Below are 144,179 nucleotides of genomic sequence, written 5' to 3' on the forward strand. Positions count from 1 at the left end.
ATTTCTTCCTCTGAAAACTGCATGTTCATATCCTTTGATCATTTATCACTTCTTTTTTTTCTTTTCTTTTATTTAATTTATTTAATATATTTAGTTTTCAGCATTGATTTTCACAAGAGTTTGAATTATGAATTTTATCCTCATTGCTACCCTCCCACCCACTCTGGTTGCCCCGTTCCCCAGTCAGCCCTCCCTTCGGTTACCCTACTCCCCTCCCATCCCCCTTTCCCTTCTTCTCTTGTAGGGCAAGATAAATATCTATGCCCCATTGCCTGTGTATCTTATTTCCTAGTTGCATACAAAAACATTTTTTTTTTGTTTTTGAACATCTGTTTTTAAAACTTTGAGTTCCAAATTCTCTCCCCTCTTCCCTCCCCACCCCCCCTCCCTAAGAAGGCAAGCAATTCAACATAGGCCACATGCGTATCATTATGTAAAACCCTTCCACAATACTCATGTTGTGAAAGATTAACTATGTTTTGCTCCTTTCTAACCTGTCCCCCTTTTTGAATTTTCTCCCTTCACCCTGTCCCTTTTCAAAAGTGTTTGTTTTTGATTACCTCCTCCCCCTGTCTGCCCTCCCTTCTATCATCCCCCCTTTTTATCTTCTTCCTCCTTCTTTCCTGTGGGGTAAGATACCCAGTTGAGTGTGTATGGTATTCCCTCCTCAGGTCAAATCTGATGAGAGCAAGATTTACTCATTCTTCCTCACCTGCCCCCTCTTCCCTTCCTACAGAACTGCTTTTTCTTGCCACTTTTATGCGAGATAATTTACCCCATTCTATCTCTCCCTTTCTCCCTCTCTCAGTATATTCCTCTCCTATCCCTTAATTTGATTTTTTTTTAGATATCATCCCTTCATATTCAACTCACCCTGTGCCCTCTGTCTATATATATATATATAAAACCTACATATATACATACGTAGAAACACACACACACACACACACACACACACATATATATATATATACACACACACATACACAAATATATGCATATTCCTTTCAGCTACTATGATACTGAGGTCTCATGAATCATACACATCATCTTTCCATGTAGGAATGTAAACAAAACAGTTCAACTTTAGTAAGTCCCTTATGATTTCTCTTTCTTGTTTACCTTTTCATGCTTCTCTTGATTCTTGTGTTTGAAAGTCAAATTTTCTATTCAGCTCTGGTCTTTTCACTGAGAAAGCTTGAAAGTCCTCTATTTTATTGAAATTCCATATTTTGCCTTGGAGCATGATACTCAGTTTTGCAGGGTAGGCGATTCTTGGTTTTAATCCTAGCTCCATTGACCTCCGGAATATCGTATTCCAAGCCCTTTGGTCCCTTAATGTGGAAGCTGCTAGATCCTGTGTTATCCTGATTGTTTTTCTAAAATACTCAAATTGTTTCTTTCTGGCTTCTTTCAGTATTTTCTCCTTGACCTGGGAGCTCTGGAATTTGGCAACAATATTCCTTGGAGTTTTCTATTTGGGATCTTTTTGAGGAGGCGATCTGTGGATTCTTTCAATTTCTATTTTACTCTCTGGCTCTGGAATATCAGGGCAGTTCTTCTTGATAATTTCTTGAAAGATGATATCTAGGCTCTTTTTTTTGATCATGGCTTTCAGGTAGTCCAGTAGTTTTTAAATTATCTCTCCTGGATCTATTTTCCAGGTCAGTGGTTTTTCCAATGAGATATTTCACATTGTCTTCTACTTTTTCATTCCTTTGGTTCTGTTTTATAATATCTTGATTTCTCATCAAGTCACTAGCTTCCACTTGCTCCAATCTAATTTTTAAGGTAGTATTTTCTTCAGTGGCCTTTTGCACCTCCTTTTCCATTTGGCTAATTCTGCCTTTCAAGGCATTCTTCTCCTCATTGGCTTTTTGGAGTTCTTTTGCCATTTGAGTTAGTCTATTTTTAAGGTGTTGTTTCCTTCAATATTTTTCTCAGTATTTTTTTGGGTCTCCTTTAGCAAGTCATTGACTTGTTTTTCATGGTTTTCTCACATCATTCTCAGTTCTCTTCCCAATTTTTCCTCTACTTCTCTAATTTGCTTTTCAAATTCCTTTTTGAGCTCTTCCATGGCCTGAGACCAGTTCATGTTTTTCTTGGAGGCTTTGGATATAGGCTCTTTGACTTTGTTGACTTCTTCTGGCTGTATGTTTTGGTCTTCTTTGTCACCAAAGAAAGATTCCAAAGTCTGAGATTGAATCTGAGTGTTTTTGCTGCCTGGCCATGTTCCCTGCCAACTTACTTGACCCTTGAGTTTTTCAGTGGTGTATGACTGCTTGTAGAGTAAAGAGTACTTTGTTCCAAGCATGAGGGGATGCGCCGTTGATTTCAGAGCTATTTCTACACAGCCAGCTCTGCCACACCAGCACTTTTCCTTCCCCAAGAACCACCAACCTGGACCTGACGCAAATCTTAAGCAGGCTCTGCACTCCTGCTCTGATCCGCCACTTAATTCCTCCCACTAGGTGGGCCTGGGGTCAGAAGCAACTGCAGCTGTAGTTCTGTAGCTGCACCCCCCCCCGGCTGCCCCTGGGGGGTGGCCGAACCTTGAACTCTTTTCACTCTGTCCCCCGCAGCTTTTCCCACTAACCTTCTGTGTTGTCTTTGGTGTTTGTGGGTTGAGAAGTCTGGTAACTGCCACAGCTCACTGATTCAGGGTGGTAGGGCCTGTTCTGCCTGGCTCCTGGTCTGGTTGGTCTTGCCGCCGCCCAGGCTGGGCTCCCCTATGCTCCATGCGTGATAGACCTCATCCAGCGACCATCCAGGCTGTCATGGGCTGGATCCCTGCTTCCCTCTACTATTTTGTGGGTTCTGCAGTTTTAGAATTTGTTCAGAGCCATTTTTTCTAGGTTTTTGGAGGGACCTGGCAGGGAGCTCACACAAGTCCATGCATTCCAGCTGCCATCTTGTCTCTGCCCCACCTTTGACCATTTATCAATTGAGGAATGACTTACATTGTTATGAATTCGACTCAGTTCTCTATATATTTTAGAAATGAGGCCTTTATCAGAGACACTGGTTGCAAAAATTGCTTCCCAGCTTTCTGCTTCCCTTCTGATCTTGGTGGCATTGGCTTTTTTTGTGCAAAAAACTTTCAATTTAGTGTCAGGATTGCTACCCTTGCTTTTTTTTTTTACCTCAGCTGAAACACAATATATTCTACTCAGCATTTTACATTTACTCTGTGTGTATCCCTGCTTCAAATATGTTTCTTACAAACAACATATTGCAGGATTATGGTTCTGTAATAGTAATTAAGGTGGGACTTTTTGCTGTTGACCTTCAGTGATTCTGGCCTTTGTTTGAATGGGGCAGATAAAGTGGGATGTTTTTGTATTTCTCAGCACTGAGACAATTGGGAGCCATTGATCTGTATCTGATGTGATATTGGGGGTGGGTGACTTTTCCACAATCAGCCTGGGTGAGGTCAGGGCCCTTGGGGCCCTGAACCGGATATATAAGCACAAAAGTTAGTATTCTCTCTCAGAGCTCTTAGCCACAGCAAGAGTGGCGTGTGACTCTGGACCAGCCGTTGTAATGAGCTCCCTGGCTGAAGGCTCAGATGTTGATAACTACGAATTGTATTTGGTCTGTAGTTCAGGATGCTGGCTCTTCCCCCTGAACTAGGTGGATGTTATTTGTATACTGGATAAAAGTAAGATTGTTAACCCCTTAACATTGCTTTCCTTAGTAAAGCAGATGAAAAGGACCTGGGCTTGCAGTGTTCTGTGAGCTGGTTGTTGTTGGCTTTACACCCTCACAGCAGCTACTAGCCGAATTGTTGAAACAGGTTGTCAATCCACTCTGCTATGCACTTCCATTTAATGGGAGAGTTCATCCCATTCACATTCACAGTTATAATTACTGTCTTTGTCTTTCTCTCCATCCTATTTTCCCCTGTTTATGCTTTTCTCTCTCCTTTCTCCCTTTCCCTCCTCACTAAAGTTTTACTTTTGACCACTGCCTTCCTCTGTCCTCACTTCTATCAGTCCCCTCACTTTTCTTCCCCTTTAATCTTACTACTTCTTCCCTCCCTTCCATCCATCCCCTCCTTTTTCTTTCCCCTTTCCCCTCCTACCTCATATATGGTAAGTTAGTTTTCTATCCCTAACTGATTATGTTATTCCCTCTTTGAGCCAAATCTGATGAGAATAAGGTTCAAATAATGTTCATCTCTCTTCCTTCTTTCCCTCTACTGGAATAGGTTTTTATGCCTTTTCATACAATGTAATTTGCCCTTGTGTATCTCCTCCTTTCCTCTTCTCCCAGTATAATCCTTTTTCACCACTTAATTAGATTTTTTATCATCACATCAAAGTCAACTTATACCCACATCCTCTGTCTATGGTATACCCCTTTTATATGGCTTAATAATAATACAGTTCTCAAGAGTTACAAGTGTCATCTTCCCTTGCAGGGCTGTAAACAGTTTGCCCTTAGTAATAACATATTGTTGTTGTTTTTCTTTCTTGTTTACCTTTTTATGTGCCTCTCTTGAGTCTTATATTTGAAGATCAAATCTTCTGTTGAGCTCTGGTCTTTTCATCAGGAAAGCTTGGATGTCCCCTATTTCATTGAATATCTATCTCTTTACCTGAAAGATTATGCTCAGTTTCCCTGAGTAGCTGATCTTTGGTTGTAATCCAAGCTCCTTTGTCTTAAAGAATATCATACTCCATGCCCTCCAGTCTTTTAATGTAGAAGCTGCAAGGTCTTGAGTAATCCTGACTGTGGTTCCATGATATTTAAATTGTTTCTTTCCAGCTGCTTGCAGTGTTTTCTCTTTGACCTGGTAATTTTCGAATTTGACTACAATATTAGTTGGTGTTTATCGTTTGGGATCTCTTTCAGGAGGTGATCAATGGATTCTTTTGATGACTATTTTACCTTCTGGTTCTAAGACCTTAGGGCAATTTTCCTCGATGATTTCCTGAAAGATGCTGTCCAGGCTCTTTTTTTCATCATGGTTTTCAAGTAGACCAATAATTTTTAAATTGTCTCTCCTGGTTCTATTTTCCAGGTCAGTTCCAGGTATTTTATGTTTTCTTCTACTTTTTTTATTCTTTTGTTTCTGTTTGACTGATTCTTGATTTCTCACAGAGTCATTAGCTTCCACTTGCTCAATAATAGTTTTTAACAAACTGTTTTCTGCTATTAGATTTTGTACCTCCTTTTCCATTTGGCCCATTTTAATTTTTAAGGAGCTCTCTTCAGTGAATTTTTGTGCCTCCTTTTCCATTTGTGCAATTCTATTTTTTAAGGACTTGTTTTCTACAGTCAATTTTTGTCCTTCCTTTTCCCAGCTATTGACTCTTTTCTTGCATACCTCTCATTTCTTTTCCCAATTTTTCTTCTACTTCTCTTATTTGACTTTTAAAATCCTTCTTGAGCTCTTCCAAGAAGGCTTTTTGGGCTTGAGACCAGCTCATATTCTGCTTTGAGGTTTTGGATGTGGGTATATAGACAATTTTGTTCTTTTCTGAATTTGTCTTTTGATCTTCCCTGTCCCCATAATAAGAATCTGTGGTCATTGTCCATTCCTGCTTTTTGCTCATGACGTTTGCCTAATTCCTGGCTATTTAGAGTTGAGCTCTCCTGCTGGAACACAGATGGCACTGACCTAAGCTTCTAGGACCTTGGGACCTGGTCACTGGCTTTGTGTGCTAGGGCTTCAGGTGCTGGCAGCTGGAGGCTGTAGGCTTCTGGTGCTGAGCTGGGATCAGCAATACTGGAGCTCTTGGGGAGGGGAGTCTGGCTCCTGGGGAACACCTGTTCACCTGGGCCTTGCACTCAAATGTTTGGCTGCTGGAGGATGTTTGTTAGCCTGGGACTGTGCCTCCTGGAGTTGTGCTGAAGCACCAGGAGATTTGGCTGCTGAAGAACGCCAGCACATGTGGTGGTTTTCTGAGTTGGTGTCTACCAGTTCCTCTGCCTGTGCTGAGGCACTCGGGAGTCCTAGTACTGGAGCTTGCCTGCTCCAACACTCTGGGACTCAGGATTACCCTCTGGTTTGCTGAGGTGGGGTTTTCTGCTGGTTTCCTGGAATGTCTCCCATCCTATACTGCTCCCTCAGAGCAAGAGGGGCCTTTCCTGTCAATCCCCCAAACTTCCTGTGCTACAAGACTGCTGTACCCTGTCTTTCTACTGGCTCAGCTATTCCAGAGTTTTTCCTTGGCATTATTTTCTAGGTTTTCAGAGGTCAAAAAGGGAGGGTGAGAGCAACTCACTTTTTACTCTGCCATCTTGGGCCCCATATGCTGAGCTCTGGTAGCCAAGATTATCACCTTATGACTTCTTACCTTAAAAATTTATCCATTCAATAAGTTGTTTAATTAAATGGCTGATACCTTTGTGTAAACTTTCTCTCTGGCTTGGAAAGCACTCTCTATTCTCCTTGCTTTCTAGAATCCTTTGCTTCCTTCAAATCCCAACTCTAATGCCACATGAGGCCTTTCCTGATCCCCTCAGACACTAGTGCCTACCCCCTGCTCCCAAAAAATTACCTGGTATTTTTTACCCCCCATATGTGTACATGTTATTAACCCCTATGGAATGTAGACTTTGGGAAACTTAATCACAAGCTGTCTGTTGTAGTTGTTAAGGTAGAAATAGTTAAGAAATGAGCATGAGCTGTCTGTAGTCTTCTCCTTCCTTCTTTCCTTCATTCTTTTCTTCCTTTGTGCTTAAAATTCCTATTTCTATATTTTGATTGGCTCCCAGATGTATGTTACAAATTTCTGTGTCTGTTTTCAAAATAATTATTGTTAGTTATGAATTTCATTAGCTTTTAGCAAGCATTTCAGTTCTCTTCTAGGCCTTCCAAATCACAAAGCCTGATTGCTATTCAATTTAGAATCGCTGGAACAATAGTGTCAAACTCAAATAGAAATGGAGGCCTCTAAACTGTGCAGAAGGATCCCTGCAGGCCACATTTTCACTTAGTAAACCACATGTTAACATTATCTATATTCTGTTGTATTTTTATTTATTTTGTTAAATATTTCCCAATGACATTTTCATCTGATTTAGGCTGCACTTGGAAGTGTTGAGGGCCATGCAGCCCAAGTTTATTTGATATCTTTGTCTCAGAGAAAAGGTTTGAAGCCAAGATTGTAGACCTTTCAACTCTTACCTTAAAAATTTCTCCATTTTCAATTGTAGTAGTCTGGCTGGGTTATTAAGGTTCTAATCACTAACATGAGTTTAAAAAGTTACTCTGAATTTAACAAATGGCCGATGAAACTCCGGACATATCTTGTTTGTACAATGCAAAAGTTGTTTGCATACTGCCTTTTTTGTTAGACTGTGAACTTCTTAAGAGCAGCCTGAACTCTTTGTTGTTACTGTTGTTTTCTTTGCTTGTCCCTTCTTTCAATTCCCCGCTCTTAGTACCAAGCCTAATAACTTGGAAAGTCTTCTACCTGAGAGCTAGTATGGTGTCAGAAAGGTTGGAAGAACAGGCCCTATGGTGTTTGCTGCCTGACATCTCTAGAAGAAATGCCAGGAGCATTACAGAGGTCCACACAAAACAGTTTGTTGATCTGACCAAGGCCTTTCATATTGTCAGTAGTGAGGGTTTATGGAAAATTATGTCAAAATTTGGATGCCCAGAGAAGTTCATCAATATTGTATGTCAGTTCCATGATGGCATGCTTGCCCGGGTTCTGGCTAATAGACAATGCTGTCATGCTTTCCCAGTCACCAGTGGAATGAAACAAGGCTGTGTGCTTGCTTCCATGGTTTTTAGCATGATGTTTTCAGCCACGCTGTCAAATGCTTTCAATGAGGATGAAAATGGCATCAAAGTCAGCTACCGCACTGATGGTAAATTCGTCAGCTTGAAAAGGCTACAAGCCAAGATCAAAGTGGAGGGAGTGCTGGTGTGTGATTTTCTGTTTGCAGATGATTGTGCACTCAGTGCAGCCTCTGAGGCTGAGATGCAACAAAGTATGGATCAGTTCTCTGCTGCTTGTGCTCATTTTGGCCTAACAACTCCAACACAGGTGCTCCATTAGCCACCACCACACCATCCACACGTGGAACCACTGGTTACAGCAAATGGAGAAGTTTTGAATGCTGTGGATAAGTTCACGTAGTGTACTTTCCAGGGATGTATACATTGATAATGAGGTTGACGCTCGCATTGCCAGAGCTAGCTCAGTGTTTGGGAGGCTCCGAAGGAAAGTATGGGAGGGCAGAGGTATGAGACTGATTACCAAACTGAAGGTCTTCGTAGAGAGCCATTGTGCTGACCTCATTGTTGTATGCCTGTAAAACCTGGACAGTCTACCAGTGCCATGCCAGGAAACTGAATTGCTTCCATTTGAATTGTCTTAGGAAGATTCTGAAGACTACCTGGCAAGATAAGGTACTCCAACTAAACTGCCAGGCATTCAAACTCTGCTTCAGAGAGCACAACTCAGAGGGGCTGGCCACATTGTTCCAATGCAAAACATATGCCTGCCAAAAAAGACTATTTTATGGAGAACTCACACAGGACAAGCACTCATGTGGTGGTCAGAAGAAGCGATACAAGAACACTCTCAAGGTCTTAAGAACTTTGGAATTGATTGTGTGACATAGGAGACACTGGCATAGGACCGCTCAGCATGGTGTGCCCACATCAGAGAAGGTGCTCTGCTCTATGAGCAAAGCAGAATTGAAACAGCTCAAAGGCAACACAGGATGGGCAAATTTAGAGAGTCCACCGCAAATGTTCACACGGACTTGTGCCCGACCTGTGGTACAGCATTCCGTGCTTATATTGGTCTGATCAGGCACAGTTGGCCACATTGAAACTTGACCCTAGCATACTGATATCATTTTGGTCCTCTTTGAGAATGCAGGACAACAACCAAGGAACCAAGCCTACTTAGCACATAGTAAGTGCTTAATAAATCTTGTGGATTAGAAGAAGAGGATTATACATATAACTGTGAATCTGTTATGTCATGTATACAGCTTGCTTGTCTTTTAAAATGTATAATAAACTCAACATGTAATTTTCAAAACTGTTCAGATCCTCTGTGATTCTTTCTAGCCTTCCTTCACATCTTTTCTATTCCAGCTAAAATGTTAATGGACGTCAGTCAGTCAGTTTACATTTATTAAGCCCTGCTGTGTGCTGTGCATTCTGCTCGGTGCCTCATAGACAAAGAAGGGCAAAAGACAGACTGCTCTCTGAAGCTCAGTCTAACAACGGATAATATGAAAATAATTACATTTAAACAAAGCCGACAGTAATCATTTGTTTAACACCTACTACTATTTGCCAGGCACTGTGCTAAGGACTGGGGTTACAAATGTGAAAATGTGATTGTGAAAAAGAAACCCTGGCCTCAGGGAGCTTATAATCTAATCACAGAACACAATACTCAAAAGATAACTGAAAAAGGTGGGGGAGTGGGTGGGAGGGGGAGGTAGTGGGTTAGGGGAAGGGCTGGGCATGGTTGAAAAGCCATAGAAAGCCAAAATGAGCATAGCCAAGTACATATCTGAAAAGGGTTTTTAAAAACCAAAGGATTTTATATTTGATCCTGGAGATGATAGAGAGCCACTGCAGTTAATGGGGGATGGGATGGAAGGAATATAGTTAGATGTGTGCTTTAAGATCAATTTGACAGCTTGAGGATAAACTGAGGTGGGGCTAGACTTGAAGCAGGGAGATGGACCAGCAGGATATTTCAACAATCCAGGCATGAGGTGATGAGAGCTTGCTCAGGGCAGTTGCAGTGGCAGAGGAGAAAAAGGAATGTATGAGAGAGGTATCGTGAAGTAAAATTGACAGGATGTGGCAACAGATTGAGGCGTCAAGGATGACACCTAGGTTTCCAGCCTGGGTGATTGGGAGGTGGGTGGTACCCTGGGATAGCAATAGGGAAATTAGGAAGAGGGGAAGGTTTGGGGGTAAAGATTAATGAGTTCAGTTTTGGCTGTGTTGAGTTTAAAATGTTTACAGGATGTCTTACAGGTTAGGAGAGATGTTAGGGCTGGACCAGTAGATCTGAAAGTCATCTGCATAGAAATAATAATTGAAAGCATGGAAGCTTATGAGATTTATGGGGCGAAATGGTGTAGAAGAAGAAAAGAAGAGGGCCCAACAAACTGTCATGAAAACCTAAAGAGTGTCAGGGAGAAGAGGGTGATTAACAGTGGCAAAAGCTTCAAAGTTCAAGAAGAACTAGAATTGAGAAAAGGCCATAAGAGTCTTTACATGCCAGCATTGCTATAACCAGAGGAATTTCAACAGTGGGAATCCCAAGTAGCTAGGTAGATTGGTGGAAAAGTTGTTTTGTTTTTTTGGGTGGGGGAGAAAATGGAGCTGAGTACTTTAAATAGAACCCTTCGTAAAGCCTAGACTACAAAGGGGAAACTGGGAGTTTCTAAGGGTGGACAAATAAAAGAGCCAAGAAGTGATACAACTAGAAATAAGCAAATATTTTCAGAAGGCAACTGTGGTTTTCTCCCAGATGCTCCAGGTATTCATAGTAACCCTTTGCTTTGTTTTGTTCTTGTGCATTTTATGTTAATTAGGTCCCAGCAGTTAGAATGGGTCCAAGTTAAAGGGCGGCTCACTTTTGGAAATACCTGCATTGTTTATTCATTATAATAATAAATGTATTTATACATATACATACATACATACACACATTGTAACAGTAGTATGTATACACAATGCCTTCTAGCTTTTTTTTTTTCTTTACATCCTGGACAGGAAAATATAACGTTTATTTATTTATTTATTTTTGGTTCGTTTAAGGCGTGGTTAGATGGGGTTAATTAAATAAGCTCAGGCTTTCCGATGAGATGTCAAGCAAACACCTTTCTCTGAGACCTTAGCCAGCTGGAGACCTGGGATTCAGGGGAGGGGTTCTAGAGGAGTTCACAGGTCTGGGAAGCCTTCCTCCGGGCGAATAAACTGATTAGATTTTCTTCTGGATTGGAGCGGCTGTATCGCGATGACCTCAGGATGAGATGTAAACTAGGTTGGGGCGGGTGCTGGGAGAGAAAGGCTCTTGACTCATCAGATAAGGCCAGCCTAGCTGGAAGGTTCAAAAAGACCCAGAAGAGAGGAGGAGGAGGAAGAGGAGGAGGAGGAGCAGCAGGAGGAGCAGGAGGAGCAGGAGCAGCGGCAGCAACAGCAGCAACACCAACAGCAGAAGCTGCAGCAGCAGCCACAGCAGCGGCAGAATAATAACGCCAATTAACACCAAGTGGTGGCTGAGAGAATAGGAGGAATCCAGACTGGGAGAGAGGCAGGCGGGCAACCAGGCGGGCAACCAGGCAGCGGTCAGGCGAGCAGGAAGGAAGGGACTGGCTGGAGCCATGGCCGGAGACAGTGATCAGACCCTTCAGAACCACCAGCAAACCAACGGAGGGGAGCCTTTTCTAATCGGCGTCAGCGGAGGCACAGCCAGCGGCAAAGTAAGGGGTTTCTCGTGTTCCCCCCACCCCCCTCCATGTTTCCAACCCCTTCTTAAGACCCCTTTGGTCCGGCTTCCCCTCCCCCAGGTGGCGCGTGTGACTGGGGGAGGGGAGCTGTGCTGTGTCAGTTGCAGCAGGGACCGCGTGGCTCTTCAGAACGCCGTGTATCTGTTTCCCGGCCACGTTCCAAAAGAGATACTTTGGCTTCCATTTGCATCAGAAGCTGTCTTTTGCGCCCCGGTGTCGGGGTGACTTGGGATGGCTCCGAAAAAGACCCTGGTGAAAGCCTGTAGGCGGTTCTGGGGCCACTGAGCACATGCCCGTTTTCCTAAAGGCGGTAACTGTTGGCCAGGGCCGTTCTTTTTGGAGATGTTGTTGAAATGGACCCCCTTTTTGCATTTATATGGTTTTGGAAAGACGATGGCGGTGAGCGAGCTCTAGGTCAGGTCCGTTTTGCTCCCCCACACATTCCTTTTCTCTGGGCCTTGCGTTACTCCGCGCGCCAGAGCTGTGCAGCCTCAGTGCCATGGGCGGAGTGAGGCAGGAAGCTCGCCTGGGAAAACTGCTGTGGTGGCGGGAATGGGGGGCAGGGGAGTAGGAAGGCTTGGCTTTTTATCTGGGTGTGATTGCAGATTTTGAAGTTAAATGCCAATGGAGCCAGATATATGCACGCCTGTGTGCAGTGGCAGATGAAAAATTGTATTTAGTGGTACCGGTTTTTCCCCTCTTATTAATATTACTAATTTCAGGAGGAAGTGGGGGCTCCATGGGTAAAGTTGGACATGCCACTGGTTGGTCTGTTTTGTCCAGCAGATGCTCTCGTTTATCTCACAGTGGTCCTATTAGGAGGTCATCCTTACATACGTCTCTTAAATCCCCGCGAAAAGCCAGCAGCTGGCTTTGTTTTATCCAAAAGGTCTGAGACTCATGGGAAACAGCAATTCCCCAGCTGTGGCCACCAGGTTGCCTGCCTGTCCTGCAGGTGGAGACGAGTGGTTCGTTTACGAATCCACTCAGTTTGTACGCCTTTTAAGATGTGGCTACTACTTTCCCCCACAGTTTTTCACTACCTCCCAACTTCATTTGCAACAATGCAACCCCGGTCTGCAGCCTCTTCCATGTGAGTGCGGTATTCTAGTTTGGGTGGGGACTGGACGGCGGACTCTGGTTGGCGCCATGTGCTGTAAGCAATGTGAGTGTCATTCCTTGGTATGCTTCACCAGTGACCCCTCCTCCCTCCATTTTGGTCTTTCATTTTTCCTTCCAAACGTGGAGGTAGATTTCTTTGGATTTTGGGCTCCTAGACATGAGAGCAGTTGCTGTAGAAGAGTTGGGGGGTTCTGCTAGTTTCTCCTCTTCCCTAAGGCGACATTTATTGCAGCCACTCCTTAAGCCAGCCTTGAGGCCCTGCCTCACTAGGTTGAAAGGAACACTTGTACTCTGTTTTCACTGGGGATTTTAGAATTATACACAGCCAGACCTAGAAAGGGTCCTTAGAGATCCTCCAGTCGAACCCCCACATTTTACAGATGAGGAAATTTAAGATGGAGGAATGACCATTTTTATTGTTCTGAATCTTCCCCATAAATTTAGTTTTGCTTTTGTGATGGATGATTAGGCCTGGTATAGTGGAAGTGCTGTGTAAAAAGCACTAGACTTGATGTCAAGCAACTGGTTTGGAGAATCCTGGCTCCAGTAGTTAGTTTACCTCTAAGCCTCAGTTTTCTTATCTGTAAAATGGGCATAATATGTGCCTTACCTCGTATTTTGTGGGCTATTGTGAGGGAAAACACTTAAAAGTAACTTTTATTATTATATAATATTATAGAAATGAGAATTTGTTGTTATCATTAGAATATAGTTTTCAATTTGTATTTTAATATTTAGAGTTGTAAATGAGAAAAGTATCCTAAATCCAAGAGAATGCATGCAAAACTAGAGGTGGGAACTGTCTGTTAAAAGTGCATAACACATTCTGGGTGGTTTTTAGCAATTAAAGCTAATTCGAGAGCAGAAGAGCATTTTTATAATATGTTTTTATAGGTTTGTCTAATATTTCTTCATTACATCGTATTTTTAATTCCCAGTTTATATTTTCACTTTAGTACCTTTCTACCAGGGAATTCAAACGTGTTTATAGACTATGAATCTCTTGAATCATCTAGTTGGAAGGATCTGATAGATCTTATTTGAACTGCGAGGAGTAAGGAAAAAAGTTTGGAAGATTGGCTTCTGGAAGAAAGAAGCCCAAACTGGCAAGTTGGTGGAGTTGTATAATTTGGAAGAATGAAAGCACCACTCTGAGGGTCTGGTGGAAATCCTGCCTGTTGGAGGTTGTTTGAGAAAGCCTTTGTTAGGCTCCTCTTGTGTATGGAGCACTGTGCTAGGTCCTGGGGGAGAGGGAAAGTTTGTGTGACCCTGTTCTGCCTTCTTGTGTCATATAATCAGGTGGTCAGTGGAATAAGATATAAACCTGGGTAATTATAATAATGTTTCATGTTTGTTTTGAGCCCTGGAAATGTGAGAGGTTACCTCATAAGAAGTCAGAGAGAGTTGAGTAAAACTAAGTGCTGCATGAGGTCTATGATGGGGTGGAAGTGTGGGGAGGAGGTATCTGCGTGGGGAGGGAGTGAAGGAGGGAGTGGGAGCTTTGGAGGAAGGAGGAACCTCATTCCTGCTTCCCTGGAGGAGGTGCAAGGGAAGGGAGCCTCTTTTAGGCACAGAACTGGGCTGTGGGGAAGCGCCTGCTGTAAAAAAGACAAGGTGAACTATGGGTTTTGGAGTTCCAAGGAAAGTTGCGTATGACTAGAAAGAGTCTGATTTGCAACACTGTGGCACTATTTTATTGGTACTTATCCTTATCTAGGCCCCACTGTGAATGGACTTGCCTTTTCATACTTGTATTGTGGCTGTGGTATCTCGATGTTGTGACTGGCTGGTTCAAGTATTTTATCCCAGACTAAACTGTTTTGGACTGTGAAGGCAAAAGCAGGGATTTGTGGTTGTCATGTCCTTTTCCCTCTGCCAGATTCCCCCCTTATTTTATAAATCAATGAGTCAGAATCCCAAAGTGCCTATCAACAGATAACAGATCTCTGTTTGAAAATCCATGAGAGAGTTGTGTTACTGAAGGTGACCAGGATTTAGTTCAGCAAGGTTTTATTAAAAGCCTACTATGTGCCACATTGGAGACAAGGCATTTTCAATAAGAATACTCAGTTTAAGGTTTATAAAGTATTTTCTCAACAACTTAGTGAAGTCATTGATACTAGCCAACTACTATTTTACTTCAGTAGGTGTCTCTTAAAAAGAGTTTATTTCTAGAATGTTTTATAGTTTACAAAGTATTTTATACATTTTATATATCTTTTGTGACCTATAAATAATCCAGTGAGGTAGGTAGTAGCAGGTATTGTGTCCCTTTTGCAGATGGGGAAATTGAGCCACAGAGAAATGGACCAACTTGCCCATGGTCAAGTTAGTTTTCAGTAGCAGACAGAATTAAAAAGCAAGTCTCTTAGGTTCTATTGCTGTTCTTGTCTTGTGAAACCCCAACTCAGGATTACTAGATTGCATCAGCCTTCTTTGCTTCTCCTTGTGTGATGTTGAAGAGAGCTAGAGGAAATCATAAAACCGTGCTGAGTCCACTACAGATTTGTATTATCTAATTTCAGCTGGGCTTTCACTATGGCTAAGTAGTTCTGCTTTTCCACTATTGATTCTCTGATTACCACAATAGTTGTTCTAAACCTCTTCTCAATCCCACTTCACACTTCTCTTAGAAGATAGAGCCCATTCAGTGGGAGTTCTCTCTTCTCCCCTTCTCATTTCACATCCCCCATGGTTTCCTTTTTCACTCTAACCTTAGAAGACTTGACCTTTCTCCTCACCAGGCCAACCCGTTTACATGTGGCCTTGACCCACCCCCTACTTCCCATCTTCTCCAGGCAGATTGACTCATGTCTAATATTCATTCTCTCTCTCTGTTTTCCTTCCTTGCTATCTACAATGTCCATCCCATCATTAAAAACTTTTCCAGATCATGCTATCCCTGCTAGACAGGGTCTTTCAGCTTTCTTCCCCTTCTCTGCTAAACTTGAAAAAGCTGTGTACATGTGGTTTATCCACTTCCTGTCCTCTTTTCCAAATTCTTTGAAGTCTGCCTGTCATTCAAATGAAACTTCACTCCAGAGTCACTCTTAATTGCCAAGTCTCAGGTCCTCTAATCAGTTCTCATCCTGCTTGACTTCTCAGGATTTGCCACTACTGAGCTGATACTCTCTCTTCCATGAGTTTTTGTGACACTGCTCTTTTGATTTTACAGTTTAACTATGCTTTCTCTTATCTCCATTTCTGGATCTTTATTCATGTTCTCTACCTAGTAGGGATCCCTCAAGGTGCTGTCTTAGGCACTTTTTTCTCTCTACTGTCTCACTTGGTGAGTTCAACAGTTCTTGTGAATTAAATTATTATCATTGTAGAGGATTCCCATATCTATATATCCAACCCTCCTTCCTGAGCTCCAGTCCTAACTGGATTTCAGTGGACATTGCAAACTACTAAGCTACTCAGTCTGTCAATGAACAAACATTTACAAAGGGCCTGTTATGTGCTAGATGAGGTGCCAAGTGCTAGGGATACAAAAAGGGATGAAAGACTGTCCTCTGGGAGCTCACAGTCTAATGGGAGAGACTAAAAGACTATATACAAAATAAATTGGAAATAAAAGTGGGAAGGTGCTACTAGAATTGAGAGGGGCTGGGGAAGGCTTGTTGTAGAAAATGGCATTTTAGTTGGGGCTTGAAGGAAGCCAGTACACCGAGATGGTGGGGGGAGAGCATTCCAGTTTTGGGGAGCAGCCAGTGAAAATGCCAGAGCTCCCAGCTCTGGGATGATGAAGTGTCTTGTTTGAGGAAGAGTAAGGAAGCCGGTGTCACTGGATTCCAGAGTATGTGGAGGGTGTATAAAGTGTAAGAAGACCAGAAAGGTGGGGGGTGGGGGTGGGTGGGAGGATAAGTTATAGACTGCTTTGAACGCCAAACAGAATTTTGTACTTGATTTTGGTGGTAATTGGCAGCTTCTGGAGTTTATTGAATTGGGGGAGTGATATGATCTGACTTTCACTTTAGGAAAATCCCTTTGGCAGCTGAATGAAGGATGGATTAGAGCGGGGAGAGATTTGAGGCAGGCAAATACCAGTGGCAGGCTATTTATTGCATGTCCAAAACACTTCATTTTCAGTTTCCAAGTCTTGTTATTTATTTCTCCGTAATATCTGTCTTATATGACCCTTGAATTACGCTCACAGCCACCATTTTCAAATTCTCATCATCTCTTGTAAGGGCAAGCAAAATAGGACTTTTCTTCCAATTTTTCTTTTGGAGTGCCTCTCAGCACTAAGGCAATCAAGCGCCATTGATTGAGTCTTTGATTGGATCAAGAGTCTTTGATGACCTGCTTAAGTCACAGGAGTTTGAGTCACATGGTTGTGACACCCTCTGACCATGAAGAAGTGTATATATATATATACACTCTGAGGTTAGCATTTTGCTTGGGAGCTCAGTCATTGGAATAGTGGTCCTGTGATTTTTGCCAGATGAGACTCTGGGTGCCCATTAAGGACCCCCCCTTTGAAAACTCAGATGTTGGTGCTTCTCTCTCTCTATGTGCTATGGACCGACAGAAGCCCTGTCTGCTGATTTGTGTTATTTGCTCTGTATAATTTCTGTGTGTGTTTTCTCTGAAATTCAGGGTGCTGACTTTTCCCCTGAACTAAGTGAATGATATCAGTATATTTAATTAAAGTGAGATTATTAACCCCTTAAAGTTGCTTTCCTTAGAAAAGCAGATCAAAGAATCTGTGCTAGCAGCTCTCTTCTGTGCTGGAGTTATTGGCCTAAAACCTCCACAGTGGCTGCAGCCAGCATTGTTGTTACACCTCTAAGCAGGCATTATTACTGCAGTCTCTTAATTGGACTCTCTGCCTTGAGTTTCTCTTCCTCACATTTAGCTGCCAAAGTATTCTTCCTCAACTGCAGGTCTGACCCTGACACCCTGTTTCGCAACCCCCTCCCTCCCCATCCTCAGGCTCCCAGTATCCCCTTCATACATGCAGTGGTTCCACTATACTAGTCTACTTGCTATTCTTCCAGTCTGTCTTCCATTTTCATGGCTTTCCATTGACTGTTTTCCCCGCTTAGAATACTCTCTCTCCTTATTTCTGGTTTCTTTCAGGCCTCAGCTCAATCAACAAAGGCCTCTTCTACATGTACAAGATACAGACAAAGTAAATGCATTTATATGTGTATGTTGTCATATATGTGTATGTATATATATATATATCTGTCCTGTATCTGTGTTTGTATGTTTATGTTATAAGCTCTTTGAGCATTATTTTTGCTTTTTTTTCTCTTTATACCCGTGATAATTAAGTGTTCAGCGCATTAAATATTAGTTGATTGGTTTTTTGAATTAAAATAGATAAGTGTTTGGGACAGGTCACTTCTAGTTGGGTGGGGGAGGAATCTGAAAGGCTGCCTGTAGGATGTCTCATTTATCCTCCTTTTAGAGGCCTGTGTAGGTAGTAATTGTGGGTAGAAGTAAATGGTTGGTGGAGGTAGGTATTCTGGAAGAATAGTTTTTTGAGAGACTGCCTAAGAAGACACTTCTGTAGTTAAAAGAAAAACATAATTTAGGATAACAATGTTACAATGCTACTGAATCAACAAGGGGTTATTAAGTGCCCTCCAGGCAAGAGAACTAGGCCATTCCCTCCTGGGAGTTAGAAAACAATATCTCTCTCTCTCTCTCTCTCTCTCTCTCTCTCTCTCTCTGTCTCTCTCTCTCTCTCTCTGTGTACGTGTGTGTATGTATACGGCGAACACATATGTAGAGTAGTGTAGAGTGTGTGCCTGGTCTGGAGTCAGGAAGACTCATCTGAGTTCAAATGTGGTCTTAGACACTTACTAGCTGTGTGACCCAGGGCAAGTAACCTTGCCTGTTTGCCTCAGTTTCCTTATCTGTCAAATGAGCTGGGGAAGAAAATGGCATACCACTCCAGTAACTTTGCCAAGAAAACCCGAAATGGGGTTCAGGACAGAACCAACAAAAAATGAGTACATGTTAATATAACACACAACAAAGAATAGATGCCAGGTCATGGGGGTGCGGGGGCGGGGGTAATGGATCTGTGTGTCTTCTGACTCCCCAAGGAAACTAGGGATGTTTGAGCTTGAGGTGTTCATTTCAGGAATGAAGATAGACAATGCCAAAGGTGCAGAGATGGAAAATGGAATATTATGTGTGAAGAACAGCAGGGTGGCCAATTTAGATCTTAGTGTTTAGAGAGGGGTTGTATGCAGTAGAGTTAGAAAGGTGGAATGTGTCCAGGTTGGAGTTTTCAGTTTCAGAGGAGTTGATACTAGTAGTACTAGGGAGCCACTGGAATTTAAGGAGTAGGGAGGGTGGAGGGAAAAAGTGACAGGCTCACGCTTGCCCTTTAGGAAAATAACTTTTGCAGCTGTATGGAATTGAATTGGCGACGGAGCCTTGAGTTAGGGAGCGGTATATTTATTACTGCAATCTAATTGATTGAAAGGGTTTTGAACTAGGATTTCTTAGTGGGTGAAGAAGGTCGTTGTCGCCATTTCCTTCTTACTCATTTTATAGAAACCAAGGCAAATAGGGTTAAGTGACTTTCCCAGGGTCAGGAAATAGCACTATACCTATGGCCAAGTGGGATTGTAGAGGGAGAAATGAACCCAGGGATGTAGAAATCCCAAACCAAAATTCCCAAGGCAAGGCCACCTGGAATGAATTCACGGACCCAAGCATTCTTTAAGTCAAGGAGGCAAAGATTTATTATGCTTTAATAAAGCCAGCAAGAGTTCTTAGGGAACCTGCAACCGTACAGGGCTAAGGGAAAGTTTAAGTACACGATTTAGGGGTGAAATCTGTCAATCAGATGTGTTGGGGTGGGATTAGGGAGTGGTCAGGGCGTGATTAGGGGTTGGTCAGTTCTTAAAGGAACATGCACTTTTTGTATCTACTGTGCAGGTATCTTACCCAGAGTTCATTGGGAAATAGCCCAAAGTGGGGCTACCCGGGGGTGTGTTTTTGCCTGTGGAACGTCACTAAGTCACCAGGAGTTCAGGGCTAGCTGGAGATACTGGCTAGGTTCTGTCAAGTGCCTTGTTAGTCAAGATTAATGTAAGGGAGTATATATTTGAACTATGTTTAGGATACATGTACAGTGTATGGTCAGTTATCAACACCTGGGAATCAAACTATAATTGGGCATAGCTGCTTACTAAGGAAGAAGCAGAGATAATTTGGGGCATGCTGCCCTTTAGCTATAGAAGGGCTGCCTGGGAAAGAATATGTTTGAGAACTAGATGTGTTCTGAAATTGGAATTCTGCCACAGGCACAGGCACCTAGGCAGAGGCTAAGGGGAAATGTGATGTTAGAATTAGGGTCCAACCACAAGCACCCCATCAGGATCAATCAATCAGTAAGCACTTCTTAAATGTCTACTATGTGCCAGGCATTGTGCTAAGTGTTGGCTATGCTAAGTATCCTATAGAGAATCATAACAGTAACATTTACAGTAGAAACAGTTTAATTCAGGTTAATTCAAGAAAGGACCTAAGTATCTTATCCTGCCCTGCGATCTTCAGAATCTTCCTAAAACAATTCAGCACTTAACACTAATAGGTTTGAAGAGTTTGACTTAGACTTTCACTTGAGCCTTTCAGGATTCTATAGGTGTTAATTAATCTACATTTTATGGGTGATAAAAGTAAGACTCAGTGACTTGCCTCCTGATTATACAACTAGGAGTGGCTGGGCCATGATAAGAACCTAATCCTTCCCAACTCCCAGACCAGCCCCCTTTCTGCTAGACCCTGCTGATCTCCCTAAAAGAACCTGAGTCTAAGTGATGTGGAAGATCAAAGAGTTTGCCCTGCTCCTGAGCAAAAATGCTCTCTCATTTAGCCTCTGAAGACCTCTATTAACCAGGACCTGAATACCCTCTTGCTTTTAAACAGCTTTAATGGTAAGGAATTTTTACTTTTCATTCAGTTTTGAGTCCTCCCTTCCCACCTGACATTTCTAGTTCTGTTTACTGATGGACTGACTGACAGCTCTTTAGGGCCAAGTAAAACAGTTCGTATCTTTCTTCCAGATGGCAAGCTTTGACTTACTTGGAGGCAACTTTTATTTTCTCTGAGTTTTTCTCTTCTTCAGGCTAAACATTCATTTCCGTCAGTCAACCTTGTAAAGTGTGGGGAGAGTTTCCAGTCCTGTTGCCACTCTAGTCCCTTTTCTGGATATGCTCTATTTTGTCAATATCCTTTAATTTCAAGTCCCTGAACTGAACAAAGCATTATATATTTGCTTTGACAAGAAGCAGATTAAAACTGAAGTGGGGCTCTCATTGCCCTCATGTGGAACACCATGTTTCTATAGAATTGTTGGGGCTTGCACGAAAACCCCATGGTCTTTCTCAAGTGAACTGCTGTTTGTTCCCAAATCTGAGTTTTGTGAATAGCACAGGAAAAGAGGAATCATATGTAGCCAGCCTACTGATACATACATTTTGACACTGTCTCCAGGTGACAGTGAGTTAGTAGCTACTTCCTAGAGCTCTTTAAGCCAAGAGCCCCTTGGCTTCCTCACTTCCCTATTCCTGGCACCTTGATTCAACTCTCCAGTCCTGACATGATTGTACACTCTGTTAGGAACTTGCTATATCATATGACTGGCCCTGGAAACTGTTCCTTGGCCTTCCTTCAGGGAGCTCTTGAGAGAGTGGGCTAGTACAGAGTATAAGATTAGTATAAGGCAGGGGTTCTTAACCTGGGCTCCACAGGTCCCTTAACAGGACCCCACCCCAATCTCCCCTCTGATAGATTCCATGCACTTGTGAACTTGGATGCGAACAATATTACACCTTGATTTTCATGAACTTCCAACTGAAATTTATCACTTCTGCCAATTTGACTCTAAGCAATAAATAATATAAATAATTCACCTGTCTACAAAGGGGTTTCATGACACAAAAAGAAACTTGCTGTAAGAAATGAAATGTTGACTGTTGGTTCTAGAAAAGGCAGAATAAGGCCAGGGAACTTGCTGAAAGAGTGGGCTCTCTGGCATTTAGGCAAGTTAAGTTAAAAGGTGAAGCTCCCCAGTTTACTGGTGTTTCCAGTGTTACCTGGTAGAGCCCTAACATAGGATCATCTCTCTAGAGTGGAAAGGGACATTATTCCAACTCCATCATTTTACAGTTGAAGAAATAGAAATTAAAGGGCTTGAAGCCCTTGGTAGGGACTTCAAATTCAATGTTCTTCTTGTGATACCGTGCTGCTTCCCTGTTTTGGTTCACTGTAAAATAGAATTGTCTGTATGCCATATCCTCCTGTTTTATGCTACAAAGCTGAAGCCCCTTTATAACTTAATTTTTTGAGATTAGTCTGAATCTTGTATGTGTTTGTGTATGCATTATGTGTGTGTGTGTGTATATATAGATATATTCAGGTTTTTTTATCTTATGTGTACTTAAGATATGACTGATTTTTTAGGGACCTACTAAATTTCATTTTAATTTCATACTCTTCTGTCTTAAGCAGAATTAGGAAGGTTGAATAGTCATTGCCAGGTAAACCCCCTCGCTCTACTGCCTGTGGTCAGACTGCAAAAAAATCAGGTGTGGAATCTTGCAGACCTGATGCCCTAGATCTGTCTGTTGCTTCAACTTGGCAGAGCACTTGCAGATCCGGAATTCTAAGTTTTCAACTTTAGACTCCATAAAATTTTCTAATGGGGCTATGGCACTGTGCCCAAGGATGTTTTTGCCTGGCTTATGGGTGCCTTTCTGTTGCTTATCCTCATTAGCTCACCCCAGAGAATCATATTGTTTTCATCCTTCCTTTGCATGTACTTGAGGGCTGGTACACAGGCCACTATTCTTAGAAAAACTCTTCCCCTCAGCCTCATGGACTTTGGAGGTTTTCTATAGCCTTGGCTGTAGAAAGAGAGTTAGGGGATCAAGAAGAGGTTGGCTCCTCCCTTTGTATTTGGTAGGTCTGACTTTTCATTGTCTCTACAACTGGGGGACCTTGGACAAGTTACTGGACCTCCATTCCCTCTACTGTGACAGGGTTAATCTTACATGAGCTCCAGGATCCTTCCAGCACTGGACACATGCTACGTTCTTCTTAACTTACTCATGAGTAATGTGGTAGTACTTTAACTGTGGTAGTACTTTTTCTGGTCCTGAAAGCTAGCAGGCTCATACTGCTTCAGGTGTCACCTCTGTGACATCTCTATTTCCCAGTGGGCTTCTCCACCAGGCCCCTGAGCCAGGTCCCTGCATCACACTTTTCAGCTTTCTTTGGTGTATTGTCTTTCTCCTTTGTGTGTAAGCTGCTGCTGCTTCTTCTTCTTTTTCTTCTTCTCCTTCTAATTAATTTTAGTTTTCAATAGTGACTTTTATAATATTTTTGAATTCTAAATTTTCCCTCCTTCCCTCCCCCCTCCCCAAGATGGCATGCAATCTGATATTAGCTATACATGTACATTCGTATTAGACTGATTTCCACATTAGTCATGTGAAAGAAGAATCAAAAGAGAAAAACCATGAGAAAGAAAAAACAAAAAAATGAGAAAATAGTATGTTTCTATCAGCATTCAGACTCCATAATTCTTTCTCTGGATGTGGATAATGTTTTCCATCATGAGTCTTTTGGAGTTGTCCCAGATCCTCGCATTGCTGAGAAGAGCTAAGTTTATCAAAGTCATCGAACAATGTGGCTATTGCTATATAATGGTTCTGCTCATTTCACTTAGCATCAGTTCATGTAAATCTTTCCAGATTTTCCCGAAATCTGCTGCTCATCATTTCTTATAGCACAACAGTATTCCATTACATTCCTATACTACAGTTTGTTCAGCCATTTCCCAATTGATGGGCATCCCCTGAATTTCCAATTCTTTGCCACCACAAAAAGAGCTGCTATATTTTTGTACATGTGGGTTCCCGCTAACTTTTGCATACAAAAATTTTTCAGTAATTTACTGTCCTACAGGTAGGTTAGGAGACTGGGAGAGGGAATGTGGTGTAGCAGTAGGGCACAGGATTTGGGGTCAGGAAGGACCTGGTTTTACATTCCATCTCTGACATGTTACCTGACTTGACTGTGGCTAAGTCATTTAAACTCATGCATAATTTTTCCAGAAGGGCGTTTAAAAGCCAAACTGGATTTTATATTTGATCTTGGAGATAATGCAGACTTCATAGTCTTTGTGGAGGCAGCCAACCCATTCCATTTTTGGGTAGTTTTTTTTTTATAATTATTAGGAAATTTTCTTTATCAAGGAGGATAGAGACCTGTGCCATTTCAGTTCAGTATTACTTTTTCATTTGTGTCTAACTATTCTGTGCCCCATTTTGAGGTTGTTTTGGCAAAGATACTGGAGCCATTTTCTTCTCCAGCTCATTTTACAGAGGCAAACAGGGTTAAGTGACTCACCCAGGATCCACACAACTAGTAAGTGTCTGAGGTTGGATTTGAACTCAGGTCCTCCTGACTGTGGGGCTGGCACTCTATCCACTGTGCCACTTAGCTGCCTTACGTGTACCATAGCAATAATCAATAAACATTTATTAAGTATCTGCTCTGTGCTGGGCACTATTCTAAGTGCTGGGGCTACAAATGTCAAAAAGACAGTCTCTTCTTTCAAGATGCTTAGGCACAAGGGGGAAAGACAACACACAAAAGAAAGCTGAAAAATGGGAGGTGGAGAGGCCAAAGAAGTTCAAAATGAATGAAGCTGGGTGGGAAATGTGAGGTGTCTGAGTAGAAATACAGGATACAAATTGCCTCCTGGCCCCCAACCTTCCCCTCCTTCACCCCCAAGTATTCTGCAGTATTATTAAGTGCCATCTTGTAGCTTATCAATGCTTCCAGGCCATGCTTTAAAGCATCTTGGTCAGGGCTGCCTGATCTGTCTTGGCTGCTGCTCTTCCATTTTGACTTCCAAGCTTCCACTTGCCACTTACTGATCTGAGCTGCTGCTATTCCTGGATGATGTCTCAGCTGAGCTGGTGCCATCTGTAGAAATCTGCTCTAAATCTAACCTGCTTGGGTGCTGCTAATCAACCCATGTTTAGCTAGTTTGTTAGTCTGACTTATTTATAGCCATTATTTTCCCCTCCTCATTCTTTCCCTAGGCACACAAGCTGTTAGCAAAGACTTCATATCTCCTCCTTGAGAGAATTCCCTAAGCCTCACTTCCTACTTGTCTTAGAATTGTAGAGTTTAAGGGATTTGTCAACTTGAAAATCCTTCTTAACTATTTCTGTAATTCTTCAGTTTTCTGGTAGTTGTAGATTTGCCTTTCCACATGTCATCTCAGGGAGGATTTGGAACTGTTTCTTTAATCAGAAGACAATGGCTTTGTGAAGATCTTCGTAATGAACAGAGATAACCTCAGGATTGATTGACTTGCTAGTTATAAGCTCTTGAACCTAAATCACAGAAGTCATACTGTTTTCCTCTCCTTCTTTTCGCTCTTCCATCTATATCTTACAGACAAAACCATATTTTAGAGGTTAAAGAACTGGTCTCTGGTTTTGCATCAGTGGTAGAGCAGAAACCATAATTTGAGTCTCTTGACTCAGCCCATTGATCTTTCCCGTGTTCTCTATGGTCTCTTTTGTTCATTTACTTGTCACAGATTTGTGCTTTCATAAAGGGCATCCTTGAAAATAGAAAGTTCTGTTCAAAAATACCCATGAGCACCTATAAGAGTAGCCCATCTGAAAAAGGCACAGACTGAGTATTTCATAAGAGCCTAGGCTTCAGAGATGGAAAAGACCCTTAGAAATCTAGTCTAACTTCATTTTACAGATGAGGAAAGTACTTGCCCAAGGTCATAGTAGGAAGTAAATATTTGAGCTGAAAATAACTCCATTGTTGATCTGTGGAAGTCTAGGGGGAAATTCTTTTGCTTGTGAGAGAAGGGAAAATGGACTAGGGAGAGGGAGTAGAAAACTTTAGCAGCTTTTTAAACAGCTTTCCTTCCATATATACTTTTATAGGTGATTCCTATGTGATTTGTAGTATTACTTCCGTAAGCCATGTCCCTCCTTACCTTTATTGGTTCCTCCCCTTCCCCATCTTTTGGAAGAACTAATGAAGCTGCATACATCATTCAAGGCCCAGTTCAGGTGTCATATATTTTCCCCTCAAAGCCATCTGTAATCCTGCCAGCTGAAAGTGATCTCTCCCTCATGGAATCTCATCCTACTTCAGATGTCTCCTTTCTGATTTGTCATCTCCTAATTTGTACTTTATTCCCCTACCCCACCTGTCTTACCTCAGCTACTAGAGCAAGCTCCTTGAGGGTGAAGATGGTGTTTAATTTCACCTTTATGGCCTAAAGCTTGGCCCAGCATCTAGTAGGCATTTAATAAATCCTTAAATGGAACCATGATAGATGTAGACCTTGTTGAGATGGTAAGGTACCCAGATATATCTTTTGTCAGGAGGTATTTTCATGTAAAGTATTTTCGGTTAGAAACTCCCCAGTAGATTGCAAAACCTGATGACCTTTTGTGGTTTTTTGAAGTTCCCTGGCTCTTTGCCTTATGACAGTCTAAAACCTATTCTTTTACATCATGATTCCCTTAAAATCCCCCTCCAGTGTTAGTTGTACCATAGCTTTAATGGAAACCTTTGTTGCTCTGCATCCACCAAAGGGGCATCTCTTTCCCTGAGAGGAAGCCACATTTGTGGGCAAGGGGTGGTTTTTCCCTGAGCCTACTCCATACGCAGAATGCTCTGTGACAAATGGTGATGCCAGCAAACAGGCTAGCCTGTTTTCCCCTAGTTTTGACTCTGAATTTACTCACTGACCAGGTAAGCCTAAAAAGTCCAAGTATTGTTAGATGATTTAAATTTGACAGATGTGGGCTGCTATTGGATTCTCTTAAAAAAATCAACTGTGAGCCATTAAAACCCCTCAGTAACTTCTATTAGCCTACTTAGAAAAAGAAAAAAGACTTGAGTTTTCTTTTCTCTCTAAATTTCTGACTTGAGATCTTAGTTAATCACTCCTTCTTTCTATTGATCCTAAGATGTGTTTGTTCTTGTAGAGATTTATACTATAGCTTTCTCATTCTTTTTGTCAATGGGATGCAGCAGACTTTGCTCATCATACAGAGGAAGTTAGGTGGTGCAGTGGATAGAGCTCAGGGCCTGGAGTCAGGAAGACCTGAGTTTGATTCTGGCCTCTGATATTTACCACCTATGTGACCTTGAGCAAAACGCTTAACCTCTCTTCACTTCATTTTCCATAACTGAACAATGAGGATAATAATAGCACTTATCTCTCAGGCTTGTTGTGAAGCATTCTGTGAGGCAATATTTGTAAAGGCCTTAGCCCATTGTCTGGCACACAGTAGGCACTTAATAAGTGTTCATTCTCTTCTCTTTCCTACAGTTTGTGTCTTTGCCATTGTAGAGTTGGTCTTGTTCCCCAGGGCTAGATAAATTCCCTAGGTGCCAGATCATTGTGTCACCTTGAATGTTTGACTTCTTGCCCCAAGTCACTGAAGTGTGCTATGTTCTAAATAGGTCTTGTATTACTATAACTTTATAATTTTAGCTTGAACAGAAGTCCTCAGCACTGGACAGCACCAGCAGCCATGGGGGACTCCTGTAGAGCGGAGGCTACACTAGGCCCACAACATTCTCAAATGGAAACCGAACCAGTTTCCATTGGTAAAGGCTTAATAAAACAACAAAACAAAATGGTCCTGGATAAGGGGCCCCATGGCATAGAGGGAAGCCTACCTCAGGTCCTATCACCTCAACAAAATTCAGAATTTTATTGGGAGGATATTAACACATGAAAATGCAGTTAGTGGTACAATGTGTAGTGGGTACAACATGAATGGTATAAGCTGTAAAGGGACTGAGAAATTTATTCTAGTTTAGACCCCCTTATTATCATCTGTCCTGAACTGTTTAACAGTTGAGTCTAGGCTTTTCCTCTTTCTAGTCCATTCAGAATAGAGCTGTGGAAAAAATCTTCCAAAAGTACAGATCCAACTGCATCACTCCCTCAAGAATCTGTAGTGGTTTCTTGTTTCCCTTGAGGATAAGATGCCAACTCCCCCATTTGACATTTAAAACCTGAGCAATCTGTTCTGCCAGACCCTACCATACTGGTTCACAACGCTCCTCTTCATGCATGCTAAACACACCTATTTGCTGTTCCCCAAATTTGTCATTTGATCTGTGTCCTGGTCCTACCTGTTTTTGTACAGGCTGTCACCTGTGCCTGGAGGGGCACTTTCCTTTATTTCTGCCTCTTAAAATCCTTAGCTTTCTTCAAGGTTAAACATGGGTGCCATCTTCTGGGAGAGGGGGCTTATTCCCCTGAGTTAGTTGTTGGTGCTCTCCTCAAATTATCTTGTACTTTATTTGAGTAAGTCTATCTCCTCTCCTCCAGGACAGTAATAGAAAAGTAGTCAGAAAGATGGAGTTTTTCATTTTTCCCTTTTGTGGTCAGCACCTTGCATATTGTAGACATTTAGTAAATACAGTTGAATGAATGATAATTGTAGGCCAAATGGATTTGAAAAAGATGGCATTGAAATTTGATGGGAAAAAAAGTCAAAGTAAGAAGCGTCCCTCAGATTACTAGAGACCCAATATTTCTGTTGACTTGTCAAGGTTAACTGATCTGCATGAGAATCAGAGCAAACAAGAATACAGTATTAAGTGTGTGTAGTTCACCTGGGTAACTGTTATTACAAGGGTAGAACCCTCTGTACATATTATTTTTTGTTATTGTTGAGTTGTTTCAGTCATGTCGGGGGGTCTCTATGACCCTGTTGGGGTTGGTTTTTTTTTGTTTTTTTTTTTGGCAAAGATACTGGAGTGGTTTGCCATTTCCTTCTCCAGCTCATTTTATAGATGAGGAACTGAGACAAATAGGGTTAATTGACTTGCCCAGGGTCACGCAGCTGGTAAATGCCTGAGGTCAAATTTGAACTCAGATCCTCCTGATTCTAGGGTAGGCTTATCATTGCATTTGGAGAAGCAGTTTTCACGTATTGTATTCTACCAGACATCACCTGGAGAGTTTGGACGTGGTGAAGGGATATGTTTATGTTAACTTGCATGGCTTTAACTCTTTGCTCTGCCTTTGGACCACGTGAGAGACTGGTTTTAGGAACTCTGAATAATAGTGCCAGAGGTTTCCACCTACCCCAACATTTTGGAAAGGGCTTGGGCTATAGACAAGGCCAAAATGGAATGTGGAAGTTGGAACTTTGGTTTATATGGAACACTTAGTATATTTAATCATGTGGGATCCTGTCTTACTGAGAGACTCATCAAACAAATGTGTTTAGATTTGAAGATTCAGTGCTGTCACAACTTCTGATTTAAGAAGGTCTCTTCTCTATCCAAACATGATATGAAACCGGAAGCTGGCTGTTCCCTTCTGCCCTTACAGTTTTTCCTTCCTTTGAAATTTTAGCAGTGTCTAGGACAGAGGAAGGCAAAACTGATCATAGAGCAGACCATGCCAGGATATATTCCTTCATCATTTACCAGGCTGAGGTAAAAAAAAAAGTGCTTTTATATTTGCGAATTTTCAGCTGTTAAAAAAGGCAGTTCTAAGTAGCCACAGCATTGATTATGCAGCTTTGAAATGGGACAGTCAGAAGAGCCAGGTTCTAGTCCCTGCTCTGATATGGACTAGCTAGACTTTAGTGCAGGTGTGTTGTGTCCCCTCCCCCCCTTTTTTTTAAACCAGATTTGGAGTTGTTACCTGATTTGGAATTTGGAAGTGCCTAGCTTCTGCCATGAACTAGCTATATGACCATGAGCAAGTTAGTTTCCTTCTCTGGGTCTCAGTTTCTTTATCTGTAAAATAAAGAATCAGACTTGTTTTCTAAAACTATACCCCTGTAGCAGGTGTTTGTGGGGACTGGCAATGGGGTCATGGATTATAAACATTTGGAAGCAGCCTAACCCTAATTCTGAGGTACTGCCTAAAATTGGTTGGAAAGGTTCTTTGTTAGGATTTTTTGATTTGAGTTACTTAATTTGTTTCTAGGAACCATGATCTTGACTGAGCCTGGGGCAAAGAAAATGGAGGGAAGCAAAACTAAGAAGTTTTGAAGGAATGATATATGATGAGTGGGGTTGGGGAGGTGGGGTTACATACAGTGCTCTGAGTCTGTTTTCCAAAATGCCCGGGGCTTCCCAAAGAAGTCTTCATTTCTCCTTTGTTCATCAGAAGACCTTTTAAGAGCTCACTGTGTGCTATGACTGTGGTATGGTTCTAAAACCATCCCTTCATATGCCAAGTGCCAAATGAGTGATAACCCAGAAGCAGTACTAAAGGGGTCAAGAGAGAGAGGAGATGGGGCTAATCAGGTGTTCACTGAGAATGTAGCAGAGATGAGTCTTGAAGGAAAGGGGAAGGTGAAGAGGTAGGCTTGGGAATGGTGTTTATGTCCCTTTAACATACATGAAGTTTCTGATGTGCTATAAAAGCCTGAGAAAAGTGGATTTAAAAACAAACAACTTTCCCATTACTGAAAAAATTGTAGCATCCACTTATCTATTGAAATGGAGTTTAAAAATTCCTAAGTCAGGTTCTGGGATTATTTGTGTTTTCACACTATTCTGTAGTATAGTTGTTATTTTACCCCTCTCTGCTCATGAACGATATTTCCACAAGAGCAAGCCTTGACTTGGCAAAATAGCCATTTCTTGCCTGGCAGCAGGGTGAAGGTTGGCTTTTCTTTACTAATAGAAGGACCAAAGAAAGATGGGGAGATGCTGGCTAATCACTCTCTGTTGTCAGCTCTCCTCCCTCACTTTCCCTTATGTGCTTGTCTTCCTCTTGTGGTAGAGAAAAGTTATTTAATTGCCTTCTAAAAACTTAGTGGTTTAGGCAGAAGATGGGAATATTCTTTAGTTACCCATGAATAAGAAGGCAGGCAGAACCAGCTTATTAATAGGTTGTGTCAACAGTAAAATTTGAGCATTACATTAAGTAAACAAAGAGAAGATGGAGTGATAGCAGAGAACCCAGACTTGAGGCAAGTAGACTCAACAGAAACTTCTCAGGAGGATCCTCAGAGTTGGAGTGTCAATATTTATTTACTGCCATTTGATACTATTTATCCAGAGAGAAAGGGCAAAAAGAAAAAAAAAACTCAAGAGGAGGAGTTGTGTTATAATATATCTCAAATGTTTGCCAAAAGAGGGACATGGAAGAGGCCTCTGGAATGTGGAAGCAAGCATCCTAGGTGCTTGTATATTCTCAGTTTCAAGAGGAAAACATCAGAAAGCAAGGTGAACAGGAAGGAGCTGTAGTAATTTAATAGCCCTGCAGTGCTCTTCGAGGTCTTGCCAGCCTTCATGATTCAGGGTATAAGCTGGTTGACAGCAGCGGTCAGGAAGCATCTTGAACACGGCCTCCCATCCAGCATTTGGGAGATGGACAGTGATATGGGCTGGCTTAATGCCAACACTGTTAGATATTGGGACAAATTACGGTACTTGCAAGTCATTGAACATTTAACAAAAGGAGATTTGCTCTGCTCCAACTGCACAGATATGCAACAATGATGCAGTGACATTTGGTTTCCCTGGATGTGGCCTTCCTTGTTTCCCTATGGACTACTATGGCATTTAGAAATCTACCAAGTCAGAGGAGCCTACCGTGGGTAGGGTTAACCCGTAGGTGACTAGGAAGCTGCCTCAAAAGAGGAGAGGGTACGCTCAAGCCCCCAGAGTTGCCTTTAGGAAAAACTAAAATAGGTTGGGGAAAACCTTGGTTAGATTACAAACTGAAGTAAAGATTCTTCTTCCTGAAATAACAAATGCTTGTGCACTAATTACAGCAAGTTGCCCAGTTTAGTGGTCTGGTTTGATCTAGAATGCCCATTTTGATGAGTCAGAAAACATTTATTAAGTGCCTACTATAAGCTAAGCCCTAAGCGAAGCATTGGGATACAAAGAAAAACAAAAACAATCCCTTATTTCAAGGAGCTCACACTAATGGAGAAGGCAACATAGAAATGACTATGTACATACAGGATATATACAGGGTAAATTGCAAGTAACCTCAGAGGAAATGAACTAGCATTAGGGGGTTGGGAAAACCTTGCAGAAGGTACAATTTTAGCTGAGACCTGAAGGAAGCCAGGAGGCACAGATGAGAAAGGAGAGAATTCCAAGCACGGAGGGACAGCCAGTGAAAAGGCATGGAGTCAGGAGACAGGAACAGCAGTGTGAGGAACAGCAAAAAAGCCAGTGTCACTCGATTGTAGAGCACATGTAGGGAGGTAAAGTGTAAGAAGACTGGAAAGTTAGGAAGGGCTTTAAAAACCAGAAAATTGTATATATTTGATCTTAGTGATAACAATTTATTGAGTCAGCAGTGTGACTTATACTTATGGGCTGGTTGACTACATTATTAGAAGTTTCATGTCAAGAACAAGCGAGGTGATAATATTGCACATGTGCTCTAAGGCAGATTAACAGTGGGACTGGGTTGAGTTTTGATGTTACATTTTAAGGATGTTAAAGCCGGTGTTTGTTATTGCTAGGTAGTGCAGTGGATAGAATGCTGGGCTTGGAGTCAGGAAGACCTGAGATCAAAGCTGGCCTTAGACACTTACTGGCTGTCCTATCCTGGGCAAGACATGACTGAATAATAACAAAAGAAAGAAAACCACTGATAGTAAATCTTAATAGACCTTTCCAGTTTTTAAGGGGTTTCCAGATTCCTCATATAAGAGCAGTTTAAATTCAGCTACAGAAGCCGAAAAGGAACTTAGATGGGTTTGAACAAAAGAAGCGAATGATTACAGGCTAAAGAATTTTATGAGTTTTGCCCTCATATACCAGACTCACCTTTCTCCTAATCTTTAGTCTTTTTATTTTCAGAATCAAAATATTATGTGTTCTTTTGCACATGGCGCTTAGGCACTCTACAGCAATGTGTAACATGCTGTGTACTAATCTTTAGTCTTGCTTCTCCATCTGCCTGTTGAATATCTTTCATTGGACGTCCAGTAGACTTTTTAAACTCACCATGTCCCAAACGAAATTCATTCTCCTCCTCCTTCCCTTCCAGCCAGACCTACTCCCTTCCAAATTTCCCTACTACTGACGAAGGCTTCCTTCCAGTCACCCACGCTCATAACTCAACACTCTCCCCCTCTCTCCCCATATTCATTCTGTCGGCAAATCCTGTTGATTTTTACATCTCTTGTATGTGATCCCTTCTCTTCTCTGACACTGCCACCACTTTGGTGTTGGCCTTCATCACCTTGCACCTAGATTTCTGTAATAACCTTCTGGTTGATCTCCTTGCCTCAAGGTCTCCCCATTCCTCCATCCTATCAAATTGATCTTCCTAAAGCACAAGTGTTATCGTGTAACTCCTGTTCCCCAATTCAATAAACTCCACAGCTTTAGCAATCTCCCTGTAATTAGCAAAAATCAAGAGTAATAGATCACAGCAACCCATAGGCTACTGTGGAATTGCAATCATAGTTGGTTAACACCAGCGAAACATCTCAGCCACCTTCTCTAAGGTAATTATGTGAATATATTAATACCTAGAGGTTGGTAGGATGTAATCAGGCAAAGTATTTTGAACATTCCAGAGGAGAGAGTGGATATGAGACACTTTTAGCTATAATTTACCTCTGGTGAATTTCACTGATTATCTTGGAAATCATTCATGCATGTGTACTGAGCTCTACCCCCTTCTCTTGTCCCACGCTCCTCCTGCATTTACCTTAGTTCAGAAAACCTGTGTTATTGAGTTGATGGAAATGATGTCAGCATAGGTATTGTGATTTGGGGGATAGAAACTTTAAAATGTATTTATGAATTGTTATGTCTTAGGAGAAAGTACAGAGGAATGTAAGGGACCCTTGGGAAACCAGGTGGGAAATTCTTTAATGGCTCCATGTAAGGAGAATTCTGAAAATGAACCCAATAGCCAGCTACCCAAACCCCTTGAGTCAGAAATCTTATATCAAACATTTTACCTGAAGTTAGTCCTAATGCTTAATGAACCTCTTTCTGCTATAGCTTCTGACTTTTTTCTCCTTACCAGTGGGTATTGCTATTGTTTCTATCCCTTGAAGTGAGTTGTCTTCTCTTGGTCCCAGCTCTAGTAAAACCTCCCTAGATCCACATGTCCCATACACAACACAGACTACTGAGCCAGGGACCTACTATGTCAGGCCTTCCTTCTTCTGCCAAGAGGCACCAGGAGGGACCATCTGCTCTTTTTGCTCTGGCCTTGTTTTTTTTTTCCTAGGCCTGATGAGAATGTATGGGGAACTGGAAAAATTGGGGTGCCTCTGAGCTTGTGCCAGCTCATTGCAGCTTAGATTTTGTTGGCCATTATTTTTAATGTCTTTTATTTAAAAAACATTAAAAAGTTCAACTGTTCATTTCCTCATTAACATGCTGGTCATACTAAAGGTTCTCCCTCTCTCTCTCCTTAGATAATTTTGTCCTTTTTAAAAACGCACATAGACCTGTACCAAAATCCAAATATATTTTTAAATAGGTCAGATGTTGGAATTGCCTCCTTAGCAGGCTTTGCACAAAATTTTTAAAAGAGTACTTAGTAACATCTATAGACAATATCTTATTGACATTTTCCAGACATGAGTTGGGGTAAAAATAAAATAAAAATAATTTTGCCATTTGTACTGCCTTGTTTGTTTTTTGAAAGGCATCCCTCAATGTCTAAATGTATTATGAGTTCCTTTGACTTCTACTTCTTTCTAGTATTGAGATGAGAAATTCTCATTTGAGATAAGGTTTGGGAGTCTGGTAGCATCTGGAATTTTATTCCACTTGCATTTCAACCCATTATTTTTTCTCTTTCTTTTGGTGTGCTAGTGATGGTATAATTGGAGACAGATACATCTTAGAGGTCAGGAAAAGGCCTGGAGGACTGCTGATGTAAGGCTCTGGAAGAATAAATCTCTGGACTAGTGTTCAATTTGTCACTAATTCATGTGTCTCTTTTCTTTTTATAATCAGACATTTTGGCTTTTAGGATAAAAATTGCTTTTTTTCATCTCCTTTAGCAAGTTGAATTTTTCATAGGATTTAAAACTGGAAGGGATGCAATCTAAATTGGAAGAGCCCACCTAATGCAAGCTATTCCTGTTCAAAAATACTCTCTCCACTATCCAGGACAGCTTTTGCTTTCACCTACCTTCCAAGGAAGCCCATTACACTTCTTTCTAACTCTAATTGTTAGTAAGTTTTTCCTAACTAAAATGAAGCTGAAATTTTCTTCTCAGTAGCTTCCCATTTCTTCTGCCCCGTGGGGCCAAGTACAAGTCCAATTACTGCCTCACTCCCCGCCCCCCCAGGCCCTTGCAAGTGTCATGTTTTAAGATCATAAATTTAGGGTGAAAGGAGATCTTAGAGGCCATCTAGTGCAACTCTCATTTTATCAGTGAGGGAAACTGAGGCTTGGAGAGGTTGTGACTTGCCTAAGGTCCTGTAAGAAATGACAAAGTTGATATTTTAACCCAGTTCCTCTGACTCCAAATGCTGTATTCTTTCCTTTCTGGTCCTCACTGTCCCCTTCTGCATCACTACCCTTTTTCTGGGTCAGACACAGCTACTTTAAGTAGTCCTCATAACATAATTTTAATGCCAGTCTCCATCCTGGTTCTCTTCCTCTGGATGCAGTAAGGTCCTCATAAAATTTGACACTATAGATATGGCCTTGAGCTGGGCAACTTACATTGTTCTATAACCCCCCCCACCCATGTGTACTCTGACTCTCTCAATGAGAGCTGAGATAAAACTCTTAATAAAACCAGAGAATCATTGCCTTTTTTGACTGCTATGTTATAGACTGCTGACTCATCAAGCTCAAAGTTCGCTAAGATCCCCAGTTCTTCAGATGAACTGATGCCTAATCACTTTGCCCCTATCTTGTACTTGTAAACTTCATGTTGATAATCCTGAGTTCTTCCAGATCCTCGATGAAAAATAGCACCGAGACCTGGGACGTCATTTAGGCTCCAGGACCAGTAATCTCTCTGGTCCACCCCGTTGTGGCCTGTTTCTTTCCCAACTCTTGGATACCCTGTTCTTCAGTCCTCTGCCTTTCTGCAGTCATTAAATAGTACTTTGATGCATAGTGAGAAATTAGGAGTTCAAATGGGAAAGGATTTGCAATGAGCTTAGCTTTAAGGTGAGAAGGGGATTTATGCAAGAGAGACTCATTTCTCTCTGGGTCCCCTTGACTCTAGAATCCACCACCTTCTGCTTTTCTTTTCTCTTTTTTTGGAGGGGGGAAGGCAAGGCAATTGGGGTTAAGTGACTTGCCCAAGGTCAAGTGTCTGAGGTTGGTCCACCTGAATCCAGGGCCGATGCTCTACTCACTGCGCCACCTAGCTGCCCCTCCTGCTTTTCTTTTCGTTTGTATCCCCAGCACTTAGGTAACTAGGAAATTGCTTCAAAGGAGGAGGGGAGAGTCAAGTCCCAGAGTTGCCTTTGGGAAAAACTAATTTCTGTTTGGAGAATCCAATCATAGACCTAAAGGAGATTCTACTTCCTGAAATAGCAAATGCTTGTTCACTATTTACAGCAAGTTGCAGTGTCTGGCAAATAGTAAGTGCTTAATAAATGCTTGTGGAGTATTCTGGAAAGATGGTGGAATAGGTCAGAAAATTCCAAGCTTTCAAGATTTTCCCCCCGGAAAAGAGATAAAATAGCACCTTAGGGTGAACAAAGTGCAGGTAAAAATAAATAAGAACCCGGGCACAACAGGGGTCTTCCTGGGACAACTTGAGAAGACGAGAAGAAAAATCCCTGGATGAGGTTTGGTCCCTTTGAAGAGTGAACACCTCCAGGCTAGGGTCCACTTTAACAACCATCGGCAAGCCCTGAGGTTATTTGGTTTGGGAGGCTACCTCAGCCACAGGAACTTTGACGCCCTGGGATAGCAAGAGGAGTTGGCCCTCTGAGCCTGGGGATATCAACGGAACCACTGCTGACAAGGAACCAGACCCAGCTAGGCTGAGATGAGCAGCGGGGTCGAGGAGGAACCAGCACGCACCCGGTTAGTGCAGAGGCAGTGGGACAGAAAGACCCTGGCTGTGGGCACTTAAAGAAGGTTGGAGGTTTGGCTTTGGTTCCAGCCTAGAGGGGCGAACTGAAGATCTGGGGCAAGAGGCACCATCCCCCATGCCCCAAGGCTAGAGGTGAGTACAAATTTTAAGGTATTGCCACCAAAAATGGCTAAGGAGAGGCTAAAACCCAGAGAGAAATGAGCCTCTCTTGCACAAATCCCCCTCTCACCTTAAAGCTAAGCTCATTGCAAATGGAATCCTTCCTAGTTGAGTGGAGAGATTACTGGTCCTGGGGTCTAAATGACTAAATGCTATTGTACTTTTTTATCAATGATCTGGAAGAACTCTGAATTATCAACATCAGGTTTACAAGTTTACATATGGCGCAGGCAAAGGACAAAGAATCCAACCATAGAAAGCTGTTATGGTAATAAGACTTTAAAAATCAAATGACAGAGATGAAGGAAAAATGAAAAGAAGTGGGGCTCTGGTAGAAAATATCAAACCCAGCCAAGTTAAGCATAATCCTTTAAAAAATGGACATTTGATCAACTGTTAGACTTTCAAGACTTCGTTAAAAAAAACAAACCCAACAACCTGGACTTAATGGAAGCTTTGACATACAAGAGCCAAGAGAAACACAAGGTATATACCAAAGACTGATTACAAGGGATTCAATAAGGACAGACTGTTTACTTTTTATATATGTAAAATGCAAAATGTATGTCTAAGATTCTTATTAATAATTGGGTAGCTCATAAAGATTGGGTTAAACCTGACTATGATATGAATTTGACAAGTAAAACCATTTGGGAACCTCTGAAAAGTATAATTATTTTATACAACTAAAGTACAAGAGGAAGAATTGATGGAGAGGAATTAGGGGAGGAGGCCTGGTAGCTCTGGTAACCTACTTTCATCAGGAATGGGTTAAGAGGGAACAATACATATATATTTAGAAGAGTATAAAAGTCTTCTAAATTCAGAAGAAATAAAACGGTAAAGGGATAGGAAAGGGGAGAGGACAAGGGAGGGATCTTTAGAGGGGAGGGAATAGGTAAAATGGGGATACATAATGGTGTTTAGATCAATGGGAATGGGAGGATAAGGGAGGGATCCTTGGAGAGGGGTAGGCAAGTAATAGGAGGGGAAGGTATTGGGTAGAAGTAAAGTAGAGGAGGCAGGAGGGATAGGATATGCACAACCATAAAAACAAAGATCAGGAGTAGAATGTTTGGAAAAGTATATGTCTTTATATGTATGTATGTATATATCTATTGTGGAAAATATTATACTATTTTATATCATCTATAAAATGAAAATTTATTGTTACATATTTTGAATCCTCTCTTAGGTTCTGCTGTGCACATGACATGCTCTTTTTCCTTTCTTACTTCGTATTTAAGTTCCAATATTTAAGTTTGTGGTATGTTTTTGCTTCTTTTCTCTGTTTTGTATTTGTGTTCTCATGTTTTGAGTCTAAAGTAAAAATTAAAAAATGAATGCTTCTGGACTTGACCTAAAATGTTCTCTAAGAGTTGGGACTACAAAGTTCTTTCTTATCCAAATTAGTCTGTGTTAGGGAGAGACTCTTGTGAAGTGAAAAGAAGATTCTTGTCAAATGAAGGAAGCCTTTCTCATCTGCCTCAAGAGGTCTATCTATTCCTTTCATTGTTTTCCCAGCCATTGTTGCTTATGTGAAGCCCCTCTTGTCCCTGGAAGGCTGTTTTATGTTAAGTGATGATAGTAATGATGGACCAATTGCTCATGGTCCTTGGATAAGCCCTCTGTGTTACATTCCCAAGCATCACTTGATAAAAGATGGTCACGTTTCATTCTATCTGTTCCCTTAGTTTCTCTGTTATAATAATGTTGAGAGAGAGAGAGATTGAGAGAGGATGTCAGAGGTAAACCAGTTAATATATACCAAAATTTTCTGGATGGTAATATCCTGGGACATAGAAATTTTTTCTCTTGGCCTTTATGACATGTATGTAGCATTGGCTAATACTGTCCTTTTGCGGGGGATATCTTTGTATCTCTAACTTCTTTATACCAGGGCTTTACACCCTGGTATAAGTTTGTACCCTGTAATCTCCTTTCATCCATATAATCTCCTTTGTGAGAGGCCACGCACGTAGTAGGTGCTATATAAATGTTTATTGCCTCCCCCTTCCCATCTTACAGATGAAAAAACTGAGGCCTAGGGAGGTTGTGGTGACTAATTTCTGTGGTACTTGGAGCTTTACAAAATATTTTCTTCCTATAACCCTGTGAGGTAATTATTCTTATAGATGAGAAAAATGAGACATAAAGATTAAGTAAGTTGTACAGGTCACACAGCTAGTAAATACCATGGCCAGATTTCTGTTTGAGGTCTTCTCTGGCTAGGGCTTTTCCCCACCAGACCTGGCCAGCTAGCCAGGGTTCTAAGGAAAGAATATTTGTAACCTATCCAACATAGTAGGTGCTTAATGAATGCTTGTTTCCTTTATCTTCCTTTTCCCTTCCTATTTTTTCAGTTTCTTTTTTCCTAGTGATCATTGCACTTTACAGTGACTTAAAATTTTAGTTCTTGAGCTTTCTTCCTTGAATGTCTGTTACCTTCTCATACCCTACTATGAGAAAGACGTTGGTTTAATTGTGTGTGTGTGTGTATATGTGTGTGTGTGTGTGTGTGTGTGTGAGAGAGAGAGAGAGAGAGAGAGAGAGACAGTATGTATCTAAGCAGGCCTACTTTTGATTCCCTTATTGATTTGGGAACATTAAATTCTCCGTGCTCAGGTTATGAAAGGATGATCATTTCCATGACTTAAGCTGTTGGGCCTGAAGTCCAGAGGTTTGAATTGAGTCAAACAGCTTTAACACTTACTAGCTTTGGGACCGTGGGCATGTCATTTGACCCTGAGCCTTAGTTTCTTCATTTGCAAAATGAAGATAACGATGAAACTATTTATGGGGTTTTTGTGGGAAGGCATTTTATGATTGCATAAAATGCTCTAGAAAAATGTTTTTGTTATTATTAGAAAAAAATGCTATTCTTTCTCTCGTTTCCTTCCTCTTATACATGTATATATGTAGGTACGTGTGTATAAATACTATAGTTTATCTTTTGCAGGAGAAACATGCAACATGTAAAGGAAAGGGGCATTGCTTTCTGCCCTCTCTACGTGAAGTGTTATCTAGGTCCAGTCCATAAGCAGTTATTAATCGAGCATCATAGGTTCAGCCACTAGTCTGTCCAAATTTTCCAAAGCTATTCCTAATAGATATGGTCCATGTTGTAATTCTCTGTTGTCTTCTCTAGCAAACACATGTGGTTTACATGTGTGAGAGGCTTATAGGAGCAAAGAATTATTATTTCAGTGCTTGGTGGAAATACCATTGCCTATTCAGTTAGTTTGAGCCCCAGCTTTGTCACTAGCTGTGTGACCTTGACCTTTTCTGATCCTATTTCCTAGTTTATAAAATGAGGTTGTTAGTGTTTATACTAGCCAAGTGACATGGCTCTTCCTAGAAGAGTGCTTCCTAAACTGTTAAAATGCCATATAAATGTGAGCTATCATTACCCTGAAATCAAGGCACCTTGTTAAACCACCTTTTGTCTTTACAGATTTTCTGGAAACAGATGGATTCCGGCCCCCCCCCCCCAAACATATATAGCAATTCCCACTTGTATAGCACTTTGCATGTTCATGCATTTGATTCCATCTAATAAAGATCCTCTTTCCCCTTTTCTCTTACTTTGGTCACATCCATCAATGTCTAGAGGGCCTGAGTGGAAGAGAATCCCTAAAGTTAAGCTGATTGTAGATACAGAAAGGAAATCATTGAGTTTAAAATTGTGTGAAGCGGTAGATGAAGTTATAGAAAAGCTGAGATGTATTTTGATCCTATAGAGAGAATCGTACTTTGTCTAACACTTAGCACAGCACTATTGATTGGTTGGTTGTCAGTGACAGACCTAGAGCCATTGACGTTCTTATGACTCTCATACTCATGGTTGACCAGAGTAAGCACCCTCAGGTACTTCAGGTGTAGACATTTGGTGCATTATTTCCAGCAGCAGTGTGTGCTGAGAGATGGCCTCCAATTCTACTCTGCTTTATAGCTTCTCTATATTTAACCACTCTACCCTTTGTTCTCATTTTAGGCTTCTTAGGCAATAACTCTTGGCCCTTGGTTTGGGAAAAGGGAGCCTGAGTTTCTTAGGAGCAGGTACTAAAAGTCATATCAGACTGTGCCAGGATGGGTTCAGTTGTCTGAGGAGGTCATTTAAATGATTGTATTTTTTTCAAGTTCTTGATTCATCTGGTGAAAGTTGAAGAGGCTTAGTAGATGAATTAATTTTGATATTTTACCAGAGGAAAAATAAATTTCAGCTGGGGTGATACTCATATTATTTATTAACTACCCACCCAACCTTTCATTTTATCAGGCACTGGACATGGATATAGAAAAAAGAGAATTATAGTCACATGCCCATATCTCATTATTTTTGGTTTTAGAGTAATAATTAATACTAAGTTACTTTTTTTTTTAAATTGTTCTTTAAGGTTTATAAAGACCATGGCTTCACAACAACCCTCTAGGATATGGAGTGAAAGTGTTAGCATACCCATTTTACAGATGGAAAACTGATGCCCAGAGTGATTGAGTTGCCTATGGCCACACAGTAAATATCAGATCTAAGTAGACTGTGAAATTAGGCCTCTTGACTAATCTATTTCCAGTATACATTGTTGTTGCAGAGTTTGGGTCTGGTTTAGTTGCCCTCTCCATTTAGATTTTAGAAAAGAGCATCCATTCATGCTTCTAATCCCCACAACATAATTGAATCTCAGTGACTTGCCATGGATAAAAAAAATGTTTAGTGAGATAAATGAGATTTTGTAAGGAAGAATTTAGCTTCTTTTGATGACTTCAAGTCATCAGATCCAGATAAACTCCAACCCAGGCTTCTGAAAGAACCGGTAAATAGGATTTATTGATTCATTGTTAGCAATTTTGCTTATTTGCTCCACCATTAGTTTTGAACTTCACATGGTACATATTTAATAAATGCTTGTTGACTTGACTTAAGGTGCCATAGGACTGGGGAAGTGTAAAAAAGTCTTCCAAAATAAAAAAAAGGAAGGAATTGTAGCATGCAGATTATAAACTTGTGAGCTTGACTTTGATTCCTGGAAAAGCTGTAGAACATTTTGAAAGGGATGGTTAATACATTTCTAGAAAAGGAAGCAGGGGTCAGTTATAAAGAGCCAGCGTGGCTTCAAGAACTGGTGCCACAACTAATTGTATTTGTTAGGTTTATTAAAGCGGTGGATGAGAAGAATGATGGTAGCTCTAGTTTACCTAGTTTGTTGTTTTTTTGTAACATTTGATAGTCCCTCATGCTGTACTTGTAGAAAAATTGGAGGGAAATGGTCTTATAATCAGCTAGATTTGGAACAGATTTCATAGCTGGCTCCATAGACTAGTGATTAATGGTTCAACGACACCATGGAAGAAAGTTTCTAGTAGAATGCCCAGGCATTTCTGCTTGATCCTGTGGTAGTTGATATTTTTGTCACTGTCTTGGATAAAGACACAGAGGGAATGTTTCAGATATGCTGATGACATCAGTCTGGAAGGGATGACTAAAATATGTAGAAGATGAGAGTCAACATGCATACTCCTATGATTTGTTAAGTGTAAGGATGGAAGTTCTTGATCCAGACCTTTCCCACCCAGTGTCTGGGAGAGCTCACCAGAGAAATCTCAGGTCAGAATGTGTCAAGACCTAAGATGTGTTTGGATAGATGCCTTGGCAGGCTTCATAACTTGGCTCTGCTTTCTAATCCAACCTGTTGATCTCTCTTCCTGAATGTATGTGATCTTTTAGTGAAAGAAAATGCATTCTGACTCGCCGAGGGAGTTGCCTGCCTACAGGGCCTGCCTAGAGGCAAGGAAAAACAATGTTGCAATAGCAACTAATAGCTAAGTGGCCCAGTGGAAAGAGCACTGGGCTAGGAATTAGGAAGATTGATCTCCATGAGTTCAAATCCATCCTCTGATATCTACTAGTGTCTAGAAGGAAATGGCAGACCATTCTAGTATCTTTGCCATTTTGACATCTACTGTGGCTTATCTCGTTCCTTGCTGCTGGGTCCTCATCTCATCGTGAGACTAACAATTTACAGTTCTGCTACATACTTTAGATTTTCAAAGAATATTTTCTCATCAGCCCTCCGAGTTTGGTGTTACTAGTATTGTTATCTAGGCATCTTCTTTGAGCTTTTTAATATCTGAGCTGAACACAAGTCCTCATTCCAAGGGTTTCTTTGTCACTACAACTGCCTCAAGATTACAGCTTTTCTCCTGGATGGAATAGGAACAATGACATTTAACTCATAATGATTTTATCTGTATTCACAACTGCGCAGTGAGGGAGAATAGACCAAGTATTTTTATCCCCATTTTGCAGAAGAAGAAATAGAGACTCAGAGGAATCTAAGTGATAATGAGCTATGGGATCTGAATACAGGTCATCTCATATATAATCCTTGCACTTTCCCTGTCTTAGCAGCTGTGTCTGTATGAATCGGTTGGGGCTCCTAAAAGAAAAGGAAAGGCTAAGCAGATCTATCTCTGAGCAGTCAGAGGCCAGTGATGGCAGTTGCTGTTTGGTGTATTTATCTTTCGTAGGGCTCAAGTGATTGTTTTGCCAGCCACAAGAGTGACAAAGGTCTGGGTAAGCCTCGAGTCATATTTCCGTCGATTGGCGTCCATCTATGAACTAGATAATCTTCCCACTGAGACTGTTCCCTGTGGCTGCACGTGCCTAGTAACTGTTTTGAAGGGACAAATGATAAATTGTAAAACTATTATACAGGATACAAAATGTGGTCATTAAATCTATATATATAAAAAGAACAGTTTGTGAACTTTGAACTTCTCAAGAAAAGTTTTCTGAACTAGCGTCATTACCTATTACTGAGAATGCTGAAGGAAGCAGAAGAGAGGACTTATTTTCAAATCTCTGATCTCGATTTCCTGGGAGGTAGAGGAGAGTCAAAGAAAATTTCTTCCCCACCCTCCCCACCACCCCGCTTCTCAGGCTGTCAGCTTCTCACATGTTTTGAAGAGATTGACTCAACCACATTGTTACCTGGCACTGAATGCTGCATTCAGTGATCCCCTGTGGTCTCTATGCTAGCACCCTGGGCAGTATCTGGGTCACCTGCCCTATCTAGGTAGGTGACAGCCGTATCTCTGAACCTTATCCCTCGGGAAGGTCAAGGTGCAAGGTCTCTATGTGACCATGCCTCATGTTTGAGTGGCTTCTCTGACCTACTGAATAAAAAGGCTTAAAGAAGCCATTAATCCAATAGAGAGTTAATTGATCTGCCACCATTTCCTTTGTGGTGTCTTTTGTATGGTAGTTCTTATCATTGGTACTGAATTTGCAATCGGAAGATTGCAATCCTAACTCCACTAGTTATGGTACTTTGAACAAGTGAATGAATTCTTTGGATCTTAATTTCCTCATCTGTAAAACCTGAGAGGGTTGGCCTGAAACCCTTCTATCTCTAACTCCTGTCTGTGGTGCCATGAATTCTGTGGTATTGGAGCTTTGGTCCGGATTTTGATCATTTCTTGCTCAACTGTTAGTTGTATGACCTTGGTTAAGTCTCTAGGCCTTAGATTTTTTTTTTCCTGACTGAGGGGGTGGGCTTAGATGAACACTTACAGTCTCAGATTATTATGAATTTTCCTACTCATCCAACTCCAGTAACCTACTCCTTTGCTGCCAAATTGTCTTCTCTGTTCATTGCTTTAGGGAATTTTTTGAATTGACTTTTCCCTCTAAAAAAAGTAAATGTTTTATTAGAGACTTGACACTGAACATCAATACAGACGACTAAACTTTTAGTCACTATTTACATTCAAATGAATTCATTCCCTCTGAGTCCCAGTTAATTTTTTGTCTATTATCTTATGACTGTACTTATTGCATATGCCATTTTCCTAGATCATCTTTTGGTTTTGTATTATGTCACAAAGGAACTTTCAGATTTTGTGTGTGTGTTCCTACTTTTTGGTCTTAATCACATTGTAATATTCTGTTACATCATTTTTTTCTTCATTGTCTCAAAAGAGATCAATTGTAGAAATGTCAATTAGAAATACTGCCTAAACTCAAACTTGAGTTTGACCACTCTCCTAGTGTTGAACATTTAGGTTGCTTCAGTGTTTTGTTTTTAAATTACAAATAATGCTGCTCAAACTCTTGGAACAGTTTGTGCTAGCACTTTTTAGGTCATGTTGCCTATAGTCATTAGGTCTCATTAACTCTTCAACTCTCCCTCCACCTGTTACCTCTATCCTGTGTCCCTATTTCTGGTTTTCTTACTGCTACTTCAGAGGGGAGAAAGAAACCAGGAAAAAGAGGTATGACTTATTTTATTCTGCACTGGTGGTGAGGGTGGGTGAGGGTAGGAACAGAGCATAGGTCAAGCCCAAACTTCCTTGGGGAGATTGGCCTTCAGCTTTGTGCAGGAATGGAAGAGGACAGGTCAGGTCAATATGTATCAGTAGCTACTTGGGGCCCCAGAGCCAAGAGCTACCAGTGACAACCCCCTCATTTTCCGTTAAGGTAATGGAGGCTCAGGTAGCAAGTGTCAGAGGTGGGGTATGATTCCAAGCCCTTTCACCATGCCACACACGCATGTTTCCTAATCAATATAAATTTAAATGGTTTTTTATTCAATCTTATTTATTTTATTTAAAATTGGAGCGTGTAGTGGAAAGAATCCTGGAATCTGGAGACTTGGGTTTGAACCTTGGATCTGACACTCCTAACTTTGGTGACAGGCAAGTTCCTTAAATCTTATAGGCCTCAGTTTCCTCATCTGAAAAGAAGGGATAATAATCTTTAGACTACTTAGCTGACTGGGTGAATGCATGTTTATTAGACCTGTGTATAGCACAAAGCTGAGGAAGACATACTTTGGATGTTAAAATCTAAATCTCAGTAAGTCCTCAGATCAATAATCCTTACCTTCCTTCAGTATTTAACTGCAGTTCTTCTCATCAAATGATATTGTATTTAGCTGTTAAATGATGTACCTCCCCTGGTGATTTTAAGCTCCCGAGCACAGGGACTTCCATTTTTTCTCCATAGACTCAATACTAGCATACTACCTTGAACAGAGTAGATACTTAATAATTGCTTGTTGAATTGAATAAAATGAAGTAGGCGAACATTTTGATTTTACCCTTAGGTTGAGACAAAAAAAACTAGATATTGGAATGGGGAGAAGGGAGGGTTTAAGGTTTATTTTATGTGGGAAAGACTTAAAGATTCTATTTTTTAATTGTTTCAAACAACAAGTATTTAGTTTCTGTCCTCATCAATCACGCCAAAGGGAAACAAAACAAAACTCTCATAACAAATGTGTTGTCAAATGAAACAATCCCATGTTTTTTTCCCCGTCCAAAAATGTGTATCTCAGTGTGCATGTGGAGCCGCATCCTGAATTCAGCAGTTCTTTGGGGATCATTGTGTTGGTTTTTTCATTGATCAGAGTTTGACTTCAGGGTTTTTAAAAAGTTGACTGTTAAGTTTAATATGAGCCAGCAGGGTGACTTGGCTGCTGGGGCAGCCAAAGCTTATGTGATTGCCGCATTAGTAGATGCATAGTACCCAGAACAAAGGAGATAACAGTACCACTGTACTCTGCACTAGACAGATCACGTCTTCAGTGTTGTGCTCAGCTTTGGGCTCTACATGTTTAGAAAGATAAACTGATCTGTGTCCAGAGGAAAGTTCTCATGATATTGAAAGACTCTTGAAATAATGTCATGAAGAATAGTTAAAACAAAATGAGGATGTTTAATCTGAAGAAAGGAGTTGGAGTGGTGAGGGACATTAAATATGTGAAAGGCTGTCGGGTGGAAGGAGGGGGTTAGATTAGTTTTGTCTAATTAAAGCACAAAATTAGGACCAATGAATGGGAGTCAACCAAAGGATTTTTCTAGTTCCATATACCAACTCCTTAGCAATTGAGTCATTAGAGGCGAGAGTTTGCCTTGCAATAATATGGTCCTAGGACCATAGATTTAGTCAAATCAACAAACGTTTATTAAGTGTCTACAATGTTCCAGACACTTGTGTTAAGCCCTGGGGATATAGAAAAGGGCAGAAGACAGTCTCTGCTCTCAAGGAACTCAGTCTAATGAGGGAGGGGGGTGAAGACAGATAACATATAAACAATTACGTACAAATAAGATGTTTGTAGATAACCTTAGAGGAAAGGCATCAAGGTTCAGGAGGATCAGAAAAAGATTCTTATATAATGTGGGACTTTAGCTGAGACTTGAATGAAGCCAGGGAATGCAGGAGGTGGGAGACAGCCAGTGGAATAGGGAGATGTGTGAGGAACAGCAAGGATGCCAATGACACTGTATTGCAGAGTACTTGGAGAGGAGTGAGGTGTGAGAAGCTCAGAAAAGAAGGAAGGATACAGGCCAGGAAGGGCATTAAAAACCAAATAAAAGCTATTATAGTTTAACCTGTAGGTAATAAGGAACCATTGGAGTTTATTTAATAGGGGAGTGACTTAGGGCTGGAAGGGACCAAAGAGATCATCTGGTCCACCTTCCTCATTTTATAATGAAATCAAATGACTCAGGAAAGAGAGTATGTGCCCAAGGGCACTAAGGACCTCTGCCAAATCTGTCTTTTTCCACACTGCCTTTCTTTATTAGAAGGGTTCAAATAGTGCTTGAACAATTAATTACCTGTTAGGGATAATATAAAGGGGATTCGTTCCTGGGGTTGGAAGTTGGATTAGATCACTCAATCAGCAAGTATTTATTAAGCACCTACTATGTAGTAGGCAATGGCTACAGAGACAAAAAGGAAATGGTCCCTATTTCTAAGTGGTACTACTTGCTAAAAGCCCTCTGAGGGATGCAAAGATGTATGGTGATGTGTCTTCAAGGATGGGGGTGGGGTAGATGAGTTACATCCTACTTTTATTTAAATTAAACAGGTATAATTCCAACGCCATCAATGAGAATTCAGTTCAACACAGTTTTGTGCATACTGTGTGCAAAGGATTGTGCTATCTTCTGGGGATTAGATAAGAAATACAACATTCTCAAGCAGCCTACCAGCCTAATGTGGTCTGGAGTGGGAAAATACCTAAGTCCAGCAAAACTATGAGATGCTTAAGGAGGGAAATAGTGATTCATGGGGTGGTAGTCTTCAGTTGGAAATCAGAATTGGTGTTGAAGACAGTTTCTATTTTTCCATGTTTGTCTAGTTTACTGAGTCTGCCATGAGTTAGTGTGGCAGTATATGTTAACATGTTTTTCCTCGCTCTTAACTCCATCCTCCCCATCTCCCCTCTTCTCAGTAATCTGTTATTACTCTCTTTCCCACCTGGCACAGACTTTGTTTCATGTGGTGTAGAATTCTTGACTTCTGTCCTAGAGGGAATCATTGGAGATCCTCTCAGGCCAGCTGCTGCACAGGTGCAGTTTGTGTTCAGTTGGGGTGGGGTGGGGGGAAGGGAGGCTTGGCTGTGCTGTGCCAGAAAGGGGAATGGCTCCCTTGGGAGATGTGGTGTGTGTTGGCACAAAGTATAGCAGTTAGAGAACTAACGGTTATTCCAAACTTAATCTTACACCCCTCCTTTCCCCCCACCCCCTGCTTCAGGACAATTGGTATCTCATTCATTCAACCCTCTATTTAGATTTTCCCTTTAGTAGCTTTCTTCCCAAAGAACAATTTTTTTGTTTAGCTAAGAAGTGTTTTGTGAAAGTCAGAATTTTATAGACTATCCCCTATTTTTTTAAACCCTACCATTTTTGGCTTTTCTGAAATTTGAGGGCAGAGGCAAGTTTGAATCAAGGCTACTTCTTGCTGCTGCCTAGTAGTTAATCTAATATCAGCTTTGGGCAAATAAATCTACCTCAAAGCTTTGAAAATTCTAAGACTCAAGTTTGAGTTTAGGCAGTATTTCTAATTGACATTTCTACAATTGATCTCTTTTGAGACAATGAAGAAAAAAATGAAAAGGGAAAGGCAAGAGGATTCTGTCTTTTGACCTTAGGCAAGGTATTTACTTCATGGAAAGTAACTTAGAGGTCATCTTGTCTAACCCACAGGGCAAAAGAAATCCTTTCTGCAGAGTCCTAGATGATGCAGCATTCTTGCTGATGGGCAGCAGTTCAAGAGACTTCATAATGTATTTTGAATTAGCCATCAGTACAATCTGTGACAGAACTGAGGGCCCAGAGATTGGGTATGTTCTTGTTTAGACCATCAAATTCACAGCTGTAACCAGAGGAAGTGTTCATGGTTGCCAAGGCTATTCTTACTGTGTTCTTAAACTGGTGTAGCCACTGACTAGCCGTGCTATCTTAATTGTATCTTAAGCTGTGTATCTTAATTGTTGGGCTAATCACTCACAGGGCATTACTCTCTAAATCTGTAAAGACTTCAAAAGTCTTAGCCAAGTGCCTAGGAGTTAAGAGTCAGAAGGGACCTTTAACGATTCTCTGGTCTAGCAGTTCTTAGCCTGGGGTTTCCTTTGAAATCCTTTGTATTTTAGTCTATGCATTATAAAAACATGATTCTGAGAAGAGGTCCATAGGCTTCACCAGATTGACCGCCAAGGGGTCTAGGACACTAAAATGTGAACAACTGATCCGGTCTAAATCCCTCAATTGTTAAATGAGAAAACCCATCAGCTTAGCCTTAGCCTGTTTCCCCTTTCCCGTTCATTGTGTTCATCAGAGAGCAAGATGACTAATAAATGTGGGCGAAAGGGAAGATGCTCTCACCTCAACCTTTGATTCCCTAAAAGTGAGAATGCTGCACCAGTTATGGAGGGGAGATCACACTCTACTAGCCTGTGTTTTGCATGTCATTTTTTCCTCCTATCTGAGGTTTGGGGGATAGAGGTAGGTGCTGTTGTTACTCATTCAGAGGATGAGGGAAGGGGGAGGAAGGACAGAGACCAGATGGAACAAGCTTTTTTAGATCTGTCTAACTGGATTTTGAGTACGCTCTGTGCAGTAAGCCTTGTATTAATCTCTATATATATAGTCCAAAGAGTTCTTCTGGCTCTAGATTGTCCCAGATTGTCAACAGTGGGTACACCATAAGCAATCATAGGACATGACTTTATTTCTTTGGAGAGTCAAGGTGGTAAGTGTGTAATGACTATTGACAATCTGAATGAAGCTGAAGGTGACATCCCCCCACCTCATCCCCCATGCCGCTTCTGGAAGCATCTCTTAATGTATCCCCTTGGAGGTATTGCTTAGGACTCATTTTTGGGGGGTATTTGCTGAAATGGGAATTATTGTGGTGTTTTTCTTCGTCTTCCTCCAGTTTCCTTGGCAGGAGTTTTTCTGCTTTCCGCATCCTGGGGTGAGAATAGAAGTAGAGTTTTTCATTAGGGTTAGACTAGAGGAAGTTGCCCTTAAGCAAGTGTATGTTTGTGTTACCTATATGCTCGTATGTCATTTTGAATTCAGTGATCACCAGGGTGGTTCTAGATTAGAAACACGTGATATTTAATATAGAGTATTTTCAAATTCCTATTTTGTCCCGTCCCCGTCCCCCCTGCCCCCATCCCAATTTCCCAACCTGTTTTTTTGTTTGATCCAACATTACATCAATTGAGGAGCATGAATGGGCTGTGTTCTGTTCTTTCCTTCCTAAATACTTATTTGGGTAGAGAGTTGGATATGTTGACTAGGAGGAATGGAAGTTTTAGGCTGCTGTGATTTGGATGAGAAAAAAATGAGATTCTGCTTTGATATTCTTTTGAAAAACCACTGGTTAATCAATATAGTGTGCTCTTATTTGAGAAGTCTGTTCTCTGCTATTGGTTTGGGAGAAAGTAGTACAATAAATAATAATGCCTTCTTGGAACACAATGTTAATTATTTTTGTTATCGTGTAGTGTAGGTTTCTTAGGTGTGTTTAGGGGTAACCTATTTGATAGATATAAAAGAATTTGATAGACATCTTTTAAAAATTTTACAATTTTTTAAAAATTACCTTGTATTATGTAGTTGATTTAGAAAGTTGTATGCAAATGGAATTTTGCTAAAAAGAATCTTATTTTCATTGTACCAAAAAATTTCAAGCAGAATCTAATTCTTACATAACTATTGTTTTAAAAATTAGAGAATACAAATACTGTTTGAAATTTTCTGATGCATTTAAATTTGTTTTCTTCAGTTTTTTAGTGTTTTTCTTTTAATTTAAGGGGAAAGGGAAGGGAATAAGCATTTATACAGCAGCTACTAGGTTTCAGTTACTGTGTTAAGTACTTTACAAATATTGTTTCATTTAATTCTCACAAAAACCCTGTAAGGTAATTGCTGTTCTTATCCCCATTTTACAGTTGAGGAAACTGAGGCAAAAAAAGGTTAAGAGATTTGCCCTGTGACTGCATTTGAACTCAGGTCTTCCTGACTCCAGGCCCAGTGCTCTATTCACTGTGCCAACTAGCTGCCCAAATTGAAAAAAATAACAGCTAGCCATTATATAGTACTTGCTATGTGCCAGGAACTGTGCTATAAGCACTTTTGAATATTATCTTATTTTTTCCTTACAAGAACCCTGGGATGTAGGTGCTACTATTATCCTCATTTTACAGTTGAGGAAACTGAGGCTGACAGGTAAAGTAACTTGCCCAAGGTCACAGTGAGGTTGAGACATGTATGCAGATAATTGTAATGCAAATCCGAATGTGCACAGTGCCAAGAGCTTTGACCTACAGAGGAAAAGTGAGCTCCCTTGCAACTGAAGGATTGGGGAAGGTGGGATGGCTAGGTGGGCCATTGTGCCAGATTAGCTGCTGCTCATTTCTTCCCTTCTGGAATAATACCTTCTGAACCTGACCCCTGGGAACAGGATTAACCCTCCCAACTTTGGGACTCCAGGCTGCCTTGATTGATGAGCTGAATGAGTGCAAATATCTTAGCCCACTCTGTCTTATCTACCTCTGCCCCACCTCTTTACTCTGGGCACAGTAATCAGTGTGCCTTTACTTCTAGAAAGGGAATATTAATCGCTGAACACTGAATTAACTCCCCCATTCTTGTGACTCCCCAGACACCTTTCCCCAGGCACCACTTCCCTACATGTTTTGCCTCTCTGTATTACAGAGCTTCTTAATCCATTTTGTGTCATGGATCCTTTGCTAATCTTAAGCCTCTGGACCACTTCTCAGAAGAATATTTTGTTATAATTAGTGAAGGAAATGCTAAATTTCAGGTAGAGGTTAGTGCAGATTAAAAAAAATTTCCTATCCCTTAATCTTTCCATGGTTATGAAACCTTGCTCTATTAGAATATAAACTCTTTGAAAGCAAAGGCTATATCTCCCTTTTATATTTGTATTCCCAGTATTCCCTGGAATATAGTAAACAATAACAGCCTTTTTGATAATTCAGGAAGTGATTTCAACAAGTAGAGGTGTAGAGAGGGAGTCCATTGCATATGAAGGATGGAATGATGGCAGTGGAGGAGGATGAAGAAGACGGTGAGTCATCTAGGTTGGCTGGAATAGAGAGTGATGAATGTGAGTCTTCTGAGAGGAGGTTGGAAAAAGGGTTTTAGGGGACTGCGTTTTATTAGAGTAGGGCAGTATCTGTATATTTAAGAAAATGTAGATCATAATTAGGGTCTCTATTGGATAATGTAAGCTTGTTTTGACTACTTATCAACCAAAATTTTTATTAACAGGCATCCAAGTCAAATCATCCACAAATATTTTTAAGTCTTTTAAACATTTTTTAAAATGTGCCAGTCACTGTGCTAAGCAATCCTACATATCTCAAATGATGATTGGTATTCATAATGAAGGCTGAAATGCTGCTATATCCTGAAAACCTTTTTGAATCATTAAAGAAAGGTATTATGTTCAATTTAGTTTCTAATTAAGATGTGTTTGTCCTTCGTTTTCTAAGAGGACCATGGCATCAGGGAAATGATGACATGACTTGCAGTTGACTTTGATTTGAGTGAGAGAGGGCTGTGCAAGGTCACCAGCCTCTTTTTCTCCTCCTGAGTCATCTGAGTCCAGGGACCAGATATTCATCAGGATGACTGGTGCAGCTAGGTGGTGCGGTGGATAGAGCGCTGGACTTGGAATCAGGAAGACCTGAGCTCAAATCTGGCCTCTAACCACACACTAACTAGCTGCGTGACCCTGGGCAAGTTTTTTAGCGCTGTTTGCCTCAGTTTCCTCATCCGTCAAACCACTCCCACTCCAGTATCTTTGCCAAGAAAACCCCAAATGGGGCCATGTAGTGTCTGATACAACTGAAAAAACAACGTAATATTAAAATATAGATGACTTCTTGGAGGAGGTAATCCACATTTGCCTTATTAAGCAGAATATTTAATGCAAATTAAAGCCTGTTCCTTAGCTAGTCACACAACAAAGCATTTGCCATAAAGAAGAAAGAAAAATTCAGTAAGTGTTTATCAAAGGGTCTGCTGTGTACCAGGGTCTGTGCTAGGGTTTGGGGATTCAAATGCTTCCAACCCAGTAAGTGCAGGTTGCAGGAGGTAGAGTATCTGAAGGAGGCGTCTTTATGAGATTTGCTTTTATTAATAGTAAGAATATCTTATTTCTATAGCACTTGTAAAGCTTACAAAATGCTTTTCCCACAGTTCTCTGGTACAACCCTATTGTATGGATAAGGAAATGGACACTCAGAGAGGCTAAGAAATTTGTCTATGATCACATAGTAAGCTTCAGCGTCAGGATTTGAACCCAAGTTTCCTGGGTCCAAATCCATGGGACTTCCTACTCATTCGCTACATAGACACCTGGGGTTTTTTTTGTAAGCCAAAAGTACACAAGAGTAATCAGAAAGAAAAGAAACAGATTGACTCTTCCATGAAGAGGATGGGAGTCTTACATCCTTAATACCTTTTGACTAGCAGAGTGAAATGAGAAAGGTCATACAGATGAAGCCTTTGAAAAACACTGAAGAGAAAATAACAAAAGATAACTTGACATCTCCCTCTTTAAGAGGAAAGCCAGGCCACTGTGTCTGTTTTACCATCTAGCAAGAGGGAGAAATTTAGGGCAGAATGGAGGCTTGGTTTATGGCTTTCCTCCTGGTAAGAGTGAATCAGCCCTAATCATTTATGAAACCTCCACATGTAGAGGACTCACCAGCTTTTATGGATAAACTTTCTGTTTCTGGAGCAGATCTGTGTGAGAGAGGGCCTTAGAGCTGAAGTAAAGACCACAAGTTTTCACAATTCCAAGGGAATATCTTTCAGCGCAGGATGTAATGATTAGTGAAGAAGCTTGAGGTAGAGTTGAAGAGGGGAAAAAAGCTCAAGAGGATTGAGGCAGTTGCAGAGGGATGAAATCAATAAAGAAGGGAGGAATGAGAGGAATCCTTTGCTTTTTTCAAAGACTGTGAAAGAGGTTCACAAAGAGAACCCTGGGCTCTCCTAGGTCACTTCCCCAACTGCTGCTTTGTTGTTGAGCGTCATTAGGCAGGCTGAGGACAGAAGGGGAGGAATAATATATAAAGCTCAGGGAAGGACAGTTTTATGCTTAGTACAATTTTTTCTTTTTTTTAAGCGGCTCTCTCCCCTAGTCTCTCTCTGCCCCCCCTCCCCAAAGGAGTTCTTAACCTGGTGAAGCTTATGTACCCCTTCGCTGGATGTTTTTTTTAAAATACATTGTATTATACAGCAACATTGTATGATGACCAACTTTGATAGATTTAGCTCTTCTTGGCAATGCAATGATCTAAGACAATCCCAAAAGACTAATGATGGGAAAATGTTGCCTACGTCCAGAGGAAGAACTATGGAATCTGAATGCAGATCGAAGCGTACTATTTTCTTTTTTTTTTTCTTTCTTGTGATTTTTCCCTTTTGTTCTGATTCTTCTTTCACAACATAATATGGAAATATGTTTAATATGATTATACATGTATAACATATCAAATTGCATGCCCTCTTGGGGAAGGGGGGAAGGGAGGAGGAAAAATTTAGAATTCAAAATCTTAGGAAAGGGAATGTTAAACTAAAAATAAATAAATTTAATTAAATAAATAGGGTTATAAAGGAAACCAATTATATTGAAATATAGTTATCAAAACATATGTATTTTTAATTATTCCCAGACTGCAAGTTAAGAACCCCTGTGTTAGTGGGATATGACATGCTGACAAATCAGTAAATAGAATGTATGTATGAAGTAAATTTCAAGAGGGAGAAATTTAGGAAGGCTTTCATTGGACCTTGGCTGACCTCCCTGGAAAAATTCATTGGATATCTAGCTGGTGTTTTGTGCGTTCTTCACCATCACAGTTTTAGCCACTCAAAAGAAAAAAAATAACACACACACACACATTTTCTTTTTGCTTTAATTTCCAAGAAAGCCTCGAAGTTTTAGGGCTAGGCCATTGTATGTGTAGCAGTTTTTGAATATTAGGTTGAGGATTTTGGATTTTATCCCGAAGCTTTATAAGGAATGAGTGAAAAAATTTTGACTGGGGAGATAGGTGGTGGTCATGTGGTCAGATCTCCTTCCTTGACAGCCAAGTATAGATGGGGTTGGAAAAGGAAAAGACTGGAAGGAGATCAGCCAAGAGGCTTCTGTGATAATCCAGGCCAGAAGTGATAATCCTGAACCAGGGAGTAGTGGCTGAGAGAGTGGAGAGAAGGGGACAGTTTGGGAGGCAGGATCAACTAACTACACTGGACAATTGACTAGACCGTACAGCCACTCCCAAATATCAATTATTACTAGGAAGTCTTACTTCCTGTTAATACTGTATAGTGTCTTGATCAACAAGTATTTAAGTGCCTACTGGGCGCTAGGTATCTTGTTAAGTGCTAGGAATAATGTATGTAAAAGGAAAGACTGAAACAAGTACCCATTATGTGCCAGGTACTTCTCAGTGCTTCTCATTGGGTCCTCACAACAACCCTATAAGCTAGATATGGTTATTCCTGTTTTACAATAGAGGGAGACAGAGGTAGAGTGACTTGCCCAGGGTCACATGATTTAGGAAGGGTCTGGATTTGCATCTTCCTGATGCTCTGTCCATGGCACCACTTAGCTACCTGTTAGAGGACTCTGTTGGATGGGTTTCCCAGAAGTGTGGAGAAGACTTTGGATAGAAAAGACCTGTACAAATGTCAGCTGTTGTAATGACAGTCTAGAGTTTGAGACTTCAAATCAGTAGGTTTAATTGTTTTGGGGAACTTGTATGTGTATATTTGGCAGAATTCTGTAGGCTTCCCTACCCACCCTGGTCACGGATATTGCATTATAAGATCAGGGTATGGCATAAGCCAGTGTGCCGAAAGTGAATATTGAATTCAACATGACACTATGAAAATACTGACCTACTTGGGGCCCTCCTACTGTTTCTTTGGATAGGAAGGAAAGGGCAGCCTGTGAAAGCTAGTTGGCTACACCTGAATGCAGAAGAAAGTTTCTTTGGGCCTAGTAAGTGGCATTGGACATGGTGAGCAAGGCAGGCAGTGAACATTAGGTCTGGCCTCAGGAATAGAACTATATCTTATGACTTGCTTTGAGTTAATTAGGAGTCTTTCTGGTGTGATAACATTGCACCAATTGGCTGGTCATGCTGTCAGGGCAATCCATCCATGCCACCAATTGCAACAGCAGCTATTATTCTTCAGTAACACAGAGCCATGGAGTGAGGGGAAGAATGGGGTCTAGGTAATTATGGAACATAATCTGAAGGGGAAGGAGGGTATTCCATTTGGACCCACCCATCTCCTATAACTAACTCAAAGTATGAAGATAAGGAGCACCTCCCTAGTTCATGAGGTTGATCCAAGGACAGAAATCAGGTCCCAGCACCTGTGACTTATGCCTCCTTTTGATATTTTACCCATTCCACACCTGTATCCTAATTATTTTTAAGTTTGGACTGCCACATAAAACAAAGATAATGTAAGGGAGGCTCTTACATAGCTTTAACTCATAAATGTAATCTATTGTTATTTTCCATTATCATTGCCAGTGAATAACTCCTTTTGCCTGCTTAAATTATGACCAACTAAAGAATTCTGGCATGTTTGAGATGGAAGAACCTTAGAAATAATTTGATTCCACCCCCCATTCTAGAATGAAATTAAGGTCTTGAGAGGTTAAGTTATTTGTTCCCCTTCCTTCTGGTAGAATTTATACACCACCTGATAGACCCCGGAAAACTCTAGCGCTGTTGTTCCATGATGATTTGATTGCTTATCTCTTACTAAATCTGCTATGGGCAACTCTGTACATAGTCCATGCTAATGTGAGAACACTTTTAAGCAAGATTGTGTCACCTTGTCCTTGGCATGTGAAACAACCTTGTATGAATAAATTCTTAGTGCCTTTTAAGGTCCTTTCCATTTAGCTACCCTAATATATAAGGTAGTTGAAGCCCAGAGAGATTTAGTCACTGCCCTGGGATAGCTTAGCAGGTGATGGATGGGTGGATGGAAGGATGGATGGATGGGCAGTTGGAAGGAAGATTTATTTCCATGTGTCAAACATAAGGCTAATCATTTAAAAATATGTCATTTGATCCTCAGAACAACCCTGGGAGTTAGCAAAACTGTGTAGATGTGAAGTGACTTGCTGATGGTCCTGCAGATAGGTCTTTGAATCCATATTTGAACTCAGCCTTTCAAACTCCATGCCCAGTGTTCTCTTCCAAATGCCAACTAATTATCTCAAGGTGTTCTCTAGCGCAGTGGTGTCAATTCAAATAGAATGGGGGTGGGGGAGTGGCGCCAAACCATACACAAGGAAAACAAATTATTACCATTATCTGCATTTTATTGTACTTTTAAATTTTGTTAAATATTTCCCAATTACATTTTAATCTGGTTCTGGGCCCCGTGGGAGGGGGCTGCATGTTTGACACCTTTGCTCTAATGGATGGGATTTTTCTTTCAATATTGATGTTTCTTTTTAATATTTTCTATGTTTAGTTCTAAATTCTCTCCCTCCACCTCATTCCCACACATTAAGAAGGGAAGAAATATACCCATTATACATATGAAGTCATGCAAAACATTTCTCCATTAGCTATGCTGTGAGAAAAAGAAACAAGAAAAATGGATAATGCTTCAGTCTGTACTAAGAGTCCATCAATTCTGTTTTTGGAGGTGGATAGCTTTTTAATCGTGGGTCTTTTGCGGTTTCCATTGATCACTTTAATGATCAGAATAGCTAAGTCTTTCACAGTTGATCATTAAAATATTGCTATTACTGTATATTCTATTGTCCTGGTTCTGTTCACTTCACTTTGCATCAATTCATACATGTCTTCCTTGGGTTTTTCTGAAACTATCCTGTTAATATTGATGTTTCCGTGGCAGTTCCTGTGAATTTTCATTGGGCCCACAGCTGGTAATTTACCAATTGCCCAGTGAGTAATTTGCAGCTCATTGCACACTGATGTCTTTAGCCAAAGCAATATTTCCCAAAGGAAACATTCTTAAGAAGCACCATTCTATTTCCAGATACCCAGGATTTATTCCAAATTTAATTAGTAGTTTGAGATTCTGGGCTTTGTTGTCAACCCCAGGTGAGTTGCTCACATTTTGGGTGCCTTGGTTTCCCTGTGTCTATAAAACAGTTTCACCTTCATAGTCCCTCTTTGCCAGAATGAAGTAATGTCTGGGAAGCATGACTTGAGTTTCCTTTGAGATAGTAACTGTAGAAATCATTACTTAATAAGGAAAGAGGGTGCTAATTTGCACCAACTTATGATGCTTACACATAATCCCCTCATTTGCAGAACCTATAAAGCTAAGGGGGTATCTGTCTACACAGGGCAGGGGGAGGGGAGTGGAAGAGGAGGCTACCTTCTGGTTACTCAGCTGTAAGGTAAAGGTAGCATCTAGAATGAACCTACGTTTCCAGTAGCGGGACAGATAATGGTGTTAAAGTAGGAGGCAGCCTGGCCATTGTAGGTACATGATCCAGCATTTCAAACTGAAATCTGTGGCATAAGGAACAACACTGGCTGGCTATTTTAAGCCCTGAGCCATGCTGTTGTGAGGTTTTTCTTCATCAGACAGAACTCCTGCCTCTGATCCGGTTCCCTCTGGGTGTGTCAGCCAGACAGAATCCTCGAAAATGCCTACTCAAAGGAGAAACTGGCCCTTGCCCTACTTAGCTCTCACCCTGCCCCTATTCTTGCTGCCTATGGGAAATGCCAGCTCAGTTCTCCCACAGCCAGACTCAGTCTACAGTCCCCTGAAGGCCTGAACCTTGAGCTGGTTTAGCTTTTCCCTTGTCAGCACTCTTGAGCAGTGACTGTGAAGAGCCTAGAGCCTATAGAAAGGCCACCAGGCAACAAGAGCTGAATCAGCCGTTTCCATTTTGGGTCTGTTTAGCAACCCTGAATCTGAGCAGGTAGGTTACGGTGACTTAGGTTTAAGGCAGAGATTCTTAACCTGAAGTCTGTGGAACATGTTTTTAAAAAATATTTTGACTATTTCAATAAAATTGGCTTCCTTTGTATTTCCTGTATGTTTTATTTTACGCGTTTAAAAATATCATTCTAAGAAGGGATCTGTTAAGAACCTCTGTTCTAGGGGATGTCCTCGTGAATAACATTTTGCTCTACTTAAATCACTTTAGCTTAGCACATAAATGAGGTGTCAAGGGAAAATAAACCTCTTGCTGAAGAGGAGTATTAGTGTAGTAGAAAATAACAGGAGAAACCTGGGTTTGAATCTTTCCGATTCCAATTCGTTATTTTTAATCTGTAAAATAAGGGCAGTAATATCTATGGTTGCGAGAATTGAGTGAGATTTAAAACACTTTCCAAACACTCAAGCGATTATGTAAATATCAGGTATTATCATCAGACCCTGGGTGATTTTGAATGAATGAATGGAATACATTAATAAACATTTATTCACTGTATATTTGAATCCCCAAGTGGTGCTATGGTATTGTTTTTCAGTCATGTCTGACACTTCATGACCCCATTTTGGGGTTTTTCTTGGCAGAGATACTGGAGTGGTTTGCCATTTCCTTTTCCAGCTCATTTTACAGATGAGGAAACTGGGTCAAACAGGGTTAAGTGACTTGCCCAAGGTCACCCAACTAGTATGTGTCTGAGGCCTTTCCACTGCACCACCTAGCTGCCCTACCTTTGGGCAAATTATTTAACCTCTCTGCTGCCTCCATGGTTTACAACATAACTAAAATGAGGGAGTTGGAGTGGATAGTTTCTGAAAGTCTCTTCTGACCTAGACCTTGTGTTCCTAAGTATTGTCAGCCTGGGCCATAGGAATGGAGAGAGTATCAGCATGTCAGAGTTTGGTACCCCATGGTTCAGTACATTCAGTGGAATGACCTCACTTTTATTTCATAAAACACAAACATCTGTTTTTTTAGAATATCATAATTCATTTTCTTGCTTCTAGTGAAACAGTGTGACTGTGTCACTCAGCATAGTTGACTGTTGAGTCTCCTTCCCGTAAGATTTTTGCAACCAAATGATACCTTTTCCTTTGCATATTCCTAACAGCTGGATTATTCTGAACATAGTAAAAACCCAGATTGCATAAAATAGCAAATGGATACTTCTTCACAATGTTTACACACTAATGGCTGGAATCTGATCCTTTTATATGTCATTTCTACTTACTCATTTTTAGAGAGGCACATCAGATGATGACAGTTTCTTGGATTTTAGAGAATGCTTTAGCTTTTTAATATGCCAGGCAAAAACATAACTGGTCCAATTTATTCCCCCTTCAGAGGGTCAGCTAGGCATTTATTATGGAAACACAGAATTTCAGAGTTAGAAGGGACCTCAGCAGTAATCCAGTCCAAATGAAATGTGCAAGAATCCCTCCTAAGATGTCCCCTAACAAGTGGTTGTCCAACCTTCACATTTGGACAACTCTAATTTTTTTTTTCGTATAGCAAGATCCTAGGACAAAGAACATCTCTTTAACATACTGTAAAACCACTGGTACCCCTGAGTTATCTTCTCAGGGAGGGATGAAATATCTCTGCCTCTTCTAATATGGCATGTTTTCAAGGTCCTACATCTTCCTAGTTGCCCTCTCTTGGACTCTTTTCAGCTTTTAGTCATGTCCTTTATCTTAATCCTTTTCTTCTCCCTTTCATTTCTCCTTTTTTAAGATAAAGAATAACAGAATCACTCTCAGGCTCTCTAATTAGACTTCCTCATGATTGTAGATAGGGATGGGTTTCAGAGGGAATACATGTATCATCATCTCAATAGAATGCAAACAAATTTATCATAATTGTTTGTTCATGTTTTATCTTTTTGTTTCTCTTCATTCCTGTGTTTGAACTTCACAGTATCTCTATGGCCCTGGTCTTTTCATCAGGAATGCTTGGAAGTACTGTATTAAAGGTTTATTTTTCTCTATAGGATTATACTGTTTTGCTTGGCTGTAAGCCTATCCTTTGCCTTCTGGAATATTCCAGGCTCTCCATACCCTTACGGTGGTGGCTGCTAAATTATGTGTGATCCATCTAGAGAAAGAACTGATGGAGTCTGAATGCAGATGCAAAGTATACTGTTTTCATTTTATTTATTTTTTGTGTTTTTTTCCCCCTTTTGCAAACCATAATTGTTTTGTAAACTGTTTCTTCTTTCACAGCATGACTAATGTGGAAATGTTTTACATGATTGCACCTATATCACATTGCTTACTGTCTTAGTGAGGGGGAGAGTAGGGAGGGAGGGAAAAAATTTGGAACTCAATTTTATAAAAAATGCTAATAATTTTCAATACATGTAATTGGAAAAAATAAAACATTATTTTAAAAAATCATGTATGATCCTGACTGTGGCTCCTTACTACTTGTATTCTTTATTTCCAACTGCTTGCATTATTTCTTTTTTGACCTGGAAACTGGATTCTAGCTATAATGTTTCAGGGAGTTTTTATTTGGAGGTTTCTTTTAGGGGATAACCAGTAGATTCTTTCTCTTTCCACTTTGCCCCCTTTTTGTAAGAGATCTGGGTAGTTTTATGATTTCTTGTGTTGTATTGTTGAGGCTTTTTTTTTTTTTGGTCATAGCTTTTCAGATAACTTAATGATTCTTTTTTAATAATTTTATTCCCAATTGCACATAAACAATTTTTAACATTCATTTTTTAAAATTTTGTGTTCTGAATTCTCTCCCTCTCCCTCTTCCTTTTCCCCTCCCTGAGATGGTAAACAGTTTGATACATGTTTCACATGTAGCATGATGATTCTTAAATTATCTCTCCTAGATCTGTTTTCCAGATTTTTTTTTTGCTATGAGATACTTTTCTTTTTTAATTTTCTATTTTTTTTCAGTCTTTTGACTTTGTTTTTAATATTTCTTATTGTCTCATGGAGTCATTGGCTTTCTTGGTCCATTTTAATTTTCAGGGGGTTTATTGTTTGGGCAAGGTTTTGTACTTCTTTTCCAAGCTTTTAATTCTCTTTCTAATTCCTTCTTCCATAGTTTTAATTTTCCCCCCATTTTTTTCCTTTAGTGCTCTCATTTCATTGATTAAAAACATTTTAAACTGTTTCCTTTCTCCCAAAAATCCTAGTTGAATTTGTGCACCCAAACCATAAATTTTCCTTAGAGGCTTAGCTTGTAGATGTTTTGGAGTAATTCTCTTCTGGTTTTGTCTCTTGAGCAACGCTGTCACCACAATAACTTTATAGTAGGAGTTTTTGTTTGTTTGCTCATTCTTCTAGCCTGCTTCCTGACTTTGGACTTTATTAGTGCTGGACTCTGTGCACTTCTTTTGGTCTTCCTATTGTTTTCTTTAGGGGCATTGTGTTATTTCAGGATTTCAGGGACAGCTCAGGCAGGAGTACTTCCAAAGTGGTCTGATCCACTTTCTTGAATTTCCTGATCAGAGTTTGGTCTGATACAATTTTTTTAGATCTTTTTGGGAGGTAAGGAGGACAGGAGCTTCCTGTTACTCTGACATGTTGGCTCTACTTCTTGTGGCTTTCTTTCCTCAATGCCTATTCTAATGCCTTCCATTTCTTTTTCTGCTTTGATTGCTATAGCTAGTTTTTCTAGTACAATATTGAATAATAGTGGTGATAATGGGCATCCTTACTTCATCCCTGATTTTAGTAAGAAGGCTTCTAGTTTATCCCTATTACAGATAATGGTCACTGATGGTCTTAGAAACTACTTATCATTTTAAATAAAGCTCCATTTATTCCTGTGTTTTCAATAGGAATGAGTGTATTTTGTCAGATGCTTTTTCTGTATCATTTTAGATAATTGTATGATTTTTGTTTTTTGTTTTGTTATTGATTTGATCATTTATGCAGATAGTTTTCCTATTGAATTAGCCCACCTGGTCACAGCAGTCTTTGTGATATTTTGCTGTAATCTTCCTTGCTAGCATTTTATTTAATTTTTTGTTGCATCAGTATTCATTAAGGAAATTGGTTTTCTTCCTCTTGTGCTTTTCTTGCTTTTCTTTCTTTCTTGGTAAATAGTAAATGTAAAGATAGTTCTCAACATTCATTTTTTATAATATTGAGTTCCAAATTTTCCTCTCCCTCCCTTCCCTCTTCTGGCAAGCAATCTGATATAGGTTATACATGTGCAATCGTATTAAACATATTTCCACATTAGTCATGTTGTTAAAGAAGAAACAGCACAAAAGGGAAAAACCACCAAAAAAAACCCAACAACAAAGTGAAGCTAGTATGCTTCAGTTTGCATTCAGACTCCATAGTTCTTTCTTTGCTTCAAATCTCCTTTGATGTACACGATAGACACCAATTATGCCGTAAGATATAATATACGCAGGTGTCTGTAGTGTGGAAAAGACAGTGGATGAGATCTCACTTCCAGACCTGAGTCAAAAGGCCTGGGTTTTAAAATCCCACCTCAGAATTTACTAATGGCATAGTCATAGCAGGTCACTTAACCAACCCCTTGAATTCTAGAATTCTTCATTTCTTCACCTAGAAAAACAGGCTCATTATTTTATTAACTAAGTACTGGTGGGAAAAGATGTTTAGACCTTGCTTTAAGAGTTGCAATTATTCCTTTCCTCCTGTCTTGTACAATTTCATTGTCTTTATGCCTGTAGCCAGAGGCTGATGGGGCAGAAAGTAAGAGACAAGGAAGTCAGTCAAACCAAAATAATTTTTTTAAATTTTTTGTATTTGTTATCTGTACCATCCTTGTTAGGGGTTATTGAGATCCACATATGTTAATGAAGTAGGGAATTATAAACACCTACAAGTCCTAACTTTCCATGTTACTAAGTTTGAGATCCCCTCAACCTGTGAACTTTTCTCCCCTGTAACCTAACCACCACCTTTTGTTTTCCCTTTGCAGTCTTCAGTGTGCTCCAAAATTGTGCAGCTGCTGGGCCAGAATGAGGTGGATTATCACCAGAAGCAGGTGGTGATCCTGAGTCAGGACAGCTTCTACCGGGTGTTGACCATGGAGCAGAAGGCCAAGGCCCTCAAGGGCCAGTTTAACTTTGACCACCCAGGTAAGGAATTGTCACTGGCTAGTTTGGGGCTGCGGTGGTGAAGAGGGAGACAGACAGACAGACTCATGACACCCACCCCCACCCTCTCCCCTTTAACTAACTAACACACACAAACACAAACACACACACACACACACACACAGAGAAAGCAGTGGTCTGGCAGCACTTTAGGCTGCCTACATGTTCACAGCTGCATTCTCCAACCTCTAGCAGCCTTTATCAGCATACAAGTCCCACCCCTATGGAGCCCGATTAGCTAAGCAGCCCTCCTGATCTCTGCCAAAACATTGCTCCTCTAGCCTCACTGGCCCTAATCTTGGCAGGGATTCCAATTTCTGTCTGCATCAGTGCCCTTTGGGTTGGGTTGGGTAACTGGTGGAGAAAGGAGAAAGAAAGCTGGAATTTTAAGAAGAAGAAGAAAAAGTTTAGCAGGACTAACTGATATATCCCGAAAGTCTGATGTGATATGCAGTGTTCCACACTCATGGCCACCAGCTTCTACAAAGAAGGGGGAAGGAGAGGGATGCAGGCAGAATGCTTTATTCCTTTTTTAAAGGAAGTAATGTGCCTTAATTGAGAATCCACTTGTCATTGTGTGCTGGCTACTGAGTGCCTCATTACAGAGAGAAAAGTCAGTAAACTCCCAATGCTTGTGGGTGTCTTTTGTCATTTGAAATATTACTAAGGCTTTATGGAGTTAATGGCTGAGCCAAGAGCACCTCTCTTTCCTTAGATGCCTTTGACAATGAGCTTATCTTCAAAACCCTTAAAGAAATTACAGAAGGAAAGACGGTTCAGATTCCTGTGTACGACTTCGTCTCTCATTCCCGGTAAGAAACTTCTTCCCTTGCTCAGAGGTGGGGATTTCTGCCCCGGAGCACACAGTAGGCATGCAGCTCTTGGATCTGAACTGCCTCATGGAGGTTGAGTTTTAGGATTGGGAGATAAAAGGTTTGGTTGGGTTTGTAATAGGACATATTCATTGCAGCACCAGTGTTGTGGACATACCCGCGAGCACTGTGCCTGGAGTCAGCAAGACACGAGTAAAATCTAGCTGTGTAACCCTGAGAATGTCCCATCGCCTTTGTCTGCCTCAATTTCCTGTGAATAGTAATAGCATCTACCTCTGAGGGTTGGTATGAGGATCAAATAATATGTGTAATATGTGAGATGAGGGAGAATGGATAACTTAGAGACTATGAACCTAGGATATTGAAAGAATGGTGGTGCCTTCAGCATAGTTAACAAGCATTTATTAATTCTCTACCATGTGCCAAATACTGTATTAAGCATTGGGGAGACAAAGGTAAAAAGACCCAGTAAAGGATCCTGAGGAGTGGTCAGACAGGTAGGAGGATCAAGGAAAGGAAGATGATTGGCAATGTCAGAGGCTACAGAGAGGTCAAGAAAGATAAAGGTTGAGAAAAGGCCATTGGATTTTGACATCTTTGAACTCATTGGCGACTTTGGAAAGAATAGATTTAGTCAAATGATGAGGTTAGAGGCGAGATTGTAGATGGTCTTCTCAAGGAGCTTAGCCTTAAAATGGAGAAGGACCATAGTTATTGGTGATGGACCAATTCAGTGAGGGTTTTTTTGAAATTAGAGGAAGACATGGGTGTGTTTGTAGGTAGCGGGAAGGGAGAGATTGAAGATTAATGAGAATGGGTTGACAGAGGGAGGTGGTCTCTTGAAGTTGGATGAATTGGGACCACTTACACACTTTTTACAGTTTGCCTCAGCAAGGAAAAGGGTCACACACTCATGAAGGAGGAGACATTGTAGGAAGATAAGTTTTAGAAAAGCTTCTGTGTTGAATGGGGTGGTGAATCACTTAGGAAGATGTAAAAGGATAGTCTTGCCATGGTGAAAGTTCAGTTGAGGTTATGTATCATAAATTTGTAGTGGACCCAGTCAGTCTAGTTTCATGATTTTCTCCCACTTTGTTTATCAACATGTGTGTAGGAGTGAATGCAGAGCTCTCACTAAAATGGCAAATCAAAAGCCTTTATTAAGGATATGTTGTTTGTTTTGTGTTTTTGTCTAGTGTTATTGTTTTTCAGTCATGTCAGACTCTCTGTGACCCCGTTTTGGGGTTTTCTTGGCAGAGATACTGGACTGATTTGCCATGTCCTTCTCCGGCTCATTTTACAGATGAGGAAACTGAGGCAAACGGTGAAGTGACTTGCGCAGGGTCACTCAGCTACTAGGTGTCTGAGGCCAGATTTGAACTCAGGAAGATGAGTGTTCCTGACTCCAAGCCCATTGCTCTGTCCAATCACTTTAGAAGAGACTCTCAACCTAGTTGTGACTGCCATGCCCACAGTGGTTCTCGGAAGTCTTCCTAAAACTGTTTTGGAGTACAACAATGCTCTCATTTTACTGAGGGAGAAACTGAGTCCCAGAGAGGTTAAGTGACTGATCATATATGGGCAGAATTGGAAACTTTGTCCTCTAGTGCTCTTTCCAAAAGCTCTCCCTGTGACTCAGAGTTTGGCAGAGAAGCTCACCTCTTAGTCACCTCCTTTCTACTCTACTCTTTTTACTTTTTTGTCTAACCTTGCTTCACTTTCTGCCTTGTGCCTGGCAGGAAAGAGGAGACAGTGACTGTGTATCCTGCTGATGTGGTGCTCTTTGAAGGGATCCTTGCTTTCTATTCCCAGGAGGTGCGAGACCTTTTCCAGATGAAGCTCTTTGTGGACACGGATGCAGATACTCGACTCTCCCGTAGAGGTGGGTCTCGAAACCTCCCCTTCATATTGTAGTATAAGCCTCATAGACTTTGGATCCCACTTTATTTCCTCTGGGAATGCAGAGGTGGGTGTGCTCACCTTCAGCCAGCAGAGCCCTCTTAATCCCAGAATGCCCTTGTGGGGAAATGGTTCTGGTGACGTTAGAAGTGGCATTAGTCAGTCATTCTGTACAGGATAATAAATCCCCTGTGAGGTCACTGTTGGGTAACCTAAGAGGTTGGCATTTGGGCCTGCGGGAAAAGGGTGGGCTAAATACTCAGTTCCAAATAGTGTCCTCATGGGAAATTCAGAGTAAGATCAGGACATTTGCCTTTAGGGTATTTTGAGTCAAGAACAGCCTGTCCCTTAAACATTGACGAGACAGTAGTTCTTCCAGTTTTCACCTATATCCAATATTTTTTTAAAAAAATCATCTTTTAAAAAGTGTTTTCTATTGACATCTTTTTTTTTTTTTTGCATCCCTTTCATCTTCCAATATGTCTCTCCTCTCTTCCCTAGTCAGGGATCTATCTCTTCTAACAAAAAATAAATAAGAAATGTGTGGGGGAAACGAGGGGAGGGAAGGAGGAACATATTTTCTTGTCTCTCTTCTTTGGTACAAAGCTTCGTCTTTGCAATTATACCATATTAAGTTTTTTTTTTGTTATTCTTTTAATTTACGTTGTTGAATTAAGTGTATCTTTTCCTGACTCTGCTCATATCAGTTCCCATAAATCTTCCTTTACTTCTCTTTTGGCCTTCCTTTTTATCATTTTATATTACTCAATAATATCCCATTACATTTATTTACTATAATTACTTAGCCCTTCACTAATCAGTGAGCATCAAATTTATTTCTATTGTTTTGTTTTTCCATGGCAGAAGTGCTTTTAAATACAAAGTGCCGTCTCCTATATGAGGTCTTTTCTGATTCTATATCTTCCCGCCTCCAGCTGCTAGTACCCAACTCTTGAAAAATGATCTTGTATTTAATTCCACATGCACTTTTATTTTGATATAATTCAACGACAATTTTGTTTTACATTTGTGTCATCACACCTAGCACAGTAGGCACCTAGTAGGCACATATCCTGCCTCACAGTAGGCACATAGTAGATGTGGGTTGGCTTGTTGATTTTAAAGTGCTGAGTTTTAATTCTGCCTAATAACCCAGGCACTGGATCAGTAACAGTGCCAGTTTTATAGGAGAGAGACTGGTAAACACAGAACCCTAGGCCACTACAAGCTAGCAGCAGCCCCTGAATCTGTCATTTTGGTTTTCAGGGCCCATGTAGATAGCTTTTTAGGCAGATGAAATGTTGGTAGGATTATAGCTCCACAGCTAGAAGGGAGCCAAACCCATTCGTTTTTCACATGAGGAATCAAGGGCCAGTGAATTTCAATGAGTTCAACTTCACACAGGTAGTGAACACACCAGGAGGATGGGAACCCAGTTACTTAAGAGAGCCTACGCTCTCTCCCTTGGGCCCTGCTGCCTGCCAAAGTCTTACAATTTGTCTTTTGCAATGACTATTAGATTCAGTATCCAGATTGAAAAAAAGAGAGAGAGACCTTAGAAGATTATAGGGAAGTGAATACATGATTTTTCCCTTCCTAGGGGCGTTGTAATCTGTGATAGGTGAATCTCCAGAGAAAGCAATTTTGTGGACTACAGTTAGGGGTTCTAGTCTTCTCTCTGCCACTGTTTAGCTCTTGTTGGGCCGCAATTCCCTCATCTGCAAAATGGGGGCCAGATGACCTCTAAAGTGTCTTCTGGCTCTAACATTCTCTCATTCTGTAAGGCTTTGTTTTTAAAGCTATGTTGCTTCGGGGCAAGATATGGTGAACTTTCTTTTTAATGATGCTGCTACCCAGATTGAGTAAGGAAATCTTTTCATATTTCTTCCCTTCTCCCTCCTACCCCGTGCTGCTGCACTCTGCCCAATCCCCCTACCTGCATCCACTGAATGCATAAACTTTACCAACAAGCCCTTGTACCCTTTCCATAACCTTCTTAGCAATTGATTGTGCCATGGTTTTGCGTGTCCTCTGCCAAGATAAAATATCATTATCTACAGAGAACACTGTGTGTGTGTGTATGTGTGTGCTTGCCCTTACCCTGATGTGCCAAGAGGTCATTAGGTTTCCCACCAATGGTTACTCACAGATTCCCAAATATGTTAGAACATGATATTGGGCTGGGTGACTTCAGGCCCAGGCTTACATCATTGCCAGTCCAGCCCATGTAGTTGGAGCTGAAATCAAAGCCTCAGAGAATGAGATGAATCAAGACTAGTCATAGGGTCACACAGTGTTAAAGGTGAAAGCGACCTTAGTGCTTCCATTCAAAGAGCAGATAGCCTCATGTACATGTTGTCCAACAGGCACAAATATGTTTATACCTTGCTTGAAACGAATTATCAGGTCACTGAATAGGACAACTTCCGTTGTCCTGTTGATAAGATCATAGAAGATTCCTTGATATTTAACAGGCATTAGAGATCCATGATTGGAGGAGAACTATAAAGCTACATTTTGTCCTCCTGAATCAAATCCTTTTTTGTTATTTTATTCACAAGAATTTACTCATAAAAGGTAATATTGCTGGCAACAGTTATTGATGTCTTGCTTGCCTTTTGGGGTTGGTGGTGGGAAGATAATATCGTCCCCAATTATATTTTTTAACTTATTTTGAAAATAGTTCAATTTCATTGTGTTTCTTACTTCTTTTTATGCTTTCTGGTCACTCTTTCTTTGGTTAGAACTTCCTTTCTCTCTGCTGCCTTTTCTGCATGTCTTCGTCCAGCTTTAAGCAAAGAGTCTGGAATGTGGAAGTAGGGGACCTGAGCTGGAATGGCCAATTCAGTGGCTTTTTAGCCCTGTGACTCAGGTCAAGTCTCATAGTTTCTTTAAGTCTCACTTTTCTTATCTGTAAGATGAGGGAGAGGGCTGGAGCGATGTTTCAGGTTCCTTCTGGCTCTTGGATACAGTCATCTGAGTGAGACAATCAAGGCATCCTCCTTCCTCATTTTGCTTGTTTTTAGAGTAGGCTTTGTGTCCTTTTTTTTAAATCGTTCCCTTTATACAACAAGATATATTGTACATGCATCAAAGCTTTCTGCTTGCTGATCATTTACTGTTTCTGTGATTTCATCCACTGGTATACTGTTTCTGTCATTCATCCACTGGTATACTATCTCTTTCCAGTGTGCACATGAGATTTTTCAGCTTTCTGAACCACCCTTTTGCAACAGAGGTGTACTTACGGGGTGGGGAAGAAGCAGTGGTCACATGTAAAAGAATTATTTGAGACTTAAAATTCTTCTCCTTCCTCCATCTTCATTTTTTTTTTTTTGCTTTGTTTTTAAACCCAACTGTGAGCTTTCCCTTTTCACTGACATTCCAAAGGGACACCTAGTCAGTCTCCATGGGCAAATTCCTTTGCAGTGGGATTTCTCCCTTCCTGGCATTGATATCTCTCATCTAGGGATATGTGAATAAAGCCAATTAAACTTAAAGAAACTAATAACTGGCTCTTTCTGAACCTTTCCTTTACAAATGGCACCCTTCCCCAGAATGCAAGTCATGGAATGGGATGCAGATTGATATCTTGCAGTATTTGTTTACTTACCCATCCCTGAGCAACTGCCCTTTTCGTTGTAAATCTGAAATGTGTTACAAATGCTGGAATTTCTTTTTAATTTTCTCTTCCTTTGCCATCTTGAATCAGAGAGAATTAGGAAGAGAATCATAGGTAGGATTGTAGATGTGGACCTGGAAGGGACAACAGAGGTCATCTAGTCTAACCTTCTCATTTTACGGATGAGAAAACTGAGATCCAGAGAAATAAAGTGACTTGTCCTGGTCATTAGTAAATTAGCATTAGTAAATGACAGAGCCATTATTTGAACTCATGTCCTTGGACTCCCAATCTGGCCCTCTTCACGCTGCCTCTGCTACCTGTACTTTAAAGCCCATTTCAAATGCTACTTCCTACATAGAGCCTCTCCTGATCCCTATGTCGCTAACAGTCCTCCTCTTTGGACCTGACAGCCCTTTATTTTTCATCTTTCAGCATAATCCTCATGTAACATTTCATTTTGTAGTTAACTGTTTTTGTGTCTTACTCTTCTGCTGGATTATGAGCAAAGTTCATGTCATATCCAAACTTTGGATCTCCCTCAGTGCCTAGCACAGTGCTCTGCATATAACAGTTGTCTCTTATAAGATGTCTGAGTGAATAGCTGTTTGGAGGGAGTCATTGTAAGCCTAAATGGAACTGAGCCCAAAGGGCACACACTATTTTTACATAGAGCAGGGTAGTCACCATGACTGGACCTACTCTCCCTGGCATCCTCTTGTCCTAGGCAAAGGATTTATTCCATATGAATCTATTAGGGCTAGAAAACGGAGGAAGCAAAGTACTTATTAAGATTTACCACGTGCCAGTTGTTGTGTCTAGTGCTTAGGGATACAAATACAAGCAGAAAAAAAGGAGTTTATGTTCTAATGGGAACAGGGTGAAAGTACTTGGTGGGAGCATAGTATGGTTTTAATCCAGGAAATCAGGAAAAGAGCCGGGAGGAGGAAGAAAACAGGCTTGCCATCATGACTCTCCATCAGAAGGGGGATGAGGCCTCACCTTGCAGAGGAATATTCCAGGGTGAGCCCGCAGCAGGGCTAGTAGGATATTCCAGAGTGAGGAGGCCCCAGGTGCTGAGGGAAGTTCCAGGATGGTTATCATGTGGTTATCCTGTCCTTTGGATATTTTGGAGGGCAGAGGTTAGGATGAATCTAGACAAACCTACCAAATGACAGCCCTTCCTGTTATCTTGATGAGGATGCATACCTTTTCCCTTGGGAGACATAGGTATCTTAACTTCCTTGATGGCCAGACCAGACCAGACCAGAAAGGACCCAGCCTAAACTGCTCCAAGCAGCAAATGCATTCATTCCTCCTCTTCTCGGTTGTCATTCTTCCAGGAGAGTTACTAGATTTTGTGGTTATTTCAAGTTTCAGTGCCTGAGACTGTTGCCTTCCTTCCTTGAGCTGAAAAAATAAGGGCTTTTGCAGGAATTCAAAAGTGATGCTAAGTAGGGGGCACTTTGCTCTCTTTCTTTTCTATTTCATAATTAACGAGCATTTATTTTCTCTCCTCACCTCATCTCCCCCACCCTGCAACATTTTTCTCCTTTGGCAAGTTTATTTGTGCATGGTGGAGTGTCAGAAAGGGCTTCCTTTGAGCAAAGCTCTTGGTTTGTGACAAGTAGTCCTCAACTGTCCACAGCTGAAATTGCCTGTGATGGAGTTAATATGAGGACAGAATGGCAAAGTTGGGAATAATGAGTTTGTAACCGACATTTGGTACTTGGAATTCTGGGAGGAGCATAGAGCAGATTTATTGAGGATGGATGTGGGGGTAGGCTGGAGGTGAGCTAGAGAGGATAGGGGAGGCGGGAGAGGGAGAGAGAAGGAGAGTTGGTTTCTCTTCACTCCTTGCCTGGCTTTGACATGCAGGCAGGAGCAGCTCATGGCCTTTCTAAACCTCAAATCAGATCCTAGTAGACAGACTCCAGGTAACTGACCCAAGTCTTTTTTTGTTATTGTAACATATGAAAAAATGTTGCAGAAATAAAATAGGCTGCTTGGTCAACCTTGGTGGTCCCTTGTATTATACAGGGATTTTCTTGATTGTAAGACATCAGATGCAACTTGATGTTCCCCAAATTGCAGCTGGCCTGTTCTTTGAACAGTCTGATGGTCCCTGTGTGCTAGAGTCCAGAGGGCCTCAAAGAGCGGAGGGAGGGAGGGGTTGGCCAGTGCAGCATTTTCTTGACTGTGTTGTTTTTTCTTCTCTTGTAGTGTTAAGGGACATCAGCGAAAGAGGGAGGGACCTGGAACAGATCTTATCTCAGTACATTACGTTCGTCAAACCTGCCTTTGAGGAATTCTGCTTGCCAGTAAGTCTTGCACCCCGCCACCCCCTTCTCTAATTCACAAATTACAATTTAATAATGCAAACAAAGCTTACTCAAATGGATGCAGCTCTGGCCTCCCTGCAGCTAACTTCCCTCACCTTCCTGTTTTTATAGATGCCTGAGTTGCTTCCCTTCTTGCAGCCCAGAGAAAGGCTACCTCAACCAATTTCTTGCCTGGCAAAGCTAAATGTACTGGCCCCAAGGGGCATTCTGGGAGTTGTTCTGTCTTGCATCCCTTTGGCGTGGGATCTGGTATGCTTTTTGTTGCCAGATCTCAGGCCAACTTCTAGCTACCCAGCAGCCTCTACTCACTCAGCTGATTCACCCAGCATGATAATTACATTAAGCTCCGTTGTTTCATATTGGTCTGAAATGTTGTATACTATGAGATCTGTCCCCATAATGACTTTCTCACAGGTTTTTACCTCTTAAGGTTTTTCCTTGGTTCTGACTTAGTTCTGAAACAGCTGGTTTAAATTTGGGAGGGAGACATAAAATCAGCTTTGTACTGTGAGACTCGCCTCGAAAATGTCCTCACTTCCTCATTGGCACAGAGCCATTGTAGCCATCAGCTCAGCAGTGAAGTGACTGTAGTCCATTTTCAGGGAAGGAAGGCATCCCTTAAGGAGAAGTCTTTGTTTCTGTAGAATTGGATCCCAGCCCCTGAGGTGCACTCATCTTCCCTGGTACATGACAGAAGGGGACAGGATGAGGTAGTGGGAGAATGATCTGGAAAGAGAAGTATGTAGTGTATGAGTTTCCTATCTCCATCTCAGTCATATCGGCCTTGTGGGGGAAAATGTAACAATTTCTTCCCAACCATTCTGGCTCCGTTTTATTTAAACTCTTATGAGATGGCTCCTGAGAGACATCTGTTGGGAGCTGATTGATAGGCACGCATCCTCCTGAAGGATGAGGAAGCTGTTTGGTCTGTGAAGCCAAGAATTGTGATTATTGTATTTATCCCTTTAGAAAATGTATTGCAAGGTTTTCATCTTCACTCCCACTTCCGTTCCATAAACTTGGTTAGAAAAAAGTCTCCCTGTCTTTAACTCTGATTAAAGAGATACTAGTTAACTGGTAGAAAATTATCACAAACCAGTCCTCATTTCAGGTAGCCAGTGTCAGATCAGAAATGGGAGAAATCTCAAGGATTCAATTAGGGCAACAGGTGCCCTGGTCCTTCTGGAGATTTTCTTTGTAGGATCAGGTCAGGTGGTGATAGAGAGCACCAGGTAGGTCTTGGTAGCAGAGAAGCAGTGGAACTTCACAGTGGCAACCCTTTGTCCTTCTTATCTCTTAATAGAGCACTAGGCCTGGAGTCAGGAAGGCTTGAGTTCAAATCTAGTTTCAAATACTTATTACTTACATAACTATGGGCAAGTCACATCTCTATCTGCCTCAGTTTCCTTAACAGTCAAATAGGGCTGATAATAGCACCTACCTCCCAGGGTTGTTGTAAGGATCAAATGAGATAATATTTAAAACCAGTTCAGTGCCTGGCACATAGTCAGTGCTTAACAAAAACTTGTTCCCTTCTCCTCCTCTGTAAGTGTACCATGTTTCTTAATGTAAGCAGAGGTAACTCTGGGTAATTTGGTTTTCTTTCTAGTTTTTTTTTGTTTGTTTTTGGTATTTTTTTGGAGGGGGGAAGGCAGGGCAATTGGGGTTAAGTGACTTCCCCAAGGTCACACAGCTAGTAAATGTGTCAAGTGTCTGAGGCTGGATTTGAACTCAGGGCCAGTGCTCTACTCACTGCACCACCTAGCTGCCCCTGCTTTCTGGTTTTTTGCCCAACACATTGGTGAAAATTAGAATTTGGGGCTTTCTGTTTCTCCAGCCATCCAACTCATTCCTCCCTCCCATCTAGCTATTAAATACTTAAGGAAGGCCAACACATTCCATTGTAAGCCAGGGACTGAGATGGAATGTCTCTTTAGTTTGGTTCAGGATTGCCTGAGCAATATTTTTATTCTACGTCAGCAGTCTTGGAAGTTTATCTTAGACCTTTTAGGATTTTTACTTCAAATTGTTTCTCATTGTCCTCATACATCCCATCCCCCTATTCTTGCTCAAACTTCCAGTGCACAATCAATCAACCAGTAGATATCTATCCCTTCTTGTGTGCAAAGAAAATACATACATACCGAGAGCTGTTTAGGTCCATCCCTCAAGACCTTAGAGCCCAGTCTGTCTGGGGAGAAAAGATGTCACTGTATTTGCTTCAGTGGATCTGTGTCATGTTGAGTTAAACCACACACAGAAAGCACATTAGTTTTGGAACTCAGGTAAAACAGAATTAATATTTAGTTTTACAGTTTTAAGAAATTAGTACAGTTTGTTTTTTACTTTTTGTTCCCTATTGAATTAAGTTCCTGATGTGAGTCTGAGCAGAAAGTAATTAGGAAAATAAATCACCTCCTGGAATAATTGTTTTGTAGTCATTGGCTCAGCTGGAAGAGCTTGGGGGGAGGTAAAATGCCCAAATTACTTCTGTTTAGCTTGAGAAGATACTGTGGGGTTTCCAGGTGAAGACAGTGTTTGCTATTCAGGCCCTCATTTATTCTGCACCTCCCTTCCCACAGTTCTCTATTTCTTGCCTCAGGAGAAAATAAACTGCTATCTGGGTTTTCTTCTTGAGTCATCTGTGTGAAAACCTAAGCAGAACGGCTCCTTCCCTGCTTGTTTGTCCAGTTTTTCTACTGGACACGTCTTATGCTTTTCCTTTTTTGGCAAAGTAGATCACATATTGGTGAGGAGGGAATGAAATGTTTGCCTTGCCATGCTAAATTCTGATGTGCAAAGCAAGTGAGTGTGTAGAAAGTGTTTAAATGTCAGTAATGAATTTGAGGAGAGGAAGTGATTGGGCAAAAGGAACTTGAGAGTGAGACTTAGTGCCAATTAGATAATTTGAGTACAGGTCACTGAAAGTCAATATTTACATTTAATTTTTATTTTTCCCAATTACATGTAAACAAAAATTCATTCATTCATTTTTTTTTTAAATTTTGAGTTCCGTAGTCTCTCCTTCTCTCTTCTCCTTAAGATTGACTTAAAGAAAAAGCAATCACTTCGGTTGTATTATCTATACAGCTATCCCATTGGTTGGGGCAGGCACATAAAGTCAGATAAAATTCTTGTTTTGTTTTTTTTTTGTTCAGCCAATGTGTTTCTAAATTATCTCCAATACCCCCTTCAATCATGTTTCTACCAACCAGGGCTTGTCTTTAATTTTTTGAGAGATCTTTGCCATAAGCTTTTAAGATTAATCACACACACAACTTGTATACTGTTATAACAATCAGTGACATTTCACAGTACCATCAATGAAACGAGAGGGAAGCCACTCAGCCTGTTGCTCAGGATACAGATTGCATAGACGGTGAATTGAAACTAGTACATAAAACTGAGGTGTCTTTACTCTCCTAAGCATCAGTCTGTTTACAGTCCCATTCATAATGTGTTTCCCATGGAGTCAATCAATGTGGCTGGCCAGAGTTCGCCTATATAGAGCTCATGGTTCTAAATTGTAGAATTCTTAGTAAGTACAGCAAAGGACGTATTACATAAGAACTCTTTATAGGATCATAGGTGGTAAAGCTGAAAGGGATCATCTAAGCCCTCATTTTACAGATGCAGAAACTGAGGCCCCCAGGAGCTAAGGAATGCAGTCAGTCAAAGTTACACAGCTATCAAGTGACAGAGCCAAATTATAATGAAGGTTCTCAGCCTACAAAGTCACAGTGCGCAGTACCTTCTCCCATTCCATGCTCTGGTAGTAAGGTGTGTTCCAGAAGCTCCAACTTCTCCTGTAATGCTAATTTTTAAAAAATCTTTTTCACAGACCAAGAAATATGCTGATGTGATTATTCCCAGAGGTGTGGATAATATAGGTGAGTCCTGGAGGGATGTGGTGGGGGTGGGAGGAAAAACAAGAAAAGAGAAGGAGAAAGGGAAGAAGGAGAGGAGAATGACTGGGGTGCTTTGTTCTGTTCTGACCCACCTTTTTCTTTTCCTGGATCTCCTAATATTTGTGCCTCTCTGCTCCTACAGTGGCCATCAACCTCATTGTGCAGCACATCCAAGACATCCTCAATGGAGGACTTAGCAAGCGCCAGACCAACAACTGCCTCAACGGTTACACCCCCTCCCGTAAGAGGCAGGCGTCGGAGTCCAGCAGCCGGCCACACTGACCTCCTCTGCCCAGCTCCGCGTCTCTGCCCCTGAACCCTACCCCTTATTCACCCAGGAGACAAAGGAGGAAGGGCGAGGAGGCACCGCCGATCTGTGTATATAGTGTTGCCAGTGACATGACTGTATGTAAGAAAACACCCATGAAGACGAAATGCCTTTGATTTTTGTACTTTGGAATGGGCAGGGCGAAATGGAAGATGACCTGAGTTTAAGAGACAAACTGTGCCAGGAACTACCAGTGATGCTGAATTACAAGTCCATCGTGTAACCAGTTATAAATATATACATATATATATAAAAATCTATTTTTGTGTAAATGTAGAATAATGTAAAGCTGTTTGCCGTGAGTATTTTCCAAGGGGATACCGTGAGAGCTCGTGCTTGTATTTTCTGGGTAGGTGCTTTAGCCCCCGCAGAGGGCCTTTGTTTCTTACATTTCCAGGTAGGATAAGCCAGCAGTTCGAGCATCTGTCAAGGAGGAGTGATGCTGAGAGAAGGACAACTGAGTCCTGAGTGCTGGTGGATTTCTAGAAAGGATTAGCTTCTGACATTCCTCCCTGTCCCTCCTAGTGCTGCTCTCTTCTGACAGATGCCATCTTCTGGGGCTGCTCCTTAAGGATGCGTGGGAGGTGAGGGGAACTCTGTCTTTTAGTCAGGAATGAGGGAAGACCCCAAAATCATACTCAGGGAAGGAAGTGCCCTGCAGAAGAGAGTAAGTCTTCAATGTTTTCTTTGCCCCCTCCTTTCCCCATATCTAGTTAGTCTGTATATCCCTCTCTTTTTTCCTTCTCAATCGTCTCAAGAGAGGCCAAGGGTGCCTCTGGTTCCCACCAGAGTGAGTAGGAATTTGGTGAGATTGCTGTCACCACAGAAACAGCAAGAACGGAACAGGGGAGAGTTTGCCAGATACTGGCGCTGGCTTCAGATGGCACCTGGAAAGACTTGAGTGATCTGCATTAGGGATTTCCCCTGCCCTGTTGTTATGCAGCAATTGAAGAGTCTGGGCTTCTTTATTTCCTTTCTGATCAGTGGCTCTGGCTCTCAGGCCCTGCCACATGGCCAATTTTCTCAGTGATAGGAGAGCCAGTGCAAGATGCTTAAGCTATCTCCCGCTCTGACAGAGGGGTAGCTTTGTTTCCTTCCCCGCCCCCCCCCCCCCCAAAAAAAAGACGCATGCACTTTTAGTAGGATGAGCTCGATCCCCTTCCCAGTGATGATTTTCATTTGCAATGTGACAACCAGGATAAAATTGCTGTTACCACAGAGAAGGGAACAGCTCCATCCTGTGCCTTAGAGGTGCTAGAAAGAAGGGACTGTGCATTTTCATCTTTAATAACTGGAACTTCCTCTAATTAGAGGGAGGTAAACCCCAGCCAGGCCCCTAGTGATGCCTTCCTTCCTGGAATAGATTCCTAGCTGACTTCTGGAGGGTTGGAAAAATCAGAACTACCGGATTCATGAGTTGTGATTTTAAAGTAACATGACTGATTTAATTTTATTTTGTTTTTTATATACTTGCCAGATCGTCTTTATCCAAAATTTGTGTAATCCTTCTAAGTAAATCACCTAGGGGAGTGGGGGTTGGACAAGGATAGGGGACAGACAGACTATTCAAGCATTTTGGGAACTCTGCAGGTGGCCTTCAAGGTCTAGTTTGAGTCACAAAACAGAATCACTCTCATCACTTGGCCCCAACTTGTCTTTTAACCCCAGATGGCATCATGTGGCTCAGTCTGCCCCTTCATATTCACAGACTTGGCTGCTTCTTAACTGAACCCACCCCCACGGACAGAGCTTTGCCAGCTCTCAAAAGGTGCCACCCTTTAAAAACAAACAAACACTTGTTTCTTCAGAGAGAAGGGCTCTCTGAAGGCAGTTCAAGAGAGGAGTTCCCAGAATGTTTTAAGCCATGGAAGTGTCATTGATTTAATGCGTCATGCTTTTGAGGTGTCCCCTTTGAAGGAGAACGACATGCTTTTGTGTGTAGAAGTTTTGGAATCTTTTTCTTAGGATTCAGTCACATTCCTTTATAGTCACACCTCAGATTGCTCTGAGGCATGGGGAGGGGGAGGATAAGACAGAGCCAGGAGCCTCAGGATAGGTGGGGCCTAAACCCCAGATGGGGGCAGTCTGCCCACGGGAAGTGTCTGTCTCAGAGAGTCTTTGCCTTGCAGCGGGTACCATGCTCAAATTTACTTGAAGCTCCCAGGTGCCAAACCATTTAGTGCCTTGGCTGCCTATCCCACTGCCTTGTAAGACAGATTCTTCTGTTGTCACTGACGTTTCTACTTAGTTGCTTCTTCATCTACTTGTGGTATTGGGACCAAGGCCATCCCCTGAGCAGGTTCTCTTCTCCACATAACCCCACCCATCCCCTGGTCCCTCTCTCCACTGCTGCTCTATCTTCCGCTAGCAGCCTCTGGCCTTTCCCAGTCACAGTCATTGACAGGCTCAGCTGACAGGCAAAGGAGGCTGGGTGGTATTTATTTCCCAGGGTTGATCAGGATCCAAAGATGACCTCCCCAAAACTGTATAGCACAGAGCAGAGATTGACATAGTGGAAGAAAGGAAGAAATTCAGTGGTGTAATCCGGGTCCCTGAGTGCCCCAGGAAGGGTGCCATCATCTATAGGTGTGACATATTTTTATTGAGCTTCTCTTATCCTTATGCCCCTGTGCAGATATTAGGATGCAGACAAAGATGAGCACAATGGAAGGTTCCTTTAGATTCACCATCAGAAGGTGCTAAGTTTCTGTCTTGAAACTCGGGATCTGCAGCCTTGTAGCTGGGATGATCTAATGTGATAACAGTCTAGCCTCACCCTAACTCCTGAACCAGTGAACTCCTGACTCCTCTGTTCTTCATATCCCATGTAATCCAAGGAAAAATGAGTTGTGGGGTAAGGGTACTAGGAGAATTAGTGGATGCTATTGGGAATGTAGTTGGTCCAGCCCAGACTGTGGGCCAGGAGAGGTAAAAGTGGCAGGTACACAACTGCAGAGCATTCCCAAGAGTTCACTATAACCACATGTTCTTTAGCAGGGGTAGTTAATCATGGGGAACATGTTTTTCTGCCCCTCATTGGGTTCTGGGTCACATCGTTGCTTGCAGAATTTGGAACTTCTTTGCTGGATCAAATGTGGTACAAAAGCCTCTTAAGGAGGTGAGTGGGTTAATCTCATAGGATTTATGGCCCTGGGTTTGGATGGGAAATCAAGACTCCCAAAATCCATTCAGTGTTGCATGTAAATAAGTGACCTCTTGGTGTGGTCTCTTGGAACTCTCTTGGCCTGGCAGCAAAGAAATGGGAGGTTAGGAGCATGTGTTCTTCTGTGTCCTACAGCCCCCACCTTACCTTCTGTACATCAAATCTTCCAATCCCCAAAATGAATTGGATATATTTTAGCCCATGAAGACTAAGCTGAGTCCATGAAGATTGGACCTCTTTACAGAAAGGACTGTTTGGATGCCTGCCACTCTTACTTGACTCTTCTAAAATTTTTCATTGGGTCCGGTAGGCAAAGCATGTTTTATTAGCTGGAGTGGTGGTAGCAAGCAGGTTCTAGGCAGGAGAGAAACCTGTGGAAGTGAATTGAGAGTGTGTGGCTCCTTTTACCCATCAGTGAGGGTCACTCTGTATCAGGCAAATGTTTAAAAATCTGCCCGTGCTACTTTAATATCTCTCTGCCTTCAGGTATATGATAGGAAGAGGCAGTAGCTGCCAGTATTGCCTCTGGATTCGGATTGGGTTGTTGGTGAGGGGTTAGATTTTTTTGTTGTTGTTTTGTTTTAAGTTTACACATTTGCCTTTTCTGTTTTGTTATTAGTGATGAAATACTCTTGCCTATGCGTTTTCTGTCCTTCCCTGTAAATAAAGATGGAACCAAAAGGATACGACCCTTTCCTTTGCCTTTATATTTGTTGTGATCAGAAAAATAGTGGTTAAACTTGGTGTGAGTGTGAGGGTAACCTTAGCAGGCCTCTGTATAGGAAGGTCTAAAAGAACTCTGGAGTCTAAGCTCTTCTAGAGAAGGAAGACGCATCCTCTGATGTGTCCTCTCCCTTAAGAACACCACAGGTTTGTAAAGAGCTTTCACAGACATCTCCTTTGAGCCTCATAACCCTTTGAGGTGGGCAGGGCAAGGTGTGTCCCCTTGACCCAAAAGCAATCTGAGGCCCAAAGAGATTAAGGGGACTTTTCAAATCCACGTGGCTGCTGACTGGGAAAAAGCCAGATCTTCCTGCCCTTGGCCTGGTGTGTTCCTTTCTGAATATGATCCAACCTAGCCTCTGTGAATTGGTCTGTGAAAAGGTCACTTTGCCTATGATTCTCAACCCTTACCTCAAGCCTGAACTTTTGCCGGAACCCCATGAATCATTTTTCCTACCTGAGGTAATTTCTACTGTTGCTACTCTCTGGTCTTATGGGCAAGAGGTGAGGAGAAGACATTGGTTTCTCCAGGTGCTAGTTTAATCAAACATCAGGAGTCAGGGCAACTTTTAAAGAGAAACCATGAAACCATGAGAAACTATGAAGCTTTGGAAAATATTTTGATTGTTTCAATAGAGTTTATTTGTAATCCAGCATTGAAAAACATGCTTCTAAGTAGAGGTCCATAGGCTTCCCCAGTCCACTGAGGAGGTCCGTGACCCAAAAAAGTCAAGAAGTCCTGCGTCAAAGGTGATAGTGAAAAGGAAGACGCTCAGATTGTGTTGCTGGGTCTCTTCTGTGCTCACTCAGTATGAACCCAGCCATAAACTTCAAACCATTAAGAACCATGCTGATTTTCCCAACTTTGGATTCCACTCCAATAGTCATATATTTGTATATATGTATGTATGTACATATGTGTGTATGTTTATATATACATATACACACGTACGAGTTTAAAACTTGAAACCCTAAGTGAAAGGAATTAGTTTGAACAGGATTCAGATATTGGAGGCATTGTGGGGTAGTAAAGAAAAGAAAATGCAAGCTTTGAGTCCCAATCCTGTCAGCTTTCTATGTGATCTTAGGTAAATCACTCGACTTCTCTGGGCCCCAGTTTTCCCATTATAATCCACTAAGGGCTGTTACACTTCTAAAATTGTATTAATTCAAAAACTAAGTGCCTACTACATGTAATCCACTATGCTAAGTGTGAGGATTCAAAGTTAAAATATGCTTTTGGTAGGTGCTTATGCTGGGTTAACCACTGGACATTTAAGTAAAGGCAAAAGCAGTCCTTACTTTCCAGAAGTTTAAGGTCTAAGGGGTGAGACGATATAACTAGATACAGAGGAGACACATATAAAACACACACACGATGAACAATAAAAATTTGAGGGGAAGGTTCTAGCAACTGAGATGGATCCAAAAAGGACTCTTGCATAAGGTGGGCTTTGAAATTTATTACTGAAGGAAGCCAGGATTCTAAGAAGAGAATAATCTGGGTATGGTGAGGGAAGGGCTAGAGGGCAGAGCAGCTAGTGCAAATGGAGATGGCAGATGCCATGAAAAGCAAATAGACCGATATGGTAGAATGAATCATAGAATGCCTCCACCAAGGAGGGTAAAAGCTGTACAAAGACTAGAAAGGTAGAGATGGGCCAGGATATCAAAAACTTAAAATGCCAAGCAGAGGGTTTTATATTTATTTGATCCTGGAGGCAATATGGGGTCACTGGAGCTTATTGAGTAGAGGGGTGACTTGGTGAGACCGATGCTTTGAGACTCAACTGGCAGCTTTGTGGAAGATGGATTGGAGTAGGGAGAGATGGGGCAAGGAGACAGAGGATCTGGCTTTGAATCCCAAACGATTAAAATTTGTGTGATCGTGGACAAATCACTTTGTTTCTGGGCGTCAGTGTTACTCTGTAAAATGAAAGGATTTGATGAGACTGCCTTCAAGGGTCCTTCTGACTCTAAATCAAAGTCTGACTCTTTATTAAGGTAAGAAGCTATGATTTTGTCTACTAAGTAGCAGAAATGGCAAAAACCAAAACACTAAAATATCTGAACCAAAGTGATTTTTAAAAAATCGAACAAAATAACGACAAAAGACCTTATTTATTTTAAGTTTGTATGCATCTACACATCATACTTAGGATATGTGGGGGCTCCATATTCTGCAATGGTTCTGCTTAGTGGCAGGGTTGTTCTGAGGATGGAATTATATTTGTTTTTTTGTTTTTTTTTAAAGTCCTTAGCACAGCCTCAGGTATATAGTAGACACTATCTAAATGCTTATTCCCCTCCCCCTTCCACCTTCTACCGCAGTGCTTACTACACCTTTAAATTCTCATACAGTACTGTGCCAGTGCCAATATTTGCATTCAGGATTCCACATCACCGCTCTGTATACTTTGGTTGGGCTTCTTTGTGTAACGCCTTTAGACTCCTACATGTAGCCAAATCCTATTTAATGGGGACAAGCATCATGGACCATCAACGGTTGCAATGCGTGATGGAGTTTAGCCTATCCCAGTGATGAAGGGGATTGGTTATGTGTGGTTGCTTCAGAATCCTCTCCTTGGCTAACTTTTTAATGAGGATGCCCCACCTGCTGGCCACATTCAGGTATCACTTCTCACCCTCTGAGATGGCCACCTGGCCCTTGCTCTTTCCTTTGACATACTTGTTTACCATAGAGCTTGCGGACATCTCCAGAGACTTCTGTATATTCTCCCTTTTGTTTCCAGAATAGTGTGCCCTTCCTTTCTAGCACTGAAGAGGAAAACTTAATTCTGTTTTACACCCTGGTGTTTTACAGAACTCTAGAATTAGAAAGAATGACCTCACAAGAGATTGTCCAACCTCCGGCATTTTACAGAGGAATAAAATAAGCTATGTTAGTTAAACAGCAAGTAAGAAGGGTCAGGTCTCAAACCCAGATCTGGTTCCTGGTACTTTCTGTGTGCATTGTACCATGCTGCCAAAATGTCCACTGTGAACATAATACTTTGAGCCTGATGTTTTTCTTCTTTTGTGTTATTTAAAACCTATCCAAACTACGTTTCCTTTTAACCTGTCTGACCTACAGAGTACACTGAGTCATGAAAGCTGGCAGGAGGCCACTCATTTTCAGAATCCCAGGACTTTTTTTGAACCACAAACCTTCTCATTTAGTCCAATCCCTTCCTTTTTCAAATAAGGAAATCCCAGGTCAGATGGCAAACTAGGGCCAGGACTGGGACCAGAATCTGGGTCTTGTGACATTCAATCTAGTGTCTGATTGACCACACCAGGATGCCTTACAGTTAACCTAGCCCTCTTCGTGCGATTCATGTTCATTGGTTAAATTGGCAGCGCCCCGCCCCCCCCCCCCCCCCCTTGTGTTTCTCCAAACATGACCCATTGGCAGCAGGTGCAGTCCTAATTAGGAGGTATCTTAGGCTTAGGGGTTCTTGGAATCTCTTAGGCTTGAGAGTTCTCTTGATGACCGGCAGCTTCAGGAAGGACACATGAAAAGGGACCTTTGGGTGGGTGCCCAGAGAAGTGCATTTTAATAAAATCTCATGTTTATATAGCCATTTAAGGTTTACAAAGCTCATTCACTGTCTTTTGCTTTTAACCATATGGACTTCACAATAACTTCGTAAAGTGGCAGGTAGTACAAACATTAAGTCCATTTTACAGAGGACAGAGCTGGAGCTCAGAGAGGCTAGGTGACTTTCTCAAAGCCAAACCCAGCCAACTGAGTGGGACCCGAGCTGAGATGTCCTTGGGATGACATTGTCTTTTTATTTTTCAGTGAGCTTTGGATTATTGGTATTGCCTGAGGACTGTGAAGTGATCCCACCTTCCCATGCTTGTGGATTTAAATAGCCTTGATCCTTAGGTGCATAGAATAGTATGGCTTTATGTTCTAATTGGGCTGTATGGAGAGAACATAGCCCATAGGTGTGGCTCCCTTGCAATAGGCCTCCTAGGGAATCTGGAGCAGATGGAGGAAATTTACCCTCTGCTCAGCTGCCTTGCTTGCCCATGCTGCATCCCCTTGCTCAATTCTAAAGGACCTGAGCGTGTAAAGAGCTCCTCATTTGCTTGAGATTTCTCAACCCAGAGATCTTTAATCTTGGGTCAGTATCTTGTTGGGCAGTCATACCAAAGGGAGTTGGGAATCTGGCCAAGAGTTCATCTCCTGTCAGCCTCGAAAACTCACTTTGCTTAGCAATGGTTTTCAGAGATGCCTCTCACTAGGTAGGAAGCTGAGGTCTTAGCTGAAGAATACTTTGGGCCCCTTTTCTTTCCCCATTTTCATGGAGCTGAATCTTTCAGACCACTTGATGAGGGAAGGGGAATAGGGACTGTGGGGAGAATTGTGGAACAGTAGATAAGAGTGCTGGACGGATAAGGAAGACTGGAGTTCAAATCCATCCTCAGATTCTTAACTAGCTGTGTGACCCTAAGCAAGTCAATTTTACTTCTCTCGCTCTCAGTTTCCTCATCTGTAAAATGGGGTAATAATTGCACCTACCTCACAGGGTTGTTGTGTGGATCGAATAAAATAACACGTGAAGCCCTTCACAAACTTTAAATGCTAATCATGTGACTCCGAGTGGCCTGGTCTCCAAAGACTCCAGTGCCCAGGAGTCACTGCCCTCTTTCCTCTAGTGCCATTTACAATTCATCAAAATCGGGAACCGATCAGTGTGGCTTTGTGGAGGAAACACACACCTGTTCTCTGTTTTGACCCCTTTGGGGCCAACCAGGGTAAGAGGTATATGTTGGTTATTTGTATGTTGACATCTCTCCCTACTAGGTTGTAAGCCCTGGACGGGGCAGGGCTTGTGTCTTCTCTAAACTGCGTATCTCCTTCAGCACCTAATACAGTGTTTTGCACACAGTAGGTGCCTAATAAACCTTTGTTGAATGGAATCAAACTGTGTTGGAATCTTTCTGGATCCAGCTGCCCAGCCTGAGCCCTTTGCAATCTTCCATACTGTCACCGCTGGGTTGGGAGAAGATGGGAAGGACAGTGTTAGGCACATGCATCCCCTTTTGCTAGCCCCGTGCACAAGAATCTGAGGAGAGTCGTGGCTTTGGTCTTTTGGCTCTCTTCTCTGGGGGAGTATGAGGAGGTTCTTAGCAGGACTACTAGAGAAAGTGAGAGGGGTGGGGAGTTGGTGAATATGGCTGGGATGGGAGGAGAAGAGTCAAAGGGATTTGTGACAAAGAAATGAGCCAAGGAAGGAGAAAAATCGAAGGACAGCGCAGAGCCAGGGGAAGCAGTGTCCCACTGCTATGGAAAGAGGCTGGGCTATGGAGTTTGTGGACGTGGGTTCAAACATGGCTTCTGATGCTCATTCCTTGGGTGACCTCGGGCAAATCACTTAATCACCCCGAGCCTTAGTTTTCTCACCTGTAAAATGAGAGGGTTGGAATAGATGGCCTTCTTGGGATCCCTTCCAGCTCCGCATCCATGACCCGGTGAAATCTGGAGAGGCAAGAAAGTTGAAATGAGTGGTTGGAAATAAATAAAAAATTTGTTTGGGGGAGTAATGCTGAGGAAGAGGAAAATGATGGACAATCAATCAAGAAGAAAAAAACAACCACCACCACCAAGAATCCTTTAGTTCTTTGAAAACAAGTAAGAGAGGATCTATCCAGGAAATGAAGTCTCAGCAACCTGTAGAGAAAAAAGGTGGGTAAGAATAAGGGGGAATTGTTCCATGTGGAGTCATGGGGAAGGTCTGGGAGTTGGAAAGGACAGGATAGAGTCCCAGTTTTGCCTCCAGCTGTCTGTAGGGCCCTGTCTAAATTACTCTTCCTTTGTGTCTCTAATGTTCTTCAGTAAAATGGAAACAGTGATCTCTGCCTTACATTCCTCAAGGCATGGTTGTGGTGGTTATATGAGATCACAGATGTGAAGATGACTTGTAAAAATGAGCAGTGCTATTACATGAAGATGAGAGTGGGTAACAAGAATAACTTAATTAGTGTGCCGTAGTGGAAGGGTGAGATTGCCAGCTCTGACACCAAGCCACTTTTCTCCTTGCGTACAGGTGGAGCACACATAGCCAGCAGTGGTGGTGACTTCTATAGGAAGGCAACGTGATTCAGTGGATGAGAGACAAGAGCCCTGGGTTCAGATTCTGATGCCATCACTTAAAAGCTGTGAGGCCTTGGACAAGTCTCCCTGAGCCTTTGTAAAGCCTCGTCTATAAAATGGAGGTAAAAAAAATACTTGTATCCATTATCCGAAAGTGTGGTTGTGAGGAAAATACTTCATATATCTTAAAGGACTATATGAATGAATAAAAAAACATTAAGTGATTGGTTACTCAGTACTAAGCTCTGGAAATAGAAATATAAGTGAAGAGAACCTTTGCCCTTAGTTTACAGCCTAATGGAGAGAGATGTATAGAGGAGTGGTGGCTAGAGAGGGGTATTTTGGTTTGGAAAGTTACAAGAAGGGTGAGTGAACCATAGGAGAGTAGATTGCCTCACCTTTTCTAGTAATGGCAATATTGATTTGGTTCTAGTTCCATAATTGGAAGGTAGTTGGGGAGTTGGAGAGGAGCATATACTCTGGTGAGAAGATGGGACCTGCCTTGATATAGGGGAGGGCACCATGATGCACTCCCAAGTCAGGATAATGGCACCCTAGGTGAGAGTTCCAGAGTGTATGTCCTTCGGGGCATGGTCTCTGATCCTGGTGGTGAACTGTTTATTTTCTGCAACCAGCTCAAGTAACCCAAAGCCACCCCCTAGGAATTCAGCAGGCGAATAGGGAGGAGGGATGATATTACTTATAATCCACTTTAATTTGGCATATACTTATTTACAGCTACACACAAGTCACTGTGCAGGGTGTTGGGAATACAAAAACAAAAATAAAAGTCTTAACTCTCAAGGAATTTACATCCTACTAGTAAGGCATCCTAAGCATAAGGAACAGCATTGACAGAGACATGATTAAAAGATACTAAGGAGACATGGAGGCGGAGAAATGCAGGGCATGTTTTAGGTAGTAAAGAGTAGTCAAGCTTGGTCAGAGTATAGAGTAAATGGGAGTGGGCCCCGGGGGTGGTGGGGCAGAAGGTAGTGTGAGCACTTAGCCCTAAAAACTATCCTCAGGGGTTAGTGCCAAGGTTGGCAGCCTGAGGGCATCAGGTAAGCCTAGTTAAAAGACATGGGACATTATGATCAATAAAGCCTATCACCAAGAGATGGAAAGAAAAAGTTCATTTAAAATAACTGTAAACAATATAAAATACTTAATAGCCTACCTGCCAAGACAAACCCAGGAACTATATGAACACAATTACAAAATGCTTTTCACACAAATGAAGTCAGATCTGAACAATTTGGAAAATATCACTTGCTCATGGGTAGATCTCGCCAATATAATGAAAATGACAATTCTGCCCAAACTAATTTACCCACTCAGTGCCATACCAATCAAACTACCAAGAAATTATTTTATAGAGCTAGAAAAAATAACAACAAAATTCATCTGGAAGAACAAATGGTCAAGAATATCAAGGGAATTAATGAAAAAAAAAATATAAAGGAAGATGGCCTAGGCATGCCAGATTTCAAACTATTTTATAAAGCAATAGTTATCAAAACCATCTGGTACTAGCTAAGAAATAGAGTGGTGGATCAGTGGAATAGATTAGGTACACACAGGACACAGTAGTCAATGACCATAGTAACCTAGTGTTTGGTAAACCCGAAGACCCCAGTTTTAGGGATAAGAACTCATTATTTGACAAAAACTGCTGGGAAAATTGGAAAACGATAGGACAAAAACTAGGTATAGACCAATATCTCACACTGTATACCAAAATAAGGTCAAAATGTGTGCATGATTTAGATAGCAAATTAGAAGAGCAAGGAATAGTCTACCTGTCAGATCTATGGGAAGGGGAAGAATTCATGACCAAGCAAGAGATAGAGAGTATTACAAAATGTGAAATAAGATAATTCTGATTATATTAAATTAAAAGGCTTATGTACAAACAAAACCAATACAACCAAGATTAGAAGAAAAGCAGAAAGCAGGAAAACAATCTTTACAGTAATTATCTCTGATCAAGGCCTCATTTTTCAAATATATAGAGAACTGAGTCAAATTTATAAGAATACAAGTCATTCCCCAATTGATAAATGGTCAAAGGATATGAAAAGGCAGTTTTCAGATAAAGAAATCAAAGCTATCTGTAGGCATATGAAGAAGTGCTCTGAATCCCTTTTAATTAGAGAAATTAAAACAACTCTGAGGTACCACTTCACATCTAACAGATTGGCTAATATGACAAAAAAGGAAAATGATAAATGTTGGAGAGGATGTGGGAAAATTGGGACACTGATGCACCATTGGTGGAGTTGTGAACTGATCCAACCATTCTGGAGAGCATTTTGGAACTATGCCCAAAGGGCAACCGAACTGTGCATACCCTTTGACCCAGCAATACCACTACTTGGTCTGTATCCCAAAGAGATCATGAAAAAGGGAAAAGGACCTAAACATGTAAAAATATTTATAGCAGCCCTTTTCGTGGTGGCAAAATATTGGAAATTGAGGGGATACCCATCATTTGGGGAATGGCTGAACAATCTGTGGTATATGAAAGTAATGGAATATTGTTCAATAAAAAATGATGAACAGGCAGATTTCAGAAAATTCTGGAAAGACTTGTACAAACTGATGCAAAGTGAAATGAGCAGGGCCAAGAAAACACTGTACACGGTGTCAGCAACATTGTGTGATAATCAGCTATGAATGACTTAATTCTTCTCAGCAACAAAATGATCCAAGGCAAGTACAAAGGTCTCCCAAAGGAAAATGCTATCCACATCCAGATAAAGAAGTGATGGACCCTGAATGAAGATGGAGGCATTTTTTTTTTTGCTAACTTTATTTCTTCTCATTTTTCTATTTGTTTCTTCTTTCACAACTGTGACTAATATGGAAATAATTTTTATATGATAGCTCATGTATAAACTCTATCAAACTGCCTAGCATTTTCAGAAGAGAGGAGGAGAGAGGGAGAAAAATTTGGAAGTCAAAATCGTAAAAAGGAATGCTAAGAATTTTCTTGACACATGTAACTGGGGGAAAAATAAATACTATAAAAAAAGAACAAAAAATATCCGGGACAATAAAATACCAAGGCAGAGCCAGAAATGGCTTGTATCAGGAAAGTTAACACATAAACTTTTAACAGGTATTCTAGAAAGGGTAGTAAGGCATTGGCCAAACCATTCTGGAGGTTGGTGCCTTCTGTAACCAATAGGTGGAGACATCTTCTTTCACTTTGAATGACTGGACCAGGAGTGAAGAACCTGTGGCTTTGTAGTAGCAATTTAGATTTTGAAGAGCTTTCCCACCTATTAATAGGCCATGTGACCTGCTTATGTCACAGGAAGCCTATGTGGTGGGAAGAGCTTCCTGACAGGAAAAAGATGTTATGTCACAGGAAATGGAGAGAGAGAGAGAGAGAGAGAGAGAGAGTGAGAGAGAGCGAGCAGTTATGGCTGCTAATGGCTGCCCTTGTGTTGGTTAGAGCTAAACAGGCTGACTTAGCTGTACTGTGAGTTTTTTTGGGGGAAGACCCCAGCAGGGTGTCAGAGAGGTTTTGGATGATGAGGCTCCAGGTTGTTATATTGTGTATTGACTGTTTTACTGCTCTGATAGGTTTTATAAATGGCTTATGAGATATGGTTCTCTGGTGTCTGAATAAATGGTTTATGTCTTCTATCCTCTGTGTGGAGAGTCTCATGTACTTTGCAATACAGAAGTACATGGGCATTTTGACAATTATCATCATTTTGACATATGTCTGGACTGGACTTGTGTCTTCTCAGGTCCAAGTTCCATAAGGGTGTGAAAGGTGATTCCTTACAGTTATTGAATCCTTCCTGTTTACATGGAATTGTTCCAGCCTCCAGGTTATTAGCTTTTGTCAATTAGTGTATACATTGAGCAGAATGCCAGGAGACTTGAGAGGAAGGGTAATTCTCCAGAGAAGGTACATAGCCTGCCTGCTCCCTCCCTTTTTTCCCCCTAAGAAATCAAGATAGTGTTTAGATAAACAGGGAGGAAAGGAGGTGAGGAGGATGGAATGGTATCAACAGAGATGGGAGGGCAAGAATGAGTGTGCCTGGATTTGTGTGGGGGAGCAATGGGAGATAAGGTTGGAGACACAGAGACGGGATTGTAGAAGGCCTCAAAAACCAACCTAGAGAGTTTGGACTTTGTCCAAACCACTGGAGAGCCCCTGAAGGTTTTTGAGCGGGGCTGTAATATTTTAGGAAGATGAATCCGGAGACAGTATGTAATTTGAATCAGAGGGATGAGAGAGTTATAGGGAGGAAGATTTTTGTCTCAACACAAGAAAACTTCCTAACCTTTAGAACCACCCAAAAGAGGAATGAGGTACTTTGGGAGATATTGGTTTTCTTATTACTGGAAGTCTTTTAAAAAGTTGGAGGATGAAGGACCACTGGTGGAAAATAATGGAGAAGGGATTGTACCGGATAACTTCTAAGGTCACTGGAAACTCTAAAACTGTAGTTTTATGAAGGGAGGGAGACCAGTTAGAAATTGATACAGTAGGTGACAAAGAGCCTGAATCAGGTGGTCCAGTGGGAAAGGAAGGAATAGAAGCAAATGATATCTGTAGTATTTCCTTTGTTGACTCATTTACCAGCGGAGAGAGCGCCCGGCCTGGAGTCAGGAAGACCTGAGTTCAAATCTGGCTTCAGACACCTAGTAGCTGTGTGGACCCAGGCAATTCATTTAACCCCGTTTGCCTCAGTTTCCTCATCTGTAAAGTGAGTTGGAGAAAGAAATGGCAAATTACTCCAGTATCTTTTCCATTGGGATTTAAATCCCTAATGGGGTCATGAAGAGTCAGACATGACTGAATAACAAAATCTTCAAGGATCTTAAAATCTCACTAGCGCATGAAACAATAAAAGTCAATTCAGTTCAATGTTATTAAGCACTTACGGTGTACAAAGTGCTTGGAATAGGAAAATGAATAAGACACAGACAGACCTTTAAATAACTCTCATGGTACAAGTTAGAACAAAGCAACGAAGAATGAAGTAAAGCCTGGGCAGGGCGTGTGGGTACACCCTGAGCCTGCGTTATCATCGGCCCTTCTCTTGGCTCTACTACTCTGCACTGTTTAGCCTGAAGGGCCAATAGTAATATGGAGCCAAGGCGCGCTGGCGCAGCACCCAGCCCACATTCTGTGGACACCTGTGCTCCAGACCCACGTGGACTTCCGCACCTGGACATACTGATGACATCTCAAACTCAGCAGACTTATCTTCCCCCTGGCCCTCATCCCAGTTTGCCTTTTTAAAACATGTTACCACCATCTTCCCAGTCACCCAACCTTGAGTCATTTTTCAATTCTTCTCCCAGCACATCTAATCAGTTACCAATTCCTATCCATTTTATGTCCACGATACCTCTCGCCAGCATTCTCTCCTGTCCACTTACACAGACATCATATCGTCATAGTGCAGGACCTCATCATCTCTTGTTAAGACTATTGTAACAGACTCCCTACAGGACTCCTATTGCCTGTTTCTCCCGCTCTTCAACCTATCCTTTACAGAGATACCAAAGTAGTCTTCTCAATACGAATATTTGCTCAGAAACTCTTGTTTGTTACCAATAGGGCAAAATTCAATTGCTTTAGCCTGGCATTTAAGGCCTTAGATCTTCATCCAGCTTTACAGTAGAAATCTTTCACAGATTTCTCCTTCCTTTATTCTCTCTTCCAGCCAAACCAAACTATTTAGGTATTCCCTGATCTTGTCTCACCTTGTAATGCCTTTGTGTATTAATTAATGTAGGGAATCCCCTATGGCTGGTGTGTACTCCCTCTTCCTCTATGCCTGTTGAAATCCTCCTCTTTCAAGTTCTATCCACAACCTCTATCAAAGGCATCAAATACACCTTTGGGCCATGTAAACAAACCAGATTAAAATGTAACTGGGAAATATTTAACAAAGTAAATAAAAATATAATAGAATGTAGATAATGTTAATGTGGGGTCTTCTAAGTCAATATACTGCCCACAGGAGTCCTTCCATATAGTTTAGTGGGTTCTTCTCTATTTGAATTTAACACCACTGCTCTAGGACACCTTGCCTGATTCTCCTCTGCACCATTTTCCCCAATGAAAGCAATCTCTTCTTATTTCTTAGGTCCCTTTGTCTAGATTCCTGTTTTTCTCTTATCACGTTCTGTCTTGCAGCATGCTTATTTGTGTGTTCCAGGGGAAAGCGAATTCCATAGTATGCTCTGTGCATTTCCTGTCCGGTCTCTAGGCTCCGCTGAAGAAGAGAACAGCCATTCTATCCCATTAATCTTCTGTTGCAGTGGTGATAGGAGAGGGTGCCAACCCATAGCACAGTCTGTCTCCTGCCTCATCTTGAGCCTCCTTCTGGAGAGTCGTGCCAGTCTCCTACTGCTATGGTGAGGCTAGAGATGAACTTTCCAACCATTCCCCTGAACCTACTTGCATCTCCTGCCTGGCCTCCAGCTTCCCGTGGCAGGCTCCTGCTGCTTCGTTGAGGGGAAAGGGTGCCATTCCATCCAGTTCTAGCATGGTATCCTGCCTTGGGTGAAAGAGAATAACACCATTCCTTCTCCTTCAAATACTTGCTCCCTTGGCTAAACTACCCAAGGCTCTGAAAAGGCTCCATCCTGAGGCCAAATCACTTTGCGGAGAGCAGCTTCGGGAGGGTGAGAGGAGAAGTGGAGAGACCTTGTTCGTAGATGTCCTGGAGGAGTTTAGCCAGAAAAAGCAGGAGAGATATAAGGTGATAGTTATTGGGGATGAAAACAATTGCAATGTTTTCTTTTCCACTTTGTTATTTCATCAGCTCCTGTGGATTCAGCTATTGTCTCTATTCTGACAATTCTCAAATCCACTTATCCTGTTCTAACTTCTCTGCTGACCACCAGTCTCATATATACAACTGCCTTTCAGACATCTCAAACTGGATGTCCAGCAGACACCTTAAAGGTATCATTTCCAAAACTGAACTCATCCTTTCCCCCCAATTTGCCCTTCTCCCAAACCTCTGTTACTGTCAAAGACACCACTATCCTCCCAGTCCCTCATACTCAAAACCCTAGATGTCATCCTTGACTCTTCACTGTCTCTCACCTTCTCCGCCTCCCCTGCCATAACCAATCTATTGCCAAGGCCTGTTGATTTTACCTCCATAACATCTCTGACATTTTCCCCTTCTCTCCTCTGATACTGTCACCACCCTGGTGCAAACCTTCATTACCTGACATATGGACTATTGTAATAGCTTGCTGGTTGGTCTACCTGCGACGTCTCAGGTCTGGCCGTAACATCTTGTAATGTTAATGGAATAGTAAGATCTTCCTCATCCATTAATAGGCCTATGTGACCACATGTGTTCAATCACGGATGTCTTGCTGCTTTGAGTTCTGGCCCAGCTCACAACTGTGATACATCCTGAGTCACATAGAGCCCATTGAGGGAGGGACTTGCCTAAGGAGGAGCTTGCTTAGGGGGAGGCTTGCTTGTAGAAAGGCTTTCACACCTTTTGGTTCTAAGCTAATTAGGCACTGAGTCACCGAGGGGTGTGATGCTTTCTGGCTGTCAGCCTATTAGCCAAAAGTGTATATATATCCTGAGGTTGGTATTTTGCTTTTGGGGGCTTGCTCATGAGAAGGACCTGTTGATTCCCTGCCTGGGACTCTGAGCAGCCATTTATTAAGAGTCTCCCTGTTTGTTAAGAGCCAGTGTTTTAAAATGATAAAGAGCAATTATGCCTCAAAGGAAGAGATATGAGAAGACACTCCCACCCCTTCCCTTTGTGGGAGGCCCATAAATTCTGTACATGGCACGTATTTTTAAACTTTTAGTGAATTGACCAATTAGGATATTTCCCCCCCTCTTTTTTGTTGGCTCTTTTTGTCTTTTAAAAAGAGCCATTTGTTATATGAAATGGCTCTATGGGAAGAGGAGGGATAATGGAAAATTAGGATGATGTGAATATATATTCATAATATGTATATATGTACATATATTTATGTATATATGTATGCATATATGTATGTGTATATACATACATAAACACACACACATATGTGTGTGTATATATGTATGTATATACATCTAAAGACTTAAAAAATCAAAAAGAGGGATGGTTTTTGTTTCAAGGAAAAGTTTTGTTGTTCAGTAATGTCTGTCCTATGATGTCTTCAAGACCCCATTTGGAATTTTCTTGGCAAAGATACTGGAATGGCTTGCCATTTCTTTTTTCATCTCATTTTACAGCTGAGGAAACGGAGGCAAACAGGATTAAGTGACTTGCCCCGGGTCACACCACTAATTAAGTATTTGAGGCCAGATTTAAACTTAGGAAGATGAGCCTTCCCGAGTGTAGGCCAGGCACTCTATATACTGCGCCACCTAGCGCCCGCGGAGAAGTTGACAGTCATTGAAAATGATGTGAAATTTCTCCAATGCAAAACAGCATGATGCCGTCTTTATTCTCTTCAGTCCCAGGCTCAATTTCCCGTTCATCCTTGTTTGCACAATAGTTATTCTTCATCCATTTGGTTTTTCCTCCCTGGGTGCTGAAGCTGAACCCTGGGGGTCGTTATGGATCTCATTTTGGAGGTTCTGTAATATTCAAGGGCTTGATACAACCAACAATGTCATCTATCAACAGGATCCTTTGGAGAAACTTATCATCTTAGGGAATTCTTTGTTTTAGACTCTGTGCTCAATGATGGTCACAAATACAATCTCCTATATGGCTCAACTTCTTATACCACTGTGATTCTGCCTCTCATTGAACAGTTGCCAACACTACTGTTAATCTTTTCCCGTAGCTAATGTTCAAAGTTCCACCCTGTCTCAAATCAGTGATGTTTATCCAAATTCCTAGAAAGTCATCTCTTTAGTCCCTGACCCATATGAAATGAACACTCTGGAGCCTCTGCCTTCCTTGCCTGAAATTCAGTTTAAGTAGAAGAAGGAAGAAGAAGAAGGGAGAAATGAAGAAGACGAAGCTCCTCCTCCTGGAATATCCAGAAATTGATCATTTCTTTAAGAAGCTTTAATTTGCCCAGGCTCCATATCTCCTTCCCTCATGTACCAAAGGACTCTTAGGGTGCTGTGGGTACAGAAAGCTGAGTCATAGAATGGGTATTATAGTGGATACTTCCTTCTTATAGCTTCAAATGATTGTCTTAAATTCCATATAACGTTATGGTAGGTTGGTATCACTTTCTCTCTTACCTCCCATAGTGGATAGGCAGCAAATCACCTGCTTGTAACAGGTCTCAGAACCTGTGGGACCACTCTTGCATTTTCTCCAGTTCTGATTCCTTCCCCCATCCTTTTCCATGGAGCAATTGGACCAGATTATTTAACTTATCCTGGGACTGCTTGAAGAAAGATTTCCAAAAGGGGGTTAGTGGCAAGGGGATGGAAAGACAGAATTAGTTGTTCCCGGTTGTATCAAGGGAGAAGGTAATTTGTAATCCTTATTACATGTCAGAAAGAAGACACGTTTGCTTAGCTTTTAGACTGACATATTAGTTTGAAGTCCCAGCGGTATATCCAAGTAGAAGAGGTTTAGAATTATGGGGTCTTTTGGTGAAGCCTGGGGAATGTAGCTTTGGGAGGCATCCTATGGAAGCAATAGTTAAAGTTGTGGTAGTGGATCAGATCTAAGTAGAGGCTCTAGAAAAAGTAGAATGAACAGAAAGTTAAAGATGAAGCCTTGGATGTCACTCACATTTAGGGCGAAAGTAATGCCCGCAAAGGAGACAGGATACGATGGCTGGAAGGGTAAGAAAACCAGTATGATGTAAGTTTGAATCAATGGCAATAGGAAAGGAAGAAACAGAGGAAGCAATGGATATTACTGAGTCAGAACTGATGTGATGGAAGTCAAGTGAAGAAGAGAGGGAAGGCTGGGGATCAGGACTGACCAAATCAGACTGCACAAGGCAGGCTAGCTGTGTTCTCAGGATGCTCGACCACTGGGCTAGCTGCATTTCCAAGGGTTCAAGGTATTGACGTTCCCTTCATTCACAAGTAATGTTTTGACAGGAAAATGGTAAAAAGCATAGGCTTTATTGCCTTGCCCTGAAGATTAGAATAGAAAATTTTAGAAAGAATGTAAGCTCATCGAGGGCAAAGGCTGTTTTATTATTTTTCTTTGTATTTCCAGCGCCTTTGCACGTAATAAAAGCCCTGCTCCTACTACATGGCTTAATGCATACTTGTCGATCGATCAATGGATTGATTGATTGGAGAATCTGTTACACAGCCATTTATTCGTTTTCACAGAGAAATTCTACTGTGGAATGGATCAAACATAATTTATTTTAGGAATTCTCCACCCATTCAGTTGTGTGTTGTGGCCAGGGAGTGGGAGGATAGACTATTATAAGATCTAGACTGTTTCCAGTTGTGCTGTAAGCTTTTTTAAGGGAAAGATTGTCTTTTTTGTCGCTCCAAAATTGTGTACCATGGGAGCTAAGGAGGTGCCCCAAAATGCCTATTGGTGAGTTGAACCCCAACTTCCTATCCAAGAATTTTTCTGATATTGGAACCTAAGGGGCTTCCTTCAGTTGACCTTGGAGAGTGGCTGAGGTGCTGCACCAAGCAGTAGGTATGACTCCAGCCAGCTCTGCTAAGCCAAACTCACCTGTGTGTTTCTGTATAGGCCACTAGATGGTGGTAATGAGCTACAACACAATCCTGCCTTGCTTTAACCTAGCTAGCAACTAGAGGGCTCTGAAAGCTTTCCTGCTCCACAGTGGGATTTTGGCTTCTTCTTAGCAATAGTCATGATAACAGTTGACATTTACATAGCATTTAAGAGTTTGCAAAGTGCTTTGCTTCCCTCATCTCTTTTGATCCACCCAACCACACTGGTTGGTAAGCAGCTACAACTCAATAAATTAATCAAACAGTAAGCATTTATTAAGCACCAGCTGTGTGCTGGCAGTACAAAAACAAAGAATAAAACCCCTACATAGTAAGAGCTTACATGCTAATAGGAGAGACTATATAGACATAGATATACACATGTATATATGTCTATTTATGTACAGTTATCCCTTCCACATCAAGGGGGGTTAGGGACATGGCACCCCCTTGATCTGGAATATCCACATAAATTCTTTTGGCCCTCCCCTCGAACCAGAGCAGTCTGAATTATTATGATATTAAAAGATAAAATATGTGGATATTATACAATACTATACATATATTTTCTGCATTTCTGAATTTCTAAACTTTTTCTTTGTTGACTGTTGGCCTTTGTGTATTGTATGCAGTTTCCATAAAACTCCCTCCCCAAATTCCCATTTAATTTCTTAAGCCAACCTGCAGTATATCAAATCCATGATGGGGAAAGTTACAATGTGGAAGGGATAACTGTATTTGCATATATGTATGTATGTATATACATGTATATGTATACAAAATTAGATATAAAGAGAACCCAGTGGAGCAGTTATTAAGTTCTTCCTGTGTGCAGGCTCTGTGCTAGGTTCTGTTAAAAAAAAAAGATAAAAAAACAAAAGGGCTTTTTACTATCTGCTTGAGATGACTAATATGCGAAAAAAAATATGATACAGTGAAGAACGTGATAGAGACAAAGGACAAATCCATGAGAAAAAAGTACTCTAGGGAAATTGGGGGAAAGAGAAATCTCTTTTAATTTGGAGGAAGAATGCAGGATGAAGTCAGGGAACAATGAACAGTCCAGCTTGGCTGAAATATATAGTACATGAAGGGGAGTTATGTGAAATAAATTTGCAAAGGCGGTTGGGAACCAGATTGGAGAGGGCATTAAATGTCAGATAAGGAATTTGTATTTTATCATCTAGAAGCAGGTTCCCCACCCCTGTTTCTAGAGCCAGACTGGAAGTATCTGCTGAAGGTTTTTGATGAGGACATTTTCTTAAGTAATCATACCTCAGCACCCTCAGTTGCTTCTGCCTTTCTCATTAGAGGACTGGAGCAGGGAGCTTCTCTTTATAAAGGACTCACAATCCCAGCCCATCTCATTTTCCACTAGTGGCTCCCGGGTTTTCACTCTCACATTGTCGTGACCCTCTGCCCACATCCCTCTCCTACCCGTTTCGACTACCTTTGTGTATTTTCTTCCCCATTCATAAGCTCCTGGAGGGCAGGCACTGTCTTTCTTCTTCTTTTTTTTTTATTCATATCCCCAGCAGAGTGTCTGGCACACAGTGGGTGCTTTACTAAATGTTTCCCAGGGTATATTGTATTTTTCTGGCTGTTCCCCATTCTGGAATGTTCACTCTCCTCATCTCTACCTCAGCTTCCTTCAACTCCCAGCTAAAATTCCACCTTTCCTTAACCCCTTCAGTTCTAGTGCCATCTCTCTGTTGATTATTTCTGATTTATTCTTCACGAAGCTTGTGTGTACATAGTTCTTTGCATATTATCTCCCTCATTAGACAGTAAACTCCTTGAGGGCAGGCACTATATTTTGCCTTTGTATCCTTAACACAGTACCTTGAACAGTCTAGGCACTTGATAAATGCTTATCCACTGAAGGAATTGATGTGGCAAACCTTGAGCATTTGGAAGGGGATGTTGGCAGCTCTGTTTTGGATGGACTGGAACGGGGGAACACTGGAGAGCTAGAAAATGAGGGAAGAGGTTATGACAGCAGCCCAAATGAGAAATTATAGTATGTGGGGGATTGACAGAGGATTGGTGTAAGAGAGATGGTGGAGATGGAATTGACAGGCCTTGGGGATTGATAGATACGGAGTATGAAGGAGAGGAAGAGTCAACAATGATTTCACAGTTTTACACTTGGGTGAATGGGTTGGTGTCATCAATAGAAATAAGTGAGTCTGCGGGGAAAAGGAAAGGTGTTGGGAGAAAGGGAGGGGGGATGCATTCATTGGAAGTATTCCCCATTTCACAGGTGAGGAAACAGATCTAGAGAGATGATATGCTTTGAGCATGGCCTTAGAGCTAGCTAGTCAATGGTAGATCCAAGATCCAAACTCAAGTCTCCTGGCTCAGAGTTCAGTCTTCTTCCTAGAGCTAGGAGGCAAGTCAACTTCCAGCGTCCAACAGCGTAGTCAAAGTCCCTTATATTCTATGATTCGGTGATCTGGACCTCAGTCTCCCACTTGATCATGTACTGTCTTATATAGCTGTGTGTACATTCCTCACCCATTTTCTTGCCTTACTCCATGGGCCAGAGATCACATATTGGAGCTTTTGGTTCCAAAAATCCCTCACTGGGGTCCTCGAGTTGCTGATTGGTGACCTCCTCGAAAACAACTTTCATCTGCTCCAGCTGTGCTTCACCCTACCTCCCCACCTCCATCTTCTCACCTTGCCACCATGCATGTGCCCTCTTGCTCTTCCCCTCATTTCCTCCCAGTTCTAGAACCATTATACTGTCATGGATGCTGGAAAGAGGGTATCAATTTACTACCCTGTGGCTTCACTGACTATCCTCATTCCTTTCCCAACTAAAGTACCTGTCCCTGGCTACCACATGGCACATATACGTTGGTTCCTCCATTACCTTCTCGAGGGCAGGGAACATCTTCCTTTTGGTTTTGCACATTAGTACTTAGTATAGGACATAGAAAGTGCTTAATTAATTTCATTCATTCACCGCTTCACTTATTCTCCTCCATCCCCAGTTCAATCACAGGAACTGTATTGCCTTCTCCATCCCCATGACATACAACACTGTGAATCTATTGAACTGAACTGAAGCTAAAAGGTGGTGCAAAAGATAGAATGCTGGACATGGAGTGAGGAAAGCCTGAGGTAAAATCTTGTCTCAGACACTAGCTTTGTGACCCTGGGTGAGTCACTTAACCTATGCCTGCCTCAGTTTCCTCATCTGAAAAAGGGGGATCATAATAGCACCTACTTCATAAGGTTGTTGTGAGTATCAAATGAGATAATATGTGTGAAGTGTTTGGCACGTAGCTATTGATTGTCTTATTTTTGAAGAAGACCAATGACATCATGGGGTGATGTCTTGACTTGCTTGTGAATTGCATTTAAGTGAGGCAGAATTGCACAAAGTCTTCAGCCTCACTCTCTCTTCCAGAGTCATCAAAGTTCAGTGGCGGGACAAAAGTCAGGATGGCTGACAATGGCCTGGGATCCTATGAATGACCTTGAAGTCTTCAAAGTCTGACCAAGCCCTAAGCGCTCCACCATGCCTGTGTCAGCTACCTTCATGGCCATTGGAACAAATTGTTCTCATCTGCCCATTCCACTAGGGGAAGTCTTTACGTGCTTGGGGTAGACATCCCCTTAACTTACCAACAGGTTTGAGGCCTGTCGGGCACCCTCAACTTGGTTTAGCCCATCTGCCAAGATGGTTTTCCCAGGATATGACCTCTGTGAAAGCTACTGCTTCTTGGAGCTATGGGCGAGAGAGTTGAGTGCTAGGCGGACACCAAAGGTGAATGAGCAGCCCTGAAAAGGGCTAGGCAAGCCCTCACAACAGAGGTTCTAGTTCCCCCTAAATATGCCCCATACCCCGGCACATAGTAGGTGCCTAATAAATGCTTGTTTCCTTCTCTGTAGAGAATATATACTCTCCCAGGAGAACTGAGGGGGTCTGCAACTGGTTGAGGTGTGTAGGCATATCTCTCATGATTAGGGAAACACTTGGTATAGAATGGCATTGTTCTGTACAACAGTGTGGGGTAAGTTGGACTAGAATATGAGAAGGGGGTAGGCAGGAGAACAGGAGGAAATGCCCAGAGGAGTTTGGGGAAGCTTCTCAGCTTGGGCTCAGGCTGCCTCTCCTTCCTACACAGCATGCCTAAAGGGGAGGGCTTGAGCCATTAGGGAAGATCGGGTTTAATAGGATCTGAAGCTGGACCAACATCCGTGATACAAACCCTGAAGGAGAAAGCCAAAGATAGGATGTAAGTCTCTCCATGGCACCACTCATCCTCGGTGGTTTGATGACCTTCCTCCCATCAGGCACAGCCGCTGGAAGAAAACTCTCTGTCAAGTTCCAGTTCTGATTTTCAATAGTCTGCAAGGGTGGGTAGGGTCAGAGGGCCTGGGTTTGTATCTTGCTCTTCTATCCACTACTTGCATAACCTTGGGCAAGTCTCTAGACTTCTCTGGGCCTCAACTCCCTTAACTGTCCAATAAGAGCTTGAACTAAATGACCTCTAAGGTCCTTTCCAGTTCTAAACTTATGATCCTGAGTAGGAGTATGGTGGCTGCTAAGGAGTACTGGGCACCCTCCCCTCTCCTTTTTCTATCCTTGGTGGGACTGGACAATCAATGAGATTTCTGCTCTTGTGTCTCTGCAACATCACTTCCACACCGCCTTTACACCCACCACACATTTAACCTATCATTTTACCAATCCAAGCACTGCCTGGAAGTTTATTTTGTAAAAACAATGAATAAGTGAGTTTTTTTATGAAGGCATTTTCAAGGGGTAGAGGGAGAGGTTATTTCAGAGGAGCATTTTCCCTGAGATGGTTTTAATCAGCCTTGAAAGTACCATTTTATGTTGGTGATTTATTATTGGCAAGGCTAAGATCACTTATTCAGCACTGTGCCATCCTGATTATCATTCTCCAGAGGCAATGTGAAATAGTAGCACGATTTGCAGTCAGTGTAGACCAGCCCTGGCTCCAGCACTTACTGGCTAAGTGACTGTGGGCAACTCACTTGACTTCTTTATTTCCTCATCTTTAAAGTGAATAAAGTAGGAGATGTCAAAAATTAACGCTGCCTACCTTGGGATTGTTATGATGACAGTGCCCTGAAAACCTTAAGATACTGTATCAGTGTGTTCAGTTAGTTGTTACTGAGTTGGGAATGTTGGGCAGGCCCTCCTCTGGCTCAGTTTGGGGATATTTCTCCCCCCTTCTCTTTTTTTTTTTAAATTTAAGAGCTGCTCCCTTTTGGTCTCCTATACCTAAAGAGAAATGGTCACCTCTGTGTACTGCAATGTATATTTGGTAAAGAAAAGAGGCCTAACCAAAGGGGAGAGGGAACCTAAAAAGGAGTCTCCAAGTCTATGAAGGCTTAATAGTCAGAGAATGAGAATCAGCTTTTCCTCACCTCTACTGAAAACTAAACAAAAGGGAGTTGGTTCATCTTTAACTGAAATCCCAGGAAACCTTTCTTTCCAGGGAAAGTTGTTCACAGCTTCCTTTCCTCCCTTACCTCCTCTCCTCTCCCCACAAAAGTTGCAGGGTCTCCTACTTGATCAGTCTTAAAGAGAAATGGTTTAAGTGCAGATTTGCATGGAGGAAGAGAGGTGGCCTAGAGAACCTTTTCAGAGCAAGGTTCCTTTCAGATGAAGGACCCATTATTCCCCAAAGTAGGCCCCATCTTCTTCCATAACCCGTCTGTTACTGCACATCATAAAACAAAACTCAGCCTTGTAGCCTAATTCCTTTAGAGCAGTTTTTGTTCATCTGAGGAAACTAAGGCCACAGAGGTTAACTAAAGCTAGCCTCCAACTTGTTAGAACCAGTCCAGCCAGAGGCATACCTTCTTTGGAAGTTCCTTTCCTGCCCGGGTGGCCCCCCAGGCTGAATTATGAACCATCATGCCATGCCATCTCTAGGAAGAAGGTGTTAGCCTCGGGGTGAACTGGCTTACTAGCCACCTGTGACATATAGCAGTATGGTTCCAACTGAAGCGGGGCTGCAGGCCAGGCTCACAGACCTCAGATGTCCAGAGTGAGTATTACTGCATCAGTATTCACTGAGGTATCCAGAGAAGGCCCTGGTTTTCTACTCTTAAAAAGCAAAACTAGTTAGTCAGTCAATGAATATTTATTAGGCACCTACTATGTACTAAGCACTGGGGGTACAGATGAAAAAAAGAAAGACAGTCCCTGACCTCAAGGAGCTTACAGTCTAATGGGGGAAGACAACACAGGAAAGGAAGCTAAAGGGGGGAAGGGGAGGGAGATAGCTGTCGGGGACATGATGGAGAATTCCAAAGGAACAAGCTGGGTGGGAAAAGAGGTGACCATCAGGTTCCAGCACCTCTCTTAGGATGTTTCATGAGCATGGCTTCACAACTCTAGGTGTCTGGAATTCCTGCCCTATCTGCAGAATCTAAGAATGAGTCTGAAAGATTCTCCAGTGAGTCCAATGGGGAGTTGACTTCAGTGGGACATCTTTTAAACGGGGCACTTGAGCCTGTCCACTGGGGAGAGTCTGCTGACTCTAAAACTGGGCAGAGTCGGGCAGCGGGGTGGGCGTTAGGAGAGATGTGCTGGCTCTTCTGATTGTATCTCTGAATGTTCCCGTACAGCCAGGGCAGCCCAGGGGGACACACTTGAGTGAGACTCAGTCCATGCTTCAGGACAGGGTCTCTGTCACCTAAGCCTTAAATATGTAGCACAGACTCCAGGACTGCTATACTATATCCAACTTAGGACAAGAAGTTCAGGCCCCCAGTGAAGTTACTTACTGCTCCTCTCAGGGTTCTAGGGGTAACCTTGAGAGGTTGAAGGTGTCTAACATTATTGCAGATGAACCCGCATTTGATGCATTCCTCCAATATGATGATTGTTAGAGGCAGCTTAGTGCATAGAGTGCTGCGCCCAGAGTCAGGAAGACCTGAGTTCAAATCCAGCCTGAGATACTTACTAGCTCTGTGACCCTGGGCAAGTCACTTAACCTCTGGTTGCCTTAAAATCCACTGTAGAAAGAAATGGCACATCACTCTAGTATCTTTACCAAGAAAACCCCATGAACAGTGTTGGCATGCTATGGTCCTTGGCATTACAAATTGCCAGACTTGACTGAACAGCAACTCCGATATCAACCAGTTGACAGCTGAATATCAATTAACCAACTAACATTAATTAGCATGTACCAAGGAATATTTACTGAGAAGGTATGGTAAGGTCCAAAGGGAGAGGAAGGAAATAAGCATTTATATAGAGTTTACCAAGTGTTGTGCCAGGGCACTGTGCTGAGCACTTTACAAATATCTCACTTGGTACACAAAAACATCTCCCTAAGCAACCCTGGGGCCATGGGGAAGATGAGAAATTAACTTATAATGGTTGCTACAAAAAATCCTGTTCTCTCTGTGGGGGAAGGAGAGGAGCCTGTTTTCTGGCCTCGGGAATCTTTTTCTCTTTTCAAGGCCTCCCAGAGTTCACTTCTGGATGTGGCATAGTTGATGGACAAGATTCCCTTTTGCTATTTCAGATGTCAGCCTGGGTCAAGCAGGTGGCTCCTCAGGGCTGTTTCCTCACTGGACTTGGCCACAGCTCCATTTGCTCCGGGGACTGTTGAAGACTTTCCTCACCTTTCAAAGCTCATAAGGTTGTACACTGGTTCATTCTGTGGGCCCAATACTGATTCAACTGAGATCAAGAAAGAATAAACACTAAGAAACAGGCATTCCCAGGTGACAGCCATTCCACACACATGGTGTTGAGGCCAGGTGGGAGGAAGGACCTGAGGTCCCTCCACCATCTCAGTTCTTGCCTTAATCACCACCAGGGAAGAGAGGGGTGAAAGTTCATCTGTTTTAACCTTTGGTATGTACAGTTAGTTCTGGCTCAAAAACCAATTAAAAAAGCTTTTTGTTACCACACAATAAGCTGGTATGAAATAGATCCGTGCCTACTCTGAAGAGGGAAAGCAAAGGGTCCTTCCATCATACATTTCCAGAAATAAAACTCATCAAGCCTCCATGTGTGCTGGTAGCAGGCAGAAAATACTGCTCTTGGCCTAAGGCCTGGGCATTCATTGACTAGTTCCCTTATTACATTTATGAGTGTGGATGTTCACCAACATTGTGTGACTTGAGAAGAACCCCCCCCCCCCATCCCAAAATAATATTCACTCAGTATGGTACCAGAAATCAATTCTTTGTCTTAAAGCATTGTGTCTCCAGAAGGTCTCTGTTAAATCAAAGTGCTTTTCAGAGAGTGTGGACAAAAGGTTTGCCTTTGAGTGGACCGAGTGGACAAAAGGTCTCTCTTTATTTCCAGCAAACTCGGGTAAAAATGGGGAGATTTCTCCCATCAAAGACAATGTCCCTTTGTTCTGTGACTAGGATAGACAGCTGACTCATGAGGCATGTAGGGAAATGCAACTAGGTATACATTTAAATGATTTAAGTTTTTTAGAGATGAGGTTTTAAATTATATATACATACATGCGTATATATATGTATATATATCACAAAGGTCATGTGTTTTATTCATAGGAGTATCCCTTCAGTACCTTCTCCGAGTCTATATATTAATTTTATTTTAAAAATGTTTATTGATATTTTTATTGATAACATCAAACATGTTTTCTACCGCATCCCGCCATGTTGTTTTTTTTTTAATGGTGGAAAATTCCACCACTGTGACAGAGTAATGCAGCAGGAATAATACAGGGTATCGAGTCAGAAAACTTTGGTTCAAACCCAGGCTCTGTCACATGCTACCTGTGTGACCTTAGGTAAGTCATTTCATTTTTCTGAGTCTCAGTTTCTTCATCTGTAAAATGGGGGGCTTGGCTTAGACATGGCCTCTCAGGTCCCTTCTAGTCTGAACTCTCTGGTCATGTCAATAAGCACCTCACATTTATTTCATGATAAATCAAATTGCACATGTTAATGCGGAGACTCGAAGTCCTTGGTGCACTACAATGCCCAGGGTTGGAGGGAAGGGGAACACAAATGTCAAATTCAGGAGGGAGACAATTTTCAAATCTCCCTATGGTTGTTAGGTCTGAAAACGAGTTCATCCCATTTCTGGTTCCTCTGGTTTCTCTGGCCAGGTCCCTTTCTTTAGCCTTGTGCACTGCATTAGGTACATATAGGTTATTTAGGTGTGTAGCTAAACTTGGCTCAGCGTGAACAAATTTGGGGTAGCACCTGTGCACAGTGGAAATGTTTCACGAACAGAGGGTGTCCCTAAATCTTTAATGGCTTAAAGCTGCGCCAAGACTTTTGGGATACCATATATATTTCATAGAAATTTTGCATAGATTTAGAGCATTTGTTCTTAAAGGCATCAGCAGTCCCAAAGTCTTCCCTCTTCTTCCTATATCTTCATTCTCTTTCTTGGCATCAATCCTTAGTACCCCAGCATCTCCTGCTAATGCACCCCATTTGCTTTTCCCCACTGTAGTGTCCCATGTTCCAGACCTTATCATGACGCCCTCTCTCCCAAGAGAAATTAATCCAGTTCATATTCCATGCCTTCAAGATCCTGTTCTCTTGTTTGCCATGGTGTCAGAGTTCATCACCTGATAAACTATAATCTTTCTAGTTTTCTACCATAACACCATCATTTATCAGGTTTTTGGTCCTTTAAAGACTCATCTAGGCCAGGAGTTCTCAAACTTTCTGATCTTAGTCCCTCTTTACATTCTTAAAAATTATTATGACTCCCACTGAAGAGTATTTATATGAATTTTATCTATAAATATTTACTGTATTAGAAATTAAAGCATCTTAGTAGTATCATGAAAATAATTTTGACCTTATATACCCCCTGAAATGGACCTGCAAGGGACTCCAGACAACACCTGGAGAACCACTCAGCCAGTCCTACCCTGTTTTTTACAGATGAGGAAAATGAGACTCAGAAACGAAATAGTTGCATTGCCTAAGGTCACAAGCCAGTTAGTGACAGAGCCAGGCTTTGGACGCAGGTCCTCCACCGTGCTCTCCGCCCAGGCTGGGGTCATGCAACCTCTTTAGCCTCTATTTTGATCTCTGGATGTATAGGCTCTTTCAGAAACTGTCCCTTTTCCTGGCTTGGGATGAAAACATTATATTTTAGGTCCTCTTTTCTATACTGTTCCTCTCTCTATCTCTGAGCTGTGTCTCTATACAGTGTCTTTTTGTTTTCATGTACTGTATTCATTTCCCCATCCATCTCCATTTCCCCCCAAATTTCCTCGCTTCACCCTTATTTAAGTCATGGTTATCCCTTAACTCTACCATTTCAGCCTGTGAGTTGAAACATCTTTCTTTCCCCTCAACCCTAGCCAGGGACACCATATTCTCTGTTAATACTACCAGTTAGGATTTCACAATTCACAGTGGCTTTGTTTAAAATAAATTTGTATTAATAGTTTTTTAATCAAGTAAGTCCCTCCTACATCTTTCCCCCTCCCTTCAGAGAACCATCTCATATAACAAAGAATTGTTTAAAGGAAAAAGAGGAAAAGATCATCAAAAACAATCCATACACAGAAAAAAATCTGACAATATATGCAATGTCCCATACCTGTGGATACCCTTCCCTTATTCTTCCAGGAAGTAGGGGGAGATAGATGTTCTCTGACATCTCTTCTTTGGGACCAAGCTTGTCCTTTGTAAATTTGCAACATTCACTTTTTTTTTTTTGGAGGCAATTGGGGTTAAGTGACTTGCCCAGGGTCGCATAGCTAGTAAGTGTCTGAGGTTGAATTTGAACTCAGGTCCTCCTGACTCCAAGGAAGGTGCTCTATCCACTGTATCACATAGCTGTCCCTGCAACATTGACTTTTGGGGTGAGTGTGTGTGTGTGTGTGTGTGTGCTCTCTGTTTATATTACTGTAACTACTGTGCATGTTGGTTTTTTTGGCTTGTCTTCTTACTTACTCTGCATCAGTTCTTGCAGATCCTTAAATGATTCTCTATATTCATCACATACATCATTTCTTATAGCAGAGTGTTATTACATTGCATTCATGTAGCATAATTTGTTTAGCCCTTCTTGAATTGATGGGCATTCACTTTGTTTCTGGTCCTTTGCTATCACCAAAAGTGCTGATATATTTTTTTGTATATAGAGACTTTATTTTCATTAATGGCTGCCTTGTGGTATATATAGATTAATGTTAAATTAAACAAAAACTGTTTCTTCCAGACTTGAGTCTATCAGAATACATTATTGGTATTATTTTTTTCTTTGATATAATTTACATTGGTGGAAGGAGTATTGCAGTGAAGAAATGATAGATCCTAGAAATATTGGAGTATGCAATTCCCCATTTTGCAATGGAAAAATGAAGATTTCCACAAATGAATGTCTTTTCCAAGGTTGTATGGTTTTTTGAGTTGAGATTAGGAACTAATCAATTTATCTGCCAACCCAACAATTCTTAACTCTGTGTAGTCAGAGGACTATATCTATCCTTTCCAGTACTTTACCTCCCAAATTTCCCTTCTGTCCCTTCACAAACATTTTTTAATAAATTTATTTTTTATTTTTATTTTACAACACTCAGTTCTACAAGTTTTTGGGTTCCAAATTTTTTCTCCCTCCCTCTCCTCCCCCCCTCCTCCCCAAGATGGCATGTAATCCAGTGCAGTTTCTACATTTGCCTTCACATTGAACTTATTTACATAATAGTCCAGTTGTAAAGAAGAATTATAACCAATGGAATGAGTCATGAGAAAGGAGAAGTGAAACCAAAAAAGAAGGAAAAAGAAGAGCAAACAGTTTGCCTCAATCTGCATTCAGACTTCATAATTCTTTCTCTGGACAGGCATAGCTTTTTCCATCATGAGTCTTTTGGAGCTGTCTTTGAACCTTGTATTGATGAGAGGAGTCAAGTCTATCAAAGTTAATCCTTACAGGTACTGTGTGTCTGTAATCCTGTATAATGATCTCCTGGTTCTGCTCCCCTCACTCAGTATTGAAGTCCATCTGTTCCTCATTTCTTATTGCACAATAGTATCCCATTACATTCATATACCACAACTTGTTTAGCCATTCCCCAATTGATGGGCATCCCCTTGATTTCCAATTCTTTGCTACCACAAAAAGTGGTGCTATAAATATTTTTGTACATTTTGGTCCATTTCCCACTTGTAGGATCTCTTTGGGATATAGCCCTAGAAGTGGTATTGCTGGGGCAAAGGGTATGCACGTTTTTATAGCCCTTTGGCCATAGTTCCAAATTGCTCTCCAGAATGGCTGGATCAGTTCACAACTCCAGCAACAATGTATTAATGTTCCAATTCTCCCACATCCTCTCCAGCATTTATCATTTTCCTGTTTTGTCATGTTAGCCAATCTGACAGGAGAGATGTGGTACCTAAGAATTGTTTTGATTTGCATTTCTCTAATCAATAGTGATTTAGAGCATTTTTTCATGTGACTGTAGATATCTTTAATTTCTTCCTCTGAAAACTGCCTGGTCATATCCTTTGACCATTTCTCAATTGGGGAATGACTTGTATTCCTATAAATTTGGTTCACTTCCCTGTATATTTTAGATATGAAGCCTTTATCAGAGACACTGGTTGTAAAGATTTTTTTCCCCAATTTTCTGATTCCCTCTTAATCTTTGTTGCACTGGCTTTGTTTATACAAAAACTTTTCAATTTAACATAGTCAAAATTATCCCATTTTGCCTTTTGTAATGCTCTGTATCTCTTGTTGGGCCATGAATTCTTCCCTTTCCCATAAATCTGACAGGTAAACTATTCCTTGCTCTCCCAAATTGCTTATAGTATCAGCCTTTATTCCTAACTCATGAACCCATTTTGACTTTATTTTGGTATGTGGTGTAAGATATTGGTCTATGCCCAGTTTCTGCCCTACCATTTTCCAATTTCCCCAGCAGTTTTTGCCTTCACAAACATTTTGAGAGCCTCCCAGCACAATGCAGGGGAAAGGGCGCTAAACTGACGAGAATTTCTGGGTGCAGGTGCCAGCTCACCCACTTACCTTCAGTGACCTTCAGTGAACCTACCTCTCTGAGCCTCCTTCTCCTCAAGTATAATGATACTTATGTAACCTCTACTTCCCTCACAAGGTAACTGTTATGAGGAAAACATTTAAAATTTTAAAGTGCTCTACAAATGAGCGTGGCTAATTATAATAGCCAATATCATCCAGGCTCTTTCCCTGTTCTTCATCTCCTAACCAAATATTCTCTCTAATCCCTACATCCTGCCCTTTCTGCATTGGGCCATTCTATCATTTCCACTAAAATCACTGGTTTGAGTTAGCTGCAGACCTACAGGTAAGCTTTTTGGAGGCTTGTAGCCATGTGCTTGGTAGCACACACCACGGCAAGGCTGGTAAATCGTCGATCACGTAAACTTGATTAGGGAAATCCATTCTGCTGTCCAAAGGCTGGTGTTTGGGTCACAAAGCTGGTCATCCAGATGGCCTTTGGGTAGCTAAGTGGTACAGTGGATAGAGCCTCTGGCCTGGAATCAGGAAAACCTGTAGTTCAAATCCGGCCTCAGGCACTTACCAGTTCACCTCTATAACCCTGGGCAAGTCACTTAAACTCAGCTCTGTTTGCCTCAATTTTCTCTTCTATTAAACGAAGAGAACAGTCATAACCTACCTCCTAGAGTTGTTGTGATCATCAATGAGATGATATTTGCTACATGCTTAGCATAGTTCCTGGTACATAATAGGTGCTTTTCAAATGCTTGCTCCCATCCCCCCCACCCCTTCCATTTGGGTTGGCTGATCTTTCCTAGTACAAATGACTACAATATCATAATGTCTTCACCTCTGTCTGTCATGAATTAACAATGTCCTGATGATTTTCTATAGGCATCAGATATCACCTCATTGGTGTCTCATCCAAACCAGTGCTTGTCTTCCCACTTATTATTGTGAAGCCTTACTTTGATTTGTTTTGTTTTCTAGGGGCAATCAGCAACTTGAGAGGGAGGCATCTCTAGGACTCAATACTTGCTAGACATTTCACAATTGTTTAGTGGATGAAATAGGAAGGAATGAAGGTCAGAAGCATCTTGCCCAACCAACTTTGAGGATTACAAATCTAAACCACAATTGCTTTCTTTAAAGCAGCATGGTACAGTGCAAAGAATGCTGATCTTGACCCTAGGATTTTGGATCAACCCACATGTGGCTCTGACTATATATGACTCTGGGATGACCCTTCCTTCCTCTCCAGGCTACACTCCTGACTCTCCTGGACTTTCTCTATAATCCCTCCCCACTCCTGTACTTACTTTCTGCATCTCCCTCATTCAGCAATCTTTTATATATATTATGTTCCCTCATTAAAATATAAGGTCCTTGAGGGTAGGAACTGTTTTCCTACTTGTTTTTGTATCCCCACCATTTAACATTGTGCCTGGCACGTGGTGAGTGCTTAATAAATACTTGTGGAGTTGACTTGGCAACTTGGAAAAGCTCTCTACTTTTCTAAGCCTCAGCTTCCCTATCTGTAAAGTAGCTATCATCACCATCCCTGTGATTTCCTAGATCCAAATCAATTAACCAATAAACATTTATTAAGTACCTATTATGTGTCAAACACTGTGCTAAGTGCTAGAGATAGAAAGGAGGCAAAAGACAGTCTTTGCCCTCAAAGAATTTATCATCTAATGGATTGTAGTAAAATAATAAAAAATAACATTTGTCTAGCCATTACTTTCTTGTATGTGGTGATGTCCTCTAATAGAAAGTAAGCTTGCTGAGGACAAGGGCTCTCTTGTATGTACAGCGTTAGGCACAGTGATTGGCACAAAGTGCTTGGTAAGTGTTTTTATCTCATTTGCTCATCATGATCATAAAAGTTACTTTATGTATCTCTTAGGTTTGGGATGAGTACAGTGATTTGTAAACTGATTATAAATATAAGTTGTTGTTTATGATGCAAAAGCAGCCTAGCATAACAGATCGAGGACAGCCTGAAAACCAGGAAGATCTGGATTCAAGTACACTGTACGTGTAACCGTGGATGGGTAACATCCTCCCAGGCAATTCTGTAGGACTTTAAATTATAGAAGCTTTTCAATTAATATCAGTAGAATTTTACGGCTTAGAGTTACCCCCACCTACCTAACACACACACACACACACACACACACACACACACACACACACACACACGCCACATACTCAGGGGTCCAGACCCAGGGAATGTCTGATTTTTGGAGTGTCAGAGTGAGAATGCCTTTTACCTTGAGTTTTCTCAATGGGAATTCCCTACATCAATGAAATCACAGGTCTGGTCTCCTCCTTCCCTCTAGAAAAAAAATCACACAGATGGCAATGGAGAGGCATATGGTGGGTATGAGCAGGCTGCTACACATAGCAAAGAAGGAACTGATATAAATGAGAACTAGAATAAAGAATGTCATCAAAGAAATGTATACTGATAAAGAAGATGGTCTGGTCAAGTGGCGAGAGTGAGAAATAACCAACGGATAGCCTGTGAATTCTACTGGTACTCTTCTGATGTCAGGAGAAATAGATTACAACTCCCAGTGGGTAGCTTGTCAAACTTTTAGTAGAATATTGAACTCCATATGAACTGATCCAACCATTCTGGAGAGCAATTTGGAACTATACCCAAAGGGCAATCAAACTGTGCATACCCTTTGATCCAGCAATACCACTACTAGGTCTGTATCCCAAAGGGATCAGAAAAAAAAGGGAAAAAGGACCTACATGTGGAAAAATATTCACAGCAGCTCTTTTTGTGGTGGCAAAGAATTGGAAATTGAGAGGATGCCCATCAGTTGGGGAGTGGCTAAACAAGTTGTGGTATATGAATGTAATGGAACACAATTGTGCTATAAGAAATTATTGCAGATTTCAGAAAAAAACCTGGAGAGACTTACATGAACTGATCCTGAGTGAAGTGAGCAGAACCAGGAGAACACTGTACACAGTAATAGTAACACTGTGTAATGATCAACTATGAATGACTTAGCTCTCCTCAGAAATACAGTGATCCAAGACAATTCCAAAAGACTCATGATGGAAATGCTATTCACATCCAGAGAAAGAGCTGATGGAGTCTGAATGCAGACGAAAGCATACTATTTTTACTTTTTTTTTGTTTTTTTCATGTTTTTTTCCTTTTGTTCTGTTTCTTCTTTCACAACATGACTAATGTAGAAATATATTTTATATGATTGCATATGTATAACCTATATCAGATTGCTTGCTCTCTTGGGGAGAGGGGAGAAAAGGGAGGGATAAAAATTTGGAACTCAAAATCTTTCAGAAAATGAATGTTAAAAATTGTCTTTATGTATAATTGAAAAAAATAAAATACTATTTAGAAAAAAAAAGAATGTTGAACCCTTAGGAGGCTGTAAGCACCCCGAAGACACAGACTTTCTTGCTTTTTGTATTAGCAATCCTAGCACCCATTCCTGTGCCTGACACCTAGCAGGTGCTAAATACAATAAATGCTTGTTGGCTGACTGTCATAGGCAAACATGGCGCAGGATAGGCAGGCATAGATTGATTATGACCTGCCACGTTTGAGGGAATGTCTTCATCAGTATATCACAGATCCACCTGAGTATTTTGAATCATAAGGAGTCCAAATTCATCTACTTTACATTTTTGCCTTAGGCTAGCTGTTTCCATTGGGAAATAGATGCTTTGCTGAGGGCTTTAGATTACTTTTGTGCTAGCCATGGTGTTTGATGGTACTTTATTACTCTTACTGTTGTTGGGAAAACCTTCCATTTGAAGAACAGTTTATAGTTATAATATTTTCACTTTATGTCATGTTTCTCACAACAGTCCTGCCCCGGGATCATTACTCCCGTTTTCTGATAAGGAACCAAGGCTCAGAGTGGTTTTACTGGTAAAAAAAAAAAAAAGACATGAAGTCAGGCTTTTTGACTTCTAGTCTGCTGGTCTTAAAGCTGCCTCAGAGTAGGCAGAGAGGCCTCCAGGGGCCCAGAAAAGCATAGTCTAGGGTTTTTTTTTACCTTAATAACTCCCTTGTCTATGCTAGAGAATCATTCATGGCTCTGCCGACGCGACCGTATTTCTGATGCCTGCTGGCCATCCTCACCTTGTGCCTTGGCTAGACGTCGACTTTGTCTCTTGCAGTGTATATCTTGGGATAATAAAATAGTAATAATGAAACCCTTAATATTTAAAGCTTGGAGAGCAGCAGCTCTGCACCATATTGAGCTAAAAATAAATCACTCTGGAGAAGGCCTCGATGGGCTCCTTTTCCTCTGCTTCCCTGGGTCCAAATGCAGTAATACCCTTTTCATGATAGCCCTTTGAGAATCAGGGTGTTTGATCAGAATGGTTAGGGAAGGGCCTAAGGGTATTAAGGTGGTTCTCAACCCAAAGGGGCAATCCTTTTGGTCTGTTTTCTGTCAAAAAGTGGGAGGTGGCAGGTGGCCTTAAGTTGGATTGATTGATCACTTTATGGTCATTTTCATGTACTAGTCCATTTGTCATCCACAACCCCACAGGACCATGTTGCTTTTCTTTGTAAGCAGTTAGCTTAGCCTGCTTCCCTTGGTATGGCCCTGACTTCTAATGAGGAATCTCCTGAGACAAAAAAAAAAAAAAAAAGGATTGTCAGATAATTCCATTGACTATGGAGAGTACAGAAGGCTGGTGTTTGGGTTTTAGCCAAAGGAAAAGGATTATCCAGCTAGTTTCTTTAAAAATGTAAATCAGCCTGACCTGGGAAGCCCAATCCCAAATTAGTTGGTGAATTTCCTTTGAGTGGAAGTAGTCTTTCTCTTTAAAAAATGTTATTGTGGTTTCATTGTTATGGACTCCCCATCATTTCTGTTGTTGTTCAGTCCTTCAGTCATGTCTGACTCTTCTGGACCCCATGGACCATAGCATGCCAGGCCATTCTGTCCTCCACTATCTCTTGACTTCTGTCAAAGTTCATGTTCTTTTTTCCATGACACCATCTATCCATCTCATCCTTTGTTGTCCTCTTCTCCTTTTGCCTTCAATCTTTCCCAACGTCAGGGTCTTTTCCAATGAGTCCCATCTTCTCATTATGTGGCCAAAGTATTTAAGCTTCAGCATTTGACCCTCCAGTGAATAGTATGAATTAGTTTCTTTAAGTATTGACTTCTTTGATCTCCTTGAAGTCCAAGGGACTCTTGAAAGTCTTCTCCAGTGCCGCAATTCGAAAGTATTGATTCTGCATCACTCAGTTTTCCTTACAGTCCAACTCTCACAGCTGTCTCCATCATTTCGACTTCTCAGCCATATTCTGAAATCTTGTGACTGGGGATCACAGGTTTCTCGTCCTGCAGCTGAACACAAGTTATCCCTTCATTATGGGTAAGATCACAGATGGAGAATGGGAAGGGATTTTGGGGGTCACCTATTCTCACCCCCTTATTTTACAGATGAGACAACCAAGGCCTAGAGAGATTAAAAAATTTGACTAAGGCAGTAAAGGCAGAGGCAGTAATTGAACCCAGGTCTTTCAGCCCTCCATCTAGCCTTCTTGCCAGTTCATGGTGACTTTGCACAGCCCTCCCTCACTTAAATCCAATTCACTTGCAAGTCGTGGCATCACCTTCCTGAGGCCATGGTCCTCTTCCAGAATGAAGGACAAACAACAGCAACAACAGCTATAATCCCTGCATTCCAGGATCAAGTAAACTGTGGGTAGTTGAGATAACCACAAAATAAGACATTATACCATTATATTCTAATTTTCAAATTCAAGTACAGACAATCAGAGGGGCCAGAGATGACTGCCTGCTGAGGGGAAATTGGGGAGGAGAGAAGCTTCACAGAAAAGATATTTAAGCCTTGAAATCTGGTCAGAGTTTTAGAATAGGAAATGGTTTTGTGCCCCCGACACAGTCTTTAAGGTCTGGCTGGAGCTGGAACAAGAAACGGTTGTCTCCTTGGAAGTCTCCTTTGGTCTCCATATTTCTGGAATTAGAGATGCTATCTGCCTGAGTCCACTTCTGCATCAGGCATATCTGGATTCAAATGTGGAAAGAGTAGGATTTCTGAATGCTAAAAGATCTTGCCCAGAGGTAGCTTCTCACTACCCTCCCTCCCCCACCATCCTCCCCCCCAATCTAGTCTTTGTAAGATCCCACTGAGGATATCATAGTCTTCTTCTCCTCCCTCCCCCTTAGCTCATTATATTTGCCTGGGGATAAAACAGTTGGGCACCGCATCATCATCTAACCAGTGAGCATAACAGCATTCTGCCTTTTTTAAATGCAAAGTAAATCTTAAATAATAAAGTACATTTGAACTGTTCTAGGACTGCCTGCCCATCGAGTCTCCCACGGCTAATAAAAAGCAGCCAGGCAATATTAGAATTGAGATTTGATGCAAAATACACCCCCCCTTCCCTTTATTAGCTGGGAGTGATTGGCACAATTCTCCTCTAACGAGCAGGCAACCACACTGCAATTTTCCTTTTACAGCCCCCATTTCTGATCATCGCTCCATCCTAATTAATCAGGGTGACAAGCAGGCTCCAGGCGAACAAAGCAGCCAGGCACCAATTTCGGGATGCAAGCAGTTGTGTGTGTGCGTGTGTGTATGTGTGTGAAGCCCTTGAGAAATACCCCAAGAAAGATCCCTCCCCTCCTGCCCAGTCCCTTCTAACTAGGGACCTCAGAATCATTAGGTAAGAAGCGATGATGTGCATAGACGTGGGGGAGCAGCTCAGTGACACGCTCCCTCACCAGGACTTAGCTTATGCATGGGACAGACTATATTTTATGATTTAAAGGGTATTGAAAGGTCCCCCTGCTAACATCAGAAAGTGTTTCTTCTGTTGGCCTGCCACTGTGCCTGAAATCCCTCCTTCACTCCTCATTAAATTAACTCCATTTGGCTAAGCTATTGAAGGACTCTATTTAAATGTTAATGTTATGCTATGGTCTTGATTGGTTAACTCCTTATGATACGGTAAGTTATTAGCCGACAATTTCAAATCCCAAACATGTTTATTGTTATTAGGCACCCGAAAGATAGGCATGGACATAGATCATAGTATTTAGACTTTAGAGATCGTCTAGTACAATTCTTCCATTTTATAGATGAGGAAATTGAGGCCCTAAGTGGTCAGGTGACTTGCCTATGATTGCACAGGTAGTGAGAGAAGTGATAGTTGAGTGAAAGTCCTCTGACTCCAAATTCAGTATACTTTCTGCTGAACCTGCCTCCTTCTCAATCACTCTAATTATAGAAATAGAGTGCCATCCCCTTCCCCTTGCTCTCTCTGTGGGTTGGCTTCTCATCCAACCTGTACCTACACTGGCGGTTTGAATTTCCTTAGAGAAGAGGCTGCTGCGACTACTCGTGGAATTTTAAGGATAACTCTTTTGTATGGCTATGTTTCTTCTAATAATAAAGCTCATGAGCCCCCACCAGTGTAATTCCAATTAATAAATCACCTGACTAAATTATTTTTAATAAAGGCATTTACTGAAAAGGTAAATCAAGAATAATAATTATATAACATTTTACCAATAAATCTGGAGCACATTCTCACACCAATGTACACAATGTGCGTGGAGCAGAGTGAATACAAATTTAAAGTACCAAAATAGTGAAGCAAGCAGGTAAAGGAACACATGGCTGGGGCAACTCATAATTCTTGAACCTTGGGCCTTGAAGTCCTTTCTTTTTCTTGGGGGTATTCCTCGCATAGTTCACTGATGGGTGAGTCGTTCTTCAGATTAGCCATTGTGGTGGACTGCTCTACTGCAAAACTGTTTTGCTACTGGATAGGTGGTTCCATTGCTACACTGACAAAAGATATAGGCCTGCCATCAAGAATACTATACCCTTCAAAGCTGTGCATAACCTTATGGAGAGAAAAATGGATATTTAATGAGCACTTTCAAATATTTCTGATGAAAGACTAAACTTGAGTAGGGACTTTGAAATATAAACACAAGAGTCAAAAGAGACCTAGAAAGTAAATTTATCCGAGCAATTGAAAGGAGTTGTGAGGTGATGTCGTGTTAACATTTTAATAGGGGGGAAAAGAAACAACTATTCCTTCAGAAGCTTTAATGTCTTCAAAAGGTTTTGAGTGAAGTAAATAAGAAAAACAGAGGCCCTAGGGAGGTGGATTAGTTCTGTTCTGAAAATTTGAAGGGGAGAAAGAGAAGGGAGGATAAGAGGAAGAATATGTTAGTATAGAATGGAGGAAGACAGGGATCAACCATTGTATTTCTCATCATTGTGACATGTGAGAAAAAGACTATGTAAACATGGAGGGAGGAGTAGGAGAACAGGTATCAGATGAATCTCACTCTTATTTGAAATGAACAAAGGAGACATGTGCAGACATATGCACATGTTTTAATCCAAAAAGAAATACATCAAAATCAAGAGGGAAATAAATGGCAAAAAGGAGGGGGAAGATCTGAGAGGAGGAAAAAAGTGGAGAGAGCTATTATAAGTTCCTTGAGGGAAGAGAGCAACCATGTCTTGGAATACTTCTCTATATCCTAGAATATCTAGATTGCTGCTGAGCAATCTAAATATTTAAAAATGGAACTGTCCCTTAATCCTCTGAACTGCCCTAGCTCCCTCTCTTTATTATGTAACTTCTATTAATGATAACTCTCTCCTTCCTGTCATCCAATTAAACAATCAACGGTCATTTAGTAAGTGCTCTCTATGTGCCAGGCACTGTGCTAGGTGATAGAAATATGAAGAAGACAAAAGTGAAATAGTCCCTCAAGGAGTCAGTCCCTGGCGAGTTAACATTCCATTCAAGGAAGCAATGGGCAAGCGATAACATCCATTTCTACATGTATATGTATGTACATATATGTGTGCACACATACATACATGTAATGTATCGTCCATTTAAGGTTTGTTGCTGTTTTACGCCTACTTTGCTCAGAGTTCTGTTGAAGCAGTTGCTCTCTGACTTGGAGTTCTGAGATAAGCGCTTGTCACTAAATTTAGAATACAAGGGATTATGTATTGGAGAGATATTTGATACAGGAACTATTGTATGATTTGGGGAGAAATATACTTTGTCTGATAGAAGATGAGAATTTTATTACTAATCATAAGCTAAGGTAAGGTCATTTGCATAGAGGATCCACAGTCTAAACCCAGAATAGAAGAGAGAAGTAAAAGGACAGATTAAAGAATCACATCATATAAATTTGAAGCTGGAAGTGATAGATACTACAACTGCTATTGAGAAGTAAGTCTAGCTGAGCAGAACAGTTCAGAAGTAAAGAATCAGTGAGACTAATCAGGCCTATGGTTAGTCAACCATAATGTGGATCAATTCAACTTAGCAGTGGAAGCATCTAGTCAACATAGAAATTATATTGATTAACAAATTTTCATGGGCAGTTCCTGCTACAGAATAAAGGGCAATGACATTTAAAGTTCCAGAGTGGTGAGTTATCTCAAGCACATATAATTTCTTATATATGTCTCTTTGGCAGATTTTTGTAAGTGCATATCCATTGCTCCCCACAGTTGCTGAGTACATTGGTCAGAGATTATGATGCAGGTTTATGTGTGGATTATAATGTATTCATTATTTAAATAAAATATTAATTATTTCTTTAATATGCAAGTATCTTTGATGTTATTTCTTTTGCTCTAAAGGTAAGTGTCTTAATAATGATTAATTAAAATTTTAAAATGTCATTATCGTGAATGTCTGGTTGTGTAAATAGGTACACATCAGTGTGGGTTCAGAGCTATTGTAATGAGAGGGGAAATATCATAGTTACCCCAGTGCCCTCAGATAATTCAAATGTAATGTGGTGGTGGTCTTCTTCTGGGAACCCAGCTTGGCCGGTGCAAAAGCAGGTTCAAATGAGAGAGCCAACACAAAGGGTAAGTGTTTACTTACCCAAATGAGACGTATGAGGAATATGGTGGGTGAATACACATGCCAGCTGTCCCATGAATCAGTCACATACAAAATATGTATGAGGTAGCCTATAGGGAGGCAATTGCAGAGAGAGAAATAATAAAAGAGTTAATGTAGGAGGTGGCATTTGAGTTGAGTTTTGAAGAAAACTACAGATTCTAAGAGACAGAGGTGGGGAGTCATGTGTAGGCATGGAGGTAGGAGATTTAAGGCATGTCCAAGCTGGCTCTTGAAAACCAATTTTAAATTTCCAGCATTTATATCTTGGAAATCAGGGAATGATTTATGGTTTTGTTTATTGTTTAGACTTAAGAAAGTAATGGAGAAAATGTTACTAATGTAGAAGAAAATTTAAAATATGTCTTGTGTGCAGGTTGTTAAACATTTGCTAGAACACCACTGTCGGCGATGGAAAGTCATGTGAGGTATAGCAAGAAGGCCAGTTTGATGGGAATGTTGAGTGTGAATGAATTCCAGGAGTCACCAACACATCTAATCAATCATTCATGATTTTGCTTCTTCCTTCATTGTATGTTAGAAAGCTAGGGGCCAAGGTGGATAGAGCACTGGACTTGGAGTCAGGAAGACCTGAGTTCAAATGGGGTCTTTGACACTTACCGTCTGCCTCACTTTCCTTATCTGTAAGACATCGTACCTACCTCCCAGAGTTGTTATGAGGATCAAATGAGATAATATTTATAAAGCACTATATAAATTATATAAAATATAAGGCTATTATTATTATTACTGTCTTATATTCCCATCGTCATCAACCTAGCTCATAGCCTTATTAACTCATGCCTAGATTATTTTAATAAACCTTTTAACTGATCTTGCTTCTAGTTTCTTCCTACTCTAATCTATACTACACACTGCCACAACATTAATCTTTTTATCATAAACATCAAAATCCCCAAACTAAAAACTTCTATGGCATCCCATTACTTAGAGGATAAGGGCCAAATTATTTAGCTTGGCATACAAGATCCTCAAAAATCCCCCCCCCCAGACTTATAACCATATACTAGCTGACATTTATAAAGAAGTATAAGGTTTGCAAAGTGTTTCAAACGCATGGTCTTGTTTGAGCTTCAAAACAACCCTGTGGGGGCAAATACTATGGATATTATTATTGTCATTATCCAGACGAGGAAATTGGGACCCAGAGAGGTGAAGTCACTTGTCCATGGTCACACAACTAGTAAGATGCAGAAGCAACATTCAAGCCCAGCTGTTACTGATGCCAGGTTGAGTGCTCAACCAGCCATTCAGAGTTTCCTTCCAGCTCTAAATCTATGTGCCTATGCCTAAATCTCTGACTTTGTGAGGAGCCCTTATTATCCTATATCTTTGTATCCCCCACAATGCCTGGCAAAATTCCTTATACACAATAAATACTTTTTGATGGAGGGGCAGTATGGAATAGCAGATAAAGTGCTGGATCTAAAGCTAAAAGACCCGAATTTGAATCCTACTCCAGATATTTAATACCTGTGTGATCCTGAGCGAGTCAGTTAAGTCTCTGAGCCTAGATGTCTTCATTTGCGATGGGGGTGCCTACCTCATGTCAGCATCAGATGAAGTGAGGCATATAAAAGTGACACTCTGATTCTCTCAGAGCTACCTGATCCATATCTTCTGGGGTATCTCTTTTCTCTGCTGCCATGCCCAGGCCTCCACCAACTGTGTTCCCTCAATTTGGGGGGACCAGTGACTAGCTTAACCACTTAACATTGATTAACTTTTACAAAAGGATATTTACTTTAAAGACACAGCAAGAACAAACATAAAAAAAATTTCCCCTTGAATCTCCAGGGATCAGAGTAGGCTCTAAACTTAGTTCAGTCCTACATTGGTACCATCAAGTTCATGTCTAGATAGGGCATGACTGCTGGATGAGCCTGCCTTACTGCTACCACTGAGCTGGGAGCCTGAAGATCATTCCCAAAGGTCATTCTTTACTTCTCAGTATATTAATGCTGTGCTGGCCCTGAAACCCAGACTCTGGAGAGATGGGATGTTGAGGGAGGTCTCACTTTTTGTCATACTTCAGGGAGTCAATGCTGCCTTGACTGAAAACCTGAACTTTGGAACAATAGCTCAGAGTCTTCTAGACCTGTCAGGTCAACATCTGACCCACATTCCTGAGTGTACCCCAACCCAGATTAAAATGTAATTGGAACGTATTTAACAAAATAAATAAAGATATACAAAAATGTGAATAACATTGCATTTTGAAATTCTTATGTGTGGATTAATGGCTCTGTTTCTATCTGAGTTTGATGCCACTGCTTGAGACCTTTCGAACTAACAAGGTCATGGGCTCCATCCCTTTGCCATTTGCTGAGTTGTCCAAAGAGCATTGTAGCAAAGATCACATAACTGAAGCTGACAGGATGCTTTGAATTCCTCAGAAGCCAAAAAACCTTCTCTTCCACATGGGGTGAGCCAACCAGAACCAGTTTCAGAATACTCTACAATCTGCCTGTCCAATGTACTTCCTTATGAGACTCACTTCATCACAATTGTCTCAGAGGCAGCTTCCTAACATCCTCTCTGTGGAGAGATAGCATTTCAGGGGGCTCAGGATATGCTCCAGAATCCCCTTACATAAGACTTCCTAAACGTTAAAGTGACATCTAAAAGTGATCTAATATCATTAATATTAATCGCCGGAGGACCTTGGTTCAAATACTAACTGTGCTAGTTATTAGCTGGATGACCTCAGGGAAGTCCCCTCATTTTTCTGAGCTTCAGTTTCTGTATTTGTAGAAAAAGGAGGTTTCACCAGATGACCCCTGAGATCCCTTCCTACTCTGGATCTGCGATTCTACAGCAGGTATTCAAATCAAGTCAACAAGCATCAATTAAGCAATTACTGTGTGCCAGGTACTGTGTTAAGTATTGAAGACATAGATAAAGGCAAAAAGAAAGACAGTCCCTGCCCTCAAGGAGGGTACGTTCTAACAGAGGGAAGATAATGGATACAAAGATCTGAAAAGTCAATCTGGATAGGTATGATGGGGAAAGAAGTCGAAAAAGTGAGGCACTGGGCCCAGAGAGAAAGGAAAAAATAAACATGGCTGGCTTGGGGGTCCCTTCCTTAAAATGGAGGTTCCTGGAGGAAGCAACCAATCAAAAGAAGAGGCCTCGGGGCAGAAGTTTCTTCAAGCATGAGACGCTGCAGTGGTAGCAGAGATCTTCTAGGATAAGAAGTCTGCTAGAGTGAAGATATCAAACACAGGCCTTAGGACTGCCTAAATCAGGTTAAAATGTAATTAGGAAATAGTTAACAAAATAAAAGTATAATAGAATATAGATAATGTTAATATGTGGTTTTATAAGTTAATAATCAGGGATTCTTATATCTGGTTTAGTGGTCCCTATTTCTATTTGAGTTTGACACCACAGTGCTAGAGAATGGTCGTTAAAAGAAATCTGGAGAGCCAAGAGCCATCCTTGATGGCTTGAGTCATCGGCCCCAGCTCTGGTAGATGTTTGACACCTGCCTCGGAGTGAGACTGGGAGAGCTGGCTTTCAGACAAGTTAGTAAAACTCAGTCATTCTGCAGAGGATGAAGTTACTGATTACACGACAATCTGCTCGAGAGACACGGCAGCTAATTAGCAAAGAAAGAGGCGGGTGGTTCTTACTGAGCATTTTTCTAATCCCTCAGGCATTGATCAGTCAATTGCGCTAGCGTTAATGCCTTGAAGAGAGCTCTATCAGGATATGGATGGAGGACTGAAGCAGAGTCCTGGATACTAAACAGAGCCCAAAGAGGGTTCTTTACTGAGTCAGCTTCACTTTGGGGTAGCTGGAGGAAGTAACTGGGATGTCTGACTGGCTGGCTGCCAGTCTGCAGTTCCTTGGCTTTTACCTTATGGAGAAAATTTTTAAAAAAAGAAATTAAAACTGCATAATCTTGTTTATTTTTCCTAAACTAGAAGATACTGTTAATAAAAAATCCAACATATTTATACAATGCTTTAAGGTTTACAAAGAATTTTCCACAGAACAGTCCTGGGAAGTAGGGAATACAAGGGAATTATGTTTACAGATGAGGAAAGGGGGGACCAGAGAAAGTCAGAAATTTGCCTAGGGTCCAGGTCTCTCTTAACTCTATGCCTTTCCTACTGGGAGGAAAAGAGAAGGTGGAAGGAACAATGGTATTTTTAAATTTTGCCTTACAGCCAGAACTGGCAGAGTCAAGTTTCCCTCTCAACAGTCAATCCCTAATGATTTCCTTGGCTAGCTGAATGCACAGAGTAGGTTGTCAAGAAGTTGTCTCCCACAGTTTGCTTCACTTTCAGGTGCTGCCCACATCTGTTTCTTAAAAATGCAAAGGATTGGAAACTCCTGTTTGCTGCTTAGAACTCTCTAAGGTGGTATTTACCATTAGGTGGCAACCTGTCCACCCCTCCCATGGTCAAAAACCAATGTATCAGGGAAATCATTCAGAATGCTGCTCAGAAATCTCTAACCATCTGTGAGGACACCCGCTGTGCATATTGCTAGTGTAGTATTATTCCTATGTTGTTGAAATATGGGTTAAGATATTCAGGAGGGGGAAAAGGCATTGCTTCTTTAAGACGCAGACATCTGGGGTGGGTAGTGAGGCAAGAGGGCTGCTCTTGACAGATTGCACAATGTAGAGTTCAGGAAAGCAAGCCATTCTATAGAGAATAGAAAAGGCAAGGTGGAGGGTAGTGAGCAAAGAGCAAGCCTGTTGTCGGAGATCTCGTGTTTGGGAAAAAGGATTCCAAATGTAGAAAAAGACATGCAATTTTGTACATGGTTAACGTACGAATTGTTTTGCCTGACTATGAATATTTTTTACAAGGGTTTTTTTTTTCTTTAGTTGGGGTGAAGTGGGAGGGAGAGAAAAGAAATGCTTGTCAATTGGAAAAAAAATGATGAAAAAAGACCTTTATTGGGGATTGTGGCCTTAATCTTCCAGTTCTCTCTCTTCTCAGACTGCCGTAAAAGTAAGGAGTTATAGGGCCAGAGGGAGACAAGATAACCAAGAGAATTCTGAGAGCTGGGAGTTGTTGTTGAATCATTTTTCAGTCGTGCCTGGCTCTTCATGACCCCATCTGGGGTTTTCTTGGCAAAGACACTGGAGTGGTTTGCCATTTCCTTTTCCAGCTCATTTTACAGATGAGGAAATGGAGGCAAAGAAGGTTAAGTGACTTGCCCAGGGTCACATAACTAGTAAGAGTCTGAGGCCATTTCCTTCTCCAGCTTATTTTACAGATAAGGAAACTGAGGCAAAATTAAGTGACTTTCCCAGGGTCACACAGCTAGGAAGTATCTGAGGTCAGATTTGAACTCAAGGAAGGTTAGTGTTGACTTCAGGCCTGATGTTCTATCCTCTGTGCCACCTACCTGGGAATACTAAGGAGTACTTTATCTTTAATAAATTTTCATTCTTAGCAAGTGACAGAGAACATTGGTGAGCCCTGAGTTCAGGTCTTGACTCTTCCATTTAGCTATGTCTCCCTGAGTAGGTCACTTAGCATCTTGGGGCTAAAGGGACCTTGGATATCCAATTCCATCTAATTAAATTCAATCCTTCTAGTTTTCAAGAGAATACTTCATTGAGGTAAAGTGACTTGCTCAAGGTCACATAGCTCACTGGGGCACAAGAAGTAGGAGCTATTCTTCTCAGCTGGTCTACACAGCAGTCCCTTTAGTCTTCATACTTTCCACGGTGCAACCTAAATCTTCTCCTTCCTCAGATCTCCCATGCCACCTCCTTCCCATTCCCTCTCTACAGAGAGTCTTACTTCTTTACTGAAGGAAAAAAAAAACAAGATTTTATCTATTGCAAGGATCCTCAGCTTCCTCACTCTACTGCTACAAACCCCACTTTCCTTTCTTCTCAATCAGAGATCCGGCTCTCACTCGGGCCATCCTGATTGCTGAGAGCCAATGATATCTGGCCTGCCCTGGCCACTAACCCCTCATTTTCATTCTGTGCTCTCCCCTGTACCTCAAATGCTACTGTATGGGACAGAATCTTTAAATAATAGGAGAGACATCTTTAAGAGAAACAAAGTAAATTTATTCTACAAACCTTGCAAGACTTGGGCACACCTCCATAAGGGAGGAGGCGAGGTAAAAGGGAAACCTGCCTTAATTTATAGTCTTAATGAAGAAGATTCCCACCCACCTCTATCCCTTCTCACCATTGGCTGAGAGGCGGGCTTACAGTCTAGGCATGAAAACTACACAGAGGACCAAGATTGATCCGGTTCATCCAGGTTTTTCCCTATCAGAACTCAACTGCCAAGGTGGCGTCTGAAAGTCTAGGAGGAGAAATGGGATGGGGGAAGGAGAGACCCTCCCCAGAGCAGAGAACAAATAGCTCACAGGAAGTTCATTATCTTCTAACATCTGAGAGAGAGAAGTGGAAGGGCATGCCTTCCCAAAGTTACAAGGCCAAATCCCAGAACCTCTCCATTAGACATACCCACACACTACCCAGCTTAGCACCATTCCTCCTCTTAATCTGGGAATAAAAGTCTGATCGGCATTACCATTACCATTTTTGTCAAAGGCGTGCCAATTGATTGGTATGGCTCCACTTATGAGTCATTTGATTTCCTAGACCAAAATCCTGGCCACTACTTCCCCAAATATGTTCTAATTAGAATGCAAACTCCTTGAGGGCAGTGACTGTGTAGCTTTTTGCATTTCTATCCTCAGGGCATAGCACAGTGCTTGGTTCAATAAATGCTTAATAACTGCTTTTCAAAAAATAAGTAAAAACTTTTTAATAAAGAATAATAAATTCATGTAGTGATTAAATTTAATTACTTAATAAATAATACCTTCATTTCTTGAATTATTATTGTCATTTGTACATGTTATTGTCTGTTATATATTTCTGATAGATATCCTATATGCTTTTCAAACTTAACAATTCAAAACAGAACTTATGCTAACTCTTCTCCAAACTTTAACATTTCTGTTAATAGCCTCACCCAGCATACTTAAGCATTCGCTCCTTGGTGAGTTAAAACAGGGTGACCTCAGAAGGGTGGTTACAAGAGCGCACTAAAGATACCCTCAGGCACAACATGGAACAAAAGTCGGAGTCTAGTTAAAAAATGGCAATGGTGGGCAGACTTTTCATTCTGCTGTCACAAAAGGAGTCAGCACAATTCCAAAGGACCCAAGATGAAAAAAAATGCTATCCTTCTTCAGAGAGAGAGAGATCTGATGAACTCTGAGTGCAGATTGAAGCATACTTTTTCCAATTTCTTTAGGTTTCTTGCTTTTTTTTTTTTCAACACATCTACTATGGGAATAGTTTTTGCATAACTTCACATGTATAATCTATGTAAAATTGCTTGCCTTCTCAAGGTTGGGGGAGAGGTGGGAAGGAGGGAGAGAATTTGAAACTCAAATTGGTAGAAAAAATAATGTAAAAAATAAATAAAATGATTTTTTAAAAAGGAGTCAACATTAGATAATGTGTTAGAGACAACCACATATGATGCCAGGCTCTGGAAAAAAAAAAGAGACTGGAGCTCCAAAGCAGTTTAGTCTCTATAGGATTTGAAAGTCAAATTTCTACAAAGATCATCACTAGTGTCATCTTTGAACACCACACACAGCAGTGACCAAGCATTCTTGGAGCTAAAACTGCATTTGGCAGAAGAGCACACTTGACTTTGCTATAGTGGCAGGAAGGGTGAATTAAAGTAGTCATTTTGATATCACTTCCTCTAGTATTGTGCCTCCTTGAGGTTTATCGAGGCTTCAAGATAATTTTCATGGCTCTGGCACAGGCTGCCAGGGGCATGATGGGAGCTGACAGGAATTCATTCTCCTTACCTTACTAGTCAAGATGATGTCGGGGACTTCCTTTCAGTAAGGCTGATGGTATTTGGTGAGCTGAGGTTGAAAGCAAGAAAGTTATTGAAAGGTCTCTTTGGTGTGCCTGGCCAAATGAAAGTGGTGAAAATGTATCCATCAGTCCTAAGAGTATATTGGCTAGAGCAGATGCATGAGAATGATCCTGATTTAGAGGGAAGCAGCCGCAGAAGATGGCAGCTCAACAGAGAAGCAGAAATGGCGGTTGTAGAGCCAGAGTAGAACAGTAGCAAGGCATAACTTGGGGATAGGAGATGGAGCTTTGAGAGAAATTCCAACTGGGATTTTACCCTAAGAGTATGAGTTGTCTAGGGATTTTTCCATCTTTTATGAGTACAGGGGTCTGTGGGGGAGATTGTCTTTCTTTGTGTATGAGAAGGAGGGAGATGCCATAGGGGAAGAGTTCTGGTTCCTAACTGTTCCATGGGTAGAGAATCCATCTTATGGGGCTCAAACCATATACATAACTATGATTAACCATTGAAACTGAGGTACGAAAGGATTAGAGTTGGATGAAATCCATGTTATTATATGCTATATAGGCAAATATGTCTATTATTACTAATTGGTGCATTCGTCTATGGTATACACAATGCATATCTTAATACCTTTCAGGAAACACTAGCCTAACCTGCACGGGGAGAGGGTGCTAGGATATTCCTTTTACCACATCTCAGGTATGAAATGTGACTGAAAAGAGTAGAGAAAACTTCTCAGGGGCTTCTCTAAAGACTGAGTTCTTTATAACTCAGGTAGCTTTCAGATAATTTTAATTGTTAAGACACCTTCTCTGACATCAAGCCTATAGTTAACTCATTGCAGTTTCTCCCTATTGTGGCTGGTTCTGCTTTCTGGAGCCAAACTTGTACAACAGGGGTCGAACCCCATGTAGTATGTGTGGGGATGGACCAGTGGAAGCTGTCCCGTAGAATGTGTGACTTGAGTTCCCCTGAGAACTTCTGGGAAAATGTATGACTCGGTATCAAAGGCTTTATTGTTTTGGGATGATGTAGCAAAACCTGGGTAGTCCCTTGCTTCGTTACCCTATGATGACTGAACTGGGGGAGACTGGAATTGAATCAGAGAGAAATGGCCCATTCAAGGAGTAACTCTAACTTCTTGCTCTTTTCTTATATTTTTTTTTCGGCAATCAGGGTTATGTGACTTGCCCAGGTCATATAGCTTGTAAGTGTCTTAGGCCAGATTTGAACTCAGGTCCTGACTCCAGAGCCACTGCTCTATTCACTGTGCCACCTAGTTGCCCCTTCTTCTTATACTCTCTAAATGGTATCATCTTACTCTGGGACTTCCCATGATGGGTGGAGGATGGGTAACCTCATCTACTCTGGCAGCTTGCTTACTGCTTCCACCTAGCAGCTGGAACAAGGGCTCAGGACCTGAGCCTGGGCTTTGGAACTCCTGGGTACCACTTCCACCTTGTGTATTCTTGCCTGAACACAGCTGATTTGACAGGGATACTGAGATATACATATTAAGTTTTGAAGTGGCTTTGGGAGTTCAAGAAAGGCCAGATATTCTGGGTCCTCAATTGGTGTTGGCTGCACTGTATGAAGTCACATCTCCACACGCATTCACTACAGAGCTTCTTAGAGAAGAAAATGAATAAGCCCAAGCTTTGGCTCAGCTTTCCAGAAGACATGGACCTAAACCAAATTGTTTGGATTGTACAAAGTCAAGGTGAAATGTATAATAGCTACTTAGCAGAATCAAAACTGTATAATGTCTAGATGTTTTAAGTATCAATCTCCCAGGATCTCCTTTTAATCTCCTTTTAAGTGGGTTTGTTTTTTGGTCAGTATATGCTTGTAGGTTTTGTGAATGTAAAACACTACTTTTTTTGTTGTAGAAATAGCTCTAGCATACCTGATTTACATTATACATTGAGCACCTTTCTACTTCCTCCTTAGAGAAGACTCATGACATAATCAAAAGCCTAATAGTTAAATAATTTTCTCCAGGGCTTCCTGGTGGGGTTATTGAGAACCAAAGAATATGAGAAAAAGAGCCTGACCCCTCTTTTAGTTGATCGATGTCTCCTAATATTGAAACTGGTCCATCCATGTAGATGGAGCAAGAACTGAGATGAGCAAGGAAGAAGTCAAGAACCTCATCTACCTCCCAATCCACTCCCACCTCTTTCCTTCCTCCCCACCACTTTGGTCTAACACTAGAAAAGCTCTGATTGTTACATTTGAACACTGCCGTCATGTTCACCCCCTGACTCTTCTCTTGTCCAGACTAAAGCTGCTCATATTCTTCATCTGATAGTCATATGAGTTGGACTCAAGGCTCTTCACCATCTTTTCTTGCCCTCTTGTGAAACCACTCCAGCTTATTTGTGTCGCAAAATGCTTTTTTGCTTTCAATTCTGATTTAGATGTTCTATTTCGGTTTTTATTTTAACTACTTGTGGATATTTATATCTCACCCCTTAAGCACCTCTTTAAGGCTGTTACAGGCTTTTATCACTCTTAAGAGCTTCCTTTCCACATCCTCCTTCTTTTCCTTTTTCTCACCTATTTTTTTCACCAATTTCATTTACGTGCCAATTTACTTTAACAGTGTGTTTCGCCTTGCCAATTATCTTCTCTTACTCTTCCTTCTGTCCTCTGTGGGTCCTTCTCATTTAATTCTTTAATTCCTTCAGATTGGGTCCTTCTCATTGGAACATTTTGCTTCTTTAGTTCAAATAGTTCCCCAGATTAAACTCAAATTCTCCCAAATTTTGACACCTGTCTTATTCCCCAAATTCAATTTCAGGTCTTCACAAGTTCAAACCACTACAAATCATCCTCACAACTCCTTTTTTTTCTTATTCTCCTTATGTCCTAGGCTCCTTTCCCTCTGCTTCTCTTGGAACCATCTGTCACAGAAGCTAGGTGTGGAGTCTGGGCCTAGAGATTGTTTTCTTTCAATGTTTTCCTCAACTTCTCTCAAGTTTCCTAATTTTTCTTCCTCCTCAAATTTAATCTCTTCTTTAAACATTTCTAAAATGCCTTCTCAAATTCTTCCTGATTCAGCCCAAGTCCTCCCACAGCCTTCTCCTACAGAAGCCAGAAGAATAGGAAAAAAACATTCTAGGTCAATTAATCCAGAGTCCAGTTGGGAAGGGACATTTCCTGTAAAAGGAACCTCTCAACTATATCCTGGCTACCAAATCTTGCTTTAAAGGGGAACTACATGGGTTAACAGTAGGACCCACACTATGGATCAGAGAGCTAACTTTCTCTCCTGTCCCTTAAGACCTAAGAAGAGATGTATGCATGAACTTATTTTAGGTCATCATTCCCCTTCAAGCCCCATCGGTCATTCATGTAGCATGGTAGAAAAAGGGCATGGTTTAGAGTCAGAAAGACCTGGATTAAATCCCTGCTGGTGATTCTATTAGCTGTGTGGCCATAGGCAAATCACTTAATCTCTCATTGTCCTCAGGCTGTTTTCCAAGACTATAAATTACAGACCAATTGTCAATCTGTCATGGGTTTTGCTTGGTAGGAGATCTCTCTTCCCATGAAATCACAGGTCCATTTCTAATAGATAATTATACTAAGGATAGGAATAGATAATTTTCAGAAGCAGAGATGCAAGCTGTCAGAAACCATATGGAAAAATATTTCAAATCACTAATTATAATAGAAATGAAGATTTAAAATAATCCTCAAGTTGTGTAATTGGTGAAAGATGGTAAAAAATGGTAAAAGACAGAAATAGTCAAGGCTGGAGTGGGTACAGGAAGTCAGGCACGTTGACACGATATTGGTGGAGCTATGAATTGTGCGAGTCTTTTTTTTAAGAAAACAATTATTATTCAAGAAAAGTCACTAAATAATTCATACTCCTTGATCCAGTGATTCCACTATTGGTCATGTAATGCAAGCAAACCAAAGACAAAAAAGACAGGTCTCTCTCATAAATGCCAAAATGTAATTACCTAGGGGCAGCTAGGTGGCGCAGTGAGTAGAGCACTGGCCCTGGAGTCAGGAGGACCTGAGTTCAAATTTGACCTCAGACACTTGACACAAGTACTAGCTGTATGACTTTGGGCAAGTCACTTAACCCCAATTGCCCTACCCCCCCAAAAAAACCCAAAATGTAATTACCTGCATTTTTTTTTGGTAGCAAAAAACAAATCTGGAAACAAAACAGGTGCTCATTAGTTGGAAAATGGTTAAACAAGTTCTGGTATATGAATATTATTGTCCAACAAGACTGGGGGTGTCAAACTGAAATAGAAATTGGGGCCACCAAACTACATAAGGATTTCTGTCGATGCATAAGGATATCGATGCAAAAAACCACATGTGTTTACATATTTCTTTTTGAATTAATGTATCAACACATTAGAATCAGACAGGAACTATATTTTAATCTGATTTGGCCCACATACAGGAGTGTTGTGGGGCCCACGTGTGATGCCCTTGCTCTAAGAACAGTAAATGGGAGGAATCTGGAAAAACAGAAAGAAACCTGCACAAAATGAAACAGAGTGAAGTGAGTAGAGCTAGGAGAACAGGACATACCATGACTACAATAATGGAAACAAAATTGACAAAAAAGGCAAATAAAGTAATAAGAAATTCAGTGGCCAATAGTGAATCTAGATAGACTTCAGGTGACTGAATGCTGAATGTGGCAGATGTGGTGAGAGAGAGTTGCTGTTTTGGCTGGTTTTGGTAGACTTTTTCTTGGCTAGAAGACAAGATTCTGGGGTGGAGAGGGAAGGAAATATAGGGAAAACACTGTGATATTAAAAAAAGGCAATGATAACAATAATAAGAAGTGTTTTTATCTACCCATGCCATAATCTGTGGGACATCAAACATAAAAGAATAAAGATAGTAACTTAATCAGAATTACGTTGAAAAAGATAAGAATAGGTCATAGGTCAAGATTAAAAAAATTGTCCTTACCCCCAAACTTTGCATATGAGCACTTGTACACACATGTACACACATACACACACACGTGACCTGTTTCTTGTTCTCAAAGAATTTATTATTTAGTTGGGAGAGAAAGCACACGCACACATACACCCACGCACCAAAAAGCCTTAGGCTATTGTAAATGGCTTCTGGTGTACACTGACTATACACACTGAAGGATAGCAAGCATTTCTGAATTCAGTCAAGGAGGGGGCTGTCAGTGGTGTTGGCTGCCAGCTCGTAGCTGTGATTTACAGGGCTTTCCAGCACTGTTTTCAGATGTTCGATCACCGTTTACTGTTCTGCGGCTAATAAACATCTTGTCATAAGTGATAAACGGAACCGCTCCCCAGGGTATGTGAAAGCCGTTTTCAAAGAATGCTTGTGCTCTGCAGAATGTCCAACTCTCCATGAATTGGGTGGAGATACATATATACGTATGTACGTATGCATATATATATATATATGTACATACCCACACCTACATACATACAGGTATATATAATAATATGAAAATGAGATGATAATGATAAATCAAGATTGTAACAAAAATATTCTCTTTACCTTCACCCCCAACCCCTACTTTCAACCCTTACACACACATGCATAAAACAGGTGACCCCCTATTACATAATATAAAAACCTCCCATTTTCACATATGTATATTTATGTAGATATTTATTATTATAGATATATGTTATATATAATATAAAATTATATATGTTACACATTATATAATACATATGTGTATAATGTGTGTATACACACATATGTATATGATTGTATATACACATATACACACATTTTTTTCCTTTTCTTACGTGGGAATTAAAATTGGAAAACTCTCAAAATTCCCTTATCTGCAAATTCAGAAAACTGATGGCTCTGAATGATGAGGAGATTCAAGAAGTGGCCAGGGGTCATTCTGGGGGTGAGAAGGAATGTCTCTAGTCCAAGCAAACCTAGGAGTTGCCGGGATGACCCTGGTTTTTCATTTTGTCACCCTTCCCCAAATCAACAAGATTGGAAGTTTGTAAATGTCTATTGTGGTAAGTCTCTTTTTGTCAAGTCAACAAGTATTTATTAAGGTCTCACTATGGGCCAAGCATAGGAGAGACAAAGAAAGGCAAAACAAAACAAAACAAAACAAAACAGTCCCTCTTAAAAAACTCATAGTCTAATTGGGGAGACAACATGCAAAAAATGATATACAAATAAAATCTACACAGGATGAATTGGAGGTAATTTTCAAGGCAAAGTAGTAGTTTAGGTGGAGATTGAGGTAGGATTTTAGCAGAAGGTAGGATTTTAGCTCAGACTTGAAGGAAGCCTTGGACACCAGGTTTAGGGAAAAAAAAGCCTCTCTTCTATTAAAGGGATAGAAGGCATATATGAAAAAAGGGAAAAAAAGTAGTGTGGCTTAATATGACAAGTTAATAGTTCTAGAAGCTTTGCTGCTAATTGTTTAACTGGGCATTTTACTTCTCTGTGCCTCAATTTCCTCATCTGTAATTTGAGGGAATTGAACTAGAAGGTTCTAAGGCTCCTCCCAGTACTGCCTTTTCTTTTCTCTTTCTACATTTTCTCTTGGTGATCTCATCAGCTCCTTGGGGCTTAATTATTTTCTCGATGCAGATCACTTCTAAATATATATATCTACCTGTTTTCTTTCTCCAGAACTCCAGTCCCAAATTGTCAACTTTCTGCTGGTCATCTCCACTTGGATATCTCATAGGTATTTCAGCTTCAACATATCCAACCTGGAACTTTTTACCTTTTCTACCCTCTGCCCCCAACCCTATCCCTATTTCTATTTATTGTGCCACTATCCTTCTAGTCAATGCCATCCGCCACCTTGGAGTCATCCTTTTTTCTTCACTTTTCACTCATATTCAATTGGTCGCCCAGTTTTTTCAGTTTCTATTGCCACAACACATTGTAACCTCAGCTCATGTCTATGAGGCAGATTTGTGAAATAAATCCCACATTCATAGTTATTTTGCACTTAGAAGGCTAGTTATGAATTAGCTTGTGTTTACCTCCAGTGGAAGAGCAAAACTCTCTAATAATAGGTTAGAGGTTGAAGTCCTAGCCCTGTGCCAAGAAAGACCCCTTTCCCTTATGTCCTTCTCACTGTGCCCTCATGCAGCAAACAAAGGGACACCCAGAAATATAAGGAAAGGTTGAGCCACAGATGTTTATGAAAAATAATATTAAATCTGACAAACGTATTACTTAACAGAATCACACACACAATTAAATAGAAGTAAGTCTGGGCTGAGATAAGGCCCCATGGCAGCCTGTCAATGCTCCAATATGTGAGTGAAAGTCTATGAAAAAAATAAAAAAACAAAGCAAAGAAAAACACTGTCATACATCTCCCAGCTTGCCCATTTAGAAATAGTTTTTCATGGTGTAAAGAAGGGACTTGCAGATGTGGCAAACACAGGTAGATAACATGGTCATGTTGCTGCCATGAAACAACTTCTCTCTCCCTCCTTCCCCTCCCTCCCCTCCCCTCCCAGACTATTGCAACAGCCTTCTAGGTGGCCTCCCTGCTCTCACTGTCTCCCTGTTTCCATTTATCCTCCTCATAGCTGTCAAACTGATAATCCCAAAGCACAAATCTGACTGATTCATTCTCCTTCTCAAGAAAGTTCAGCAGCTCCCTATTATCTAGGGTCAAATACAAACTCCTATGTCAGACATTTAAAGTCTTTCACAATCTGCCTTCAACTCATCTCTCCAGGTTGAATCCACGTTACATCCCAAGTTCTTTACATTCTAGCCCAATTGCTCTCCTTGCTGTTCCGCCCCCATACCTAGACTGCTCTCCCTTATTGTTCCCTCTCATTTAGGCAGCCTTAGCTCTGCGGTAGGCTCAATTTAAGTGTCACCTTCTACATGATACTTTCCCTTCTCCCTACCTCAGTTAATAGCCCATTGCCCTATAAATCACTTTGTAGTGGTTTTTAAAAATATCTTTTGTTTAATTACCTGGATACATGGTGCCCCCCATTTTTAGAATATAAGCTCCTTGAGGGCAGGGATTGTTTCATTTTTGTCTTGGCATCCCAGAACTTTACATAGTGCTTGATGTGTCCTTTATAACAAATACTTGTTGAGTTGAATCATTTGATGATTTTATTTCCTATAATTTTATGATTACCTAGGGCTCAGTCATAGAGTCTGCTGAAATGCTTCCCTGTAGATAGGATAGACTCTTGCACAAGGTCTATTGGCCAAGGTCACACTTCTTAGACAACAGTAAGGCATTTAGCCTGTGGTGGCAAAGGTAATCTTCATTTTTATAAATGGGGGGGGGGAGAACAGAAGTGATTCACCACTCCCTGGGAGGTCTATCTCCCATTCCTCATCATAATATCAACTTACATCTGTGTGGCACTTAGAGCTTTTCAAAGTCACCGGGCATTCCTTTTTCATTTTCTCCTCAAAATTTCCCCCATGAGGTAGGAAGGGGTTATTATCCCCATTTGTGATGGGGATAATAATGGCAGGGATGCATGGCACAGTGCAATAGTTCTCCAAATGTAGTCTGGAGACCCCTGGGATCCCCAAGACCTTTCAGGGGATCAGAGGTCAAAACTATTTTTATAATAATACTGATTTTTAATTTCTAATATGATAAACATTGCTAGATAGAACCCATATAAACAAAAGTTCAATAATTGTTAAGAGTGTAAAGGGATTTTGAGACCAAAAAGAATGTAAGATCCATTGGCATAGTGGATAAAATGCTGGCAAACAGAGCTCCTCTCAAACCAAGGAAGATCTGGGCTCAGGTCCTGCCTCTGACACATACTGGCTGGGTGACCCTGTGACTTCACTTAATCTCTTAGTGTACTAGGCAACTCCCAAAGGCTCTAAATTGCAGAAGAGGTGCTGATCTGCATAGGTGGAGAGAGTTTCTTCATCTGGAAATTCCTTACACCCAAGAAATCACTGTCTGATCCAAAAAAGAAAAAGATTTGCCCCAATCTCACCATTAATTGGTGAAAGCTTGGAGTAGTGCAAAGAACACTTATTGGCTTTGGAATCTAAGAACCTAGATTTTACTTCTGGTCCAGTCACTTCTTAAGTGACTCCAGGCCATGCTTGGCAACCTGTTTGCTTGTTTGTCATATAAAGGGGGTTGGTTTAAATGATCTCTAAGGACTATTTCTGCTTGAATTCGTGGATTGTGTTGGAAAGCTCCTGACTCCTGGTCCGGAGCTCTCTCTCAAAGGGTGCTATGCCTTTCTTCCTGAAGCCTGGCTTGTCATGCTCTGTGGAAGGAAGGAGGAGGCATCTGGGTAGCCTGAAGAAGTGCTGGGTCCAGAAACAGATGAGGTGGCTCAGACCTACAGGACTCCTGGGCTCTGAGTGCCCAGGTGTTGGGCTAGTGCCAGAGCACTTTGGAGCAGCTCAGCCCTCACTGTGTGTGGTAGCAAAAGTGGCCTCTTGATGGAGAACCAGCCTGTGCTGAAGGCACAGAGCGTGTGACATGTGCTGCCATCCTGTTGATTCACACATTCTGCAAGCTGGTGTGTTCACTGAGCACTCTCCTTCAGCATATTTGGAAGAGAGAAATAGAGTGCTGTTTCTCACCCCACCTCTCTCCCTTCCTTCTCTCTTTTTCTTTTTCCCTCCCTCTTTTTCTCTGCCTCCTCTCTCTTCCTTCTATCTCTGTTTCTGTCTCTTTATCTCTCTCAATGTTTCTCTCCCCTTCTTTTCTGTTTTTGTCTGTTTCTGCAAATGTCTGTCTCCCTTCCCTTTCTCAATTTCTTTGTTTCTATCTCTCTATCAGTATCTCTCAACATGTCTGTCTCCCTTTCTCTGCCTCTACTTCTTCCTCTCCCTTTCTCCCCAGATATTTCCTTCTCTCTCTTCATTTTTCTTTTCCTCCATCACCCTCCCCTTTCTCCCCATCTCTGGTTCCCTCCCTTCCTCCTTCCTTCACCTTCTCCATCCTCCTCCCTTTCTCTCTTTCCTCCCCCTATTTTTTCTGTGTCTTCCCTTGTCTGTCTAAATCTCTCCCTTTTTTCTCTCTCTCTGTGTTGCTGTCTGGATCTCAGTATGACTCTCTCCCCTCCTTTTCCTTCTCACTCTCTGTATCTGTTGAGCTCTCTGTCTGTCTTTTCTCTCTGCTCTGTCCTTGTCTCTCTCTGTCTGCCCCAATCTTTCTCTCTCTTCTCCCTTCCCTTTCTCTCTGTCTCTATCTCTCCCTTTCCCCATTCCCTTTTCTTCTTCTCTCTCTAATTTATATCTGCTCCAAGCTGGAAGGCTAAGACACAAGATAGGCTGGAGGCGGAGCTTGTATTGGGAGAGGAGACTGTGGGAGGGTGAGAAACAATTCCATATAGAAGAAAATGAGTTTCCTAACTGACTAAGAGGAGCCAAACTGTGCACAGCAGTTGGGGGTTATGGCAGATGTAAGGAAACTTGCAGTCCATTGTCTATTACCATGACATCACCCTTTCTGGTGAGATGGGTTAGTTGAGACAAGTTCAAGTGCTCTCTACTTGGGCCAGGTTCACAATCCTCTCACTTCCTTCCCTGAAGATTGGAGGTGAAGGGTGAGTAGGGTAGAGCATTATTTTCTCTGGTGTTGGTGTCCAAAATAAAAATAAAACAGCATGCTCTTTACATGATTTCAAGGGGTTAATGGAGGAGCTGTAGGTCTAGTGAGGAGCCAGTTCTCTGTTCAATTCAGAAGAATGGAAGCTCCTTGAAGGAAGGATTGTTTTTATTGTTTTTGTCTTTGCACCTTCAAGACTCTAGCACAGCACTTTGTGCATAATGCATGCTTAATAAATAACTGTTGAAGCTACAAACACTTATGTAGCTTAAGTGCTAGGAAGAAGAATATTTGTAGAAAGGTCCGATGATTTTCAGGGGACACTATCCAAGAGCAGGAGCAATGATCAAGTTCATGTCTTTAGACATTTATACCCAAATGTGCAAAGGGAATATGTGTAGTAAACAAAGTAAACTAGAGATCTTCAAGGTCATTAATTCCACTAGACCCCCATTGGAGACTCTCTTATAGGGAAGATGGATTAGATTTATTTTCTTTGGCCCTAGATAACAGAACTAGGAGTATTGAACGGAAGCTGTAGAGAGGCAGATACTACAAAATAAGAAAAAAGGGCTTAATAGTTAGAGCTGTCTGTAAGAGGAATGGGATACTCATGGGTACCCTTCAAGAGGCTAGATGATAACTCCTCAGGAATAGTGCAGTGGGGATCCTCAGTCAGGTACAGGTGGGACCAAACATCTTCTGAGATCTCTTTCTTCCAACTTTGAATTTTTGTCTCTGTCTATAAATCATTAGTGTCTAAAGCTTAGGGTTTACAAAAAACTTTTCTCACATCATTTACATAAGAATATGATGGTGGTGATGACGATGATAATGCTAGATGGCATAATAGATAGAGTACCAGACCTGGAATCAGGACAATCTGGGTTCAAATGCAGCCTCAGATACTTACTAGCATTGTGACCCAGGACAAATTACTTCATCTCTGTCTGCCACAGCTCCCTCATCAGTAATCACAGTACGTATCTCCTAATGAGATATTTGTAAAGCCCTTTGCAAAACTTATAGCACTCTATCAAATCTAGCTATTTTTTACTGCTGGTTATTATCACCCCAGGTTACAGATATGGAAACTGAAGGTCAGGGATGCCCAGGGTTATATAGTTAACAATGGACCCAGGTTTTCTGACTCTCAGTCTAGCACACTTTGACTTTACTGAGTTACCATCCTCAGCCTTGGTTTCCTTATGTATGTAAACTAATGAAAATAATAATGTTACCTACCTCATGGAGTTATGAGGGAAGTGCATGTAGATGTGAACTATGGCCACCACTGTTATCATCTTTATGTGTAGAGCACTCAGGATGCAAAGATGTATAAGATGCCCACATGAAACTTGCAATACATCAGGGCATAATCTAACACTCCTCTATGGAGATCGTGTCCTAGGAACACACCCAAATGAAAGCACCTTTGGCCCTCATTGTAGGATTTAGGACTCTCACTTCTAGGCACTTGATAATGTATGCCTAGCTACCTAAATTTATAAGCCAGATGACCTTTCAGAAGCGTGGCGCCAAGTTGCTGTCCCTCTTATCCTGGCCTTCAAAGACAAGGAGAGAGAAGGTTGGGATAATGGTTGTGGCCTCTAAAAGTATATAACTTTTTTCGTGTGATTTCCATATTGAAATATATTCTGTATTTTTCCCTTTATTTACCCAATTGGAAACCCTATCAAAAAAGGATATTCTTAGTTTACCAAGACTTAATTGTTTTTTAGCAAACCCACGTTGGTTCTTAGTGATCAGTACATACTTTCCTAAGAACTTGAAAATTTTTAACGTTTTATAATCAGAATTAGAATTTTTCTAGGGATCAACATCAAGTTTATAAGTCTGCAGTTTCCAGGATGAACATCTTCCCCCTGACACACATATGCACTCTTTTAATAATTTCCCTTAGGACATTGAAACTTCTACTGTAGATAATCATAACCTACAAAATGTTTAACAAATAGTGACATGTGAAGAATTCTCTTCCTCTGCTATAATCAGAGTTGAAAGAACATTGAAAAAGGGAGAGTTTTGGAGAAAAAAAATCTGTAGGCAGTTGTCTATAGTAATTTGTGTCAGTTACCAAAATTTTTTTTTGCACCAAAGTTTATTCATTCATCCACTCGACAATATTTAAAATAAGCCTCCTGTGTGCAGAATGTTGTGCTAGATAGATTCTGGGAAAGGAACAAAGTTTGGTTAAGGCACAGTTTCTTGCCTCATGATGCTTAAGGATTGATAGGTAGATGGAGATGAAGCAAACACAGATAACTATAATGGACAACCTCATATGATAAGTGAGTCAGAGAGGTACAAAGCAAAATGCAATGTGACATCTAGGGAGAAGATTGTTCTCTCGTGCTGACAAAATAAATCAAGGAAGACTGTGGAGGAGATGACATTTGAGTTCTGCTTTAAGAGGGGTAGCTGCTGATGTCATCTGCTGTCCTGCTTATATTGCATGCTGGGCTATTTTGTCCACTGATCTATAAACAGCTGATGCCATTGTCTGGGTTGATTTTTCTGTGACACTGGAATATAATAGTTCTCCACTGAGCTGCTCCTGACTCCTGATAATTCTCTACTGAGTTACTACTGTCATCTGCTGGTTCACTCCTGAATTGCAGCTTTTATGCCCCTTCTTTTCTACAGTAAAATGTTGAGGGCTCTTTTTGTGAGTCTAGTAGATAGTTAGGGTTATTCCAGCTCTTTTGTGAGTCATACCTATAGCTATACTCAGGGTAGGGGTGGGAGAGAGTGTGCCTTAGGTTAAATTTATCTTTTCAACTGCTCTGCTTTCCCCTGCAGTGCCAAATCCTCCCAGGCACACAGTAATTAGGTTGGGGTAATCAATTCCTTTCAACTTTTATCATACCTTTTGAAGTTAACATTAGGGTCATCATAAATTTTGTCCTGCATTTCTGCAGTCACACTCATTTTGTATAATGCATAGAATAGTTCTGTCCATGCTGAGGTGTTTTGTAAGTGCTTTTTGAGACAAGGAGCAAAATGAAGAAGAGAAAGATGGGGGGGGGTGCAGTGAGAAGAGGAATAAAGAAATTAAAGAAACATTTTCACTTGGGAAATTGGCAAAAGCTATAAATCAGAGTTTGATTTATTGTTTTGTTGATTCATCCAGAATGAAGAAAGTGGTAGATAAAATATTAATTATGCGAATTAAACTTAGAAGTCTATTGGTACTCATTTTCAGAGATCTAGTTGTTAAACATTTTACCAACATACTCCTGCTGCTGACCTTCATTGACTTGGTTAGTTTTGAAGATGAACTGACTGATTATAAGCTACTGTCTGGAAATCTCAGACCTAAAAATCAGCATCTGAGCCAGTGCTTTCCTTTCTTTTTTCTCTCCCTTTTTTCTTACTTTCTCCCTAGCCTTTTAAAATGTCCTCTCCCAACTCAATAAAAGTCTTGTCCTCTTTGGCTTTGCTCCACTGAGAGCCCTGGGACCAAGAAAGTGATTAGCCTTTGATGACACTGGACAGAGACCCTAACTGGACATAGGAGAATGCCAACAGATCATGGAGGCTGTGGACCCTGGCCCTGTTGACTTTAAGGGTATGAGATCCATTCATGCAGTCTCTGGCAGGGCCCAGGCCTGGCTTCTGCTTTTTTATCCTGGCCAATTATCACTGTGAGTGAGGGAGCCTCCCCAACCCAGCATCCTGTTATCAGGCTTAATTATCCCCAGTGAAGTCATCTACTGGAGCTGTAGCTGCCATATGCTCTGGAGCCTCTCAGCTGATTCCTTTTCTCTCCTCCTTCCCAGGCACAGTAACAGATGGGGGATGCTGGGCATGGAAGGACCCCCCCACCCCCATCTGCTGTAAGCTAGGTTTCTGGAACCCCACTGATCAGCAGCTCTGTGGGCCTGGAGCAGCTAAAGGGGAGGAGAGCCCTGGTACTGTTCTAAAACAGCTGATTTCCTCAGTGGCTGTGTTGGGAAGGCTGCCCCTCCATTGTTCTCCTCCCCACCCCCACCCCTCTCAGGCCTCAACATCATTTCTGCTACTAATGTGATTTTCTCTGAATGGCCTTGGATCTGGAAGGGGGATACAAGTGAGAAGGAGAGGTGTATAGTTACATATGGATGGGTGCTTGTGAGAGGTGCCTGCTAGTTTACGGTGCTGACTGAGGTGCAGGGTGGGTCCCAAACTAAAATGTTAAGAAGGGGAGGTTTGTTTTTGGTATTGTCAACCTCCTCTTTTTGTCTCTGTTTTTTTTTTTCTCTGTCTCTCCTGTCTCTATCTCTCTGTCTCTGACTCTCTTGTCTCTCTCCTATCTCTCCTGCCTCTCTGTCTCTGTCTGTCTCTGTGTCTCTCTCTCCCCCCTGAATTCACCAGGGTTCCACTATCCCAAGCATCTAGCTCCATGCTCTTTCCAAAGGATTCTGCCACAGGCTGTCACCTAATCCTCAGTAAGGTGTGAACTGCCTGCAGCTTAGGATGCTCCCTCTCTCAGGGAGAATTGGCAGGTAATAAGGAACTCTGGTAGTGCACAATCTCTTCCAGTGCAAAGGAATGACTTTCTAATGGCAGAATCTCAGTCAGCATGACAGGTGGTGATGGAGATATTTTTGATCCTTCACAGCTGTACTGAAATCATTCCACATGTTTAAGGCTAGCTCAGGTCCGCGTGTGCACAAGCGTGTGTATACATGTGAGTGAGCTAACACCGTAAGATCAGGGATGGTGGGTATGATCTAATACTATTTTACTGGGGAAGAGAAGAGGAATCAAGGTAATGAATTACCACTACAAAATCTCTTAGCTGGCAGAAATGTCTGTGAGCTGTGGAGGGGGCATGATCTATGTAGTCAGAGAACTCAGCCACCTTAATAAGGAATAGGATTTTTCTGAAGGAAGAAGATTACTAAAGTGAAGTGAGAGAAACTAAGAGTTCCTGAGTTGCTGTGGGAAGAAGGGAAGAAACACACTGACCATGCCATGGCCTCTTGCCCACCAGAAATGGTAAATATGAGTTGTGACGACATGAGGTGAAAAGTTATGGTGGCTGGAGTAGGTGAGGGTTCTTATTTTGAGACTTGTGGGTACGGTGGTGGTAGTATGAGGATGTAAGTGAGTGTGGAAATGAGTATGGGAACAAGCATTTATATTAAACTGCTTCTATGTGCCAGG

The 144,179-nt window shown here is 41.3% G+C and overlaps 1 protein-coding gene across 1 annotated transcript; it reads left to right on the forward strand.

Annotated features, from left to right (window-relative positions):
* The first annotated feature begins 11,041 nt into the window (after positions 1 to 11,041).
* UCK2 (uridine-cytidine kinase 2) lies at positions 11,042 to 80,934 on the forward strand. Its single transcript, XM_036753531.1, has 7 exons — positions 11,042 to 11,430; positions 63,976 to 64,135; positions 64,869 to 64,965; positions 66,726 to 66,868; positions 72,731 to 72,828; positions 76,691 to 76,739; positions 76,900 to 80,934. The coding sequence occupies exons 1-7, from the start codon at positions 11,332 to 11,334 to the stop codon at positions 77,037 to 77,039; spliced, it is 786 nt and encodes a 261-aa protein (XP_036609426.1). The 5' UTR covers positions 11,042 to 11,331; the 3' UTR covers positions 77,040 to 80,934.
* Positions 80,935 to 144,179: the final 63,245 nt, after the last annotated feature.

The sequence above is a fragment of the Trichosurus vulpecula genome, chromosome 4 (genome assembly GCF_011100635.1).
Source record: "Trichosurus vulpecula isolate mTriVul1 chromosome 4, mTriVul1.pri, whole genome shotgun sequence".
Classification (NCBI taxonomy): domain Eukaryota; kingdom Metazoa; phylum Chordata; class Mammalia; order Diprotodontia; family Phalangeridae; genus Trichosurus; species Trichosurus vulpecula.

Coding starts and splice junctions, on each gene's coding strand:
- UCK2 (XM_036753531.1), top strand. CDS start 11,332: ATGGCCGGAGACAGTGATCAGACCCTTCAGAACCACCAGCAAACCAAC. Junction 11,431..63,975: donor GAGGCACAGCCAGCGGCAAA/GTAAGGGGTTTC, acceptor TTCCCTTTGCAG/TCTTCAGTGTGCTCCAAAAT. Junction 64,966..66,725: donor GACTTCGTCTCTCATTCCCG/GTAAGAAACTTC, acceptor TGTGCCTGGCAG/GAAAGAGGAGACAGTGACTG.